At 52.0% G+C, this 111,329-nt stretch overlaps 4 protein-coding genes across 16 annotated transcripts in view; 1 reads left to right on the top strand and 3 right to left on the bottom strand.

Moving 5' to 3' along the window:
• Positions 1-2,090: 2,090 nt before the first annotated feature.
• PGAM5 (PGAM family member 5, mitochondrial serine/threonine protein phosphatase) lies at positions 2,091-9,151 on the top strand. Of its 3 annotated transcripts, none has more exons than XM_059894965.1 (6): positions 2,091-2,331; positions 4,733-4,911; positions 5,945-6,070; positions 6,137-6,225; positions 6,328-6,461; positions 6,856-8,245. In XM_059894965.1, the coding sequence occupies exons 1-6, from the start codon at positions 2,141-2,143 to the stop codon at positions 6,896-6,898; spliced, it is 762 nt and encodes a 253-aa protein (XP_059750948.1). In that variant the 5' UTR covers positions 2,091-2,140; the 3' UTR covers positions 6,899-8,245. The 3 variants fall into 3 exon arrangements, with proteins under 3 accessions (XP_059750948.1, XP_059750947.1, XP_059750946.1); XM_059894964.1 differs by lacking the exon at positions 6,856-8,245 and adding an exon at positions 8,252-9,151 and having other exon boundaries at positions 2,096-2,331; positions 6,331-6,461; XM_059894963.1 differs by lacking the exon at positions 6,856-8,245 and adding an exon at positions 8,252-9,151 and having other exon boundaries at positions 2,096-2,331.
• Positions 9,152-10,636: 1,485 nt separating this feature from the next.
• On the bottom strand, positions 10,637-35,268 carry ANKLE2 (ankyrin repeat and LEM domain containing 2). Its single transcript, XM_059894962.1, has 13 exons — positions 35,057-35,268; positions 27,672-28,142; positions 24,655-24,861; positions 23,406-23,599; positions 23,139-23,327; positions 20,576-20,698; positions 18,079-18,145; positions 16,691-16,863; positions 15,441-15,547; positions 14,401-14,591; positions 13,465-14,104; positions 12,793-12,924; positions 10,637-12,487 (listed from the first exon to the last, which is right to left on the bottom strand). The coding sequence occupies exons 1-13, from the start codon at positions 35,241-35,243 to the stop codon at positions 12,337-12,339; spliced, it is 2,832 nt and encodes a 943-aa protein (XP_059750945.1). The 5' UTR covers positions 35,244-35,268; the 3' UTR covers positions 10,637-12,336.
• A 7,484-nt stretch (positions 35,269-42,752) lies between these two features.
• Positions 42,753-88,070, bottom strand: GOLGA3 (golgin A3). 5 transcript variants are annotated; one of them, XR_009497205.1, is made up of 25 exons: positions 87,773-88,070; positions 81,589-81,901; positions 79,226-79,468; positions 76,897-77,009; positions 71,886-72,544; positions 71,071-71,182; positions 68,906-69,212; positions 66,480-66,682; positions 63,998-64,135; positions 62,214-62,375; positions 61,575-61,943; positions 60,712-60,789; positions 59,364-59,627; positions 58,212-58,306; positions 57,277-57,496; positions 54,718-54,861; positions 53,870-54,067; positions 52,903-53,019; positions 50,862-51,001; positions 50,146-50,278; positions 49,801-49,923; positions 48,515-48,679; positions 47,064-47,227; positions 44,703-46,553; positions 42,753-42,994 (listed from the first exon to the last, which is right to left on the bottom strand). XR_009497205.1 is itself a non-coding variant. In XM_059894021.1 (24 exons), exons 2-24 carry the CDS (start codon positions 81,719-81,721, stop codon positions 46,337-46,339), a joined length of 4,497 nt encoding a protein of 1,498 aa, XP_059750004.1. In that variant the 5' UTR covers positions 81,722-81,901; positions 87,773-88,070; the 3' UTR covers positions 43,123-46,336. The 5 variants fall into 5 exon arrangements, 4 of the variants coding, with proteins under 4 accessions (XP_059750004.1, XP_059750007.1, XP_059750006.1 ...); XM_059894021.1 differs by lacking the exon at positions 42,753-42,994 and having other exon boundaries at positions 43,123-46,553; XM_059894024.1 differs by lacking the exon at positions 42,753-42,994 and having other exon boundaries at positions 43,123-46,553; positions 79,346-79,468.
• An 8,568-nt stretch (positions 88,071-96,638) lies between these two features.
• CHFR (checkpoint with forkhead and ring finger domains) overlaps positions 96,639-111,329 on the bottom strand; it is a 22,226-nt gene continuing 7,535 nt past the window's right edge. The window contains exons 5-17 of one of the 7 annotated variants that reach the window (XM_059895532.1): positions 111,189-111,329; positions 110,628-110,795; positions 108,084-108,240; positions 107,030-107,347; positions 104,614-104,756; positions 103,457-103,573; positions 102,824-102,907; positions 102,310-102,380; positions 101,752-102,189; positions 101,254-101,341; positions 99,408-99,515; positions 98,905-98,957; positions 96,639-97,739 (exon numbers count right to left, since the gene is read on the bottom strand). The exon at positions 111,189-111,329 is cut by the window's right edge and continues 78 nt beyond it. In XM_059895532.1, coding sequence (XP_059751515.1) covers positions 97,719-97,739; positions 98,905-98,957; positions 99,408-99,515; positions 101,254-101,341; positions 101,752-102,189; positions 102,310-102,380; positions 102,824-102,907; positions 103,457-103,573; positions 104,614-104,756; positions 107,030-107,347; positions 108,084-108,240; positions 110,628-110,795; positions 111,189-111,329 — 1,907 coding nt within the window. In that variant the 3' untranslated portion in view covers positions 96,639-97,718. Of the gene's footprint in view, positions 97,740-98,884; positions 98,958-99,407; positions 99,516-101,253; positions 101,342-101,456; positions 102,381-102,823; positions 102,908-103,456; positions 103,574-104,613; positions 104,757-107,029; positions 107,348-108,083; positions 108,241-110,627; positions 110,796-111,188 lie in introns of those variants that run through there. The other 6 variants (XM_059895531.1, XM_059895534.1, XM_059895530.1 and 3 more) reach the window with 6 other exon arrangements.

Below are 111,329 nucleotides of genomic sequence, written 5' to 3'. Positions count from 1 at the left end.
AGGGAAGTCCATGTTGATCTTTTTTTTTCTTTTTAAAATTTATTTATTTATTTATTTATTTATTTATGGCTGCGTTGAGTCTTCGTTGCGGTACGTGGGCTTCTCATTGCAGTGGCTTCTCTTGTTGTGGAGCATGGGCTCTAGGCGCGCAGGCTTCAGTAGTTGTGGCTTGTGGGCTCTAGAGCACAGGCTCAGTGGTTGTGGCTCACGGGCCTAGTTGCTCCGCGCCATGTGGGATCTTCCTGGACCAGGGCTCGAACCTGTGTCCCCTGCATTGGCAGGCGGGTTCTTAACCATTGCGCCACCAGGGAAGCCCGGGACCCAGTTTTGTTGGGGATCACTCATTTTCAATAACTGAGGTATTTTCTCCTGGGCTGGTCAGTTTACCCAGAGAGGAATCTTTTCATTTCTTGCCCAGGGTTGGGGGGTGGGGCAGGGAGCGTGGTGGCTGTAGGGGAGCATGGTATAAGCACAGTGGCCAACATGCTCGTGGCTAACTGGAGAAAAGGGGTTCGAGTGCTACTATTAGTATGCGAACTTCGTATAATTTCATCTTTATTACTGCAGCCCAGTCTCAGCTGTCAGGTGTTCTCAAATCCAGAGCCCCTCTGGTTCAGAACTTCTGTAATGAAAGTTCTCTAGTCTTCTGCCATGTTGGAGGTGAGGCAGTCACCTGAATACACTGGGGATGGAGGGGATGAAGAGTGCAACCTCTCAGGTTTTCAATCAGTCCTGCTGTGTCCTCAGAGCTCAGAGGTGGGGCTAGTAACTGTAACTGGCCAGGCTCTGCCAGACTCACCGGAATAGATGAACTTGCTTCTTGGCTTCCCTCAGTGCAGGCAACAGATATTCCATCTCCTCAGATCAATAACAATCCGATTTCCAGCTTCCAAAATTTTGTCAGCTGATCTCTTGGCTTTGTTTCTTCTGTGAACTCAAGTATGTCCTTGTGGATTTGTCTTTCTAAATTTTTTTGCTATCATTTTAATAAGCGACCTCCTGGAAGAAGGAGACATAAGTATATGGGTTCAAGACACCATGCTTAAGCAGAGGTCTGGGTATTTCTGTGGAATACATTCATTCTTCAAAATCCAGAGTGACTTTTAAGAATGTAAATCAGATCGTATCACTTCCCCATTTAAAAGTCTGCCAAGATGATCCAGCAATTCCACTTCTGTGTATACACCCAAGAGAACAGAAAGCAGGGACTTGAAGAGGTATTTGCACACCCATGTTCACAGCAGCGTTATTCACAATAGCTAAAACTGGGAAACAACCCAAATGTCCATTGATGGATGAATGGATAAACAAAATGTCGTCCATCCATACAATGGAAATTCATCCTTAAAAAGGACATTCTGACACATGCTACGACTCAGATGAACCTTGAGGACATTGTGACATAATCCAGTCCGCAAAGGACAATACTGTCTGACTCTACTTCTTTGGGGTCCCTGGAGCAAATTCATAGAGACAGGAAGTAAGATGGTGGGTGCCAGGGGCTGAGGGAAGGGGAAGGGGAGTTAAGTGTTTAACGGGGACAGAATTTTAGTTTGGGAAGATGAGAAAGTTCTGGAGAGGGATGGTGGTGATACTTGCACAACAAAGAGAATGTGCTTAATGCCCCTGAGCTGTACACCTAAAAGACGGTTACGATGGTAAATTTTGCGTTATGTGTATTTTGCCACAGTAAAAACAAGGCAACCGGCAAACCCTGCGGGAGTTTCCCGGTTCACTTAAACCAGAACCCCAAGTCATCTGCGGGGCACGGGTTCCCCCTGGGCTCTTCCCGCAGATGACCTGGCCCAGCCGCCCGGCGCCGGCTTCGGTGCTCCCGTCGCGGCCCCGCCCAAGCGGCTCCCCGGGGCGCCGCGTGCTCGAAGGCAGGGACGACTCCCGCCCCGGGCCCCCCGCAGCGGGTCGAGGGAAGGGTCTCAGAACCACCGCCCACCACCGGGCTCCGCCTTCGTTCCCGGAAGTCGCCCGCGGCGGGCAGGGCCATCCCGGCGACTCCCGCGTCTCCCGCGCAGCCCGGCGGCCGGAAGCGCACGCCCGCGCGAAGCCTGTCCCTTGCGGCGCGCCGTCCGAGGCCGACAGCGCCTGCGCGGAGTCGACGCGCGCCCGCCTGGGACGGGCCGGCATGGCGTTCCGGCAGGCGCTGCAGCTGGCGGCCTGCGGCCTGGCCGGGGGCTCGGCCGCCGTGTTCTTCTCGGCGGTGGCAGTGGGGAAGCCCCGGGCGGGCGGGGACGCGGAGCTGCGCGTGGTCGAGCCGCCGGCGTGGGCGGGGGCCGCGCGCCCCGGGCCCGGCGTCTGGGACTCCAACTGGGACAGGTGCGGGGCTGGCGGCGGGAGCCTTCCTGGGCCCTGGCCGTCCCGGCCGGTCGGTGTGGTCGGTTCCGCGCAGGGGCGGGCGGGGCAGGCTTGCGTGCGGGTTTCTCTTTCGGTTCTGGCCGCAAGGGTGGCTGTGGACGTGGGGCGTCCTTCGACCCCTCTTCTGAGCGCCAGTTTCCTCGTCTGCACAGGGGGTCGTTTTGAGTAAGGAGCACCGTGATGCCAGGGACAGTGCCCGGCGCACAGGGAAGGCCGAAGTGGTCGTTTTCTGTCCTAGACGGAGGGCTTGGACCTTTGTAGGGCTCTTGTCCTTGTTTCCGTCTCCCAACTTCTGAATCCTCAGATTGGGTGACGGCACGTTGGTCCCATATTTGCGATACAGCTGAGACGGCGACGTGGAGATGGGCCCTGGCAGGGGCCTCCGCGGGGCGGTCTCGAGGGGACAGGACCAGCAGCCATCTTGAGTAGGAACATGAGGTCCAGGGGTCCCGGTCCCACCTGGCCGCGCGCTGTCAGTGTTCTTACTGCGCCCTTGGAGTGTGGCTCCTGTGATCAGGAAGCAATTTTTAGTCTTACTTAACGTTAATTAATTTAAATTTAAAAACCAGAGCAGTGCAGATCTTAAAATACTCTATTGAAACGATAGTATTTTTGGTATGCTGGAGTAAATAAAGTGAGTTACTGACATTTCACCTGTTTCTTCCTGCTTTGTAAATGTGGCCACTTGGAAATTTTAAATTACGTATGTTGCCGGTGTTGTGTTTCTATTGGACGCCCCTGCTCTGGGTTGTGGGATGGTTTACCCAGTCCCAGCTCTTTACTCCTTGACACTCTTGAGTGTGGGGCACAGATCCAATATTTATTGCTGGCCTAGTTGTATCGGGAACTTCATAGGTATTCTTTTTAACCTTTAATTTTTAAAAGGTAAACTTAGCTTAGAATCGTCTTGTATTTACAGAAAAATTGCAAAAGATGATAGAGTTCCTGTATACTCCACACCTAATTCCCTCTGTTGTTAACACCTCACACTAATATGGGACACTTGTCACAGTGAACCAGTATAGATACGATATTATTAACTGACGTCTGTACTTTATTGAGATTTCCTCAGTTTTTACATCTTGTGCATTGTGTCTTCCCGGATCCCACAGGACAGTCAGGCTTTGGCAGTTTCTCAGACTTGACTTGTTTTGATGACCTTGACAGTTCTGAGGAGGGCTGATCAGGGATTTTGTAGACTGTTCCTCAATTGGGATTTGTCTGTTTTTCTCATGATTAGACTGGGGTCATATTCTTTTTTTCAAACATCAGTACAATCTTGTGAATTTCTTGGGCCTTTTTAAGGAAACAGTCACTCTGAGGTTAAAGGACTGACTTGAGGTAGAGCCAGACTCCAGCCTTGTTTGAGGCCAACATGCTGTATTTGCTTGCCAAGTCTAGATTTATGGGGGGGGTGAGGGGGGTGGTGTCCATGCTAGAAAGTAACAGGGCCTCATCCAGTGAGATCTCCAGCCTCTTCCTGAGGAGCCAGGCTTCCTGCATCTGTGCCTGTAGGTTCCAGATGTCTTCTCTGGCTCAGTCCCAGCTCGCACGTGACTGCCAGTGTGGCATCTCGGCTTGGTCATGTTACAGGCACCCCAGGTTCGCACGGCCCAAGCAGAACCCATGAATTCACCATTATTCCCCTCAAAACTTATTCTTCCAGCACTGCCTCAGCTGAGTACATTCTTTTCCCAGCTCTGCCGGTCTCACAGGCATTTCATTTCTATTAACTTGAGGTCCACGAGCCACCAGAGTGCCTGTCTTCACCAGACTTGGTCGTTTCTCAGCATCTGTGCTGCTGCTACTCCCTCCCAACCCCCATCAGCTCCTTCCCAGCGTTCCAGCAGGGCCATCCAGGGGGTTTCCGTGGGAACGGGAACAGTTTCCTCTCTGTCCGATGTGATGCCCACTATCCCACGTGCTACTAAGCGTTGAAAATGTGTTTAGTGTGATTGGGGAAATGGAGTTTTAATTGTATTTAATTTTCATGATTTTGAATTTAAGTAGCCATGTGGTCAGTGGCTACTATTGGGCAGCACAGCGTCCCCGTCTGCGAGGCCACCCTGTGGGCATTTCCCACCTGCCGTTCCACAGACACTCCTTCCTCTTCTCTGCGTCCCTGGTCTCCTTGCTGTGACTGTCAGTCTCCTCACAAGGACGTGGGCGGCACAATAGCTTCGCTTGTCTGTTCTGTTCACATCCAGCCGCCCAGGGCGGGCCTGGCGCCAAGGGAAGGGGAGGCGCTGGCTCCTCCCCTGCGCCTCCCCAACCCGGGAAGCCTCTCTGTGAGAAAGACTGGGGGTGACTTGTGAGCAGGGGCACAAGGGCAGGGACACACCGTCTTGTATTTCTGCCTCAGGAGAGAACCGCTGTCCCTGGTCAACCTGCGGAAGAGGAACCTGGAGCCCGGAGAAGAAGAGCTGGCGTCCAGGCTGGACCACTACAAGGCCAAGGCCACACGGCACATCTTCCTCATTAGGCACTCCCAGTACCACGTGGACGCCTCCCTGGAGAAGGACCGCACGCTGACGCCCCTGGGTACGTGGCTGGGCCCGCCCGCAGAGGCCAGCCTCCTTGAAGGTGCCCTTGGGGCGCTGGGCCTCTCTGGACCTGTGTCAGGTGTTCTCGGCCCAGATGCGAGCCTTGTCATTATTAGTAATAATCAGCCAAATCTGACACAGGCTTTGAAAACGTCCTCAACTTTAACGATGTTAAGGTGGATCCTGCCTGCAGGCACGAGGCCCTCTGAGGTGGCGCCGCCCGGCGCCCCGTCCGGCTTGACTTGGTTGCTGGAGAGCCTTCCTCGGAGGCTGCCTCATGAACGGTGGCGGGTCTCAGCAGCCCCGCGCGGAGGGCGCCTGTGGCAGTTTCTCGCTGCTGTGAGTGGCACTGCCGGGCACTCGTCCCGCCTCGGTCTTTGTGCTCATGTGTCTGTAGGAGAAATTCCTAGCAAGGAAACGCAGGGAGGTTGGAGATAGAGTTTACATTTTAAAAAACCTCTCTGTTGAATGAGATAGCACCCATTTGTGTGAAGGGGCTTGCTGGCCTGTCCTCGGGCACGGGTGGAAGTAAAGCTGCATCTGTGGTATCGTGCATCCAGCTGAAACTGACTTTCCAAGGGCATTTCTACTGGATTCTAAGATACATTTGAGGAAAAGCATTTGTATTTGCACCCAGGCCACAGCAGTGCTAATCTGTCCGTCCTCAAGTGTTGACACCTGGTGGTGGTGATTGAGGTGGTCACTGGCGCACTGACACCCAATCTTTGGACAAAGTTGAGTAGGAATGGTGTGAGGGACCCAGAAATAGTAAACAGGACCCCACCCAAACTTCAGCCAGCCTCAACCATGGCCGTTGTCTTCAGTGTTTTTTCTGTATGGGGCTGAAGGTGGCTGGTTTGTCTCATTGATTTTACCTGTTGAAAGCCTGGCCCCTTCCTTAGGCCTGAGCCCTGGGAGGGGCTGCCCGTCTTGTCCCCCACACCTAACGGTGCTTGGTAAGGACTGAAGTATTTGTGAAGTAAACAGGGACTGCGGCGACGTGTAATTCTCCAGTGTATTCCACCTTCAAGGTCGTGAGCAGGCTGAACTAACCGGTCTCCGACTTGCAAGCTTGGGGTTGAAGTTTAACAAAATCGTCCATTCCTCCATGACCCGTGCAATAGAAACCACTGACATCATCAGCAAACACCTGCCAGGTGAGTGCCAGGCGGCCCCGGGGCGGCTGCTCGTGAAGGGGCGCTGAGTCCTGTGTTTCTCTGCAGGCGTCTGCAAGGTCAGCACAGACCTGCTGAGGGAAGGCGCCCCCATCGAGCCTGACCCCCCCGTGTCTCACTGGAAGCCGGAGGCTGTGGTAAAACCCCCCCCCCGGGCGGCCTCCACTCCACCCCTGGGCTCCTGGCGGCGGTGGCCCACGCACTGCCTCCATACGGACGATCCCTCCCTCTGCCCCCAGCAGTATTACGAGGACGGGGCGCGGATCGAGGCCGCCTTCCGGAACTACATCCACCGGGCGGACGCCAAGCAGCAGGAGGACAGCTACGAGATCTTCATCTGCCACGCCAACGTCATCCGCTATATCGTGTGCAGGTGAGGCCCCAATGGCGCCCGCGGCCCCGCCTCCGGCTTTGCCCCGCCCCCGAGAGGCCCCGCCTCCCCACCGCGGCCCCGCCTCCCGCCCCTCCCCCGCTGGCCTGTGCCCCCAGCACGGCCCCGCCTCCGCCCTCTTCCCGCCAGCCTGTGCCCCCAGCACGGCCCCGCCTGCCCCCCCACTTCCCGCCAGCCTGTGCCCCCAGCACGGCCCGGCCCCGCCTCCCCAGCGCGGCTCCCCCTCCTCCTGCCTGACGGTGCCCGCCAGGCCCAGCCGGTGATCTGGTAGAACGGCTTTCTCACGACTGCATGTTTTTGGGGGGAACAGACCAGACTGAGGTGCCCCCCGTGGGCGGCCTTTCCCGGGCGATGCTGACGTGGTTGCTTGGTTCAGGCGCTGTGCGCGGTCGTTCCCGCTGCGAAGTCACACTTTGTAGGAGGCAACGCGAACGCCCGTTTCCCTGACGTCCCCCGACTGGTTTCAGCACCTGTCGATGGCTCCTGCCCCCGTGGTTGCTCAGTGGTGTTTGCTTAATGGTTTCGTATGTCCCTTTATTAATTGGAATTTTTGCGACGATGGCCTCACGGATCTGTGAGCCCGTTAGTCACCTGGCTGCGCCGGCTGCTCCCGCAGGGGCTCCTGTGTCCGTGGGGCGACCACGTCCCTTCGTCCTGGCCCCAGGGGTCCAGGGCCCTCGCGGTGATGCCTGCGCTGAGCCACAGGCGGCGTCACGGAGGGCCCTGGGCCTGGGAAGGCCAGCCGGGTGCTCGTGGGTTTGACCACATCCCACTTAGTGCAAGTGAGAACCCAGCCTCCGCCGGGTCCATTGAAGGTGCTCAGCAGGTGCTTCAAGAGCTGAGGGGTCGGTCCCCTTCTCACGAGGGCCCGTTCGTTTGCCCTCAGGCGTCGCCCGCGTGGCCCGGGGCGAGCAGCCCTGCGCCAGGGGAGCAGGCGCGGCGCCAGGGTCCCGGCCAGGTTGAGCGCTGCCGGGAGGAGGGGCTGGGCTTCGGGGGCAGCCCGAGCCCGTGTGCCGCTCAGGGCGACTTCGGGACTGTGTGAACCCACGTCCTCCCATATCCCGGGACAGCACTGACCCAGTGTCACCGGGAGCGACCCCAGTGCTGAGGGCCGGCCGGAGACGTCGGGGCCGGGAGCGGCCTGTGCCCCCGGGACACGTGAGGGCGCTCTGCTCCCTAACTTAGGGCAGTTTTGAAAGCGGTGAGGGTGACGCTGAGCTTTGAAAAAGCAGCATGTAGGTAGTTAATTCTTCAAGTCGGCAAAACTCTCGACAGAGAGAGTGCCAGTTAATGGCAAGCCACAGGGATGCCACTTGTGCACCCCAGTGTCCTGGGGCATAAAGGGGTCCGGTGGCTCGGATGGAGGCCATAGTCGTACTGGGCTTCTCAGCAAATACTAACTGTGCCTAAGAAGCGTTAAGAGCATGGAAATGCTCCGGGGTTGTGAGTTGCCCCTGCCGCACCGTCTGGCTGCCCCCGTCCCCTTTTGGTGACACTGGAAGAACAAATTCAGTTGCATGCATTTGTTAACCAGTGTGTTTGTGACTCACATGCAAGCCTTGAGTTGGGTTGATCCCCCGTCCCAGAGGGGCTGGGCTGTCACCTCCCCCTTGTTTGATTGATGGGTTGGCATCCACCCGACAGCTCCTTCCTCTGTGAAACCCCTTTTGAAAATGGGAGGGACTTGCAGGTGTTGGCCCCAACCCCAGGGAAGGCCCCTGAGGCCTTGTCATCTGGGGTGGGCCCTTCCTAGCCTGTGCTCTCTCCTCCAGGGCGCTGCAGTTCCCTCCAGAAGGCTGGCTCCGCCTTTCCCTCAACAACGGCAGCATTACCCACCTGGTAGTCCGGCCAGATGGCCGAGTGGCTCTCAGGACCCTCGGGGACACGGGGTTCATGCCTCCTGACAAGATCTCCCGCTCCTGAGGGCCGCCTCGAGGCCCCGCTCTCCTTCTCAGCCCCCTGCCGGCCTGGTGTGGGTGCCACCGAGACCGCGGGCTCCTCCCCTGCCCCCCACCGGCCGCGCCACGGGGCCGGCGCTCCAGGGCTCCAGGGCTCCAGGGCTCCAGGGCTCCGGGGCGCGGCAGCCGGAGAGAAGGCGGCTCCACGTTGCGGCGCTGCAGCACTGAGCTTCTGGCCCAGGATGGAGAAGGGAAGCGCTCAGGTCAGATCAGCTTCGTCTCTCGCAGTGTCTCTGCCTCACTCTCGTCCACCAGGATGAGCCCGTGGGGTCTAAGCAGGCCTGTTTCAGGGACTGGACGAGGCCCGCAGATGCCGTCCCCGCAGGGGCCGCGGCAGACACCGCAGCGCGCCGTCCGTCAGCAGAGCCCGTCAGGCAGGAGGAGGAGGGCGCCCGTGCTTCTTCCATTCGTAACTTATTTCGCTGCTTACACTCTTTTTTCATTGCCTAGAACTCTTTGTCACTTAAGTTTTTATTAATTGAAGATTTTCCTCATCTGGTTCTTGCTTTGAAAACCCATTTCTCGCTCCCGAGTCACACAGCCCTGCCGCTGTTGGATCTGAACTCACGTGTGTTGCTAGGCCTTTCCGGACACAGAGGAGGGGCACCTTGGCAGGTGAGGGAGGTGACTCGACCTGCTGGTCTTGTGGGAGGGGCCGGGCAGTGATGGCCCAGGAGGGGCCCTGTTTCAATAAAGTGTCTGGCTGACAGTTCAGTCCTTGTTTGCCTGTGGCTATTAATCTTTTATGCTTGTGGATTAGAATATGTAGATACGATGTGTCCATCCCAAATCTCCATTTATTTAGGAGAAAGTACAATTTCTATGAAGTGGTTATGAATATTTTTTGCAATCAGTGCAACTAATTGTGATATTTGATCCATTTCTGTCAATTTTGGAAATAACTACAAAATGAAATTTTGTTTTTACTGGTTTTTCAAAGTACTAATTGTGAATGTTTTAAAGGAAACAGGAAGCCTGTGCAGCACGACCAACAGCAGCCCCACACTTGCTGAGATAGTTTCAGCAGAAAGCTCTCTTCCCCAGTCTTTTGTGCACCCTGCGCTGACAGTTTTGCAGGGTGTCTGCCCACCAGGGGCCTCAGTGAGAGGCCCTGACCCAGGACAGTGAGCTTGGTAAGTAAAAGCAGCAAGCACACACCATTCTGTCGAAATAGTTCCGACAAGTTAGCCAGGGGCTGTGCTAATGTCTGAGACCAGAAAAGCCAGAGGCGGCACCAGGTGTCTTGCCTCGTGCGCTGTGAGGCCACCCTGCTGTCCTGTCTGCAGACCTGGCTTTTCCATGGCGTGTCCCCCCTTTACACTTGACCTTTGAGAAGCAGGGCAGCATTTTAGAAACAGGAAAGGAGCCCAGGAGCGGGACAGTGGTGTTCGGATGGCGTCAGTTAGTTACAGGGGCCCAGGGATGTCACACTGGAAAGCGCCCCGAGGTAGGATAGATGACCGAGAACTTCTGAAACATCGGGAACGTCGTCCTAAGTTTGACCAAAATGGAAAACCACGCCAAGAGCCCGTGTAACAGGAGGGATCCTGAACTGACAACCGTAGGAACAGTAGTGGTTCCTACTGACTGTGTTGCTGTTTGTTTGTTCCAAAATATTTTCTTTCTTTTGAGACGGTTGAGGAAGGAGCCCGAGGGCACGTGTAAGCAGAGACCCCTCCCTGCGGGCCTCCACGCACGCGCAGGTCTGTGCGGTTCCAGCAGCCTGGGGGACAAACCCGGCCGGGGACGCCTGACGAGGCAGTCACCCCACAGGTGTTCCCTCTGAGCTGCGAATGCTTCTGGAAACATCCAAAAACTATCCCAGAGGATCCGTGTGGATCCAGGAGCGGGGAACCTTCTGGAGCTGCGTGCACTGCAGCCCCTGGCACCTCAGCCACCACCCGCTGCATCAGGGGGTTCCCGTCACCTCTTCCCAACTGAAGAAACTACACACTGATTGTCAGTGTCACAGAAAGGCTCCCCATTTCCCAGGGCAGTTATAAAATATCTGATAGTTTAACTGATGCCAAGATTTTTCACAACCGTGTTAGGAAAGAAAGGGCCCCAAACAGCAAATAAACCACTCTCAGATTAATGTTCTGTTTAACCAAAATAACTGCTTAAGATTTTGCTAAAAAGGACACTTTGCCTGGGCACAGGTGAGAGAGGTCTTTCTGAAAGCTCAGAATGATTACCAGGTGGTTTTAAAAATAATTTATTTCATTAAGTAGTTTTAAAAAGATAAAATCACCACAGGACACATGACAATGCATTCAGTGGAACCGGGGCCAACTTATACAAACAAATGGAGAAATAGTCAAAGAAGGCCTAAACGTCAGAAAACAGGAATAGCGGTCTGCAAAATAAGGGCAAATCACCACTTTAACTAACTTCCATCTGAATATTTACAAAAATATATAGGACGGCATGGTCAAATTTTAGAGAAAACATCATCACTATGACTACATCTGTGTTCTGATTTCTTTGAGAATAGAGATGTCTTTTTAAGATGCCATTTGGTTTTTAGAACAGAATGTATTTTTCTGTCTTATACTTAAGTCGTCTGCTACACAAGTGAAAACACCCTGTGTAACAACCTTTAGAATTTTAAAATCCAAATCTTGGTTCCAATATTCCTGACCTGTCTCTCGTTATCGTGTGAAAGAAATGTTTTGTTTTGTTTTTTTTTACATAAATTTAAATTCAGAATATTTACAAATAAAAAAATCTCACGTCTACTTTCTATCACTGTATATTCTCAAAAAGTAAGTTCGGGAGACCCAAAAGTGATTTACAAAAGGCACTGAGCTCAGCAGAAGCGTTAGAAGTTCTCACTTTGGATCACACACTGGCAGTGTCCCCAGAACACCGCTGTGAGCAGTCGTTGGTGACACCCAGAGAAAGAGCCCTCAGCTCGGCTGCAGTGTCCTGGCACAGAAAGCTGTGTGCGCACAGACCCTCCAGCAGGTACAGCCAAGGGGGAGGGAAGACAAACTGCACTAAAGGAATGGAGCTGGGATCAGATACGTCCTCCAAAGTAAACCTTTCTTTTCTGTACCAAAACGCAACGCTCTTTCATAAAGCAAATCCAACTGAAATGCGTTCTAAAGTATGGGGTACATTTCAAAACTAGGAAACGACTTTCAGGTTATTCTATTACCACTGCACTGACAGCTAAATAAGGTGCACTGTGAAAGGTCAAGTGCTGGTGAAAAAGAAAATACCTTCCAGTGACCGCTGGTTCGGGAGCTGTGTGTGACTCTGCATGACTCCCAACGGCTAGGATTTTTCCAAGAGAAAAGCTAGTTTCATCCTCTGGTCACTCATTCAAATGACTCAACTTGTAAGTGTCGCTGCAAGTCTCCGACACGTTGAAGGCTCGTTCACTCCTGGATGCCCACCTCGCCAGTGTCTAACCAGCGGGGCTGACCAGCAAAGCAGAGAGGCTTTTCTGTCACAAACCAGGAAGTCAAAGACCCTCCCCAGCAAAGGAAGAGGCACAAAATTCACCTGTGTTTTAGGAACAGAGCTGAAGTGAGCGCAGCTGCTGTGGGGGGATGGGGGCCCGCGGGGCACCCCGGCCTCTCTGGCGCCCTCCTGTGCACCTGGGGCAGCTAACGAGCCTGTCGCCACCACATGGACGGTTTCCAGAAAATCTGCGTCTGAGTTTGCTTTCACCCACTTCTCTCCAAATACCAGAAAGCTACATTTTATACAGGACATCTGCATTTTCTAAAATTCTTTTACCCTCTAAATGAGGATTGATAAATTAATCGGAATATATTCTTTTTTGGGTGAAACTTTAGCAATAAACACATTACCTGTCTTCTCCCTTTTTTTCTTTTTTTTTTTTAAAAACCCGAAGAACAAGCTGACAGCCCCAGCAGCGCGCACGGGCCCTACAAGGCGGCGAGCTGGGCCAGGCGCGCCGTCCGGTGGAGGTGGCCCCTGCGAGCGGGGCTGTAGCGCCCGGGGCTGCCGCCGCTAGGAGGGCCACCGATATCCAGCAGCTGAGACTTCACCTTCCCTTTCAGCGAGGGGCTGGGCCAGCTGAGGAAACCGAGAACGGGCGGTCAGCAGGGACGGCGGGACGGGGTGGGGAGAGCAGAGGCCACGGGCCGGAGCTGGGCCCCTGCCCCGGGGACCGCTGGGGCTCCGGGAAGAGGTGCCTCCCATGTGACCGCAAGCTCACACTACTGCGTCCCGCACGAGGGCCGTGGGACCGGAGCAGAGACCCGGCTGCCCCGCCCCGCCCCCCTCCGCTCTCAGCAGCACCCCTTCTGCTCTGCCACCCCCAGCCACAGGGCGGGGAGCTCCCCATGAACCCGGCGACACCGTCCGCCGGGCCGCGGTACCTCTGTCTGTCCGCGGGCGAGTAGCGCAGCACGGCACTCCGCCACCTGTGCAGGGCCGGGTACTGGTGAGGGTCCACGTGCGCACACTCCAGGGCCGCCAGAACATCGCGATCCAGTTTTGACGGCTCTTCTCTAGAAGGCGCGAGAAAGAAGCAGAACAGCCGTGACCACACACGCATCCGGCACCACCGCCCCCTTCAGAACCAGCAGAGCAACAGAGGCGTGTGTGAGGGCCCAGCACCGCCACCGCAGGCTCCGGCGGTCGGGCCGAGATCCAGGCAGCGGCGGGACGCCCTGCCCGCGGGGAGGAGACCCCGGCCCCGCTGGGAAGGTGCGCTCTGCGTGCCCCCCTCCAGGATGACGGAGCAGAAGGTGGGACGGGCCATCCGCTGGGCGACTGAGACCGACCCCAAGACGACCTTTCTTCCTAAAACAAACTAAACCCACAGGACAGCTCAGTGATTGTGGGAAGCACAGCGGCTGCAAGGACGAGTGAACACGGAGGCCGCTGTCTCCCACCGGCCTGGAGGACACCCGAGGAGCCACACTCACGAGGGAGACGGAACCACAAGCGCCCATCAGGCAGGCCAGGGTGGAGGGAACTGTCTGGGAATCACACAGTGGCGCCCGTGCCCACCGCCCCTCGACATGTGTGTGCTTCCCGACTCGTACCCAAAAAGGAAGAGGCTCTGGACGGGCTCCTTGGAGGCAGGGACCCCCGAGGGCTCAGAACCGCCACCGTGACGGGCCTCTTGCGTGGGACTGTCGGGGTCCAGGCACATGTCAGCCATTCCAGCTGACATTCCGTGCTCTGTCCTTCCCTGGTCGTTCCCAAGTTTGTCAGCAGCAAGAGGTCCTAACGTGTCACTTTCTGCTATGTTCACTCTTGATGTCAGGATCTTCTTATCTCTAGTTTTCACAGTTGGACTGGGTGTCTTAGAAAAGCTACTTTCTAGATTCTGCAAATTCAGTTTATCAAACTCCACAGTCAAGCCGGAGACAGGCGACAGGAAGGCCTCCTCCCTACTTGGGGCCTTTGGCCTCTTCCCACCCAGGGCCTTGCTGTCACTCGGGGGGCTGCAAAACCCATTTCTGCTGCTGCGGGGACTGCGCGGGGCTGAGGCTTCTATGAGGTCCGTCTGCTGCTCCAAGGGGAGGATGTCACACCCCGAGTCTCCAAAAGCAGCCGCCGTGGGTTGGGTGGTGTTCCGAGCCGTGTTTTGCCGGTTTTTGATCTCTTCCAAGCTCATGTCATCATCTTCATCTAGAAACGCCCTCACAGAGATGGAATTGCTGCACTTCCTGTGACAGCCTGTGAGGGAGAGACGGTATGGATGGGGGCTGCGGGGTGTCACCCCGCACAGCGCAAACCCTGTGACGAGTCACTCCCGCATTCCAAGCCTCCTCCTCAGATTCCACGACAGAAAACCACTTGCAACACGCCTTGGGAAAGACAAGCAGGAGCCCGTAGACAGAATTCCAGGCTCCAGGCCCAGCTGTTCCCCCTCACAGGCAGGAAAATGAGAAGGAAGCCGGCTGGTTGCCACGGATGTGGCCACAGGACGGGCTGCCAGCCCCGCCAGCCGCGGACGCACTGCGTGTTCTTACCGAGGGCTGAGGCGTCCTCCTGCAGACAGGCTGCATTTTCTCCCGTGTCTTGTTGGGGCTTTTTGCCCACTTCCTGCTGAGTGAGATATTCTTCTAGTTTTTGCAGGCCCGCCTGGGAAGACAGATCAACAAAACAGCCCAGAAAGTCCCAGTATTCGACCCAGGGATACCCCAGCTCATGAGCCAGCTCCCTGTAAGAATAAAGCAAATTAACCAGTTGTGAGACCAAAAGAAAAACTCATAGAACTGACTAAATAGAAAAGGGCCATTTGACACTGGAAGTGCCAAAACGGCACCTGCAACCTTGGCTACAATTCCATTTTATCCTAAATTGGGGGCTGAAGTACTATACACTCCACTTCCTGAAGCAGCGCTCCCTCACGGGGTAAGACCATGTTACAGGGCAAGCCAAGGTCACAGGGAGAAAGGAGACCCCAACAAAGTGTACCACTCACACCAACACTCACGAGAGATCAGAAAAAGGGCAAACTGTAAAACTCCACTAACAGAGGACATTTCGGTTCTCGTAAAACTGTACAAAGTCGGAGATGATTCTGGTTTGGGCCAGACGTGAACATTTAGAGGTCCTTTTCACTTTTAAGTTGTAAAGCTAAAGCTGGGCACATATTTTGAGAAAAAGTTCTAAAATGATTCAATTAAGCTTTATTTGCTTACACTGTAAATTAGCTTCTTAACTGTGGAAAAATCACTTTTCAGGGACTTCTTTCACTAGTAGTTTCTGGCCACGCCCCCCTCTTGTATTTGATTTTCTCCTTCGTTGTGTGGCACCTTCTCCCACACACTGTCATGCCCCTCGGCCACCTCACCCCCGGAAGGGACTGTTTTAACAGAGACTTTTGCTGCACAAACTGCAGTGGGCCCGTTTGCAAGGAATTAGACCTCAGTGAAAAGGCCTTAAAAATCTCCAGTCAATGCTTTCTGGGAACTACTGTTTTGAAAGCCCCAGTCAGCACACGAGGGCACAGCACACGAGGTGACACCAGCACTCCGCCCTCTGTCACTTCGTGCCCTTTAAGTACCTTCCCACTCTCTCGATGCCTCTTTCCGGATCAGACTTCCTGACGCTGTGGAAGAAGCCCGCTTTCTCTCGAGGCGGGGTTTTCCAGAGTCGGCGAAAATCTTCCGCCTAGAACAGAAGTGTGTTGGGCTGCCCAAGGCACCCACATCACCAGGCAGCCCTCCCCCACCAACCCAGCGCGGGCAACGTGCCCACCTGCCCTGGAGCTAAGGGGCCGTGGCTGCGTCCCGGCGAGGCCAGGAGGGACCCTGGCAAGGCCTGGGCTGGGCTGAGGGTCAGAGCTGCCCCAGGAGGCCCCGAGGGAGACACTGCAGAGCTGCCACCCCGAGGGCCTTGCGTCACCTTCCCATCACACGACAGGAAAATAAATATTTGTGCTTTCGGTATTTCATGCAGCTGAATCTAATCCTAACATTTTTACAGTTTTAGGGAACTAACTATTGATAGTTACAACTTTATTTTAAGAGGAAAGATTATATACAGGTCAGCGTATGAAGTACCTGACTTCTGGAAGTGAACACCGGAGTTGGCAAATGGAAGTTTCCTAGTGACAGTACAAATCCAAGGACCCTGGAATGGACAGCCTGGCCACCTGGGCAATATGGTGTGCAAAGGGCCATGGGCACTTGGGGGAGGGGAGTCAGGTGACGCTGGTGTGAGGAGCGTTAGCCCAGGTAAACCTCGCTTCTCAGAAGCACGGCTCAGCACACACCCGCCCTGGCTAATAAGAGCAGGGTCAGGCTTCCCTGGTGGCGCAGTGGTTAGGAATCCGCCTGCCAATGCAGGGGACACGGGTTCAGGCCCTGGTGCGGGAAGACCCCACATGCCACGGAGCAACTAAGCCCGTGCGCCACAACTACTGAGCCTGCGCTCTAGAGCCCACGAGACACAGCTGCTGAGCCTGCGTGCCGCAACTACTGAAGCCTGAGCGCCTAGAGCCCGTGCTCCGCAGCAAGAGAAGCCACCGCTACCCGCAACTAGAGAAAGCCCACGTGCAGCAACAAAGACCCAACGCAGCCAAAAGTAAAATAAAAATAATAAATTAAAAAATAAGTAAATAGACATTAAAAAAAAAAAAAAAAAAAAAGAACAGGGTCAAGACACTTGTTTCTCCAGGGAAGTTCTGAAGCCTCACTGACAACTCCCTGGGGTCCTGGTCTCAGGGACCAAGCACAAAGCAAAAGGCTGGAACAACCCAGCATTCTGGTGGGATGGCCAGGAGCTATTCCAGAAGCTTCCACAGACGCTCACCTTGGACGGACTCAGGGGCCCTGCAAAGGCTCGCAGGGTCAGAACAGGGTCTCTGGGGCCACCTCCACTGTGGCCGATGTGAGAGACCTCGCCCGTGTGGTCTGAAGACCACAGCTCCCCGATCACGGGAGAAGACGTGTCCTCTGCCCTCAGGAGGGGCACGTAGTAGTGACCTGAGAGGGGAAACACACCGGGGCTGGACCATTTGCGTGGACAGCCCCGCACCCAGTGGACGTCAGGCACCTGGGAACCAGCCTGAGAAACAGCGCAGTTGCTGCCCCACGGGCTCTGCACGCGAGTCAGCGATGCTAACGGTAAATAAAAAGGCCGCCACAGCTCCGGAGCCAAAGGACCCAGGCAAGAGGCCAGTCCACGCCGGACTCCTGCACGTAACAAGCCCCGCGTTCTTCCTCTGCGGGGAAGTAAAAAGAAGGAGAAGAGAAGAGGAGGGGGGGCGGCAAACACCTGCTCACCCCCAGGTTCTTACGAGGCAGGACCTGTGAACCAGAGCAGCGGAAGCCGAGCTGGAGAAACATTACAAAGAAGACACGTTTTACCCCCACCTCCCTCCCCAGCTCCCTCTTCTGTTTCATATGTTACAGTTTTGTATCACTGAACGCCCGTCTCCAAACAGACCTAGAATCACAACCTGGAAAGAAGAAAGGCAGGCAGGCCACAGGGACTGGGGGTGGCAGGAAAGGCCCAGAGACATCGGGTGAGCGAGAGTGGTGGCCGCCGGGCGCCACCGCAGGCCTGGCCGACCCGTGCACTAAACGGAGACCAAGGGGGGGAGTCGGGTAGGAATGGCAGCCGAGAGAGAAGTAAGGACGGGCAAACAGGAGGGCAAAGACCGTCAAGCATCCGTGGCAAGGCCATCCAGCGAGCAGGACCAACTCCTCAAACTGCCCGGAAACAAGGCAGAGGAAGAGCTGGCAAAGGCCTCCCGCCCCTGGCTACCTTCGCGCCCCTGCGGCCTGCGAGCCGGGAACTTGGGTCCAGAGGCGCGAGGCCCCGAAAGCCGAGTGGAAAGCGCTGCCCCGCAGGCCACGGTCTGAAGGGTCCTCGGCCTGGAGCGCGGCGATCCGGGGCAGCGAGGCCGCAGGGGCGGGGGACCGGCTGGCAGAGGGCCTCCAGGCAGGCCCCTCCCACCTCCTCGCCGCCCCGCAGGCTGTGCCCGAGGAAGAGGGCCGTGGAGGTTGAGGGGCAAGGCCGTGAGCAACAGCCAAATGACAGACAACTCGCTCTCCCAGAAACGGGAGGTGGCACACAGGGTAACTCGGAGGGTCCCAGCGGCCCACGCTTCACTCCTGCACGCGAGGCCCAGCCCAGGCGCCGCCCAGGACTTCCCCCACCGTGGGCCGCACCTCGGGCACCCACTCTCCACTTACCCTTTAAATAGTCTCTAATCCGCTCCTTCAGTTCCACAGATTTATTTTTGCTTCTTTCACAAATAACCTATTTTAAAAAAAAACAGAGTGCGTGAATGCTCTAAATCTGATTTATCACATCTTCTTATCATTAAAATGATTTCATAAAGGCAAGTTTTAAAGTCAACGAAACGAGGACAGTAGCCTAATGCTGAGTATTTCATAAAGGCCACAGTAAACAAGGACAGTATCCTAGTGCTGAGTATTTCATAAAGCCCACAGTAAACAAGGACAGTATCCTCGTGCTGAGTATTTCATAAAGCCCACAGTAAACGAGGACAGGGTCCTAGTGCTGAGTATTTCATAAAGCCCACAGTAAACGAGGACAGGATCCTCGTGCTGAGTATTTCATAAAGCCCACAGTAAACGAGGACAGGATCCTAGTGCTGAGTATTTCATAAAGCCCACAGCAAACGAGGACAGGGTCCTAGTGCTGAGTATTTCATAAAGCCCACGGTAAACGAGGACAGGGTCCTAGTGCTGAGTATTTCATAAAGCCCACAGTAAACGAGGACAGTGTCCTCGTGCTGAGTATTTCATAAAGCCCACAGTAAACGAGGACAGGGTCCTAGTGCTGAGTATTTCATAAAGCCCACAGTAAACGAGGACAGTGTCCTCGTGCTGAGTATTTCATAAAGCCCACAGTAAACGAGGACAGGGTCCTAGTGCTGAGTATTTCATAAAGCCCACAGTAAACGAGGACAGTATCCTCGTGCTGAGTATTTCATAAAGCCCACAGTAAACGAGGACAGTATCCTCGTGCTGAGTATTTCATAAAGCCCACAGTAAACGAGGACAGGGTCCTAGTGCTGAGCATTTCATAAAGCCCACAGTAAACGAGGACAGGGTCCTAGTGCTGAGCATTTCATAAAGCCCACAGTAAACGAGGACAGGGTCCTAGTGCTGAGTATTTCATAAAGCCCACAGTAAACGAGGACAGGATCCTAGTGCTGAGTATTTCATAAAGCCCACAGTAAAAAATGTGTGTTGAACAGTGTAATCCTCCTCCTCGTTCTGTAAAGGCTCCGAGGGGCCAGGACAAAGAACAAACTCTGAGATCACAGGTGAATTTTATCTTCTTTCTTCATGCTGCTCTACATTTCCTCATTTTCTGCAAGGAAAGGAAATCTTAAGGTGCACCATCAAGTCAGAGCAGAGGTGCAGACACGCCCGCACCTCCGGTGTGGGCACCTCACTGGCTAGGAGCCCGTCTGCTGTGGTTTGGCTGGGTTGACATACAACTCCCATCTAACACGAACACAAGTTTTATTCTTGCAACTATAGGAATCGATGTTCTCAGCCATTAGAGAACTATGAACATTTTAGCTACAAACAATAAAAAAAACCCCAAAAACCAATAACCTTAAAATAAGAAGGAAGGAACCAAAAAATTACCACCTCCTGCCAGCCTGTGACAGAAACAAACTACAACCGCACGGTGGACCCTTCAAGTAGTGCAAGTGTTTTCTTTTAAATTCTGTAACTGATTTTGAGAGATGTCCAGCGCTTTAAAAACATGTTACCAAATAGCACTTTATATTGAGAAAATATACATACACATGCACACAGAAAGTTGAGTCAGATTTATGCAAAATAATGGTAATTTCTGAGTTGCGGAATTGTCCAGTAAATTTTATCCTTTTTATGTGTATTCTAAACTTTCTACAGAAGTGGGCACGACTGACATAATCCTAGCAACTACAGAGGAAGTGTCACTGCCAGAATAGGACCTTACAGATTCTACTTCCAAAGGGCTGGCAGGTCCAGGCCAGCTAACGACTCCAAAGCCTGGGACAAATGAACCATCTTCCAGGTCTTTTCAGGCCCACTCTCCCCTCCACCTCACTGCACAGAGGCCCCTCTGCCCTCTCTACGGCACACCGTGCTCAACTGCTGACAGATCATGACAAGGCCTGTTTCCTAAGGCTCGTGGGGGCCAGGTGAGAATGCCGGGGAGGGGCTCAGGACAGCGCCTGGTGCACACTGAGCTCAACACACGTCAGCTACGTTCAGCAGCAGCGTCCTCACCAGCACATCGTCCCACCATCATCACCATCTCCACCATCCAGCAAGCAGTTACCGCCAGCCTCACCATCACCATCTTCATCACCACCACCAGCAGCATGAGTACCACCTCTGTTCTCTCTGACCCTGGTCAGCTGCAGTACTCACAGAGGGAACTTGACAAAAGACAGTGAGCTGCTGAGAACAACGTGACCACCAGCTTCAGGGAAATAAAATCAGCAAACTGAGGCAGTTCGCTCCCTCCTGGCTTTACAGAGGCATCTTCTTCACAGAGTACATCCTACTCAACAATTAGGGTTCTAAGATGTGCCACAAGGCAAACACATTCACACAGAGTTACCTGAGTCTTCACAATAGCTGTGATCGCAGACTGTAATTTTATGTATTTTCATTTCTAACACTATGTAGTAATAGCATTTTAATAGGTACTTACATCTTCAGGTGTTTTATCATATTTATTTCTTGGGTTTTTTACAATCAAAGGGTGTGAAGAGAGCACATTGACCACATCTGCATTTCCAAACTTACAAGCAAAATGCAATGGTGTGTCGTAGCCCTGAGAGAGATGAAAAGGAAGAACACTTACTTCTTACACACTTTTTTGTTTCATAAGGTTGCTTTAAGGTAAAAATAGGTATTTAGTAAAACAAACAAACAAAAACCCTCAGAAATAAAAGACTATAAAAAGACAGTTTCTATAAGTGACAAGTGACTGGCACGCGAGCACACACCCACTTTATGCCAGGGCGTGAGCCCAGCACAGTGCCCCGGTTCCTGCGTGTCTAGTGCCTGTGGGGAGCTTACAACAGAGCTAGGGTGTAACACCTGCTCAGCAAACGGCAGCTTTAACCACTCAGGGCCCTGTACAATGTCTTAAAATCAATGTTCAAAAAGCAAAATAAACAGATGAAAACAACATCCAGAATGAAGCAAAGACCACGATCTGGTCTGTACTCGGAACTTTCTCTAGTCGCTAGTATTGCAGCAAACGATGTGACTTCCCGAGGTTTCTCAGTGCTGGCCTGCCCCTGGCGGCATCCCTCCCCGGGCTCCCCGCAGACCAGCAGGGCCCCAAGCTGTGCAGCCACCCCCTCCGGCACCTGCACCCGGACAGCCTCAGGCTCAGAGGCAGCACATCCCAAACAGCCCGCTCAAGTCCACCTGCGGCCACCGCACGTTCCAGCCCGCAGGTCCCTCCTCCGGACGCCACGCTGCATCCCCAGAGCTTCTCCCCCAGCTCCCTGGAATCCCAAGGGCCCTGCTGCCCGTGCCCACACTCCCAGCTCCAGCACCCCCTCCACTAGGTGACCCCCGGCCGGCCTGCCACAGCTGCAGACGACACAGGAAGAACGAGCAGACCTATGCTCCAGTCAGGCGCTGCCTGGTCCACAGTCCACCTGAGTCGCCTCCAGCCCTGCGGCCCAGGCTCCGGCATCGGCGGAGCTCCCGGCCAGCCCCACGGGGCCGGGGCCGCTGCACATCGGGGCAGCCGTGTCCACTCGGCGCGCAGGGCATCAGACCGCAACATGCCCCCCGCACCCCTCTCCTTCTGGCCACCCCTCTCCCTCTGGCCACCCCTCTCCCTCACGCACGTAACGTCCTTCTCTAACCTGCTCCGAGCCCCGCCAACGTGACCCCGGCCTCTGCCCCATTCCCGTGTGGCCGGCGGGCTGTGGGCCCTCCCGCCACACCTGGTGACCCAGCCTTTCCTCCACACCACACCCTCTGGGGAGCCCCTGGGCTTGCTACATAGTCCACGCGCTTGAAGCGATTCCTGCTCTTAGCGCCTTATGGTCAGGGGATGTGACCTGTAACATCTAGTTTCAAGAATTTATTCAGTGGTCTTTGTGGATCCACAGATGCGTATTTTCAACGAGCACTGCACAGGCATTAAGAGAAGACTGTACTTCCCACCGGGCACATGTTCTGCATCACATGGAGGAGCTACGCTTCCCAACTGAACTGTCACATATCCTTATTTTGTTCACACTTAGTCTCATAGACTTTGGTTTTGTTCCTTCTGCCCTATTTCGCACTTAATATTGCTTTCATGTAACCACCGTTTCCTCTTTTATGCCATTCTTTAATTTTGCTAGCACGGCCAAGTTCATCTCCATTCCCCCTTTTCTTTCTTGTTAATTGAAAAGTTATTCTTGCTTGCAATTCTGCGGTTCAATGTATCATATTCAGTATGTTACGAAATAATCCAATAGGCTCATTTTATTCCCTCTCCTGCCCACCACGACTTCTCAAACCCTTAGGTTTCTCTCAGAAACAATCCTTGGTTCTCAGCCATCCCTGGGTTTTCCCTCATATAAATATGTAAAAACTCTTCTGTTTCAAGAATCCTTACTTAAGCCTTGTGCACCATCTCCCCACTGGGACTTCCCTGGTTGTCCAGGGGTAAAGAATTCGCCTTCCAATGCAGGGCATGCGGGTTCGATCCCTGGTCGGGGAGCTAAGATCCTACGTGCTGCGGGGCAACTAAGCCCGCGTGCTGCAGCTACTGAGCCCACGCGTCTTAACTAGAGAGAGAAAAACCCAATGCCACAACTAGAGAGAAGCTCGGGTGCCACAACGAAAGATCCCGCATGCCGCAACTAAGACCTGACGCGGCCAAAATAAATAAAGAAATAAATGAAATAAAAATTTAAAGAAAGACATATCTAGGACACTAGACTACAAGGCACCAAAACCTTTCTACGTCCTTCTCCCTTTAGCTTTGTGGCACTCGCCCACCCTCCTATCAGTTCGGGACTCTCTGAACAAAGGCCAGGAGGGACGTGTCCTGGGGGCGGCTCCACCCCAGCTGGGACCCAGGTGCGCCAGCCAGCGTGGTGCACTTCTCATGTGTGAGCGGGTCTGGGTCCAACCGTATCTTTCTAAGCTCTCTGACCTCAACGAACGCGCATCTCCTCTGAGCTGACGCAGTGCAGGGACGCGGTAAATAAACACCCAAACACTGTTTCCGCCCTGAGCCCGGCTACAAGGCGCACCACTCTGTCAGGTGTGTTGAGGTACAGGTCCACCACGTAGCAGATGCGCTTCTCCAGCATGTGCGGCTCGTCGTCCGGGTACATGAGCCGCATAAACTCGGCGTTCTCCAGCGTCGCCAGGGTCAGCTGGCACAGGGCAGCCTGGTTCTCTTTGGCAGCAACATGCATGACGTTGTACCGACATCCTTCCTGGAACAAAACCACAGATTTTGGGCTTCACTTTCGTCACCGCAGTCTTGACGCTAATGATGCTGGAAGCAGGCTTACCTGTACGATGGTCGGGTTGTCCCCCGAACCAATCAGATACCGGGGATTACTCCAGATAAGGTCGGAAAAGGTGTCTTCCTCTCCCTTCTCCACAGCTTTCCGAAGCTTGGCAGTGAGATCTTGCGTACGGGGACTTTTATAACTGTTCGCTCGCTCTTTGCTTGCTGCTTCTGAATCAGACAAGTACAGCCCGTCTGTTAAGAGACAGAATTTAAGAACATTTAAGTTCACATTTTCTCATCATCCACTATGCGCTTCACTGAGGGCAAGAAAAATCTTTCGCACAGAGGCTGACGATCTCCTTGTAGTGAAAAGTAAGAAACGAGATGACCCACAGCAGACGGACGTGTGTCCCGGCCCACGGCAGGGAGGGAAAGGCTCTGTGGGGAACGCGGGGGAGGAGCGGGAGGGCACGTGGCCAAGACGCCACCCACACTCGCCAGGGGCCTTCCAAGAGCCAGGAGCACCCCAGAAAGGCAGGGAGCCCAGAGGGACTTTTGCTGGCTGAACCACGACAGCTGCGGAGGTAGGAAGGCTAGCTTGAGGAACCTTCACCAAGTGTGAGGGGCCTCTAAGCGCCCCAAATCACTCTGGCCTCCGTGACGTGGCACACGGACTCTCGATCCAAGGCCAACTGTCTGCAAGGAGAGGCGCGTCCTCGGGAACCCCAGCCAGCCTGGGGAGCAGAGCAGCCGTGAGCCCACGGAGGGGAGGGGACCAGACGAGGCTGGGACGCCGGGGTTTTGTACGATGCTGACAACAAAGGCCCCTCACAAGACCCTGGTCCTGAGCTGGGAGTGGCGCTGGCCAGCTCTCTGGCTGGACGGTTCAGCTACCGCAGAATCGTCTGCAGCCAAGCAGGTGCCACAGTCCTACCTAGAAGGAGGTGTAGCTTCAGGGGGGCAAGTAGAAAGGTCTCAGCACCTAAAAAGGCCCTGAACCCAACAGGCCGCAGGGAGCAAGAGTGTGACAAAGGGGACAGAACAGAAGGCGACGGAGGCCCTTTCGCGGCTTCTCCCACGGTCCCCTCAGCAGCTGCCTGACCCACTTGGCCCCTGTCACCTCCACCCAGACCAGCCCACTGACCCACCCTCCTCCAGCTGCTCCATGGCCTGGGCCTCAGCTCTCTGTTCCCAGCAAACCGGGCTGCTCTCAAAGGTGGAGAGAACTAGTTACCAGGAAAGAGGGAACAAAATACCCAGGAGTAAATCTGACAGTAATGCCAGATGCGAACTGCTAGATAATTTACCTTTTAACCCACCACTGCTAAAGAGCGGCACTGTTTTCACAGGAGAAAGTGGTGAAGAGGTTTTGCTTGGAGAAGGGAAATAATCACAAGTTCCCCTAGCAAATTTCTCTGCATCCTCTCTGCTTGTAAAAGCCTTAAATCGGGATCCTTTGATCATTTTGACAGCTTGCAAGGCTTCCTTCTTGTCTTCATAAACGTGAATCCTTTCTGTGTGGGAAAAGCAGAGATGAGTAACTGCAGCCACCGTCACTTAATTCACACTTGAAGCCCTGGGTTTGGTAACTAACGACTGTTAGCCAGTGGTCTGGTTTTTCTCTTATTAATATTTCAGATTTTTAATCTTCAAGAAAAAAGGCTTTAGTTAGTGAAAAGAACACAATAAGTTTGATCATATGTATGTACATGGATATAAATGATACATATTTTGTACCTATATATGTAGTTTTTATATCCAAGGATAGTATTCCATACTAAAAAATAAAATTTATGGACCAACGATCTAAATAAAAATAATTTTAAAAATTAAGTAAAAAACTATGACTAGGGGCTTCCCTGGTGGTCCAGTGGTTAAGAATCTGCCTTCCAATGCAGGGGATGTGGGTTTGATCCCTGGTCGGGGAACTAAGATCCCACAGGCCGTGGGGCAACTAAGCCCGTGTGCCACAACTACTGAGCCTGTGCTCTAGAGCCCGCGAGCCACAACTACTGAGCCCGTGAGCCACAACTACTGAGCCCACGTGCCTAGAGCCCGTGCTCCGCAACAAGAGAAGCCACCACAATGAGAAGCCCGTGCACTGCAACAAAGAGTAGCCCCCGCTCGCCGCAACTAGAGAAAGCCCGCGCGCAGCAACGAAGACCCAATGCAGCCAAAAGTAAGTAAATAAATAAATAAATAAATAAATTTATGTATTTATTTTTAAAAAAAGGTCAATAGACATGACCAAGCAAATCATCAAATAAATACAAACAGACTACACCCATATAAATAAGGTAACTGACGACAAATAGCAAGTGTTGATGAGGGTGTGGAGAAAAGTGAACCCTCCTGCACTGCTGGTGGGAATGTAAACTGGTGCAGCGGCTGTGGAGAACACTACGGAGGGTCCTCAAAAAGTTAAAAATAGAACCACCATGTAATCCAGCAATTCCGCTTCTGGGTATTTATCTGAAGAAAACAAAAATGCTAATTCAAAAAGATACATGCACCCCAATGTTCACAGCAGCATTATCTACAACACAATAGCCAAGATTTGGAAGCAACCTAAGTGTCCATCGATGGATGAATGGATAAAGAAAATGTGGTATGTATATATATACACAGACACAGACACACAGACACACACACACACAAGAATGCTACTCAGCCTTAAAAAAGAATGAAATCTTGCCATTTGCGGCAATATGGATGGACAAGGAGGGTATTATGCTAAGTGAAATAAGTTAGACAGGGAAAGATAAATACCATATGATTTCACTTATGTGGAATCTAAGAAACAAAACAAAGGAACAAACAAAACAGAAACTGAGTAACATACAGAAAACAAACAAGTGGTTGCCAGAGATGGGTGGGTGGATTAACGGGAAAAGGTGAGGGAAATTAAGAGGCACAAACTTCCAGTTACAAAATAAATGAGTCACAGGAATGAAATACACAAGGGGAAAAAGAAAAAAAAAAAAAGGTAATAGACCTAAAACAAGATAGAAGTTTCCCTTATTTGAAAGACAAAAAGGGAAGTTTAATAACATGCAGTATGGTTGATGGAACAGAAACAAGACACCCGTTTTCTGTTTTTAGATAGATAAAAATGTACATTCCATATTGTACAGTAGAGAGACTAGAAAAGTTACTCTCTCATCCACAGCGAATGATAACACCTTTTGGAGGGCAGTAGCCCTCAAAGTTTTAAAAATGCATACCTTTTGACTGGACACTTATACTTACCAATTTTATAAAAATAAAAACAATGTACATACATACAGATATATTTTTTTCTTAAATTTAAATTAAAATATATTAAAAATAAAAATAAGGTAAATTTATATATACGAATAAAACATAGTAAGTAGGGTCAGGAATGATACACAAAAGTACTTACTAAGTGGTTACTTCTACAGAGTAAGATTCCGGTGGGGAGGAAGAAATTTCACTTTTTCTTTATAGACTATATATAAAATGTAAACATTATATATACTTTGTTTTACAAAAAGCAACTTCATTCTGATCAACATCAAGCTTTCATTACTTCTTTCCAATTCTATCTATTTTAGTCTTGTTTAAAATTACAATTCTTTAATGTTGAAAATTATTTATACCTTCATTGGCCATTTGCATTCATTAATATAAGAGGTGGTCAGGTTACAGTGAATTTAAAAAAAAAAAAAAAAGGAGAAAGGAGGAGAGGGACTTCCCTGGTGGCGCAGTGGTTAAGAATCCACCTGCCAATGCAGGGGACGTGGGTTTGAGCTCTGGTTCGGGAAGATCCCACGTGCCACGGAGCAACTAAGCCTGCGAGCCACAACTACAGAGCCCGCGTGCCACAACTACTGAAGCCCGTGCACCTAGAGCCCATGCTCCACAACAAGAGAAGCCACCGCACTGAGAAGCCCGCGCACTGCAATGAAGAGTAGCCCCCGCTCGCCGCAACTAGAGAAAGCCCGCGTGCAGCAACGAAGACCCAATGCAGCCAAAAATAAATAGATGAATGAATATATAAATTTATTTAAAAAAAAGGGAGGGAGATGATTAATCAAAAAATGGAACCAGCCCATAAATATCTGTACGTGAAGTATAGCTCCATAGGATCCAATTTTCTTAATTTCTAAAAATTTCTATATAGATTTACAAAAAATTCAGGAGCATTCTATATAAAAATGTTAACAATGGTTAATTTGGAGTGATCAGATTATGGTGATTAAAGTCTTCTTTCTTCTCCTCTGTAGTCTGTGATTTTCAAAACCCCTCTCCCCCTGCTGTCCACGCACCACCTGTGTAAGAACCACGGCGCTGGTCACGTTACCATTTCTCGCCGGGGCGTCCTCGTACGCTGGGCACACCCCGTAGTACAGAGGCGGCTCTGCAGAGGCCCGCAGCATGGCTCTGTGGCTGCCGACCCTGGCCGAGGCACTGAAAGGCACGGAGCGGGTCGCAGACGTCACGGCATCTTCCTCCGGAGGATTCAAGCCCACACTATAACCAAAATCTCTGTCTTCAGAAAAGCTGACCCGCTCAGCCGGGCTCCCTACCGCAGACTTCACAACCCTTTGTGTGTCCTGGTCCAGGGCTGGGGCACCTGCAGCGGCGTGGTCGGGAGGGTGGGAAGGCAGTGTACCGTGCTCTAATAAAGACTGAGCCAATTTTTTCTCAAAAATAAACCTTGTGGTTGATGTAATGGGTCCACATTTCAATCCAGCTTTGATAATTTCTTCTCTAAGGTCATCTGGCTTCAGGAGTTTCAATCGAGCCAAGATGGTATCCATTGTCATTTCACCTAGGCCCAAGACAACAAAAATCAATCTGATGGCTGTAAAGTACACCTTCTCTTAAACAAATTCAGCAAAGTTGCAGGATGCAAGATTAATGCACAGAAATCTGTTACTTTTTTATACACTAATAATGAACTACCAGAAAGAGAAAGTAAAAAATAAATCCCATTTAAAATCACATCAAAAAGAATAAAATGCCTAGGAATAAACTTAACCAAGGAGGTGAAGACCTGAATAGACATTTCTCCAAAGGAGACATACAGATGGCCAACAGGCACATGCAAAGGTGCTCAACATCACTAATTATTAGAGAAATTCAAGTCAAAACCACAATGAGATATCACCTCACACTGGTCAGAATGGCCATCATCAAAAAGCCTACAAATAATAAATGCTGGAGAGGGTGTGGAGAAAAGGGAACCCTCTTGCACTGTTGGTGGGAATGTAAATTGGTGCAGCCACTATGGAGGACACTATGGAGGTTCCTCAAAAAACTAAAAATAGGAACTTCCCTGGTGGTCCAGTGGTTAAGAAGCCGCCTTCCAATGCAGGGGATGTGGGTTCAATCCCTGGTCAGGGAACTAAGATCCCACATGCCGCCAGGCAACTAAGACCATGCACTCTAGAGCCCTCGTGCCACAACTAGAGAGAAGCCTATGCACCGCAACGAAAGATCCCACATGCTGCAACAAAGATCCTAAGTGCTGCAACTAAGACCGACGCAGCCAAATTAAATATATAAATAGATAGATAGATAGAACTACCATATGATCCAGCAATTCCACTCTTGGAAAGAAAACAAAAACATTAATTTGAAAAAATATGTGCACCCCAATGTTCATAGCAGCATTATTTACAATAGCCAAGATATGGAAGCAACCTAAGTGTCCATCAACAGATCAGTGGATAAAGATGTGGTATGTATACACAATGGACTACTACGAAGCTATAAAAAAGAATGAAATCTTGCCATCTGTGGCAATATGGATGGACAAGGAGGGTATTATGCTAAGTGAAATAAGTCAGAGAAGACAAATACTGTGTGTAATCACGTATGTGTGGAATCTAAAAAATAAAACTAGTGAATACAACAAAAAAGAAACAGACTCAGATTTAGGGACCTAGTGGTTACCAGTGGGGAGAGAAGAGAGGGGAGGGGCAAGATTGGGGTATGGGATTAAGAGATGTCTATGTATAAACTAGACAAGGAACAAGGATAGATTGTACAGCACAGGAAATTATAGCCATTATCTTGTAATAACTTTAACTTTTAATGGAGTACAATCTAAAAATACTGAATCACTATGCTGTAACCTGAACCTAATATGATATTGTAAATCAACTATACTTCAATTTTTAAAAAGTGGCAAAAACGCTGGCTTCAGGGAATTCCCTGGCGGTACAGTGGTTAGGACTCCGTGCTTCCATTGCAGGGGGTTCAATCCCTAGTCGTGGAACTAAGATCCTGCAAGCCTCATGGCACGGCCAAAAAAAAAAAAAGCTGGCTTCAAAGTTTCATTTCAATCCACTATTTCCCCATATTCTTTGGAGTCTACAAACTTTCTATGAGAATTTTCATTAGGTTTTTGTTTCCGAATTTATAACGATCTAAACAAGATTAAGATAGGCAGTGTCTGGTTCATTTGGATAAGAAACTTAGAGCCCAGTGCTGTGACATGATCTGATCACACCAACATTCTAGGGAGGTCAGCATGCTGGGGAAACAGGCACGCCCATTAGTTGTCACGTGCAGTGTGATTAGGAACAAATCCCCAGGAAAGCAACTGGATAATATGCATCAAAACTCCAACTGCAGAAAGTTATCCTACAGACACATTTGCACTTTATTTCATAAGTGATGAGAAATTATGCAAAGATTTAAACAGAAGAGCATACAGACAGCTCCACCGTCATTTTGCTAATACTGAAAACAAACAGCTAATGTTTAACGTTTGGGGGGTTTCCCACATGCCTGGTTCTGTCCTAAGCACCCTGCCTGCACTAAATTATTTAAAATTCACGGTAACTCCACATGGAGGTTTTTCACCATTGCTCACTCCTGCTTTACAGATGGAGATCCTAAATCAGAGAAGCTAAGTAACTTGTTCAAGTTATTCAGCCACCAAGCAAGTGGATGTGAACTGCAGCTGGAGCTTTAATCAATATATTTACAGAAAGAGCAGTTAAATCTATGGGGTACAGGTTTAAGCATGGTCAGCCAGAACTGGGGAGAAGGTAAGAAATGACGGGGTACAGGCCACTGCTGCAGTTAATGGGGCTGGAGATGAGCGCTCAGACTAGAGAAAAAGGATGTCTTGACCACAGATTAGATGCTGGGGTCAGAGGGGTGTCTCAGGGATTGCAGTCAGCCTACGATAATACCTAGATTTCCAGCCTAGACGCTTAGAAAGAGATTCTACCCAAGGCAGGGAATATGAAAAAACAAATGGGGATTTAGGCGTTGAGCATTAGAAACACCCACTGCACATCAAGTGGGCATTTTGATTTTCAAGTCTGAGATTCAGAAGATAAGAAGCTCAGAGTGAGAAAAACAGCTCTGGGAGTCATGAGCCCATAGGTGGTGGTTATAACGCAGGGATACAAGGAACACACAAAAGGCCAGTAAGCCGAGAATGGGATCTGAGTAACAACAAAGATTGAAACAGGTGAGAAAGAAGAGAAATTCGAAGAGGCGATCAAGAAAGAATTGGACATGTTAATACTGTGTATCAGTGAAGCTAGAGTAGAGGGTTTTAGGAGGTGTTTACAGATGAAATGATAGGGTATCCCAGGATTGGCTTTAAATTACTCCAGGAGAGCAAAACAGAGGGGGCAGTGACAGATAAAACAAGACTCACAAAATACTAATACCTAATACTTGCAGCTGGATGATGGAAATTTCTGCATATTTCTTTTTTAGTAACTTTTTATGATACCACCCTCCCCCCCCCAAGATTTCAAAAATGGCTATTACTTATTTTAAACAGTGAATGTATTGCACAGCCCCCTCTAGAGCTGCCAAAGAACATGAAGGGGGAGGCCAACTGCCCACAGGATTCCACTCAGGGAGCACCCCTAAGGGTAGTCTCTGAATATTGGGTATAAGGGCAACAGAAGTGATAAGGAACTGATATGAAAGGTACAGGACAGGCTGAAGCCACACGCAAGGCAAAGTCTGAGGGGTAGGGGCGACTGGGGCAGATGCTAGGAATTAACAGAGAGGAATCCACCCGATCCTGATAATATTCTCTTCTGCATACCATCTCTGTGTGTTTACTCAAAAGCTACCTTTTTTTCCTATTTATTTATTTTTGGCTGCGCTGGGTCTTCGTTGCTGCACGCGGGCTTTTCTCTAGTTGAGGCGAGCAGGGGCCAACTCTTCGTTGCGGTGCGCGGGCTTCTCATTGCGGTGGCTTCTCTTGTTGCAAAGCACGGGCTCTAGGCACACAGGCCTCAGTAGTTGTGGCATGCGAGCTTAGTTGCTCTGCGGCAACTGGGATCCTCCCAAACCAGGGCTTGAACCCGTGTCCCCTGCATTGGTAGGCGGATTCTTAACCACTGCGCCACCAGGGAAGTCCCGAAAGCTACCTTTTTAAGATAGGCTAGTCTGAGGGGGTTCTGTCCTTGTAACCAAGCAAGCCCTAAATGGAACAATTACATTACATTATATCACTAACTGGGTGAGCTTGGGCAAGTTATGTAACTCTAAGCCACAGTTTCCTCATCTATAAAATGGACATAACAGCTCTGCTTCTTAGCTTGTAATGAGAATTAGATAAAATAATGGATGTGTTTGACACTGACAAATTATCCATTAATGTCAGTTAGGGCTATGAAGTTATCGAGTAATACAGGCTTATCAGCCTTGGAGAATACACAGTATGCTAGAAAGTCAACTTGAATAAAGACAAACGTGGACACTCTGTTTCTAATTTTTTTTTTTTTTTTAAATTTTTGGCTGCATTGGGTCTTCGTTGCTGTGCGCGGGCTTTCTCTAATTGCGGCGAGCGGGGGCTGCTCTTCCTTGCGGTGCGTGGGCTCTCGGCACGCGGACTTCAGTAATTGTGGCACATGGGCTCAGTAGTTGTGGCTCGCGGGCTCTAGAGCGCAGGCTCAGTAGTTGTGGCACACGGGCTTAGTTGCTCCGCGGCATGTGGGATCTTCCCAGACCATGGCTCGAACCCGCATCCCCGGCATTGGCAGGCAGATTCTTAACCACTGCGCCACCAGGGAAGCCCTGTTACTAATATTCTTAACACAATATACAAGTATCTGCTCATGTGTGGAAAAGAAACAAAGGATAAAGCAGAAAATAATGAGACTTCTTAGCTTCAGGGGAGGGTGTGAACCAGACAGGAAGGACAGAGGGCAGGGGAGAGCAGCACTTCTGAATACGCCTTTGCATGTTCTGACTTTTAGAAGGATGTTTGATTCACATACACAAAAAATACGTAGATAAACAAACAGATAGGGGGAGACCCCCAAGTGGAATACAAACCAAAACAAATTCGCTCAAGGGTATTACAAGTTAGTATCATAATGAGTGGGGGAGAAGGAATGTACTGACTGAAAGATAACACATGACCACGTCCTCTAAGGGTAAAGACAGAGGAAGGACAGACAAACACTATACTCTAGTTGGCAGGTGGGTTTTCACAGTGGTAGAGGCGAGCAATTCTGAAGCTATCTTCTGTGTGCTCTAGGAACCAGCAAATAATTGTATATACTGTGGCTAATGAGAGCCAGGCTCCTCACTGAGAAGGGAGAAGCCCTCAGCAAACTTCTGTAAAGGGCTGGGGAGTAAATTTTGAGTCTTTGTGAGCCAAAGCCCCCGCAAACACTCAAAAAGAGCCACAAAAGGAAGAATATGGCTGTGTTCCAAAAACAGGTGCGGGCAGGATCTGGCCCGTGGGCGACAGTTTGCTGACCCTGGGCTGGAATTAGAAGTGTCTGCCAGACCTCCATCCATTGACTAATAGACAGACAGAGATGTAAAGGTACAGGTATAGGAAACTGAGGTAGGTCTGCAGACTGGATAGTACTTCCTGGCTTTCCTACTTGTAGTGATTATGTAAGATACTAATGTTGGGGAACCTAAGTGGATGTATACAGGATTTCTTTAACTCTTTATTTTGTAATAATAATAAACACAATAAGTTGAAAAACAGTACAGAGAGGTCCTGTGGACCCATCACGTGGCTTCCCTCAGTGGCACACCGTAAACACTGCAGTGCGTCACCCAAACCTGGCAGCTGACCCTGGCGCAGCACAGCGAACTAGACCGCGGCCTCACCGGTTCTGCGGTCACTCTCCTCTTGTGGGTCTTTGTATGTAATTCCATGATCGTTTATCACACGTATAGCTTCACACGGACATGATTAGTTCCTGAACTGTTCCATCACCACAAAGATCTCCCTCCTGCTGACCCTTTACTGGCACATCCAACCTCCGCCATGGTCCCCTACCCTCGGCAACCACTCATTTGTCCTCTGTCGTTACAATACTTTTGTTTCAAGAATGTTACATAAATGGAATTGTACACTACAGACTTTCTGAGACCGGCTTTTTTCATTCAGCGTAATGCCCTTGAGCTCCACGCAAGTTGCTGATGGATCAATAGTTCTGCCTCACTGCTGAGCGGCATTCCACAGCTCGAAGGTGCCGGTTTTACCATGCACCCCTCGAAACACATCTGGGCTGTTTCCAGTTTCTGGCAATTACAAATAAAGCTATAAACAATCGCATATGGGTTTTTGCGTGAAAATAAGTTTTCGTCCTTCTAGGATAATGCCCAGGAGTGCAGTACAGGTTCAACTATTTGAGAAACTGGCAGTCTGACCTCAGAATGGCTGCACCTTTAAAATTTATACCAGCAGTAAATGAGACCCAGTTTCTCAGCATTTCCACCAGCATTACGAAATGTCGTCGGTATTTTTTATCTTAGCCATTCTCATAGGTGTGTGGTGATATCTCATTATAACTTCGATTTGTATTTCACTACTGGATGGTGATGTCGAACATCTTTTCAACATGTGTTTACTTGCTCTGTACTAATGACTTAGAAATGAAAGCTAAAAATTAAAAAAGAATTTAATGAATAAGGCACCCCAAACTCTAATCTCTTAGCCCCAGACCCCATTGGCCTCACACGTCCTTTAGCTTTAGGGTCTGCAAGCCTTTCGACTCGGGCGTCCTGCGCTGGGTTCTCTCGCACAGTGTCGACAGTGTAACTGGACAAATGAGCATGCTGTTTCCTAAAAGTACCACCTGAAACTTTCTTAAGAGGATGAGAGAAGGTAGGACAATCAGCATCTCAACAGGTTGGAAGGCAAGCTGGACCTCGTGTCAACAGGCCTACGTCCCCACCTGGCTTCTGCCTCGGATCTGTGTCATCTCTGCCGAGCGAGACCTTCCCGGAGCCTGTTTCCTCAGCTGTAAAAACTAAGTCACCCATAAGGACGGCTTTCGCCCTGAGAGTTCAAGGTGGGGTCATCAATTATGCTTTCTGCTAATAAAATTTCGTCTTCTTATCAGGGTACTTGAGGAGCTCTTGCTTATCCTCCAAAAAGAAACCAGACTTGCGGGTAAGAGGGTGAATGAAAACTGAACGAAGGCGCGTTCCGGATGCGCGCAGGGCGCACACGGTCTTCTCAGTCAAATCAGGGGCTCAAACCAGCAAAACTGCGCACAGACGCGGCACCCGGGCTCCCACGCTCACCGCTCTCCCACCGTCTGTGCGCGGAGGACTCGTGACTTTTACTCCAGGTCTTTTCCCAGAACCCCCGACTCAGGCCGGGGACGGGAGCCCCGGGAGGCGGGAGGGGAAGGGTGCGGAAGCCCGGGGGGCCCGGGCCGGGGAAGAGGGGGCGAAGGATCCAGGCCGGGGAGGGGCGCGGGCCCACCGGCGGACCGGCCTTACCTGGATCAGGGACTGGGCCCGCGGCCTCGCAGGGCGGCGGGTCGGGGGGCCCGCTCCGGCCCAGGCCCCGCGGCCGCCTGTCCAGCCGCCGCACCAGCCACCGCACCGCGATCAGCAGCACCGAGGCGCCCAGCAGCTCCCAAGCCAGCGCCGCCCACTCGGCCGCCGCCAGCCGCGGCCACAGCATCGCCGCCGTTCGCCCTGTCGCCGCCGCCGCCGCCGCCCAGGTCCGCCCGCCCGAGGACCCCGCGTGCCGGGCTGCCTGCGCCACTGCCTGACGGCGCTGCGCCCGGGGGCGGCCGGCGAGGGGCCGGGTCTGCACGCGCGAGACAGGGCGCTCGCCTCCGCGCCCGGCGGCCCGACGGAGGAGCGCGGCCGCAGCCCCTGCAGGCGCGGGGCCGGTGAGGACGCTGTCAGGCAGTGGCGCGGGCAGCCGGCACGCGGGGGTCCTCGGGCGGGCGGACGGCCCCCCGGGGCGGGTCCAGCGGTCCCTGAGGCCCGGGGCGGGGTGTCCGGGGAAGGGGTCGTCCTGGGCGGGCTGGGGCCCGGCCGTGCGGTCCGCGAGGATGCCGCGCTGGGGCTTCAGCCCGCAGGCTGGCCGGGCCCGGGTTCCGGTCGCGGCGGGACCACAAATGAACCGCTCCGGTTTCCCTGGAAACGACCAGCTTTGTGTTGCGCTGGATGGAAACGCGGCTGCTTCGGCAGGTCAAAGCGACCAAGATCCTACAGGCGAACGTCGGGTATGTTACTCTCACGGACACACTTTCAAACAGCAGAGGTTCTGACAGCTTGGGATTCTAGAGAACGAGTTTCTCCGCCGAAGCAAGCCGACTTTCCAGCCGCAGCGTGACTCCTGTTAACTTTGCAGCAGGCTCGTCTCTGCGTCTGGCTTCTCGGGCTCGGATTACTCTCTTAGCCGGAGTAGGTTACTTTCTCACCACCCTAGCCCTGGGGGCTTCCCAGAAACGGATGCACAGCTGTACCTAAGGTGTCAGGCTCCACGCTGTGCGACCCCATTCACTGGACGTTCACGCAAAGGGACAGGCAGGGGAGTGGTCGCCGCGGGCGGGGGAAGGGCTGACTATAAAGTGGCTTAGGGAATTTTAAAGACTGCTGGAAGCTTTTGTCTTAATTGTGGTGGTGTCACACAACTACATATGCTTGTCAAAACTCTCAGGCATGTACAATAAAAAAGGTGAATTTTACTGTGTAATTTATACATTAACTTTTTAAATAGAAAAAAACCTAAAGAAATAAAACTGACATCCTTGGTTAAAAAAAGTTGGATGGTACTAACAGTCAATTGAGCACAACAGAAGAATCAGTGAATTTGAGGATGGGTGAAATGCAAATTAAACCCACAACGATACTACTTTACACCCACCAGAATGATTCAAATTAGAAGACTGACAGTTTCTAATTTTGGTGAGAATGTGGGGCAGTTTTATAATTCTCATACACTGCTGGTAGGAGTGTATAATGAGCCAACCACTTTGAAAACTGTGAGGCAGTTTCTTGTAAAGTTAAATGTAGGCCTCCCTACGGTTCAGCAGTGCAGCCCTAGGTGTGAAAAAGGAAGTTCACAGAATGTTCATAGCAGCTTTATTCATAATAGCCAAACGAGAAGCACCCAGGTGTTTGGATAAACCCCATAAGAATGGATAAACAAATTTGGAATCGTCATATGATAATCCTATGGAGGTTTATTATTAGCAACAAGGTGGCTGAATCTGAAAACCATGCTAAGCAAAAGAACTCCACACAAAAGTGGGAAGGCAAAGCTTATGGTGATAGAAATCAGAACAGGGGTTGCCTCTGAGTGGGGTGGTGAGCTGGGAGGGACATGAGGGGACTTTCACTGTGAAAGAGACGCTCTGCATCTTATTGCGTTGATAGTAATACAGGTACACATTGGTTGACATTTGTCAAAACTCACCAGAATATACACTTAAAATCGGTGCCTATTTTAGTGTAAATTTTGTCTACATTTAAAAAGGAAGAGGGGCTTCCCTGGTCGTCCAGTGGGTGGGACTCTGCGCTCCCAGTGCAGGGGGCCGGGGTTCGATCCCTGGTCAGGGAACTAGATCCCACATGCGTGCTGCAACTAAGAGCCCGCATGCAGCAACTAAAAAAAGATCCTGTGTGCCACAAGTAAGATCCAGCGCAACCTAAATAAATAAAGGAAGAGCAAGCACCATGTTAGAATGAAATCTTACCATTTGTTGTTTTTAATTTCTAAGTACCTGAGAACAGACCTCAGTCCCAGCAGCTCCCCAGTCTTGACCTTTCTATGCATCTGTGCCACTGTGCAGTGATGAGTGCCAGGCCCTGGGCAGACCGCCCCTGCCTGCTGGGTGACTGTAGGTGGGTTCTTTCATCTCCCTGTGCTTCAGTTTTCTCAGGGGTAACATGGGGGTAACTGCACCTGTCTCAGAGATGAGGATTAATATGTGCCAGGCTCTTGGTACAGAGCAAGGTGAGGACTTCATAAACGTTAGCTGTATTACCACTTCTTTCATACTTCAAAAAACATAAAAGTTGTATATATATACACCCCTTTCAAGGGTAGCAGGGTCAGCCCCCGTCATGAGGGATTTTGTTATAGTAACCATAAATCCCAGGAATGCAGAGCACGGGACTGATCTGAGAGACTGTGTATTGTGATAGAGGCTGCTGCCAGTAGCACCCGTCCTCTTGATAACAGAAACTCCCAGCTGGAGCTGGACACACTGCTACAAACACACATCCTGTGGCCTGGTGACTCAGTGGAGGCAACAGACGGTGTACACAGCTAGTGAGTGACACCCTTGAACGAGGGTATGCAATGTGCCTTCCCAGACAGTAATAAGTGGGACCTGGAGCAGCTGTCCTAGGCCACAGATGGGACTGGAGGTTAGAAGGCACTTGTGTCCTCGGCACCAGAAGCTGCCCTCATCAGTCCCGTTTTTCTGCTTGGGCTGTTACATGAAAGAGAAACTTCTCTCATTTAAGCCATTGAATTTCGGGGTCTCGTAGCAGCTTTACCAGCCTAACCAGTATCTTAACACCACGATTTTCTGTGGAATCCAGCTAACAATAGGTATCCTATTATGGCTGGATTCTCCTCACCACCATCTAATGCAGTCTGCACTCCATTAAACAAGACTGGGATAAAGGCGGGGTGGGGGGAAACACAATTCCACTATTAAGAAGCCAACCCTGGGCTTCCCTGGTGGCGCAGTGGTTAAGAATCCACCTGCCAATGCAGGAGACACGGGTTTGAGCCCTGGTCCGGGAAGATCCCACATGCCGCGGAGCAACTAAGCTCGTGCGCCACAACTACTGAGCCTGTGCTCTAGAGCCCGTGAGCCACAACTACTGAAGCCCTCATGTCTAGAGCCTGTGCTCCGTGCCGAGAAGCCACCGCAATGAGAAGCCTGAGCACTGCATCGAAGAGTAGCCCCTACTCCCCGCAACTAGAGAAAGCCCGCACACAGCAACAAAGACCCAACGTAGCCATAAATAAATTGATTAAAAAAAAAAAAAAAGCCAACCCTACAGATGGCCAACACACACATGAAAAGCTGCTCAACATCACTAATCATTAGAGAAATGCGATTCAAAACTACAATGAGGTATCACCTCACACTGGTCAGAATGGCCATCATAAAAAAATCTACAAACAACAAATGCTGGAGAGGGTGTGGAGAAGAGGGAACCCTCTTGCACTGCTGGTGGGAATGTAAATTGGTGCAGCCACTATGGAGAACAGTATGGCTGTTCCTTAAAAAAGTAAAAACAGAACTACCATATGACCCAGCAATCCCACTACTGGGCATATACCCAGAAAAACCCACAATTCAAAAAGACACATGCACCGCAATGTCCACTGCAGCACTAGTGACAATAGCCAGGTCACAGAAGCAACCTAAATGTCCATCAACAGAGAAATGCATAAAGAAGATATGGTACATATATGCAATGGAGTATTACTCAGCCATAAAAAAGAACGAAATTGGGTCATTTGCAGAGACGTGGATGGACCTAGAGACTGTCATACAAAGTAAGTCAGAAAGAGAAAAATATTGTATATTAAAGTATATATGTGGAATCTAGAAAAATGGTATAGATGTATTTGCAAAGCAGAAATAGAGACACAGACGTAGAGAACAAGGGGAAAGGAGAGGTAAGTGATGAATTGGGAGATTGGGATTGACACATATACACTATTGATACTATGTATAAAATAGATAACTAATGAGAACCTACTGTATAGCACAGGGAACGCTACTCACTGCTCTGTGGTGACCTAAATGGGAAGGAAATCCAAAGAAGAGGGGACATACGTGTACATATAGCTGATTCACTTTGCTGTACAGCAGAAACTAACACAAGATTGTAAAGCAACTCTACTCCAATAAAAATTAATTAAAAAAAAAAAAAGCAGCCAACTCTATACTGGCCACTACTCACCTGTGAGGTAGAAATGAGGGAATTTGAGATGTAAACCCCTGCAGGGAGAATTGGATTTCCACGAATGAAGAGGAATTAAGTTTAGGAGAACTGACGGTCTTTTGGGAAAGGAGCAAGTTTAATCTAATTCCTGATCGCAGTTTGTCTCTTAACTCCACTTCTGACCCCAGATCACGAGAGGGCCAGGGTCCGAGTCACCCCGGAGATTGAGTGGGGAGGTCTACTTTCACACGTATTGTGAATAGCCTTCAATGAGACGAGGAAAAGTGTGTACGCTGTCACACATGGTGGGGGTCTGGTCAGGAAAGCAGCCCATCCCAGGTGATTCAAGAGAGGAAGTGCAGCCCTGCGAGTGACAAGGGACGGCCACAGCAGGAAGCCACCGAGATCCTCGGCAGAAGGCAGGACGGAGCCCAGAGATGGCAAAGATGCAGCCACTGAGGAAGCTGCACTGGCAACCGAGCCTGGACATTTCATTTGCAGATTAGCAAAGGGGTTATTTTACACAAAGCTGTCGGGATCTTGCAGAATTTTAAGAGGTCTTGCAGGGCGTTTATTCCTAATTCATGAAAATGCTCTGTGAGCAGTGTTTTGTTGTGGTTGACTATATGCAACCACCATTTCTATAGCAAATTAGCACGGAAGGAAACCCAGTTGGTGTTCGCTTACATGTCTCTTTTCAGTTACCGAACTAGGCTAACTGAGGCTCACTGTCAATGAAATCCACCGGCCGAGTGTTCCCCCTGCCCCGATACCCTGTAATCTAGTAAGAGAAAACGGGACTCTCCAGAGGTAACACTGCTGAAAAGAAACATGATGTGAAATGGTATAAACTTAGTTCCATATCTGTAGTGCACACAGGTTCAAGGGTCATTTGGGGTTGGGATCAGGGAAGGTTTTACGAAGTTGACCCAGGTCTGTTTTCTGCTCACTTGTCGCATCCCTAGGGGACAGTCTGCTGGGCCAGAGTCTCCTACCTGCGACAGCCCACACCCTCCCCAGCTGCAATGACTGCACAGTGGGAGCGTCCCATGTGCCCCAGCGGGGTATTTACACCTAGGAACCACCAAACGCTGCGAATCAGGCTTCTTCCCCCTGCGGAGCTGCGCTGAGACAGCTCCGGGCACAGTGAGCGCCAGCCCCAGCCTCAGACACGTGCTCAGCGAGCAGAGACAAGGCACGGGCAGCTCAGGGCAAGCGAAGCGGGCAAGACGTCCGAGCAAGGCCAGGGCACTCCTGGCCCGTCGTGGGCACTCGGACTGGCCAGGAGAGGCCGAGTCACATGGCAGGAACAGGTCACCCTAGTCTCCAGAGGCTTGAGCGGACAGGTTCATCGCTTGCTCCCATCTGCCGGCCACCGTGGGTCAGCCGCTGGCACTGTCCCTCAGGTAGGTGCTCACGCTGACCAGAGCACCGGCCGAGGCCGAGGCTGTCGCCGTGCGGGCGGGCTTCGCGGCAGCCGGTCAATGCCGTGCACCGTCTCGCCGGCTCGCGGAGCTGTGCCTGCCGCCCCGCAGCGCGCGTCTGCGTCCCGGGCGAATGCTGGCGGGGCCTGCAGAGCCCAGCCAGTGCACGCGGACCAGCTAAGAAGAGAAGCCAGCGGGGCTGCTCCTGGCCAGACGGTGGCGGGCCGGGAGGCTGAGCCATGTGCGTGGCACTCGGCCCACCGGAAGGACCAGCAAACGCGTGCTCGGGCGGCAGCGGGAGGGCGACAAGCCCGAGAGCTCGACAGCGTGAAGGGGCCGCCTCCACGGCTGAGCCAGGCTCCGGCCGACGCAGAGAAAGGCGGGGCGCGGAACAGAGAGAGGGAAGGAGCCGTGGGCCGGGCTGGGCCAGCGAGAATGGTGCCGAGGGCGGGAAACCCTGAGGGTTAGAGACCAGGGGACTGTATCGCGATCAGAGTCAGTCAAAGGAAGGGACTCTCTTCTGGATGGAAATGAGGCATTCAGCTTTCAACACACCAAGGCTTAAGCACCGGGAAAATCGCTCCAAAGTGTCCACCAGGTCTTTAGAAATGCACACGGAAAGCTCACAGACAAAACAAAGGCCCTGAGACCCCAGGAGCCGAGAATTATCCCCGAGTGCAGCCTCCTCCAGCAAGTGCCAGACCAGGCGAAGCAGGGCCGAGTGTGCAAACCTCGAGGTGCTTCCAGCCCGACCCAGAAGCACGCTGTTCGGGAGGGGGGTGCCCACTCCGCCTGGGGACGGGCTGGGGTGTGAGAGGGGGCCTGGCGCAGGAGCGCCGCCCTCCGCACCCCACCAAACAGGCAGACAAAGGGGTCAGCAGCCCAACGTCACATCTCCTGCGTTTCCAGGAAAGAGGCATTGCCAAAGAAGGCTGCTTACGAGAACCCGCAACACTCTTCGTGACGTGAAAGCTGGCATGAAGGCAAGCAGAATTCCAATAAATGCCGCTTCTGGTGCGGGCAGTTACTGATTGCTAAGAATTCCTCATTTAGGGAAAGGCTCGGAGACTCTCCCAACAGCTATCACGCTTGTCTACCACACTGGACGTCGGCGGCATAAAGAATCCTACTTCTGTCCCCACCTAGTCGGCTGCAGGACGGATGAGACCGCGTGACCGGGAGGGCTGAGACCAAGTCCTTGGCCTCACACTCAGCGTGCATTTCTGCCCACACTCGCGCCCCCTCTGAGCCGGGGAGCAGCTGCCCGGGAGGCTGCACCCGGACCACTCCGGTACCACCCACCGCACGACCGTTAAGAGGGTGCAGCACAGGACATCTATCCGACGAAGGAGACACAACTTAAAAATAAACCCATCAACTCGTTAGTTCAGCGCCTGCAAACGTTTAGCAGCTTTACAGGAAAAGGAAAAAGCTCCGATACATATAATCACCCTCTGCATGATTACTGTAGGAAAGAAAATTTGCATCCTCAGTACTTCAGGAAGTTAAGGCCACAAGAGGAGGCGGTCAGAGCATCTTCATTTAGGTCTGGGTGGTACACGTAATACCTGACCCTTGGTTATAGAAGCTCACCAGGTGGAGACACAAGAAAACATGTGTCCAACCCACCACAAAATCGAATTCTGTGACCACTGGTTTACTGCTCCTTTTTCTGTACGTTTTTTACCACGCTGGTCAAATGATAACACTTAACTGAAGAATGTGCATCCGGTCTACTCTCGCTGACCAAAAATGAAGTACGGATGAAGAAGGCAGGTGAGCCTGGAGAGCCACAAGGCTGCGCCGCGGAGTCACGGCCCCACTGCTGCAGGCCAGGGACAGTCAGTGGAGGCCGGGGGCCGGACAACGCCGGAAGCACGCGTGCAGCGCGTCCGCAGCCTCGGGCGCGGGTTCCCTGTGAAGGAGCGTTACTCCTGTGAACGCTTCCCACCTCCGTACTTACCGGCGTGTGGTGACAAGTGAAGTGCGGGTGAAGAAGGAAGAAACATGGCGAGACGCTACACTCCTGCTGTGGCCAAAAGCAGCCACAAGAAGTTAGATTTCACAGCCATCTGAAACTCTGGCAGAACAATAAAATTCTCTTAAGTTATCTGAACAGAGCTGGTAACAACATGAGATAAAAGTTACTCCCAATTATGACAAAATATATATATGAAAATGAAGGCACCCCAAGGAAATATAAAAATCTTTAACAAAAAATAGTTTATTGCACAAAATTCAAGGAATCCCCAAGCACACTTAAATTTATAAAAAATCAACATGCTTTTTAAAGTTACAATTCATTGTGCATGGTGACACTTTTCCCCTGAATAGCCCCAACCTGAGGACTCCCTTTTAATGAGGAAATTTTTATTAAACATGAATAACTTAAAACCACCGAGTTTTCTAGATCCTCTGAAGCATTCCCGTCAAGGATCCTATTGTAACCTGAGACCACCATACACTGAGAGGCACCCTGCGGGGAGTGAGTGAACTTGAGTGAGGCCCCGAGACTCTCACAGGCCCCGCCCTGTGCACATCACAGCCCCTGGGGATGCTCCAGGACATTTCTCTTTCAGATCCGCTGGTCCCCTTCACTACTAGCAATCTTTACACACAACATTTAATTGTCGTTAAAAAAATACTCAGAGAAGTAGGAATATATGTCACGGTGCCCTTGCAGGCCCATGGCTTTTGCAGTGTCCCTATACCAAGAAAAGTCTTTAAACTGAGGAGGAGTTGAATGAGAATTTTCCTAACGCAGCATTCCACAGGCTGTCTTCCTCGAGGCCCACCCTGGCACCTGGACCCCAGGCCAGAGTGTGAGCCATTTTCACATCTCATCAAAGACACTGCCTGTTACACCTTACAAATAGTAGAACAAAGGCATGTAAATCTAAAAGATCCGTGGCATCTATCTGATGTGTACCGTGGAAAAATCAACAATAACCACTCGCAGTAAGTTATTTTTGGAACATAAGAAAATCAAGTCATAACACCATGAAGTGTCCAAGCTGACATGCTCTCCAGTGCGGACACGACATACAGGATGAACAACATACACAAATACAGCGCAACAGCAAATGTGTTTGTTTCTACACGTGCTCCAGAGTTGACTGCTGTTTTCCGTGAGGAAGTTCCTAATTCCCACTTCTGCCCACAGCGGAAGAATATTTCAAACGCTGTTCACTAAAGAATCAAGCTCTGGGAGACAGGAGCACCAGTAAAGCCGCTCAGAGTAAAAACCCGCAGCAAACCAAGAGCAGGCGATTCAGTCCAACCTCCCCCTTCAGGGTGATTTGTTAAGGAAGCCCGGACACAAGGGCCCCTGACTGGGAACTACAGGCCAGACGTGACAGCACGAGGGGCACACACAGGACATGGGGGGGGGGCAGCCAGAGCGCTCAGGCCAGAGGCAGGCCGGGCGCGCACAGAACTAGAGGATGAAGCTGGCACAGGATGACAGCAGGAGCCCAGACGAGGCGCTGCTGCTGGAGGCGCACGCACGCACACACGCACACACATGTACACGCGCGCACACGCACGCACACACACGGAGGGTGACTCGACAAAGGAAAAAGGGGCGGGGAACAGAGATTGGCTTTCTCTTGATGGATATACTCAGGATTCCTTTATCCTTTCCTAAGGAAGAAGATACACTGTGATTTTTCTGGAAGACCTCAGCAAGGAGAGAGAAAGCAGCTACAAAACGAGGCTAAGTGTGATTTCTTGGCTCTAAAATTAAAACAAAAGATATCGCAGCCAAAATAAATAAGAACATAAATTACCATTTTTCTTTTCCAATGGTACGAAAACAATTTTGTCGAAAACGATTTCCAACTTAAAATGAAGAGTAGAATAAAGTTTTCAAGTATAGTTTCCAAGATTAACCCTGTACAAATGATATACATATTTTAGAAGTTCCAATACTTGCTGGGGAATTTTTTTAAACACTAAACATCTTTGTGATTAATGCTACTTTAATCTTATCAATTAACCTTCTAACAGCATACTGTGAGAGAACACAAGCAGATTAAAAACACCACGCTGTTTTCTCCACAAGAGAGACCCAGGTGATGCGGTGACACGAGCGTGTCTGGCCTTATCAGTAACACCGCAGACTTCATCTTCAGACCAGCCGACCTGCACAGGGGGCCACACAGACCCGTTCTCTCTCTCTCTTCTCTAACTTGGAACAATAAACATTATTTTAGATCATCTTAGCAAACTAGGGGCAAGCTTACAAACCTCGAGTCTCACAGTCACTCTAGGCGGGACCTCACACACTTGGGGTGTCTGATTTCAAATAAACCTCAGGAGACCCTCTCATGCTGACCTGCCCCTTTCGCTGCTCTCCAGATGAGAGGGTCAAGGGCCTTCTCACCCTTCTGAAGGCTCTCACCACACAGAGGCCAGCCTATCTCTTGACGACCACACAGGCGCTGGTGGACACTGCCACACAAGGGCAAAGAAGTGTGAGGCCTGGGGAAGCCCTGCTCCCTGGTTTGCAGCCTGCGGGAGCCCTGGGCCTGCTCCTCCTCCTCGCTTCCCCTCCCCTCCTCTCTTGAGGCCTCTCCCCACGCCTCACACGTCAGGTCAGCATGTGCTGACCGTGGTGTCTATGTGGGCGTCCTGGGGGCCATCAGGCCTGCCCGGGGGTCGGCCACGGTGAGCGAGGCCATGCAGGGCCAGGGGTCAAACAGGTGGGCGTTGTGCACTCATGGCAAGGAAAGACCCTCAAAATAAAGTGAAACTAAAATAACAACTTCTGCCTAAGAATATTTGGCTTTAGAAGGTAAATAAAATAATTACATTTCTTAAAACATAATTTTCTGACATTCCTAAATCCTACAAGTACGTTACTTCCTAACTGCAGATTTTCAAAAGGCAATCAATAAAAAGACAATTCGGGTCATTCTTAAATAATATGAGCATATACTTTTTAAAGATTAGATTATGATTTCCGGTATTTATATACACGTTCTATGGAGAGATGGCTATTGAAAACAGAACAAAATAAAATAAAAACCAAAGGTGCAAACGAAGTCTCACTCCTGCAGGGAGGAAAGCTCTTTCTGAATCAGACAGGAAAGTGAGAAGCCGGACGCAGCCATGCAACGCCTCCGCCAGCGACCATCCGAGAGCAGCGTCTACGGTCAGGCCTAAGATACCTCCTTCTGCAAATAACCCTTCAGACACATTCAAAATGTCTCACTGAGACCTAAATTAGGTTTTTAAGATTTGGTCACTTTGTGGGAAAAGCTGGTTGTGACCTGCAAAAGACTATCATCAATTCTCGACTCTCGTTCTGTTATTCTACTCCTTGTAACGGCCTACGTAAAACTTAACTTTCATCTCTTAGAAAGACATAGAGCGCACAGTCAAATAAATAACACGGAGAAGAGAGCACTCCTGCGGGCAGCTACAAACACCCGGGGTGCGGATGCTCGGCGGGCACCACTCCGGAGCGCTCCCTCGCGGCCCTGCTCTGACCGCGCTGCTCCGCGTCTCCTCCGGGGTTGGCGCGATCGCCCGGGCGGGAGGGGCTGGCGGGGTCCCCCTGCGTCCACGAGGACAGCGACTCGTGCACAGTGACCGCGTGTGCCTCCATCTGGCGCTGCAGGCTGTCCATCTCCTGCCTGGGGAGACAGGGGAGGCGTGCGGTCAGATGAGAGCCGGGGGCGCTGTCCCCCCCAGGAGACAGCCGGCCACCTCGGACCCAGCCCTGACGGCAGGTCGCTCACGCACACCCTCGGGGGCCCATCGGGCCTCTCTCCTGGGACAGCACGAAAGGGACTCTGGGCATTTTCCTGTGCACCACACAGAGGCCGACACGCCGATCGGGGAGAACGTGGGAAAGACAGAGCCGAGGGTCTGTCCTGCAGGGCGTCCGCTCACAGGGCCAGAGCCACACCTGCCCTCGCCTCAGACACGGGCCTCCCACTGCCCGGCGCGCAGGGTCATTTAGCTCCGGACAGCTCCCACCTTGCAGATGGAGGGAGAGGCACGGGACCAACCCACCGCCAAGAAACACCACGGAGCCGCTCGCCTCTGCTGGACGTGCGGTGCTGGCAACAGGGAAGATTCTTCCAACTGAGACCTGCAACTTATTTGTAAACACTACGAGACAGAGCCCAGAGCAGTCATACTTGAGTTGCTGGAGGCAGCTGTTGAGGTTCTTGAGGGGCTCCTTGCTCACGGCAGGTGGGGGCCGCAGCAGCTCCTCCAAAAGCGAGGCCGGCACGGGGCAGTCAGGGATCTTCACCGGCGTCACGGGGCTGGAAGAGCTGGCTTCTCCCTTCGGCTCCTTTCTCTGTTTTTAAAAGCACACAGTTAGGGGCTTCCCCGGTGGCACAGTGGTTAAGAATCCGCCTGCCAATGCAGGGGACACGGGTTCGAGCCCTGGTCCGGGAAGACCCCACGTGCTGCGGAGCAACTAAGCCCGCGTGCCACAACTATTGAGCCTGCACTCTAGAGCCCACGAGCCACAACTACTGAAGCCCGTGTGCCACAACTACTGAAGCCCGCACACCTAGAGCCCGTGCTCCGCAACAAGAGGAGCTACCGCAATGAGAAGCCCGCGCACCGCAACGAAGAGTAGCCCCACCTCACCGGCAACTAGAGAAAGCCGACACGCAGCAACGAAGACCCAACGCAGCCAAAAATAAATTTTAAAAATTAAAAATGAATAAATTTATTTAAAAAAAAAAAGGCACACAGTTAGCTCTCCCACTCGGAGGCTGACGCCCCTGCCCCTTCCCCGAGGGTCCCCGCCGTCACACGTGGTCTTTGAGGCGCCTCCCCAGCTCCCCTCGGGCTTCTGGGGAAGCACCTCCCACTCATTCTAAATCGGCAGAGCTGGCAGCCACGGGGGTTCAAGAAATGTTGGCTGAATAGAAAACCTTCTTCCTAATGCATGAACCAAACACTACAGTCCTGGCTCCTCAGGAGGCCGGAGCTGCCGAGAGCCCCCTAAACGAGAGCTCATGGGGGGAGCTTTCCAGAGAGACCATGGCCTTGACTCTGAGTTTCCGTAAGAAATTAAGTCAATTTTCCAACTCATAAGACTCCCCTTCCTAGGACTTCAAACTTTTTCCACAGATAAGCAAACCGTGCTAAATAGTAAATAAACCTCTGAATCTGAGTGACTTCTTTGCACCTGAAAAATATTTACATAGACTGAGTAGAACAACAGATGGTGGGTAAACAGATAACCTGAACAGAGCTCATGACGGCTGCTTCGGGGTCCCCGGGCCCCTGCCTGTTCTGGCAGCTGTTGTGTCCCAGCTGGTCTCGCCTAGAGGCCCAGGGGCTCTTGTTAACACAAGCAAACCATGCCGTCATTTGCTTTATAAAGCACAGTACAATAAAATGGCATCTAAATTCATAGAAAGAGGCAAACATTCCGTTGGAAAGAGCTCTAAATTAAAAAGCTTTGGCCTGTGGTCCAAGGAGAGCAGCCCATCATCATCTACCTTCACACAAGCGTCACTCAGTGTTGGTTAATGTAACCCTGTGACTGGTGACTGACTGGAAAGCCTGCCAACCTCCCGCCAACGCATCTCCGGAGGCCCCGCCAACCGCCCGCTGGGCCCAGTACCGTCTTGGCTGCTCCCCGCCGCAGGTCCAGCTTGAGCTGCTGGTTTTGCTGGAGCAGCGTCTTCATGTTGCTCTTCAGTTCCGACACTTTAACTTGAAGCATGAATTTATCTTTCTGGGTCAGGGACAGATCTTCCCGTACCATCTCCAGCTCAGATTTAATATTCTAAAGAAAGTGAAGAAGTCACAGATTTTTAAAACTGAAAGGTCTTGGGCTTCCCTGGTGGCGCAGTGGTTAAGAATCCACCTGCCAATGCAGGGGACACGGGTTCGAGCCCTGGTCTGGGAGGATCCCACATGCCGCGGAGCAACTAAGCCCGTGCGCCACAACTACTGAGCCTGCGCTCTAGAGCCTGCGAGCCACAACTACTGAGCCCGCGAGTCTACAGTCCGTGTTCTGCAACGGGAGAGGCCACCACAGTGAGAAGCCTGCGCACCGCAATGAAGAGTAGCCCCACCTTGCCACAACTAGAGAAAGCCCGCGTGCAGCAACGAAGACCCAATGCAGCCAAATATAAATAAGTTAAATAAATAAATTTTTTTTAAAAGGTGGTAAATGTATAACCCACATAAGTTAAAAAAAAAAATCTGAAAGGTCTTAAACACACTGCACAAATCTTAGTTTGAACGTCACAATTCCAAGGGGCTGGAACTCCCAGCCTTCATGACTCGCTCCCTCCCCCCGCCACTCCTCTCCAAGGGTCTACACTGCGGAGGATCCGGTTACAGTCCTGTCCTCACTGTTCCCATCCACACTTCAGAGCCTCTGCCGAGGGGCCGCTAACATTCCCACGTCCACATCTGACAAGGAACCCAACCCTTGTTTAAACTCCAAGATCAGCTACTAGAATAAGCCTAACTGTCCCTACGACAGAACACAAGTCAGTTCTGGTTATCTCAAGCCGTCCACCTACAAGCAGGAATCCCAGCCTGAGTCACGTTCCCAACCCTTTCCTCGAGCAGTCAAGACTGTGCCGAGACTTCTTCGTAGAGAAGCTTTTCACAGATTGGCGAATGGAACCGTCTCATTTTTTGGACTTACTGAGATCCCGTTCCTGGGACACACTGCACAGCTCAGCCCAGGGTGGGGCCCTGGGGCCCTGCTCTCTGCTCAGCGTCCCTCAGCTGCCTGACCTGGGCTTCTCTCTGAAATGGGACAACGTCTGCAGAGCCGTCTCGTGGGCGCATTCGACCCACTGAGCACTCCTGCGGTGCACCTAGCACGCTGCCTGGCACGGCCCGGGGGGACTGGTGGAGTGCTGCCCGGGGCGCTCACACGACCCGCACCTGCGACGACTGCTGTACTCCATCCAACTGCTGTTTCCTCTGCCGCTCGGTCAAGTCCAGCTGCTGCTGCAAGGACTGGATTTCTCTCTCTTTCTGATCCACCTCCCATTTGAGATTTTCCATCTAGAGAAGGGAAAAAGTCACACGACCAAAAGAATTTTAAAATGGCTTTCATGCATTATAACATTGCTCTAACTATATCTCTCCATATCATTTAATATCATACTTAGAAAAAATAAATATCCCTTTCCAAGAAGGCAGGGAATGAAGTGAATGTGTCAACCAGCAGAGCCTAGCTCTGCAAGTCCTGTTAACTGGAGATGTACAGCCGCCCCGGCGGGTCACCTCTTGGTTTCCTGCGGGCTCTTTGCTCAGCTGCTCATCCAGCTGCTTCTGCAGGAGCTGGAGCTGGGTCCGGGCCTCTGCCAGCTCTGCCTGGAACTGTGCTATTTCCTGGGAATGTTTCCCCTCCTGAATCCTAGCATAAAAAACAAGGAAGAGTGAAATTACAGCCTTCTTCCAATTACCTTCCCACTCAAAAATGTTGTCCGTCGAACGTTACATGTCCTGGGTGACACGCATCATGACAGAAACTCCTGTACTGCTCACCCTGGGCAGGGACTGTACTAGGAGCTCTGCCATGCACTAGCTCAACTAATCCCCACAAGCCCCGGGGAGGGACGCTTCGTGAGCCCGGTTCACGGACTACGATGGGAGGGACCGATGCACGTGCAGTGCCCAGCACATGTGCCTACACTTGTGCGAGCCGAGGCCACCCCAAAGGGAGCCCACGGTGAGCAACGGTGCTGAGCACAGCCCCCCGGGCTCTCTGTTCTCGGAGAAGAACCAGCAGGGCACAGGGTGGGAGCACACAGCACCAGGGCCAAAGTTTCAGACGTAAGCTGCGGCATCCTGAGACAGCAATCGGATCTCTCTCTCCTTCTTAGACCTGCCTGCAGAGTACTCAGCGATTTGCTAGGACACAGGGGACCTGGTGCGTTGAAGGCACTAAGCGGAGATGGAGACGGTGCTGGCGCCCGGCCCCGCCCGCTCGCACTCACTGGAGCCCGTCTGCCTCCGCCTGCAGCCGCTGCACCTCCTGCTCCTTGGCCTGCAGCTCCTTCTTCACCTCGCTCAGCTCTAACGTGGCGGCCTTAAAATGGCGGCGGTTGTGCCCCGCTTCCGCCTGGGCGGCAGCAACCTGGGAAGAAGGACACGGCGTCATCGAGGACAGAGGCGCAGCCTCGCAGGACGTGCCCGGGTTCGTGGAGGCCGCCGCCCAACCCCTCGCATCCTAGCTGCTCTTGCAGGCCTTCCTTCCAAAGCCTTCCAAGGTCCCCATCAAGGATGCAAGTACTGAACACACGCTTGGTCTGCAAGCGTGCAACGTGGCAGCAGCACCTGCTGAGCGAACAAACATGTCCAACTTTCTTGGTCTGAGTAGTTGTTACAGTCTTCCTCAAGTGTATCTGCCTATTTCTTGTTACATGTATTCATCACTCGTGTATCTGGGAGGAATCTACCTTTCCATCGTACCATCTAACTGTAATAAAGCTACTGCTCATTATCCATTTAGGATGTAACTAGCTTTTTCATAGTTAACAACAGCTTATCTCAACGTTTCTGAGAAAACAAGCAAATTCTCAGAATATAACGAAATTTTCCATTTTCCTTTCCAATAGTTTAGTTTTCTTGTCTAATTGCACTAGCAAGCACTACATTTCAAAGAAGTTTAGTAAAAATATTTACAGTATATGACAGATGAATATAGAAAGAACTCATACATGAATGGAAAAAAAACTTCAATAGAAGATATTAGCCGTGGTTGTCACTAGGTAGAGATTGAAGATGATCTGTACTTTAATCTCCGTGCACACTAAAAATTTTTACTAGCATGTACTATTTTTACAATCAAGACAATCAGACCAAATGCACTTAGAGGAATAAATAAGCATCATTTACAATTACTGCCCTTAAAAAAAGAAATCAAAGTCAAATATACATTATCCCCCCAGCACTTTCAGTTAAAAATCTCCTAGTTACAACGTCTTTAAGGTGAGAATAAAACTATTAAGTGATACCTGAGTACAGAGCAAAAGATAGGAAGGTGGGGATAGAAAAGTAGGGAGTGTTGCTGACTCAGTTTGGAACCATTAGACGTGCAGCAGCTCCATGCACGGATAAAACATCAGCTGCAGGTGAGGCAAACGTGGGTCAAGAATAAGCCAATAATTGTTCATGTTCAAATATTCTTAACATATCTTAAAACTAGTTCTACTTTAAAAGAATGTCTTACTGTCTCACCCAGGAAATAAAGAGCTATTTCCTTCTATCTCTAGTGTACTTTCGTGGAGAAATTCTTAAAGAATGTGGCAAAGCCCAGGTCACATGCACCTACACACGCATGAATGCGCCAATGACAAACATGTTCTGGGCATCTGCTCTGTGCAGGCGCTGGGGACATGAGGGTAAACAAGCCGCAGACCTCATCCCAGGAAGCTGACAGTCTAATGAGGAAGGAGCTTTACAGAAACCACGGACGAGGCATCACGAGAGTAAAAATTTTAAAGTGCACGGCCTGAGGTCCACTCTAGCTCGCAGGGTGGCCAGGGCAGGCCCCTCTGCGGGATGAGCCACCTGATGCACTGGTGAACACCTGAGCATGGAAAGGAGCAGCCAGGAAGACTGCTCCAAATGCAGAACATGGCCATGGGTCTCCAGAACCACCTTTCTTGGTTGCATTTTTAACACAAATAAACGTATACTGTTCTGCAGTTTGCTTTTTAACTCCACACTACGTGCAGGGCATCTTTCCCCAGCAAAATATGTAGCTACGGAGCTCTGTGCACATATCTTAGAGCCACATGACGGCACACACTCTTCCACTGATGAGCACAGGGTGGGGGCTCTCTCCAGCCTCGCTGTCACCAACCCCACGATGACACCCCGTCCTTGGACACGTCAGCAAAGGTATTCACACGCTAAGTTCCTGGAAGGGAACTCATGTGTCAAGGGTACTAATTCTCAGTTTTCAGACATTTAAAAATTACATTCCAGAGGCTGTATGAGGTTGCAATCTGGAACCGGTTGGAAGACACACACCTGCTCCTCGAGGCTGTGCACCGTCACCTTTTCCTTCTGTAGCGCGGCCTGCAAGGCCTGGACAAGCTGCTTCATCTGGCGGTCCTCCTCCTCTTTGCGCTGCAAAACTGCCTGCACCTACAGCACATTCCAAGAGTGGTAAGGAAGTCAGGACGTCAAATTTCCAAAGCCTGAAGAGCCCTGGGAGCAAGCAGGGGCCGCTCTGATCAGTGCCACGCGGGGGAGTCGAGCGTCAAGGGGGCTCAAGACATCATGACATGTTGCCAACAAGGGTACAAGCCAGGAAAGGAGTGAGAATTCCATCTCTGGAGAACGCCGTTCGTTAGCAAAACCGAAATCTCAGATCACAGGAGTATCATCAATCATATGATCATATTCAAGCATCTCGTTAGAAACCCAAAAGATGCATATAAACCAAGGGTCATCAGCGCAATCGCCTCCGTGGCAAGGCCGCCCGGGGCAGGAGTGGTGGGAACTACGGAAGCGCTCTCAAACCTGGTGGACTCAAGGCATGGGCTGGGCTGGGCTGCTGAACGCCATTTGAAGACTTCCCTGAAACACCCAGTGGGGCTGCAGAGCTGAGGAGCTAACAACGGGGTCTGCAGGGAGAGCCCCGCTGGGGTTTGAACCCCAGTGCTGAATCACAGGAGGCCCTCGGGTCAGAGTCCCTTACGTGCAGCATGACTGCCTTGAGCTGGGAAAGGGTCCCCGCTACCCCCCGGGAGTCGCCCGCCCACAGGGAACCTCATGGGCTGAGCCTAGTCCCTCCACAGCTCAGCTGCGGGGAGACACAGGCGCCCCGGACCCACCCCCGCCTCAGGGCTGGCAGAGGGGCTGCGACTCCAGCAGATTCTCTGGCCTCTACCCTGCAGGTGGCTGTGGTGACCAAGTGCAGACCACACAGCCAAAGCCCTCGGAGGGCTGCCCGGCCTGCAGCAAGTCTCCTGCTGCAAAGGAGTGTCCATACCTGCAGGTTCAGCTGGACCAGGTCTGCTTCCCTCTTGGCTAAAGCTGTCTCTAAGATGCCGTTGTGTTCCCTCAGGGCCGCGCTGGACTGTCCGAGGCCCATAAGTTTCCCTCTCTCATGCTCTAAGTCCAGAGCCAACTTCTTATTCGACTCCTCAAGGCACTTTATCTTCCTCCTGAAGCCTCTGGACTCTTGCAGCTGAAACAAACCAAAGTCACCGTGACGTCAGGGAGTTGCCCATTCTGGCTCGTGGAGTGCTCGCACACCAGGAACTGAACAGCTACCGCCACCCACAAGAACGCACAGGCGAGCACTGCCCCGGACACGAGGGCCCTCGCCTCACAGCTGGGAAGGCTGCCGCGGCCACGCCCCTTCTCTCCCGGACCCACAGCCGACAGCCCAGCCCTCCCCCGGGCACCGTGGGCTTGTGGAGCAGCACACCCAGGGTCGGAGCCCAGGCGGGCCCGGACTGAGTGTGAGAGACAACTGTCAACTGTGCACGCAGCCCCGCGGCTCCCAACAGCCACCTTGGGACCCTGTGCAGAGCCCTAGGTGACACCACCACGCTGCTCGTGTGGCACCACCCGAAGCCACGACCGTCTGGGCCTGAGAGTTACGTGGAGTTCCTCTAAAGGGTCGAGCCCCTTTGAGCCGGGTGTCTCGTCTGCCATACCGGAGAGGCAGTGGGCACAGCGGGCCCTGCTGCAGCGCGTGCGTGCGGGTGTCCGGCGGGGCGGGCGCTCAGAGACCCGGGCAGGCGGCCGACGGCCCCGGAAACGCAGAGCGGAGGCCGAGCGCCCGGGCCAGCGGCAGCGCCCCGCACGCGGGGCTGCGCGGCGTCCGCCTACCTCGTCCTCCAGCTCCAGCACCCTCTCCCGCTGCTCCTCCAGTTGCTGGCCGGTCAGCGCGATGACCTCCTGGAGCTCTCTCTCCAGCATCCTCTTGCTGTGGCCCACAGCCTGCAGCTCCGCCTCCAGGGCCTGGACCCGCTCCTGAGGGCCGGGACGGAAGGTGGGTTTGGTCACGGGTCCCTCCATGTAGCCCGGCTCGGCCCTGACGGCGCGAGGCTGCGACCACATGCGACAGGTGATCGGCTCTGCAGCCTTCCCTCTCCCTTACAGGGCGCAATCAGCCACCAGATAGCCCCACACAGTAATGACTCACAAACTAACTTTTTCACTTAATGCTTTGAAAACACAGAAAGATAAGAGCTACCAATTACCATCTGTGGCAACTAAGCTGCACCAGGCACGATGTAACCAATGCCACACGCCTGTGCACGCACACGTGCTCACACACACACACACTCTTCCTGCTGCTGCTGTGGGGCAGGTGCTGATCTGAGCCCCTCACAGGTGTCTCTCCACAGAGCCGTCCTAATGAGGGAGGCTCTACCATTTACCTCATTTCGGTCTCATTTTTTTTTAATAAATTTATTTATTTTATTTATTTATTTTTGGCTGAGTTGGGTCTTCGTTGCTGCGTGCGGGCTTTCTCTAGTTGCGGCGAGCGGGGGCTACTCTTCGTTGCGGTGCGCGGGCTTCTCATTGTGGTGGCTTCTCTTGTTGTGGAGCACGGACTCTAGGCGCGCAGGCTTCAGTAGTTGTGGCTCACGGGCTCTAGAGCGCAAGCTCAGTAGTTGTGGCGCACGGGCTTAGTTGCTCTGCGGCACCTGGGATCCTCCCAGACCAGGGCTCGAACCCGTGTTCCCTGCATTGGCAGGCGGATTCTCAACCACTGCGCCACCAAGGAAGCACCATCGGCCTCATTTTTTTTTACTTTTTAGTTTATACTGGAGTAGAGTTGATCAACAATGTTGTCTTAGTTTCAGGTGTACGGCAAAGTGATTCAGTAACATATACATGTATCTATCCTTTTTCAAATTCTTTTTCCATTTAGGTTGTTAGAGAATATTGAGCAGAGTTCCCTGTGCTGCACAGTAGGTCCTCGTTGGTCATCCTCGGCCTCCGTTTTACTGAGGATCAGCAAGGTGAGTGAGCTGCCTGAGACCCCACCTCACCAGGGCCGAAGTACAGGCTGAAGCAGGATTTTGGCTCTCCGGCTGTGCAGCAAGGGGGTGACAGACTGCACGGCAGTGACAGCCACTGCTGGCACCACGCAAGCCAAAGAATTCAACAGAGAGAGGTTTTCAAGTAAAAAGGAAATTGCAATTGAGTAAGTTCTCCCCCTCCCAATGTAAAAAGTAAGCATGTGAGAGGGCATATTGAATTTATGTATTTTGACAAAAGAACACCACGCTATGCTACAGTGTCCTCCAACTTACGAATTCTTAAACTGAGAGGAGACAGAAACAAAGATGAGAAGAAAATATGATTACTAAGCATAAGGGAAGTGACTCAAATCGGTGGGTAATAAACAAAACGCAGAATTTTATACCCACTAACCAAAGTAAAAGGAGGTGGTCAGATCCAGACTGCAGGGATCTGGGGACCAGGACACTCGTGACTGACAGAGTGACAGTGTGACGCCCAAAGGAGACCTGAGAGCCTCCACCACATGCATACATCCCCTCCACACACACACACACACACACACACACACACACACACACACACACACACAAAGCGTGCCCGTCCCCCACCCTAAACAATAACCCAAAGCAAAAGGCTCTCCCTCGCCTCAGGACGCTGCGGGGGGAAGAGCAGTTCCAGCGGCTCTCAGCCCTCGCCGTGTGCAGGTCCCTCTTCCTCCTGGACCCGAGCGTTTCACAGGCACTTCCCTCCACTACGTCGCACATGCTGTCCATCTCAAGGGCCGTCTGTCGGCAGAGCCATCAGCAACCCGCCCTCCCCTTGACGCTGGCCTCCGAGACGCCTCCCGTCGGCTCCTGCACTGGGTTCCCATCACCTCAGCTACCGTCACAGCCTCTCCTGGCCTCGGGTCCTCCCGACAGGACAGTGGCCAGGTCTCAGCTCACTCTCTGTCACACGGAAGGTCCACTCCAAACTCCCCGACCCCGGCTCACAGCCCCTCCAGCCAGACCCCTACTTGGCCCGATGCCCCCCAGAGCCAGCGCACAGGAGCAGCGCTCTGCTGAGATGCCCGCCGTCACGCGAGACCAGTTCAGACGTCACCTGTCCAAAGGCCGTCCTGGACCCCTCGACCCTCACGCCGAGCCCTCGCACCCCACGCATGGCGCTCACAGAACCTCCTCCCCAGACACGAGGAGGGCTGGGGCCAGCACCCCGCACGCGTTCGCAGGGGTCAAATGCAGCGTCAGAGCCCCTGGTCACATTGCTACCGCGAGGAATTCTGAAAAAATGCTGCCCACACGCTGGCCCCACACCGCCTTTCTAGACCCTCCTAGGACGGTTTCGGAGGGGAGGTGCCTGTACATGTCATGCCCCCGCAGCCCCCTGCACCGGCCGAGTAGGCGGGTTACCCACGTGCAGGGTGTGGTCGCTGCCGCTGCCACCGGCCGCCCGGGCTCTCAGCTGGCTCAGCTCGGCCTCGGCCGCCTCCTTGGCCGCGAGGGCCTCCTGCAGGCGGCGGCTGAGGATGCCCACGGCGTTCTCGTAGGCCTTGTGCTTGGTCTTCACCTCCTTCTGTGCGCTGCTCAGGTCCGAGCCCAGCTGCTTCAGCTTCCGCTTCTGCTCGGTGACGGCCCTGGGGCGTGGCAGAGACAGCAGCGAGTCTCAGCTCACCTCAGACCCACGTGCCACACCCAGCAAAGGCCAAGTGCGTCTCCATCCAAGCTCCACCCTCCTCTGCCCCCAGCTCCACCCCCTCCAGCACTGCGCTGCCCAGAATCCAGCTCCCCAGGATGTGGTCGGTGGGCGTCCCCTACAGAGCCCAGCACCGTGCTTTCATCTGTCCTGCTCCCCTCTTGGAGGTGCTTAAACCACCTTGTGGAGACAGAGAAGAGTCCTCTCCTCCCAAACAGAAAGGCTTCCAGCGCTCTTCCTGATCAGCAGCAAGAAACGCAGCACTCAGGCTCGCAGTCAGCCAGCGGCTGACAGAGCAGGGCGGTGCGGGACATGCCGCGGGGGTGAAAGGCCTGGCGCGGCCGGGGGAGGACGAGCACAGGTGCCCACCCCGGGCAGGGCGCTAGGGGTGTGAAGGGCGCTGCAACAAGTGCTTGACACGAGAAGTCAAATGAAAACAAAAACAAACGGGGAGTGTTTGTGAAAGGATGTGTTAGCACATCCACGTGTAACCGTCAGATCACGACGGAATCACTTTTCCAGCCTTAAACTTGGACCCTGACTTCCTAGGCCAGCTGTTGTAGACCGGCGAGGGCTGGACAGACGGTGCTGGGGGGGCCCGCACGGCTCACACCCCCCGCCCGGCCTCCCGCCAGCACACGCCCCGTGCCGCGTACCGCGTGGCTTCTTGCTGCAGCTCTTCTATTTGTTTCTTGAGCACCTCGTTGGCCTCCGTGAGAGCAGCTACCTGCTCTTTATCGAACTGCAAAGACTTCAAATAAAGGGAGGAAAAGACAAAATGAGGAGTGCCAAGCCTTCCACCTGAAGCCCAAATGTCGGAGTGGCTTCCTCTCAGGGCCGCCTTGCAGGGCACGGGCTTTGAGGAAGACCCTGGCCGAGGACCCCGCGATAAATGGCCATTTCACAGAGGTCGAGGGTCCCGCACTGCCCATGTCAAGGCCGCTGGTGGGACAGACGGGAAGAGCTGCCAACGAGAAAGCCTCAGGCGACGGCTCCCACCCGGTCCCCTCCCTGGCTTCTCCCAGCACCTCGGGGTGGCCTCGCGCCCCCTCCTGGCCTTGCCCGCTGCCCCGTCTCCCCCTATGCAATGAGCATCGTCCCCCCAGGACCGGCTCGGCCCTCGCAGCCGCGAGCCCCGTATCCCGCAGCTGCGGGGGTCCCACCAGCCCCTGGCTCCCCACAGCCCCCGGGCCCTCTCGTCCCGCCTGCACCCTCATGGCTCTCAGCTGCGGCCTCCAGCCTACCTGTCTCCCTGGACCCTGCCCGGCCCTCCGTGGGACTTCTGACACGTCACGCGTAAGACGGAGCCCTCAGTCTGACACCCTGCCCACCGCTCTCCCCAAGTCTACCGCCTGCCTCAGAAACGCTCCTCAGCTGCAGGCATCTGGCCTGAGGTCTCCCTCTCCTCGGTCCCGTGCCAGACACCTTCAGCGGCACGGCCACCACTGTCTCTCACAGACTCCGCCAGCCACGGGGGCCCTGGTGCGTGCACAGCAAATCCGGCCCCACCGCCCTTAAAGCCCGGAGCCCAAAGCAGCTGCTGCAGGCGGCCCGGCCCACGTCCCCTGTGCGCCTGGTCAGCCCCACGGTACTCCGTGCCCCCTGCTGCCTCTCTCCAGCGCCCACTCAAACGCCGGCTCGGACTGTCTCAGTAGCCCCCTCACAGCTCTACTCCGCCTGGATCTGAGCTCCAGGAGGGCCTTATTCTAGCCTGTTTCTCCAGAACCTCTCCACGGACCCTGCCCTGCCCACCGTACAGCCCCAGGCCCGTTCGGCTGAACCTTCACAAGTCAAAGGCGTCCCCAGACCTGTAAGTGCGTCTCCATCTCGTCGCGCTCCCTCTGCGTGGCCTGCAGGTGCCCTTCGAGGTCCACCACCTGCTGACGGGCCTGGGACGCCTCCCTCTGCAGACGCAAGTGCTGCACCTCCGCGGCCCTCTTCTCCCCTTGCAGCCTGACGGCCTCCTGCCGCTGCCCCTTCACCTCCGAGTCCAGCCTCCTCTTGGTGGCCTTCAGCTCACCGATGAGCTGGTCTTTGGAGGTGGCGTCCCGGCGGTAGGCCTCCACCATCACCTGCCCAACAAGCCGGAAGCTGCAGCCCGCGGGGCGGGTCTTCCAAGGGGTCAAGCAGTTTAAACAAAAATGCTCACCACTTATCTATATATAACTTTCTGGGGCTAAAGATACCTATCTCACCAAGTCTGAGATACCACTCACTGAGACACAGATCTGAACAGGACTGGGTGATGGACAGCGGAGCCAGGCCAGCCGCTGGGGGCCCTGACTGCTTCACTTTCTCGGGGGAATGTGGCCACTCCTTCCCGCTCCGCTTGCCCTGCCTGGCTTCTGACAGGCACTCCCGCTCGCGTCTCAGTGATAAAACCCACCACCGCTTACAACGCCCTCGGTTGCCCTTCCTCAGACCCTTGGTGGTGCTCTGCACTCATTCCTCAGACAGCAGAACTGGCTTCACTAATGTGAAGTGCCCTATTTCAGTGCTGGATCGTGGTGTGATTTTTTTCAAAGCAACGTTAAGCAGGAGGCCCAGCCGCTGTGGAAGCAACACACACTCACTCTGATGTGCCAGCAGGGCACGATCCGCATGATACGGATGCCAACACCCCCCGAAAATGCACCTGACTTCAGAGGTATAAAAACGGGAGGGGTGGGCTTCCCTGGTGGCGCAGTGGTTGAGAATCTGCCTGCTAATGCAGGGGACACGGGTTCGAGCCCTGGTCTGGGAAGATCCCACATGCCGCGGAGCAACTAAGCCCGTGAGCCACAACTACTGAGCCTGCGCGTCTGGAGCCTGTGCTCCGCAACAAGAGAGGCCGCGATAGTGAGAGGCCCGCGCACCGCGATGAAGAGTGGCCCCCGCTTGCTGCAATTAGAGGAAGCCCTTGCACAGAAACGAAGACCCAATACAGCCTAAATAAATAAATAAACTTATAAAAAAAAAAAAAAAAAAAAAAAAAAAAAAAAAAAAAAAACGGGAGGGGTGAGGAGTGTACCTCAGAATCAGTGAAGTGCCTTAAAAAAGCTGGAGTCTAGTTGTTACCTTCCTCTCGAATGATTTCCTTCCAGTGAAGAGATTAAACGTACAGGATTTTCTTCATGTGCTTGTTTCACAGAAAGAAAACCAACCACGTGTTCTTACCTTCTGTTGAAGAAACTGCTCCTTTATCTTCTGCGCCTGCTTCTTCAAGGAGGCAGCTTCTTGCTGCAGGTGCTCCACCTACGAGGGACATGTGTGCAGACATCACACTGGTGGCCCTGGGCGGGCCCCATGCCTCAGGGGGACACGTGGGCACGGAGGCATCAGTGACCTGCCTCCGCGCCTCCTGTCCTAGAAGCTTACAGACGGGTCAGCACCTGCAGAGAAATCGCACCTACTTCCTGGAGGGAAAACATGCCGACTTCCTCTTGTCCTCGACGCTCATGGAGTGGGATTCGAAGACAAAACCATTCCCGACACTAACTCTACTTCCTCCACACCCTGCAGCTTTCTTGTTCCGTCTGTGTTTGCTTACTGTTCACCCACATCATAGCACGGCAGCTCCCGGGTGTGGCGTGCTAGGTCACGTGCGCACACACCCGGACCCTCGGCCGTCTCCCCACCCTCACCCACCGTCCTGCCGACACGTCCAGGGGGTTGCACTGTGGTCAGGCAGTCAGGAAGGAAAGAACCAAAGTTCCACGCTGCTTTTGCCAAGTCTGAGCTCCTCATCATAGGTGCACTGAAGCTGGTGTTTCTTGGCAGATGACTTTCAAAGCCCCAAACAACTCGGTTCCCAGTTCTCAGCCAGGTACCTGCACACCCAGCCACTAACCTAGGACCGGAAGTACCCCATCAGCTGCTGTGGGCCCCTTCCCCAGCTGAGCCCTGGGCCCTCCCCTGGAAGTGTTCTTCCATGTTTCAAAAAAAAGAACCAAACAAACAAAACAAAGGACCAAACAATCAGTGTTACTTCTTGTATATGTGATTTCCACTCGTAACAAAGTGACAGCAAACTGCATTACCTGGCTGGACTTGATGGCTAGTTCCTGTGTCAACTGCTCTAAAGTTTCTGACGTGTCCTGAGCACCCGCTTCCAGGCATTTTGCGTCTCTATCAAATTGCTCCCTGCCGCTCTGGGCTGCCTGCACAGCCACCTCCAAGACGATCTTCTCGTTCTGCAGGAAACGGATGGCATCGTCCCTGGCGGCGGCCTCCCCCTGCAGCTCATCCAGCCTGGCCTGCAGCTCGTCGCAGTGCAACTGCAGGTCCCCGAGGGCCTGCTCCCTGCTCTGCAATGTCTCCTGCGTCGAGGTGAACTGCTTCAACAGGTCCAGGTGCTCCTGCTGCAAAGCCTCAAGCTGCTGGTCTCGCTGATGCAAAGTCAGCTTCACCTAGGAAAAAAGGAACCATAGTCAATGCAACCGCGCTTGAACGAAAACACCGCGTGCTCCAAGAGTTTGTACTTTTTCCGTGCTTGGGTTTTAAACAGTGTGGACCGACGCTCTGGAGGCAGCCTTCTGCGTAAAGCTGCGGCACAGAAGACCACGAGCTGAAGCGAACCCCCGCTGGGTCTGACGACATGACGGACAGACCAGCACAAGCGAGCCCCGTGCGGCTGGCCGCGGCCCCAGGGCAGCGACACGAGCCCCCGAGGGGCTTGCCTGCTCCAGCTGCTGCTCCAGGGCCGCCGCTGAGGCCACCGTCTTCTGCAGCTGCTCCTTCTCGTCTTCAAACTCCTCCAGCCTCCTCTGCAGGTCCTCCTCCACCATCGTCTTCGCCTCTTGAATCTGCACAAAGGCAGCTTCCTGGTCCAACATGTCAGCCTGGGCCCAGAAGACAGAGCATTTTTTAAAAAGCAGGATAACCTGTAGCCACAGCCTCAGCGGGCAAATCCCCACCCCTGAGAGAAGCCATCTCCCCCGTCACCATCCTGTCCGTGACACACAGACAGGGGGCCCGAGGGCAGAAAGCTGGCGCCCTCCCACTGCCAAGACAGGCCACCGGCCGATTCCTCCACCCATGCTTCCCCTGCTGACCCTCGGGCCTGGCTGAAGAGAGAAGCAAGCAGACAACCCAGGTTTAAGAACGGGGAAACAGCGGCGAATGAAGCCGCCACCGCCGCCGCCGCCGCCTGCATGAAGACAGGCTGTTCGGGGTGTGACACACGGCACATTCTCTTTCACAAGATTACTTCTTCTTTTTTTTTTTTTTAAAGATTATTTATTTATTTTTGGCTGCATCGGGTCTTAGTCGTGGCACGCAGGATCTTCACTGAGGCACGCAGGATCTTTCGTTGTGGCGCGCGGGCTTCTCTCTAGTTGTGGCGTGCGGGTTTTCTCTCTCTAGTTGTGGTGCGCGGGTTCCAGAGTGCGTGGGCTCCGTAGTTTGTGGCACGCAGGCTCTCTAGTTGAGGCGTGCGAGCTCAGTTGCTGTGGTGCACAGGCTTAGTTGCCCCGCGGCATGTGGGATCTTAGTTCCCTCACCAGGGATAGAACCCATGTCCCCTGCACTGGAAGGCGGATTCTTTACCACTGGACCACAGGGAAGTCCCACAAGATTACTTCTGGATGCCACTTGGTAAGACTAGAGACCAGGGGCCGTGGGGCAAATATGGCATTCCTTGCGTCCTGACTACGTAGGTAAGACCCAACATCTAGGAGTTTTCTTAGGGAAAAAACATTAGCTTATAACTTAGAATCTTTTTAGTTCTTTGACCCTGAGCCCTTGAAGCATGTGTTTGACACAACACGACTGTCCTTCATCATCCACGTCATCCGTGAGGACAAAGGAGCACATGCAGAGAAGTGGGGAGATGGGAGACCACAGTCACAGAACACCGACCTTCCGTGTGACAGTGAGGTTCTCGGAGCACACTGCCAGGATGCCGTGTACCCCTTTTCTTCTTTACTTTTCCCAACAAGCCTATTAAGTAGGTATTATTATCCACATTTAATGAAAAGGGAACAAAGCCCAGAGAGCTAAGATATTAAGTCCAGGGTCTCACAGCTGACAAAGAACACAGGTGAAAGCCACTGCATCTCCCTACCCTGGGATAATCCAGAGGCGGCTGGACACGGTCCTAAGCAGTCCACGTGGCTGTTGGAGTGTGAAATGGTAACGCAGGCTGAGGCTGGAACTGGGCAGTGCAGAGGAAGGCCCCGGTTACCTCTGACAACGCAGAGACGAGGGAGGGAGGGGATGGGCGTACAGGGAACACGAGGAACAGAATCCCGAAACCTTAAATCGCTGCACATGGTTCAAGGGAGTATTTTAAAAGATACACATACGTACGCACGTATGTAGTACTAATGTTTACGTATAGGTGTATGTATTGGTATATTTTCCTAACCTTGATCAATGTCAAAAAAAAAAACAAAAAAAAACCACAAACCCCCAAACCCCAAGACAACACTGACACACCGCAGCCCCAGAAGCACGGCCCCACCTCGATGCCCTGGAGCTGGGCGGCGATGCGCTCCTTCTCCTTGATCGACCTCTGCTGGGTCTCCGTCAGCTGGTGGGACAGGGACACATTCTCAAGCTTCAGGTGCTCCAGGAGGCCGGCCTGGCTCATCTGTCCGATCTTCAAAGGAAAACACCACAAGTCAAAGGTTGCTAGATTCCAAGCACAAGCACAGCCCAGCCAGTCCCTGAGGCCACCAGGGTGAGGGTCTCTGTACAGCGCTGGCCCCCGGGAGGGCCGCTCCCCAGGACCACCGCCCCCGCAGGGCCTCCCTGCCCACCCTCCTGGCAGCCACCATGACACTCAGGCCACCTGGGTTCTGTGTACCTAAGAGGAGCCAGCCAGCAGCCCAGAAGTCAGCGCTCATCACCCCCACGACGGTGCGGTTTGTTGCAAGACCTACATGACAGTTCCCACTGAAGGGGCATCCCTGAGTCCGGAGGTGAGGGGCCTCATCTGGGCGGCAGGGACAGCCAGGAATCTGCCCATCAGATAAACTGACCCACGGGCAGACACACCTTTGGCCCTGCCCTCTCAGTCCCCGACTGTCCTGGTCACGCACCAGGTTGACCCTGGCCATTCCCAGGAAGTGGCACTGGCATCCGCCCCGGTCTGACCTAGGCCGTGCAGACCTGCGAGCACGTCCCTTCCAGAGCCGACGTGAACGCTCCTAGACTTACAGGAGCCCGATGCGACCAGAAGCTGTGAGCTTCAGGGTCTAAGACCGAAGCTGCCCAGAGCAAGGAAAGGCGTCATTCGCCGGGACTTCATCTCAAGGCAACAAAAGAATAAAGACTACCCTGCGTTCTTCTCCGACCTGAACGTTCCTGGGACACTTCTATGTTACCGGAAAAAGAGGGCGAAAGTGTATCACACACGGTAATTAAGGAATGCTGAACCTGGGTGTCAAAGGTATTTGAAAAAAGCAGTTATGATTCTCAAACTGCCATTCCCTTGGACTCTTTCTCCATTTCTGTCTTCCAAATGCCATTTCTGACTTAGCTCAGGACATAAATCTGGCTTCTTTAAATATTTTATGCCTCAAATAAATGCACGACAGCTTCAAAATTGCATTGACTTGCAATTTTTTCCAAGCACACGGTAAGCAGAACAAACGCTTATTTATACTAAGGACGTATTTAAGCCAGGTCCTCTAGCTTAAAAAATACACAACATAAGGACTTCCCTGGTGGCGCAGTGGTTAAGAATCTGCCTGCCAATGCAGGGGACATGGGTTTGAGTCCTGGTCCGGGAAGATCCCACACGCCGCAGGGCAACTAAGTCCGTGCGCCACAACTACTGAGCCTGCGCTCGGGAGCCCGCGAGCCACAACTACTGAAGCCTGTGGGCCTAGAGCTCATGCTCCGCAACAAGAGAAGCCACCGCAATGAGAAGCCCGCGCACCGCAACAAACAGCCCCAGCTCACCGCAACTAGAGAAAGCCCGCGTGCAGCAATGAAGACCCAACGCAGCCATAAATAAATAAATAAATAAATACATAAATAAATTTATTAAAAAAATATATACAACAAATTTTTTAAAATTCTATTTTGTATATTTGTAGACTTTAGATTTTTTTAAAAAAGAGCATTTGGTGGAGTTAGTACTTTACATCCTCTACTTGAGAAGTAAAGTTTCAGCATTTTGAATACTGTAACAAAAAAGGTACAATATTTTACCTGGATAAAAAAAAAAGTGGGGAGATAAAATAAAACCCACAGCAAAATTCAAAGAGAAGACAGGCTGACCAAGGCACCATCAGCACCCTCACAATCGGTCCAATTAGTGCAAACGCTGAGATTTGGAGCAAAGTGCATTTCAGCATCTTGCCTACTGCTCCCGAGAGCACGCCTCGGCCCCGGTCACCCTGCAGACCTGGCCTCACACCTGCTCCCACTCATGCAGAATCAGAGGCTGACACTCTGGTACCCTAACAACACGGGAAGAAAGCGAGGATATGGGAAACGAGTGTTCTCTGGGAGGATCTGGTGACCAGGCAGCTGGAGAGCTCTGCCAGGAGGTGGCATGTGCCACGCTCTGTGCACGTAAGAAACGCGCCACAGGAGGCGGTGACGGCACGGGAGAGCCGGGGAGCAAGAGACCCCCGCAGGCGTGGATTTGACAGCTGGGTTCCAACGACAAAAGGCAACCCCACAGAGGGGGCGGGATGTACGACTCAGAGCAAGGAACACAGGACGTCCCAGAGAGGGGGATTTTAGTATTTAAAATGCTCAAGCAGAAGCTGTGAAACTCCCTGTGTCAGAAGGTCACAGAAGGCGGTGACCCCTCCCCGCAGGGCCTCCCTGCCCATACGGTGGGGTGTGGGCTAGACGGGTGCTCAGCAGATTTTCAAAAAACGTATGGGTGAAATCTAAACTCAGAAAAGTCACTTCAGTTTAGGGAAAAAGCAAGTGTTCCACACCAGATGTGCAGCATGAGCCGCCGGCCACGGCAGGGGCTGTACCTGGATGTGGGCCATCTCGCCCTGCAGCCGGACCCGGGCCTCCTGGGCCAGGGCGAGCTGCTGCTGGTACCACTGCCGGACACTCTGCAGGGACGCAATCTCGGCCTGGGACGCCTTCAGCTTGCTGGTCAGCGTCGTGCGCTCCAGCTGCACCTGCTGCAGCTGGCTCTGCAAGGCTGTCATCTGCTGCCGCAGGTCATGCACTGAAACAAGCAAGCAGAGACGCTCAGGGGAGCCCGGCCGCGCCAAAGGTCCCGTCAAGCCGGCTCCGCAGACAGCGGCGCACGCTGGGTCCCCTCCTCCTCGGCACGACGCCTCATACGCAACTGCAAGCGCCGAGCCACAGCCCCCGGGCATCCCGGTTAGGGTCTGGTCACTGCTCTCAACTGATCAACACACAGCCTTGTTTTACGTGTGCTTCTGCTGAAAGACACCTTGCTTCACTTTCTGTTGATTCATTAACGCTGAATTGACAGTCGACAGCGCTGTACCTCGTGCCTGCGCGAAGCTTGTCTATCACCCGTGTTTTCTCCACAAAGCACACCACGGCCTTCCTGCACTTAGGAACACCACACAGTGTTTGGGGTTAATCGTAAAGAGCAAAACCACCCCAAAAAGCACAAAAATGCAAAAATCGTGGCACTAAATCAACCATTAAAGGACACTTGTGGTACAAGAGCTGAACCAAGAAGGCTGAGCCTTTTTGCACATCAGGTGACCCCAACGCTTCTCTGCTCTGCACCTATCTGCAAATGACCGGAAAGAGCTGTGAGTACTGATGGGGGTACAAATACATTTAGTGAGTCGGAGAATTCACAATTAGCAAATCTGCAAACAATGAGATCGACTGTGTGTCCACAACGAACGTTGCCATGGGAGCTTTCTGGCTCCAGACTTTGGCGTGATGACGTCTGTGAGTCATCAACAAGCTCAAGAATGGTATACACACTAAACCCCGATGGTCTGCTGATACAGTCAACACTGTTGAGGGCAGGGCGGAAAGAGGAGCAGACAGGAAATCATAGCAGAAACCCGAATCGTAGTACAAACAAAACCAATCCATTATTTTAAAAATAAATTACACCAAGTATTTAAGAAAACACTTATGATTCTAATGATAGTTTCCAAAAATTTAAAACAGAACAAAAAAACACAATAGGATCCATGACCCCTGATGTGAAGCCCTTGGGGACAGATGTGCCTCAGAGCTCAGAGCAGTGGGGCCTTCGGATGGCAACAGCAGCATCCCCCCCGCACCCCCAAGTCCCCCAGCCAGCAGACGCGCCGACAGCAAGGTGCGGGGAGGCCGGCACGGCGCTGGGCGCGGCCCAGTCTGCTGCCTGCCGCGCTCTGCTCAGGCCAGGCCTTGCAACCCAGAGCAATACAGAACTTCTTGGATTTTATAATTTTCTTAAGGGATGGGGTATCATAAAATGCTCAGAGACTAAAGTCAGTCGGCTGTTTTATTCCTCAGCTGGTGCTTTCCCCCCCCAGGATCCGGATAAAGTTGTTGCCACAGCGGTTTGTCACTTTTCCTTTATTTCATCAGATCTGAAACCTCGTCTCACAAGCCTTACGGCCAAGACTCCACGTCGGCAGACATGGTCCTTCACAGCAGCCCCGCTGCGCCCCGCTCGCGTCGCTCAGACACTCAGACCTCGGGGACGAGAACGCCATCTCTCCAGCCTGCACTGGAGGACCAGGGTCTGGGCTGACACGCCCTGGGCTCTGAGCGCCATCCTCCCACCCCCTCTCCCCCTCCTCCCGTCAGCCCAGTGAGATGTCGTGAGCCCACAGACCACACTTCTTGGCACCGGCCGGGTGTGGAGCGTGGGCTCTGGGAATGGAGTACGCGCCCCCAGGATGAGCAGAAAGCACGAGGGAAGGACACACAGGTCCGCCGTGCCTGGCCCACCAGCAAGGTTCCCTGACTCCGCTGTTCCATCTGTCTACCGTTCCAGAGGGGCTTCCCACAGGGATCCAGCTAGACCCAAAACCTGAACTTATGGAAGGGAGAATAAAGACCTACTACTCAACAGTCTAAGTGTTGCTTTTAAATATTTTAAATGGCACCTGCAATTCTGGAATAAGCAGGCAGATCTAGCCCCCAAACAACAATGGACTGAGAAGGCAGAAGAGTGGAAACGATTACTTCTGACAGTCAGGGGTCCAAAGTCCATTTCTAAGACCTAAGCCGCCCCCCTGATGTGCATGCAAAAACGTGCAGAACTCCTCAAGCTGAACCAAAAACAACACTACTTTAGGCAAGTGGACACTTCACGTATAAATCAGAAGGGAGGACAACCCCCAGCACGCTGAGGTGACAAAGGTCGGTCCTCAGAGCAGACGAGGCACCCCCACCAGGGGCACAGCCCCGGGGCGCCTGCATGCGACTGAGGGGCGGACACGCGGACGCGGGATCTCACCTGTGTTGTCCTTGCTGAGGATGCTCCTCTGCATGTCCTCCACTTTGGCCACGAGCCGCTGGTACTGCCCCTCTGCCAACCGCAGGTCGCTGTTGGAGGAGGCCAGGCTAGCATTCTTGGCTTCCAGCATGTTCTGCAGAGCGCCCATTGCCTGCTCGAGGTCCCAGCAAGACTGCTTTAAGGTGTCCACCTCCGAACTGAGCGAGTCCTGCCTCTGCTGGCTGCTGTGGCTGTGCTCCAGCTGTGCCCGCAGCCTCGTGTGCAGGGCGGCCAGCTGCGCTTGCAGCTCGGTCTTTTCTTTAAGTGCCTGGAAAGACCCACACAGAGGCACACTGACGTTCAGGAAAATAAGTCACTTCCACCCTGCGTATTAAGAAGGTTGCCAAAACACAGCCAATGACACAGAGAAAGGTGTCCAACAGGTGAACTTTACAGGAAAGCACCATGTTTTCCAAAACATTCAGTCACCTCTAGCATTACAGTTATCCAAAAAGAAGGGGTTTCTCCAAACCGGCGTAAGAGGTAGGAGGGGTGAATACAGAGTCTGCCTGTTTTCTGCACGGTGGCACCTGAGCAGGGCAGCACGTGGGAAAAGCTCTGCAAGCACCCACTCACCCACAAGGACGCTGGAAAACATATTTGTCCAAAAAACAAAAAAGCACACAAGCATGCACAAACACACAGTGTAAGAACACCCGGAGCGCTGAGGGGTCTCTAGAAGATGAAGAGTAGCCAGGTTCAGATTTGGGGAAAACAAAATCCACAGAACACGCCTGTGGGGAAAGGGTGCCATTACACAGGAGAGGCTTGGAGGGGCTGCAGCCAGGGCCGCCAGGCATGGAGCAGCCTGACGCACGGTCTGTGCCACGTGGCAGGGCCACAGGGACCACTGTCCGCGGGACCCAGCAGGGAGAGGAGAGGTGGGGCCTCGAGAAGCCCCAGGCCCCAGGGGCAGCTGAGAACAGACACTGAGCAAAGGGCACGACCCCTACCCACCCATCAGCATCTCCCACCCACCCCGAAGTCAGCCTATCAGGGTGTGTGTGTACAGCAACTTCAAAATGCAAAGAAGAGCAGACAGCTGCACGTCAACAAGCAATAGCAGAAGACCAATGTCGTGAAGACAAACAATAAATTCAACAAACGGAAGAACAAATACCCCAAAAAAATGAATTAACTGAGCAAACGCAATAAGATTTAGTAGTAAGTATAATCAGCATTTTCACAGAAATGCCAAAAAGTTTTGCACCCGTAACAATCCACAAAGATCTTGGCTGGGACACAACCGAAGAGCAAATCAAATCTCAGGAGGATAAGGAGGTAAAGTAAAAGCCAGCTAAGGTGCTTCGATTGTTCAGGGCGTCAAACTCAGGGGTGGTGGACACGCACTTGCTGAGGTCACGTTCTACAGGAGGACACAGTGAAAATCGTGTGCAACTAAAATTAGCCCTGACACCTCGGTAATCACCTCTTCAGTCTAGAGTTTCATGTACAGAGTCTGTGTCTCAGGACCGTGTGAACAAAAAAGTCATCAGACGTGAGAAGCACATGCAGCAGAGCAAGCACCCTCGTGTGCACGGCGCCCGCACCCGCACAGCGCGGGCTCCTGAGGGGAAGGCCCCCTGCCTCGACCTCACGCCCCCCAGGACCTTGTGCTCTCCCCCATCTCCGTGCCAAATGCAGAGGATCAAAGGCAGTTGAACTGAGTTACTCTAATTGTTGATCGGAAAGCTGAAAATTAAGGGATGGAAAATGATTCTTTAGGCATATGCTAACCAGACAAAGCAAAATTCATATCAGAAAAAGCAAAGAAGTACTAAAGGGGCAATTTCACCAGGCCAGAAAAAGGTGAAATCCACCCGAAAGATTTAACTGTCGTGGACTGTTAGGTCTCTGACAGCAGAGCTAGGAAGCCTCCCAGGCAGATCCTGACGGAGATACAGGGAGAAACCACACGGAGCGGGAAACCAGCACACCTCTTTCTGGGGCTGACAAATCAAGCAGACAAAAATGTACGGCTATAGAAGACGAGGCCGCTGTGCTGCTGCTGCTGCTGATAAAGCTTATTCCTAAAGACACATGTAAAGCTTTGTACGCACGAACAGGAACTGCACATTCTTCTCCAAGACATGGCACATCGATACATCCATCAAATCTCCATTTACCTGACTAGCCTCTAACGATAAAGCTTCCAGCTGTCCTTCGAGTCTCATTTTTTCTTTAAGAACCTGCAACATTTCATCATGAGTTTCAGCAACCGAGCTTTCCATGGACACGCTGGAGAATAAAGGCACAAAGGATCAGGCGGTGGGAAGACGACCGATCACTGTCTCTCCTCTACGCCATCCCTGCCTATCACTGTCTCTCCTCTACGCCATCCCTGCCGATCACTGTCTCTCCTCTACGCCATCCCTGCCGATCACTGTCTCTCCTCTACGCCATCCCTGCCGATCACTGTCTCTCCCCTACGCCATCCCTGCCGATCACTGTCTCTCCTCTACGCCATCCCTGCCGATCACTGTCTCTCCCCTACGCCATCCCTGCCGATCACTGTCTCTCCTCTACGCCATCCCTGCTGATCACTGTCTCTCCTTTACGCCATCCCTGTTCTCCTAATCCCACACCCCTCTGCTCCTCTCCCCCAGTTTTAAAAAAATAAGTAAAAAAGATTTAGGTAGCGAGCCAAAGCTCTTAGGACTGCTACCGATAAACACTCCCGCCCACGGCACGGCCTTTTCAGCCACCACCACATGGCCAGAACGTCCTCGTGGAGACGTGAGCCCCCGTCACATCTGTGCAGTTTCAGAGACAGGTCTACACAGATCTTGGAAGGCAGGCTATCTTAACACTGCAGGTGATTACTCATTCGACCCAATTCCACTTCTTACAAAGAGACAGAGTGCATATAAATGAAGCATTAAAGACCAATGGAGGGACTCTGAGAGGAAGGCAGCGCCTTGTGGGCCCCGGCGTCACCCACCTGCTGCAGATGCTGTCGGCCCGGCGCCGCGTCTCCCCGTTGACCTTCTGCCTCTGCTCTTGGCGCTCGGCGGCTGCGGCCTGGAGGACATCCGAGATGGAGGGGAGCTGGCCCAGGGCGCCGGCGGCGATCTCCTGGCTGCTGGCCCCATAGGGGGCCTGGCGCGCACCCCCCGTGTTCACCGGAAGGCCGGCCGTCCCTCGGGCGGAGACGCTGCTATAGCAGGAGCTGTCACTCTCGGTCCCGTCAGCCTCGGACACGTTGTCCCCCGTCAGGGACGCATCCTCCAGGCGGTCGTCGGCCTCGGGACACAGGCTGAGCTCAGACACCACTGACGTCCCGCTGCCTCGGTTCTGCTCCAGGGAGGCCCTGGCAGAGTCCGGAGCCGGAACGTTTCCACCAGAATTCCGAGCGTCTGAATCTTCAGTTCTGTAATCAGCCAGAGACCGAATTTTGCTTGATTTGAAACTTTTTTTCTCCTTAGGATGTGCCAGGAGCCCTAAGCTGCCCACCTTCGGCCCCCGAGGGACGCTGGTGCGCAGGAAGGAATATTCTTTGGTCATAGCCACGGCACTGGCCCTCGGTAAGGTTTCTGGGTTCAACATGAGTTCAGGATCAAGTGTGCTAAAAAGTCTCGTTTTAGTTACAGGTTGACTTGACTGAGAAGGAAAAGAAAGTACAAAAATTATGTTTAAAATTGACAAGCAGCATTCAGAAATTGCCATCCAGAAAGGCCGCGCCGATTACACAACAAGGGCTCCGGCCACGCGGCCGCGGCACAGGCCTCCCATGCTCTGTGACTCGCTGCCCCCTCGGGGCCCCGGGTGAGGGCCAAGCGCATGCCTGACTCTGACCCGACGGCGTTTCCAAACACCCACCAGAGCGAGTCCTTCCTCCGCACGCCTGCTTCACACAATTTTCCTGGCTATTCTCCCATGATAATTCTTTTTCATAAACCTTGAAATTTTTCTTCAAGTTAAGAAAAAAGTCCTGTTGAATTAGAACTACCTTAAATTTATAATTACTGAGGGGATAATGAGCCACTTCCCCCATTTATTCATATCTGTTTGCCTGACCCTCGACAGAGGAAGTTATGTAGTGTTTATCTAGAGTCTAAACCATTTTTGTTGTCATTTAAATTTAACACTTAGATATTTTATTATTTTGTTGATATTATAAATATTATCTTTTCCCACTAATTTCATAACTGGTCATACTAGAATAACTATTGATTTTTCATACTTGTATTTGAAACTGACAATTTCTAAACCCCAATTATTTTAATAATTTTATATTTTTATAAATTTATAATGATAGCAATTTTTCAGTTGATTCTCCAGCATTTTTCCAAGGTGTTACCAACACCTGTAAATAACAACATTTCTCCTATTTTTTCAATATTTATATCTCTTACTTCTTTTTCTCATATCATCATGTTAGCTAGAACTTCCCAAGTGGCCTTGAATGAGGCTGGAGATGAGGAAAGACACCATTCCTTGGCGCTGAATCAACATGACTTTCTCTTACAGATTAATACTCAGTTCTCTGTTATTCTACAAAGCTAGTGCAACCCCAAAGTGGCAAGGGACAAGGTGGGCGAGGAGCATCTCAAAATGATGCTGGGATACCAGAGGAAGGATAAATGAGCCAGAGCAGCAAGGAAGAGTTAGGGGCGTGGTGCGCTGGACATGCCGGGCCTCCCAGATGGTAACACACACTATAACGCTGCCATAATTAGATCCACTGAGAATGAGAAAAGCAGCAGGTGGGCTGACGACACAGAACACAGCCCAGGAACTGGTCCAAGCACAGGTGGGGTCTATAGATATTTAAGAAGCACCACAATAAGGCAGCATTCCAACCAGTAGGGAAAAGACAGACTATAAAATAAGCAATTTGAGATAACTGGCCAGCTGTCCACAAAGAGGCTCACTCCCACCTCTTGCCTCCATCCAAAACATTTCAAGTGGATTAGATTTACACAGAAAAAAACACAACTTTTAAATACTTTTTATACTATCTCTTACTTTTAGCATAAGAAGAAAACAGAAGTGAATTTACTTATATCCTTCAAACGGGGAGATCCTCTCACATATGACATGAACCCCAAAAGAAGTAACAGCAAAGACTGAAAGTTCTGACTGTAAACATTCAAATCTGATGTGCAGGGAATTCCCTGGCGGTCCAGTGGTTAAAACTGCGTTTCCGGGACTTCCCTGGGGGTCCAGTGGTTAAGACTCCGCGCTCCCAATGCAGGGGGCCCGGGTTCGATCCCTGGTCAGGGAACTAGGTCCTGCATGCTGAAACTCAGAGCCCACATGCCACAACTAAAGAGCCTGCGTTCGGCAACTAAAGATCCCGCATGCCACAACGAAGAGCCTGCACGCAGCAATGAAGACCCCATGTGCCGCAACTAAGACCTGGCACAGCCAAATAAAGAAACATTTTTTAAATTGAATTAAAAAAAAAGACTGTGCTTCCACTGCAGTGGGCACGGGTTCGATCCCTGGTCAGGGAACTAAGATCCTGCAAGCTGCGTGCCACAGCCAAAAACAAACAAACAAACAAACTGATGTGCAGCAAAAAGTATGCCAGAAAAGAAGTCACGGCAAACTAAGAAAAAATTATTTGCGAAAATACTAGAAGGGGATAACTTCCTCATATACAGTACCAACATAGCAAAAAGACAACCAACAGAAAAACGGACAAAGACTGACAAAGACACCCAAACAGCCAACACGCAAAGAGGCGCTTACTGTTAGGAAGTACTGGTTTTTTTACACCTATCAGAGAATAAAGATTCAATTTTCATTATTTCTAACGCTGCCAAGGATCTTACAGACTGCTACCCGGAATGTAAACCAGTCCATCCTATGTGGAGGGCAATACATATCAACTTACAAATACATAAAACCTTTTACTCAATAATATGACAGTTAAGGATTTACCCACAAAAGTATACCAAGACACAAAACGTTCCCTGCAGCACTGTTTGCAATTTCAAAAAATTAGAACCCACCTAAATGTCAATCACTATGGGTTGGTGAATGCAATGCTGGTACATACCCATGGTCACAAAGGACGAGGACGACCTCGACTGTGCTGCTGGAGAAGGAGCTGAGGACAGGGGAGTGAGAACGGTCGCGTGAGGGGCAGCGCACAGAGGGCGCTCCCCTGCATGACACTGACCGCCACCTCTGCGTGAAGGCACACGCGTGGAGATGCTCTCCAACAGGGGAGGACTTTCACTCCTCATCTCTACCATTTAAGTATGAGGTTCGAACTACATTCCTAAACAAGTATCTTTATACTCCTAGTTTAATTGTTTCTGCTTGCCTGTTTTGTATTTTTTGAATCGAGAATTCTGAGTTTTATCAAATACCTTTTCAGCACCTACTGAGATGGTCATAAGTCTTGCCACATGGAATGACCATTATGTTGAGTTCTATCAGCAGATTCTCCCACTTTGAACTAACCTGTACTCTTAAAGAAAACCTCACTCGGTTTATGCTACTCCATGAACCGACAGGCCATGCTGATGGGTCACAAGCACAGCAGCGGGGAGCACGGCTCTGCGCTCAGATAGGCAGGTTCAAATCCCAGCTCAGGCGGGGGCACTGGTGGTCACTTCAGCTCTGAGCTCCCCTGGGTCATGGGGAGGACCCACCCAGGTGCCGATCTGCATGAGGACGGCACCTGCCAGGCTGCACTCTCCTCGGCCGGCCCTGCCCCGAGGGTCTCCAGAGCAGGGGACAGGTGGGGGCCAAAGTAGCCGGCATCTTGCTGCCTGCCTTGCTTAGTGCGGCATGGGGCGGGGGACGGGGGGTGACCAAGCAAGCGGGCCTATCAGGTTGGTCAGACCAGTGTGTGATGAGTCCAGCAGCCGGACAGAAGTTATCTTACTGAGGCTAAGGTTTTATACACATATATGCATACATATAATTTGTAAAGATGGGAAATGATGTGAAACTTCACACTGAACTACTGACACATTAATTGCCTAACGTTGGATGACCCAGGCAGAGCTTGGACTTGCGGTGCAAACCCCTGGGAGGCAAGCTGTGGACAAGCTCGGCACACAGACACTGTCTGGTCTGTATCTTGGCTCTGCTACTTTACCGCAAGTTCCTTACCTGTCCGAGCCTCACTGTAACGTCCGTGGGGAATTTAACACAGTACCTAGCACGCATAATTACTACTGACTACTGACTATCCCTGTAACGTTTGCTGGCAGGCCGTCTGGAGGGATCCCGAGAAGCCCCTGCCCGGGTGGGAGCCTCTGTCAGTTCAGAGCCTGGTGCTGTCCCTTCCAGCTCGTTTACACTGGCTTCAGAGCCCTGACGCTCCAAAAGCCAAGGTTCTCTCTTGGGAACACAAATGGCCAACCTTGATGAGGACCTGTCACTACTAAATCAATCCCCAAAAGCGTTTTTTAAAAGTTTGTTTAGTTTTAAATTCCTTTAATTTGAAATTTTTCAAGTCCACAGAAAACTTGGACGAAGAGTGAAATGAACCTTCATACCCCCCTTTCTTAGAGTCACTCGATGTGATTAAAAAGACTGCTTTCACTGGCATCCTAACGAGAGTTTCATACCTGAACAAAACTGATTTTAGCAAAGCATATGGACATACTTATCATATGTGTGGGACGTGGCACATATTCTAACACTGTACAGCAAAGTTCAGTAGAAACTGTGCCACTTATGCAGTAAACAAGCCAAACCCAGGACTGGCCACTCAAGCACAGACAGCAGTTCTGCCCAAGTATTTGTTGCCCCTGCTTTTCTAAAGGCAGCTTTAGGGGGAAGAAGGACCAGACGGGGTGGGAACCGGAGCCTGCGCAATCTCCCAAAGGGTGGGAACTACATGACAAAAATGATCTTTGCAGAGAAGCACAGAAGCCCACCCCCCCAGAGAGGAATAAACAGCAGATCCTAGAATTATGTCTGACGAATTGCTGTTTTTCACACGTGACGCTTTCCACTAGCTTGTTCAAGAGAGGGAGACTCACTCTTTCCTGCTGGCGCTTCACCCTGTACTGCTGGAGCTGCTCTTCCAGCCGTTTCCGAGCCTGAAGCCGGACCTGCTCCTCCTTCTCCAGGGGCAGTGAAGCCTCTGTTGAGCCTGAGGTGGGGAAATGGCCATTTAGAAACTCACAACGCACCAGGGCACAGAGGACCAAGCAGAACAGCAGCTTGGCTGTTTTGCGTTTTATTACCGATACGATTTAGCTCTGAACGACACACGGCTGTCTAGTTTGAAAGGAGTGTTTGCAGATGGAGAGAAAACTGCGAGCCTCGGACACTGACCACAGAGAGGACCCACCTGGTGGCAGACACACTGGCCAAGCACAGGGGCCGTGCTCATGCCACGAGTGCATCGCCCCCTATGGGCACCCGGCTGGTAAAACAGGACACGGGCAACCTGTGCCTTTTAGTAACAAAAGAACTGAACTTGAAGCTGATGCCAGTGTGAGTGTTCTGAGGTTCTCACCAAGCTCTAAGTCCGCTCCCTGACGTTACAGAGGAACGTGAGAAGCAATCCTGACGGGACGACAGCCGCTCAACTCGCCTTCTCCACGCAGTTATGTCTGGGCCGCTCACCTCAGTTTCCTGCCTGAGGCGGCTCCAGTCCAGGGTCTCTGCTCAAGGACAGGAGGGGAACTATTCTGACAACTTTCTGGCTAATAACAAAATTTTAAATATCTAAAATCCAAACCTTTCACTTTGGGTAAGAAAAGGGCTGAACAGCGAGTGAAAGGGAGGAGAGCCCCAGGTCTCCCCAGGGGGGTCAGACAGCAGGCTGACGGGAGCAGAGAAATGCCGCAACTGAGTCCCTTCACGGGCGGCAGCATCTTCGAATGTGGATCCCAGGAGGTGAGTAGCTGCTGCTGAATTGCACTAGGAATTCAGCAGTGTTGTCACTAACTGTGCACTCGTCACTCAAGAGGCCTCTCATACTTCTCACAACGCTGAGGGGTCCAGACAGCAGAGACCTAGGAGCTGTGGCCTCAGGCAGGGAACCCAAATCAGCAAGCGCAGCACCAGAGACATGGCCTTGGGGCTGGGCTGGGGGCAGGCGAGCCGGGTGGGTACCTTGGGCCAGAGCTAACATACCCCTCAGGTCAGGACCCAGGATTTCACACGACATCTTGGCTGACGTACTAACAGTTAGTTTACAGAGATGTTTAAAGTACGCTGTGGCCCTAACAAAACAATGCCTGTGAAGAACCCTCTAGTAACCAGGGAAGTGGGAGCTGCAAATGCAAGTATCAAGGCAACATCACAGCACACCCATCAGACTGGTAAAGACTCAGAGGAAACAGCCCCTGTGTCCTCTCACAGGGCGTCAGCGCCCTGGCAATGTGACCACACATGATGGAGATAAACACAGCTGTTGCTTCTGACCAAGAATTCTGCTTCTAGGGTGGAGCCCACAGAAACGAAAGCACCAAGGCTGCAAACACGCATGGGGAGATGCTCACTGCAGTACTGGTCACGTGGCTCTTACCGGCCACACGCGGGGCTCCCACCAGCCTTAAGAGAATGGATATGGAGTTGCATCAGCGGATCAGCTGATGTGGGGCAATCTCCATGTGATAAAGCTAGGTGAGGAAAGCACACAGTCATGTGAGGGACATAACCCCATTTTAAAAAACAATGACCCCCAAACCTGGCGGTTTTCAGAGGCCTATAAAGGACTATGTGAGAATGTGGCTGACCTGGAGGGGAGGGGAGGGGAGGGAGGGGAGGGGGAGGGGAGGGGAGGGGAGGGGAGGGGAGGGGGGGGAGGGGAGGGGGAGGGGAGGGGAGGGGAGAGGAAGGGAGGAGGTATTGAAAGGAAGACAAGGCTTAAAAACAGCACGTGTGAAGTGATCCCATTAAGTAAAATCACACAAGTCTGTGTATGAAAACCTACATGTTAGAAAAAGGCCTGGAGGTTTCTAGGGCTCAGAGGCTGCCAGTTTGCAACTTGTTCACCCCTGAATCCCCAGGGATTGCACAAGATAAACACTGATTAAAGTAACTCATAAAAGAAAGCCTTCAAAGTGTAACTGTCAAGATCAAAACCCCACTGGCTGCTTGCTCACCATCCAGGGTGACAAAAGACACGCACGCACAGGCCCTTTAAACTTGGGCCTCAAGTCCAAGTCACCATCAAGCCATAATGAAGTGTATCTTCTCTCTGAAATGGAGCTAATTGTTAAATGTATTACCCACCACAGTGATAAAACAGCAAATGGCACGGGGGTGCAGGGCCTGTGCCTCTGCAGGATGGTGGGTGACAAGGGCCCCGGGGTGGGGGGAGAGGGGGGAAGAGCCCAGCGGGCAGATGCTTACACAGTTGCGTTTCTTGCATAGGAAGACTGAGTCTGAGGGACTGCAAAGCTTCTTTTCTAACACTGCCCTCAGCACTAGTCCCCTGAGACTTCCTTAGGTTGTCATGGAAATCAGCCACACCTGGAGAGGCTTCAGGACCCACTGACAGCGGAGGGTCTGGGAACTGTGGCGCCGGCCCATTCGGACAGGTGGCCCCTTGGCTTCCTCCTTCATCTGAAGCTCTGTTTACCTCGACACCGGCACCTGGAAAAGAGGGTGTGCTGGGCCATCACGGTTTTAACAACTCAAGCAGGACAAGAGGGGATCTAGATACGTGAGCAATCTCCACATGCCATGGATCTGTTCACTCTGAGAGGACAGCAGGATCGTCCCCTCCTGTGGGCGGTGAGGTGGGACCAGTCACTCGACCTCGCAGAGCCTGACACACTCACTGCAGGACGCCCTCCTCACCCTCCGCGCTACGGCTGTGGAATTTAAGGAGTAATGTTTCCTTTTCATTTAAACAAGACCAATGAGAAATCTTACGAAAGTCTGTTTTTTAAAATATAGCAAAAAAACCCTACACATGCTTAAAACATAGCTGACGATGTTTCTTAACAGGCGTTGTTACCAGCAGTGCTAACCCGTGTCACAGCCTCACGTTTTCAACGGGCTGATTCCAAACGAGAAATCAAAGGCAGAGTCAGAATAGCTGCTGAGGACGATTATGGCACAGCTGAGCACAGAACCCAAGGGTCTGTGCTTATGGCTGACAAACACCTGACGGATACAAAGCCAAGTTGACCAGTGGTGACTACACACGGCCACCAAGCTCACTCTCCTCCACTAACACTGTTACGAGTAGACTTGTTTATGCTCTAACTGAAACCTATTTCTGTGCCAAAAGGAAACTAGAAAGAAAGCACTCTCCCCCTGAAAGACCAGCCAGTTGGCAGCCAAAGAGCCAGGGAGCCGTGTGGAGGGGCTTCCAGGCAGGTGCCAGGGCCCCAGCACTGCAATGCCCCGGCCTCGCACAGGGTCAGCATCACTTGGCTCTCATGACGTACCCAGTATGCAGCCAGGAAGTTCCCTCTGTGCCCAGGCAAATTTAAAATGGGTTTCTGTCACTTGAAACGTGACTCCCAACTAATATAGCTACTTACTGTCAGGCCTCTCTGAAAGGAAAACCAGAATACAAACGGGGCGCCCCAGACACAAAGCAGAGCGGGGAGACCCCACCACCAACCTGCACAACCATCTGTTGTTCTACACAAACAGCCCTTCAGCCTCCTGCTGGGGTCGGGGGAGGAATCCTGCATCTCAGATCCACGTTAATCGGGTCAGTTCTGCTTTCTGACAGGCTTACTTACGGATCTAGGAGAGTCTCTAAACCTTGCTGTTTACATAACAAAGTCATTTTGTGAGCATCATATTACACTTTAAAAAAAAACCTAAAAGTAAGAAGGCCCAATAAATAATAAGACTTGATTGTTTCCAAACACAAGCCTAATTATGGATAAACAAATAACGATGACGACACACACACGGCCGGCACCACTTCCCGGGCGCTTCCCAAGTGCCTTCATTTCACATGGGCCCTCACGACCACCCCGAGATGCAGGTACCATTCATCTTTCCGTTTTCTCAAGAGGAGAGTGAGACTGAGATAAATCAAGGATCTTGCTTGAGGGCTCCTTGCTGTTAGTGGCAGACCTAGGAGCCGTCCCACTGTAGAGCTCTTGGTCTTGGGCCGAGCCGCACTGGCCTCACCTGGCGTTGAAGGAGCAGTAACCAGCAAAGCCATTTTAGGTGCTTGAGCACTGTTTTACAAGAACAGGAATGCAGTTTCGGCTAGTAAGTCAGTACATACACATGTTAATGATTTTCAAGCACACACTGACCAGGAAGGGGCATGGAATGGAGTGGGTAATTCACCCTGTACTTCCAATGCACAAATAACCCATTAGCTAACATGCAAATGTGACCCAATCATCCTCAGATCACTAGTGGACCATTTCTGGATCCCAGTTAGTAAAATTCTGGCAACCAACCGAAAAGGTAGCATGTTAGGCAGGGCACAATGATGTGTCAGTGAAGACCTACAGAGCCTTCACGGTAACCATGCTGCTCTGTCCTGCTGGAGCAGAAAGCGCCACAAAGTTCCCGTTCTATTTAACATGCGTGGTGCTTGAATCAAAGTTGGCATCAACTAAAAAGCAAAACCAAACCAAACCCTCATCTGATTACTAAAAACACACTCTGAATGAATTAAAAAGTTCATTACGGTCTTAGACACCACAGGCTTCCTCCAAAATGCAAGCTGACCCACGTTCTCCTGTTTGAAGGCAGAAAGTCAGCAGCACACAGAGTAACTGGTGACTTACACTGGGCTTCATCCCACTGGTCCAGTGACGTCAGGGAGCCAGTGGGCTTTGGGGGGGTCTCGGGGCGAGCCGAGATCCCACTGCCAGGTCTGTCCTCCAACAGGCCTTCCTGTACGGCCACTGCACCGTCCATGGCTACGGCGACACGGGCTGGGCTGACACTCGGGGGCTGCAAGTGAACCGCGAGTGAGTTTGGTTTCTGCCATCAGCAACGGCCAAGAGCTCCCGGGAGGGACCGCACTGGGTTTGCCATTTTCGGAAGATCTAAAGTCTCACAAATGGCCTGAAATCAAACCAAGTAATATCATGATACCTGACAAGAGAAAAAAGAGAAAAAAGGTATTATGAAACTTCATTTGTCAGACTTGAAGTGACAATTCCAAGACTAACATTTGGTTCCCAATTTGCATCTGTATAACAAATATAGATTTATTCATTCAACAAATAATCCTTGAGCACCTACAACATCCTAGATTTTGAGGATAAAATGATGAACCAGCCCCACCTGGGCCCATCCCCGCAGGGCGCCTGCACTGGTGCCGGCTAAAGACCGTCCCGCCAGGGTGAGAAGCTCCACAATCGGCGCTAGAATCGGCAGAGGTGGCCACGGAGCTGGGGGTGGACCTTGGGTGACTGAGGAGCTGAGTCTGTATTTATTTAAATTTAACTAATTTGTGTGTAAATAGCCACATGTGGCCAGTGGCTTCTGTACTGGACACACAGGCCCAAGAGCTCACAGGGCTCAAAGGACAAGCTCCTGCCCCAGGAGACCTGGCATGTCAGCGCCCAAGCCACAGCTCAGATCCAGAGGGCAACGTGGAAGACGTGATGGCGTGGGACATGGTAAACCGGACACTGTTGGAGGAAAGCACAGGGGGCGAGGACACAGGGAAGTAGCCGTCCCGGGATGGGGGCAGAGACAGCATGTCACAGCAGGTAACCAATGCATCCTTCATTTCTCGCAGGATCTGTTATCTTTCAGCCCATCCTGCCAGGCTGAGTTTAAGGTAGCAAAACTTTGCCCGAAGTCTGGCAACTGGTTATCACTTTTGAAGTGTAATGAGGATACTATCGCGGGTTTCAGGACAAAAATTTACATGACTTTCCTCCCCAGCTTACAAACCCCACATAGACGTTTCTGAAGAGCCTACGCAGGAGCTGCCTCTCACTGGACAGGCACGTGCACCTGCTTCTCCACGGTCCTCTGTCACCCTGTCACCCACGAACACACACCCTGTGGCTGGCACAACCTGGCCTACCCCGTGGTGAGGCCCAGCGACGGGAACCCGGTGGTGTTTGGCCCGCAGCTCCAATCATCCACACGTTCCCCTCTGCAACCTGGCGCCCGACAGGCCAGCGATACCATGGATCAATAACAGTGCTGTTACGAATACAAAGAGGCTATGTCTACTTTTTTTTTGTGGCCACGCCTCTCGGCTTGCAGGATCTTAGTTCCTAGGTCCTCGGCAGTGAAGGTGCAGAGTCCTAACCGCTGGACCAGCAGGGGATTCCCTATGTCTACTATTAAGCGTAGAGCTAGTACTAAGGGTTTGTACTTGAAAGGACCACGGATAGAAATGTGTGAAAACATGGGTAACTGTTGCCAATGCCCTTCTCTCCTTGACCCCAGGCAAATCCCCATGGACCCTTCCATGTCTACCATCAGGCACTGCTCTCAAGTCCCTCCTGGGCCTCAGGGAAAGCACATGGCCCACTCGCTTCTGCCATCATGATACCCCCTGCAAGCATATCACACCGCGGTGTGTGTGCGCCTATCTCTTCCATCACGCTGTAAGATCCTGGATGCAGAAATCACCACTCCAAGTCTGCCCCTACCCCCTGGCACATCCCCTACACAGAGCAGTGCTCAGCGCAGGCTACCGACTTAAATCTCTGCCTCACCAAGTTCCACCCCTTAACAACCAAGCTAGTGGTTCCAAAACAAAACGATAGCAGTATTTGCATCCTTGGGCATCCACAACGCCTTGTCAAATACAGAATAAGTCTGTTTCTACTAAACGCAGTTGGGAGCCGCAGTTCTAGTGAGGGCAAAGAACATCCGGGGAGGTATAAACTGGGAGAGCTGCATGTAAATGGCCACAGGCCAGGTAAGCAGTGTCAGTGAGCCGGAAGAGCGGGCCAGCCAGCGGGACGGGACTTACCTACAAAAGACAGAACATGGGCTTCCCTGGTGGCGCAGTGGTTGAGAATCTGCCTGCTAATGCAGGGGACACAGGTTCGAGCCCTGGTCTGGGAAGATCCCACATGCCGCGGGGCAACTGGGCCCGTGAGCCACAACTACTGAGCCTGCGCGTCTGGAGCCTGTGCCCCACAACGGGAGGGGCCGCGATAGTGAAAGGCCCGCGCACCGCGATGAAGAGTGGCCCCCACTTGCCGCAACTAGAGAAAGCCCTCGCACGAAACGAAGACCCAACACGGCCAAAAATAAACAAATAAATTAAATAAATAAAAGTAGCTATTAATAAAAAAAAAAATTAAAAAAAAAAAAAAAAAAAAGACAGAACATGCCAACCAAAAAAGGGAGGGCAGAGGGGCAGCCAAGGAGCCACAGAGAATGCGCCACCGAGGCAAGCAGTGACGACACCTGACCCTGACACCGTGCAGGAAAGAGGAACACGGCCGAGATGCTCACGTCCACTGCGGAAGGCACGCCGAAGACAAATGCATCGGGCCGTCTGAGCCCAGTGCCGACGCACACTCCACTCACTGGCTTCCCTTTATTTGGATTTCTTACTAAACAAGAAGCCTTCTGATTCCCAAGGAGCCCTAGCCCCTCCAGAGATGGATGGTGCAGCCCCCGAGAGTTCGAGACCCTGTGACTGTGACTTGTTCTGGTAACTTAGGAAGGTGGCTCCTGTTCACACGCAGCTCTTCCTGAAGCCAAACAAGAGACGAATTCACAGACCACCAGCAACAGCCTCTGGTGAAGGGACACTTCTCTCTGTCCATAATACCCTGGCATTCTCCGTGTATCCTCAGCCTCCTGCGAATTTTACTTAGCATGATTCAGTTGTCCAGGGCCTCATTATCTCAGACTGCTGACAAAAGCAGGGCAAGGAGGGTCAGACAGCTGGGAGCACATCACAAGGAAGCTGTTCTTAGTAACATGCACTCCATTCTGTGATTAAAAAGCAGAGATCAGCCTAATCACAGTACTGTTTTTGACCACGTGCATTCTGCTGTTTCCCGGAGGGAAGAGATGAGGCAAACTGTCACTTAGAACTTCGCAAAGTGCGTGTAACTCTAGGTCCACCACTGTCTGACATCAAGAGACTTCAGATCGAGAAACTACCATCTCAGGCACCTATGTGACTTCCAGCTTCCCCCAGACAGCAGATTACATGGATTTGGTATATGCACATTAACAGCTCCATCTACCCCATCTTCTTTAAGATGTTCCTATCGGCAATTAGAAACTACAGCGCATGGGAATTCCCTGGTGGTCCAGTGGTTAGGACTCTGGACCACCAGCACATGCACTGCCGATGGCGTGGCTTCGATCCCTGGTCGGGGAACTAAGATCCTGCAAGCCACCTGGGGCAGCCAAAAAGAAAAGAAAAGAAAAGAAAAGAAAAACAACAGAGCATGGCCAAAGTGAAAACCCGGAAAGCCTAATGTCACCATATAGCAGTGTAATGTAAAGGACAGACTCAGGTATCAGACATCTTGGCTGCAGGTCCTGACTCCCCGACCCTCACCTGTGAGATCAAGGGCAGATTTCTTAACCACTCTTAGCTGACGATCTCATCAGTAAGATGATGAGAAAAAGAATAAAAAACCTGTGCCAGGATTAACTGCACACATCCCATGAGCTCAATAAATAGCAGCTATTATTATTAGTGTTATTTTCCCTTCAACTGCTGCTTGTCAAAATCAATAGGTAAAAGCCAACTGAAGATATTCTCATTCAAGAAAGTATACAAGGTATGGTACACACACACACACACACACACACACACGCCAGAATATTACTCAGCCATAAAAACAGAACAAAATTTTGCCACTTGTGACAACATGGATAGACCTGGAAGGCATTATGCTTAGTGAAATAAATCAGACAGAGAAAGATAAATACTGTTATGTTATCACTATGGAATCTAAAAAGAAAGCAAATGAACAAATATAACAAAACAGAAACAGACTCACAGATAGAGAGAACAAACTAGTGGTTACCAGAGAGGCGAAGGGAAGGGGGAGGGGCAAAGTAGGTGAAGGGGATTAAGAGGTACAAACTACAAGGTATAAAATAAATAAGTTACAAGGATGCAATGAACAGCACAAAGAATATAGCCAATATTTTATAATAACTTTGTATGGAGTCTAATTTATAAAAACATCAGGGACTTCCCTGGCAGTCCAGTAATTAAGACTCTGTGCTCCCACTGCAGGGGGCATGGGTTCGATCCCTGGTTGGGGAATTAGGATCCCGCATGCTGCACGGCATGGCCAAAAAAAACACACAAAAAAACCCCATCTGGGCTTCCCTGGTGGCGCAGTGGTTGAGACTCTGCCTGCCGATGCAGGGGACACGGGTTCGAGCCCTGGTCTGGGAGGATCCCACATGCCGCGGAGCAGCTAGGCCCGTGAGCCACAATTGCTGAGCCTGCGCGTCTGGAGCCTGTGCTCCGCAACAAGAGAGGCCGCGATGGCGAGAGGCCCACGCACCGCGATGAAGAGTGGCCCCCGCTTGCCGCAGCTGGAGAAGGCCCTCACACAGAAACGGAGACCCAACACAGCCATAAAAATAAATAAAAAATAAATAAATTTAAAAAAAAAGAATTGTCATGACTGAATGTTTGTATCCCCCAAATTTATATGTTAAAAAAAAAACAAAACCCCATCAAATTACTATGTTATACTCCTGAAACTAACATAATATTGTAAGTTTAGTTAAATTAAAAAATTATACTGCTGCTTAAGGCAACTGGCTAAAAAAAAAAAAAGTTACTTTTGAATCTGAGTCATGTCAGATGATTTTTATTTCCTTTTCTTGCCATTCAAGGTCCACTGGAACTGAAGGCTATAACTCCAATAAAAAGTTATATTTGCAATATTTAAGGGACAATTTAAAATGTAAAAAAAAGAAAAATCCACGAGTCACCTGTAAATGGCTTACAACGCCCCAGGTTTTCAATCACACTGACAATCAAATCTAAGCCTCTCACCACGAACTAGGAAGCTGCATAGCATCTGACCCCTCCCGACACTGCATCCTTGTTCCCTATCATTTTCTTCCTTTTTCATTACATACGTGCCATACTTCTCTGCCTCAAAACACCAAACCTCCTCCTCCCTCAGGGTCACCACACTTGCTGTTCATTCTGCCCGAAACACTCTTATCCCACAGTTTTGCATGGCTAGTTTCTTGTCACAGAGGCCTTGGCTCAAAAGTCACCTCCGCCGACGGGCGCTCCTACAGACCCACCCTAAGCAACGCCCAATACTCTCTCAGCAATGACCTCACTTTATCCTCCGCATCCCTCCACGACGGCGTGAGCTCAGTGAAGGCAGGGACCCTGACACGACTTCGGTTCTGGATCCCAGCACCTACAATGAACAGTGCCGCTCACACGACCGACACTCAACAAACAGTTGCTGAATGAAGGCCGAGCTGTTCACCTGCACCCCCTGCAGGCTAGTGACTACGCCTGACCCCACTGCCTCTGGAAGGTATCACTGCACCAGTGAAACGCCTCTAAGCACCCCAGAATCGAGATGGAATCGAGGTGGACTGAGAGGCTGAGAGCACACGGGCTCTTTAAACCAGGCTTCACACTAACCACCCGACACCATGTCACGCATGTCATCTTGACAGAAGTTCTGCAAAAGAACAAGACCAACGGCAGTTGTGGGCACCTCTGAACAGATCACTCCCCGGCACGGGTAGACAGCGCTCCGGAAGGGCTCGAATGTATGTATATTTATGAAGCCAGTTCCCTAACAGCTGCACAGGCCGGCTTCCAGGCCCGGAGGCTACCAACGGTGAGGAGCCGGACTAGCGCGGGGCGTTGTCGCTCTAGGCGGAGCCGCGGCCGGCCCTCCGCGTCCGCCCCGGCCCCGCCGCCCTTCGCCCGGCCCCCACCCCGACCGCGCCGCGGTTCCCTAGCTCCCCGCGCCCTCCCCGGCCGGAGCCCCTGCTCAGGCGCCACCCCGCGACCCTCACCCCGGCGCTGAGGAAGCCGCGGCGAACGCCCCGCCCTGCCGCTCAGGCGGAGACGTGGCCCCGCGCGGGGCGGAGCTCGGCGAGGCGACGGAGTCCGGCCCCCTGGAAACAGCCAGTGCGCGCAGTCTCCGTTCCGGAAGAGAGAAGGTCCTCTTCTGCTAGCCAGCAGCCGCCCTCGGGCCGGGACTGCCCCAGCTGCAGTGTCGAGATCGAGCCCACTCACAACTGGCCCGAGGCGGATTTGAAAAAGTGAGTTTGGGGCTCTTCCCCTTGTCAGAAACGCAGCTCCCGGACTTACCGGACCACTCTAACAGGAAGCCGGGCAATTGAGCTTCCGGCGGAAGTGGCGTGCCTAAGCTCCGGTCCCCGCCCCCGCCCCCGCCCCGCCCCAGCTGTCAGTGTATGGGCGTCCTGGCCCCGCCCCTACCGTGTTGGGGGCGTGGCTAGTAAGCTCCTGGGAGCCGGGGCTGGGTCCGTGTGGCTCGGAGGTGGTGGCGCTGGACGCTGGCCTTGGCCCCTGAGCACCTAACCTTCTACCGCGCTAGTCCTTACTTGTCTTTCAGGTACAAATGCAAAAGTGACTCCTGCCTTGGAGCCGTAGCAATGTTTATTTATATATGTGTGTGTATATATGTATTTTTTTTTTCAATCTTTAGAAAGAAAGTTGTTGGCATAGGGCATGAGGTTTAGGTGAAGGTATTTTTCTTTCTTTTTTGTCTACTGGTATCAAATTGTTCCAGCACTGTTTATTGAAAAGTCTATTCTTCCTCCATTAACTTGCTTTTGTACATTTGTCAAGTCAGTTGGCTGCTTGTTGGCTGTTTCTGGGTTCTCTGCACCGTTCCGTTGAGCACCATGCCTATCCCTCTGCCAACAGCAGTCTTCACCGCGGTAGCTTTACAGCAAGCCATAAACCGGGTTAGATGATTCCTCCCACTTTACTCTTTTTCATGACTGTTCTAACTATTCTGGGGTCCATGTCCTTCCAGATAAATTTTAGAATAAACTTATCTGTGTCCACAAATATCCGTTGTGGGATTTTGATAGGAATTGCATTAAAACTATAAATCAATTTGGGGAAAATTGGCATCTTTACTATGTTGAGTCTTTCAATCCGTGAACATGATATGTCTCTCCATTTATTTAGATCTTTGATTTCTTTCATCAGCATTTTGTAATTTTCAGCTTACAGATTCTGTACATGTTCTGTTAAAGTTTATACCTAAGTATTTCATTTTCTTTGGAGTGACTGTAAATGATATTGTGTTTTAAATTTTGGTTTCCACATGTTCATTGTCAGTATATGGAAATGTGATCGAATTCTGTGTGTTGATCTTGTATCCTGAGACCTTGCTGAACTCATTTATTAGTTCTAGGAGATTTTTGGTTGTAAATTCCTTGGAATTTTCTGCATAGCTTATCATGTCATCTGCAAATGCAAAATTTAACTCAAAATGATCATGGACTTAAGTGTAAAAATGTGTGAAACTATAAAACTTTTACAAAAAAAAATAGGAGAAAATTTTCAGGACTGAGGGCTTGGTGAAGAGTTCTTAGACATGACATCAAAAGCACAATCCACAAAAGAAAGAGATCAATAAATTGGCCTTAATCAAAGTTAAACATTTTCATTTTGAGAAAGACTCTATTAAGAGGATGAAAAGACAAGCCACAGACTGCAAGAAAATATTTACAAACTACATGAAGGACTGGTACCTTAAATATTTTAAGAACTCTCAAAACGTAAAATTAAAAAAAATACGGTTAGAATATAAGCAAATATATGAAGAGATGTTTCACCAAAAAGGATATATGGATGGCAAATAAGCTTGCTTGTGAAAGATGTTCAACATCACTAGCTGTTACAGAAATGCAAATTAAGATCACCTTGATATATTACTTCACACCTATCAGAGCAGCCAAAATAAAATAGCAGCAATACCAAATGCTGGCAATGATTTGGAGAAACTAGATCTCTTATCTATGTTGCTGATGGGAATGTACAGTGGTACAGCCACTCTGGAATATAGCTTGGCAATTTCTCTAAAAATTAAACATATACTTAATTATATGACCCAGCAACTGCACTCTTGGGTATTTATCTCAGAGAAATGAAACTTAGGTCCACACAAAAGCCTGTACACTATTGTTCGTAGTAGCTTTATTTACAATAGCTCGAAACTGCAAACAACCAATGTTCAACCAATCCTACAATGGATAAATGGTTAAACAAACCATGGTACATCCACACCATGAGTTCTACTCAGCATTAAAAAGGAACTAGTGATACTTGCAACAACTTGGATGAATCTCATCAGCATTATGCTGAGGGAGGAAACCAACCTCCAAAGGACTATACTGTATGATAGGATTTCACATATATAACATTCACAAAATAACAAAGTCATAGAGATGGAAAACAGATTAGTGGTTGCCAAGGAATAGTGTGGGTGAGTGGGACTAAAACGGGCAGGACGAAGGAGGTCCTTGTGGTGATGAAGCAGTTCTGCACCTTAATTGCAGTGGTGGATCCATGAATCTGCACATGGGATAAAATGACAGAGAGCTGAGCACATGCTCTGGACCAGTGTCAGTTTCCTGGTTTTGATGTTGTACCACAGCCGTATGGGATGCAACCAGTGGGGCACACTGAGGAAATAATTAAATTAGCAAGTGAAGTGTGACAAACACTAAATTTAAATACAAACAGAAACAAAGGAGCCTAATTATATATTAAATTGATGGCATATCCATGCAGAAAAAAAACTAATCTCAGTAAATTTTTAAAGTTTTATTAAGTTATTATTTACATACAATATAATTAACTCATTTTATGTGTACTATTCAATGATTTTTAAAGTAAATTCAGTTACACTTACTAAATTTTAGTAAATAAAACTGGATTCACTACATTTAGTAAGTAAAACTGGATTTAGTACAGAGTGTTTCAGGACATTCTGATAAGCCCTGAAGGATCCTTCTTGCCCATGTACATGCAGTCACTGCCCATTACCCTTCTCCCAGCCCCTGACAACCACTAATCTACTTTCTGTTTCTATGGATTGGCCTATCCTGGACATACCATATAAAAAGAATCACACACTATGCAGCCTTTTGTGACTGCCTTCTCTTTTAATTAGCATGTTTTGAGATTCATCCATATTTTATCATGTATCAGAACTTTGTTCCTTTGAGGGCTGTGTAATATTCCACTGTCTGGATATACCCCATTTTATGATCCATTAATCTGTGGATGGACACATTCCAGTGCCTCAAATGTGCTGCTCAGTGTTCTTGGTGGGGGTGTTAGATGAGGGACACAGGAGACACAAGATCCCTGCTCCGGTCCAGCTTCCTTTTTGCGGGGAAGACCAGACCTTCAGAGTGATAACTCACAAAGCTGGCAGGGTGTTAGGGTGGGAGGGACTGCCATTTACATTGGGTCATTCTTTTTTTTTTTTTTTTTTTTAATAAACTTATTTATTTATTATTTATTTTTGGCTGTGTTGGGTCTTCATTGCTGCACACGGGCTTTCTCTAGTTGCGGCGAGCGGGGCCTACTCTTCATTGCGGTGTGCTGGCTTCTCATTGCGGTGGCTTCTCTTGTTGCAGAGCACGGGCTCTAGGCGCGTGGGCTTCAGTAGTTGTGGCATGCAGGCTCAGTAGTTGTGGCTCGTGGGCTCTAGAGCGCAGGCTTAGTAGTTGTGGCGCACGGGCTTAGTTGCTCCGCGGCGTGTGGGATCTTCCCAGACCAGGGCTCGAACCTGTGTCCCCTGCATTGGCAGGCAGATTTTTAACCACTGTGCCACCAGGGAAGCCCCTACATTGGGTTATTCTTCATTCATTAAGTATTCATTGTGGTCTACTGTATGCCACATACCATTCTAGACACCGTACACAATCCCTGCTGTCAAGGAGCTTACATTTTACCCCAGAGCCAAGCAACAAGCACAGAAATACAAGACAGGAAGTTTAGAGAGGACCCCTCAGCTGAGTTGCTCAAAACACATGAAGAAAGTAAGAAAAGGCGTCATGCAGGTAATTGTGGGACAGCAAGGAGAGCCACGGGTTTGGGTTTTTTTGTTTTTTAACTTTATTTTTAATTTTTAAAAAATTGAAGTGTAGTTAATTTGCAATGTTGTGTTAGTTGCTGGTGTACTGCAAAGTGATTCAGTTATACATACATATATATATATATATGTGTATATATATATATATATATCTACTCTTTTTCAGATTCTTTTCCCTTATAGGTTATTACAAGATGCTGAATACAGTTCCCTGTGCTGTACAGTAGGTCCTTGTTGTTTACCTATTTTATATATACTGGTGTGTATATGTTAATCCCAAACTTCAATGTTTTCTTTGAGGAAGTCATATTCGAGCTGACTTTGTGTGACGAGGAGGCCGGCGCGTGCAGGTCGGGAGGAGCTTTACAAGGGAAGGAATCGCACATCCAGAGCAGGAGGGGTCTGAGATGAGGCGGGATGGAAGCAAGCCGCACAGGGTCCGTCAGAGTGGTGGGAAGCCACTGGCGCGTTTCAAGCAGGGGTGACGTCATCTGCGTGGTGTGTGAAGAGGTGGCTCAGGTGCCGTGTGGACATGGGTTGCGGGCACCTTGAGACTGCGGCCCTGCTGGCCGGGGCAGAGGCTCAGCCCCGTCCCGCGACGGATCGACTAGCTGAGGCGTCCCTGGGGGCTCAGGTGAGAAAGAATTCTCCACCCACTCCTGCAAAGCCTCAGAAAACACTGGACCCTTCCTAAAGACTGAAAACCAAAGGAGAAGACGGCACGGGTGTGTCTTAGCTTCCTGTGGCCACTATAACAAGCCACACCAAACCACACGGATTCACCCTCTCGTGCTGCTGGAGGTCAGACGTCCATGGTGTTCCTCCTTCTCCCCGCTCTGGGAGGAGCAGTTTCCTTGGCCTCTTCCAGCTCCCATGGCCTGTCTTGGCTTGCGGCTCTCCCTCTGCCTTCAAACCGTCACTCCAGCCTCTGGTTCTGTCACATCTTTTTCCACCTGCCCTTCCTGCCTCCCTTGCAATTGCACTGAGCGCCCACAGAACAATCCAGAGTTGTCTCACCTTAAGGTCCTTAACCTGCAAAGTCCCTTCTGCTAGATAAGGTGACATTCACAGGTTCCGGGGTCAGGACATTGACGTCTTTGGAGACAGGGGCAGAGGGCATTATTCAGCCTGCCACGGGGTGTTAATAGTATATAGGGTGTGGGGTTTGCCTAAAGGAAACCCACCTGATTTTATAAAACCCTGTGGTGTTTCATGTCTGATGACAAAGTGTTATGGGCTGAACTGTGTCTGCCTCTGCCACCCTAAATTCACGTATTGAAGCCCTAACCCTCAGGACCTCAGAATGTGACTGTGTGCAGAAATAGGGCCTCTAAATGGGTGACTGAGGTAAAATGAGGCCATGTGCGTGGGCCCCAACCTAATGTGACTGGTGTCCTTATAAGAGGAGGAGATCAGGGCACACACACACAGGGACGACCACGTGGGGACACGGGGAGAAGATGGCCGTCTACACACCCAGGAGAGAGGCCTCAGGGGGAACCAGCCCTGCGACATCTATCTCCAGAACTGTGAGACCGGAAATGTCTGCTGTTTAGGCCTCCCCATCTGTGGTGCGTGTTATTCAGGCCCCGGGGACCAGCACACAGAGCTGCTACTGAGAGCAGCGCCACTCACAGCAGCACGGACGGTTGGGTCAGCACTCAACACGGCTTCCCACACTCGTCCTGCCAGGCTGCTCCGTGTGGGCGGGGGAGAACCAGAGATGAGGATACAGGTCAGGCTCACCGTCTCCAGAAGGAAACACACAGAAAACAAAATGAGAGAACACACTAGGCTCAACAGAGAGGAGGGGAAGAGCCCCAGGAGAGGGGTGCAAAGCAGGGTCTGTGCGAGCACCCGACTGCCAGCGGTCAGCAGACGCTTCAGCCAAGTTTACACCAGCGAGCAAGCCGGGAAGCGTCCTGCTCTGAATTGTGAAGGGGAGATAAACAGTAAGGAAACGTTTCCTTTCCAACGGTCGGCACCAGGAAGAAAGCCAGACAGGCTGATGCGAGAACGGCTGGTTGGGAGGCCCCTCCAGGGAGCGGGCCTGGGCCAAGCCCTGAGTGGGGAGGAGACATCGCCAGGCAGCCCGGGCGAGGGCCCAGGTTTGGGTCTCGCTGCAGAAGGCCCTGGGGAGGTTTGCTGAGGGAGGGGCGGGGGCCACCCAGTGCTGGGCCTTTGTGGGCCGTGGTAGCACCATTCATTCCTAACAAGCCAACCCAAACCGCAGTGGCTTCAAGCAACTATTTATTATTTCTCGCGATTATACTGGTTGGGGGCAGTGGCGTGCTGGTGTTTAACAACCTTCTCTCCAGAAAAAAACAACAAAATGACCCTGATTTGCAGCATTTACCCATCTCCATGGTGTAAATACTCCTAGTGGGGCCAGTTTCAAGCTACCAACAGTGAGGTCCACAGACCGGATCAAAGACAGCACCGCAGAGAACCTACAGGTACAGTTGTAGACGCCCTCGGGAGCAGAGGCAACGGCCAGATGCACACGTTTATCAAGAAGGGCTGAGTCCTGGGTGCTTATTACCTTTGTTTAATCATGACTTGAGAATTCCCAGTTTACACAATTTTCTGAAGGGCTGTTTCAGTTACCGGCAGGAGTCATTCCTGAGATGGTGACAGTTGTCCCCTGGGAGCTGGCCACGAGGTCCTTCTGCAGGTCAGGACTTTCAGCTGGCAGATCCGCAGGGCTGGGCCTCCCTCCAGCTTCCCAGCTCCACTGGGGCCCAGGGCGGAGGCTGAGAGTGGGAAGGAACGCGCAGAGCTCATCTCTGCTGCATTTGCTTTGCCAGCGTCCCGAGGGACAGGATGGAAAGGACGTCCACTCACAACAGAGAAATGAACCGGCACGTGGCACGCCCAAGGGAGTGCTGGATGGCTCGACTGGGGGGTCCTCAACACCCCTCACGGTGCGTACTTCGTGGCTTCCATCTCAGAGGGGCCGGAAAGGGGTGGGAATGAGGAGACAGAGCCACGGAGGCCAGATTGGGTGGCAGCCCTGTGGGCTGAGGGCCTCGGACTTAATTCTGCAGGGAGCTACGAAATGCCACTGCAGGCCGGCACTTCCAGGGGGAGTAACCGAGACCCAGCAGCACGGTTCCCGTCAGCGTCAGGCCTGGGATGGGCTGAGCTCTGGCGGGCTGCCTGGCCCAGCAGCCAGTCTGCTTTTTTGGTGGTGACACTGGAGCCTGCCTTCCCCCAGCCCCACCTGCTTACGGGGTGCTGGCGGCCAGAAGGTGGTGAGAGGCTTGGGTCTGGCTGCTCATCAGCTTTGGGGTCAGGGACAGGCTTCTGTTTGAACTGGTGGGGAGGCCACCAGTTCACCTGTGTCAGCTTGGAGGAAAGCTGAGGTCTGGGAAGCGGCCACCACACACAGGAAGAGAAGGGTCCTGCATCCAGCCGCGCTGGAAGTCAGGCTCGCTCTGGACTTTCAAACCCAATCCATCCCCCATTTTCTCTTCCTTCCTCCAGAGCACAGGTCAGCTGCCTGGTGCTGGGCTGCTGGTGCCCTCTGCAGCAGCAATCCTGATTCAGAACCTGAGCTTTCCTGGGCGTCTTCTCTGCCGGCTGCATCTGGTCTGAAGACTGGTCTGGCTGCAGGGCCCCCACTGATAGAGGGCTGGCTCAGAATCCACTCTCTCTGGGCACTTCCCTGGGGCAAGATCCACCGATGTCATGCTGGGGCTCTCAGATCTGGGCCTGTGCTTCCAATCCTGTTAGCTATGAGGTATTTAAGATGACCTGCTGGGTCCTTGGTCACACCAGGAGCGCTGACAGAGGCTGGCCCGAAGAGGACTGCGGGCGGTTGCCTGGGAGCTTGAACCCACAGGCCAGGAGGGGCAAGTGTGCAGCCCCTGGAGGGTGCCCAGCAGAGGGGAAGCGTGGGCAGGGCCAGCCCCTCTGACGGGGCACCAGGAGCCCAAGAGGGACACGGGTCTGGGGATGGGCTGAGCAAGGCTGTGTGAGGACACGGGCGGGGCCCAAGGAGCCGGCCACAAGCACACGGGAGTCGTCCGGCACACGCTGAGCCACCAGGACACGAGCACACAGCAGGCTCCAACCCACTGTGGGCTGGATGCAGCGGGGGGCGGGGGGGGTGTCACGGAACAGGAAGTAGAGAAAAGTCGCAGAAACACCGCACGGTGCGCCCTGTAAACCAGCTTGTCAGCAAGCCTGGAGAACCACCACCCCGGCCCGGGCTCCTGCCTCAGGTTAGAGCTGAGAAGCTCTGTTCTGACCCCGGTGTGCTTGTCAGAAGTGGGGAATCCAAGTTCCACTGCAGTCGGCCGGCACCGTGGACCAGCAGTCTGACACGGCGCATGCCCTGCCCGTCGCTGACGGATCCGGCGTAGCCCAAGGAAGGCTGCATGTTTAAGCCTTGGCCACAAAAGCTGCTGCATCTGCTACGGGGCCTGCGTCTCTGTTCTTAGTTTGAGGGAGGGGTCAGGGTCAGAAGTGAAGTGGGGGGGGATGAGTCAAGGTCCTAAGCATGGAGGCCAGCCTCGTGCCTGCACGAGCCAGGCCGGGGCTTAGACACAAAGCCGTGCCTTCAACCTGGGACCAAGTCGGGGTTGGCGGATTCAAGGGAACCCGTGCCTTTTCCCAAATGCTCAGACCCGGGCCCTGACCCCAGGTCACACACGCCTGCAGGGCCTGCGAGGCTAATCCAAGGGGCGCGCCCGGGTGGACTCTTTGTCAGTCAGCAGGTGACAAGCGACGCCTGCGGCCGGTCACACCGTAACAGGAAGGGGCACATCACAACCAAGACACGAGCGAACATGCCGGGGAGAGAAACAGACACGGCTTGTTTATTAGAACGCAGGAAGGAGGCCTTCTTCCACGGAGCGCTGCTTCTCAGAGTCTGTATCAAGAGCAACACAAAGTTGAAAATCGTATTCCTGAGAAGAAGCAAAAAAGGTACAATTTTGCAAACAAACGTAACGGGTGATTTCAACAAACGATAAAAAACTTTTTTTTTTAAACAATAAAATTTCAAGTATTATTCCAGATGACACGGCAAACCCATAGCAGGCGGAAAGGGCAAGGACTTGCGGAAGCTCTCGGTGGGAAGAAGCTGCTACAGGCGGGCCGGGGCGCCACCAGGGACCACCTGAACCCCAGGTCCCTGGGCCACCCCGGCCCCGGCCACAGGGGAGGAGTGAAGAAGGCCAGACAGGTTGGCGGGGCTGCAGTTGTGCTGAGGAGCCCGGAGTGGCAGTGACCCAAGCACGCCCTCGGCGCCGGGGTCCCTGGACGTCTGATGATTTTTCTTTTATAAACAGAAACGTATGCTTATTCTTTCAAATATCATACTATCTCCCATTTTAGTCAACTTGTAAATTATAAGTTATATCATTTGTGCTACAGTTTGCGATATTTAAGTCTTATTAGGAGATGAGCACCAAACCTATGAAAGTGCACAGGTCAGCCGCTGTGCGTGCCCCGGCTGGAAACTTTGTTCCCTTCCCTCAAACAGCACAGCGTTTCTGACAAACTCCCCTTCTCCCAGGGCACTTTTCTTGAAGAGAAATGTCTGCTTTGACCGTGGCTGTGGGAAAGGTACAGAGAGCAAACCTCGTGGTCATCTTCAACAGGAGGGGACGGCTGACGGCTCTTGCTCTGGCCCAGGGCTCTGGGCGCCACTGGTAGGGGTTCTCGCCGAGAGGGTCTCGCTCCACAAGAGAAAGGTCACACCAGAGTGCCCGACGCAGAGACCCCCGGCGTCCCCTGAGGGGGACTGTGAAATGCCCTTAAAGCGTCTGTATTCAGTATTTTCTGAGACACATGTCATTGACCGGCAGTACTCCCAAGCCATTGTGCTGCCTGCCTCCCTGGCTGCTTAGTTCTTGAACCTCGTCTGTTCACAGATGTGATTGAATTTCCTGCAGGGAGACAACGGTGAAATGCACAAGAGGGCATCAGAGACACATTCAACAAAGGAAGTCTGAACTGTGCCTGGGGCAGCTACAGGAGAAGCAACCCTGTGCTTGGGGGTTTGCAAGGGCTTGTGTCTCATACCATCAAAGAAACTAGCCCCAAACGCAGCCTCTTTTCTCCTTTTTAAATTTTAAAATGTAAGTGGAACATTTAGGTAATTCCCAGAGACTCAAAGCATCCCCAAGGCACTGCGGGGGACCTGGCGGGGCTGAGGCCACCTCCTCTCCAAGAAGACGACTGTGTCTTTGCTGCCCTGACCAAGTGTTTACTGAGAAACGTTAGCCCGTTACTACTGAAATCTCTTTTCTTAGAATAAAATGGTCTCTTCCACACAGTTAATGCTCGCATACAAAGCAAGCTTTTTATTCCACCCCTCAGAGGCAGCCGCCTTTCCCGGAGCCCTCACGATGACTCCTGAGCCAGGGGCGCTCTCTCAGGTACTTCCACTTGAGCCTCAAATGGCTGTTTGGGGTTACAGTGGCCCCACACAGCACCCATCCACGGGACTCATTTATGTGATCGCTTCCCTTATGGTTTGAAAGCGTAGGCGAGCCTGCTCCCACGGGCCACCGCGCGTGGCAGCGTGCATGTCAACGTGAACAGCCTCTAAAGACCCCATGGGAGACTCCCAGCAAGAGCCTGCGAGCCATCACGGCACCAAAGGTAGACCCAGGTGCACGGCGGCGTGGCTCGGGATGGGAGTTCTCAGTGACCTCAGCCACGGATTCGGAAAGTGCTAAACCTTGAACGTGCGGGCTGGGGATGGCCGCCTGTGCCCTGGATACACGGAGGTGGAGCAGGAGGTGAACGTTTGTGTGCCAACGTTTCATGAAATGAGATAACAGAAAAGCAGAGTGTCCAAGTGATGATCTTTTCTTGATATATACTATGTGACTTTATAAAAGCATGACAACTAAATTAGTTTATAAGTAGAGAGCTGACTAGTTCCCTCACATCCCTAAAAGCTGCAATATCAACTTGGCCAAAACACTTAAAGAAGAGCACCTTCCTGTAGGGAAAGCGTGGGTTTGCCTCTCTGCAGGGGACTCCTTCAGCCCCGGCCCGGCCCCCGCCCCCCTGCCGCACTCACATTGCGTGGTGGGCCTTCACCTGAGTGCGGCAGTTGCGGCCCCAGTAGCAATCAGGACGGGACGTTACGGCCACTAGGGAGAGAAAAAAGTGAATACGTGTGACACACATACCACACTCACAGACTCAGCCTAGTGAATTTAAGCCAAGGCCAAAGAGACACTGCAGCTCAAACGCACAGCGCTTCGTCACACTTCACAGCTTGTTTCCTTGCACTGTTCTCCAGGAAAGGAAAAAAAGGTTCAACTGAAAACCCAGGTTAGAAATGGGATGACTCCGGTTGCCCACAGGACGTTTTTGGGCATCTTGTCTTAGCAGCCTGCTTCAGAGACCCAGAGCCTGAGCAGGCACCAGGCAGGGACGGCCCTGAGACCCGCCCGTGTCCCTGGCCGACGCAGACGTCCGCTAAGAACACAGAGCAAAGGCCCACGCAGGCTACCTAGCTATTGCAAAGGAGAGTAGGAGCCAATGCAAAGAGAACTGAGCTGCGGGCCAGGTGCGGGTAGGGGAAGGGGTCTCCTTACCCGGCAGCTCAGAAGCAGGGATGTTCTGCCGATACTGGTAGGTCAGCTCGCGGAAGCTCCGCAGGCCACAGCAGTAGCACAGCACGGTGTTCCCGGTGATTCTGTAATCTAGAAGGAACACAGCCTCTTACAGGCACGGCAGCAGAATAGACATGGTCTTGCAAACTGCTGGGGGACGAGTGCACTGATCCACAGACAGGCCAGAGACAAAGGGCTGGACATTGGGAACACGAGAACAAAACCAACCTAGATTCCAACTTACTTCCTTACGGCAAAATAATTCCATCTGGATTAAAAATTCAAATATTCAAAAAGATCTCGAAAAGTACTAAGAGGAATGAATGTTCTTCTCTTGAGCTATTTCCAACTATGACATGAAAACCGAACGGCACAGAGGAAAGGATTTGTAAACGTGACTGCCTACAGTTTAAACATCACAATGGAAACACGTACAACAAAAATGAAATACTAATGAAGTAGCAGAGAACGTATTTTCAGCACAAATGACAATGTGTTGTGCCCTTAATTAACAAAGATATCACACAAATCCATAGCTCCCAAGTCCAAATAGCCTAACATAAATATGGACCAAGGGCACAGACAAGCAAATGGCCCGTAAAACAAAAAGATCTTCAATTTCATGAATAATCAAATATGGCAGATAAAACAATGATACCTCACCGTCTGCCTCTTTCATATTTACAAGGCCTAGAAGGCAAACACGCAGCTGACGGGCTCAGGGGATGCTGGCCCTCAGGCCGCAGGCACACCTCAACCTTGCATGCCGTCTCCAGCAGCCCTGCTTACTCTCCTAAGGGGACAATCGTTAAACCTACAGAACTGCATGCTTGACAGCTTCAGTGTTGTTTCAAATAGTGAAAAGCTGGAAACAACTTAAATATCCTTTGCTAACGAATTGGCTAAATGAACGATGGTATCAGAATGCTAACTAAAAATTATGGTATAGATCTTTATTGACATAGGAAGGGTCCAAGATATATTGGTGAGTGAATAGCTTATTAAAAGCATATCCGATAGGATTTCATTTATACAAATTACACACACACATGGGTACGTATATTTAGAAGGGTGGTCGTGAAAGTATTATCATTGGGTATATTTTTAGGTGGTGGGATTTCTAATGATTTTCACTTTATCCTTCAGACTTCCTTGTACCACTTACATTTTCTTTGTGAACCACGTCATTCTTATAAAAATAGCTATTAAAAAGCAAAAGGACTTAAGACCCAACCACACAGAGCCGTCGCAGCAGAGAAAACCCAAGACATTCACTAGAACGTGTCCAAAAATAGCTTAGAAGCGTTCCCAGCAAACCTCTCAAGTCTTTCATAATAATTCATGTCTTAGGAAAAAAAAAAAATCACTTGCTGATTTTTCTGCACCCTCCCTTAGTGACAAAAATTCACACTTCACAACGCACTGGGTGTCCCTGGGAGAGGGGGCGAGCCTTCACTGAGTCACCCACGCACTGAGGGACAGGCACCAAGGACCGCGAGGGTTTGGGAACAACCAGCCCCAGGATGTCAGCGCTGACAAGCGGTAGGGCCAACACCTATCCAGCTGTGCCCCTTCCCTCCCCTGTGCGAGAAAAGATTCTAGAATATGTCACGTCGACTCAAACCCAACATAAAAAAAGAAACCCAAGAGTAGTAGGACCTTTGTGTGTGTCTGCCAGGATGGGGGGAGGTCGCAGGTGTGAGCGTGGGAAAGCCGACAAGCAGTACTGCCAGCGTGCAGCCTGGCGGGTGTGGCTGGTTTACCAGAGGCAGCGCTGCCCTGGAAAGCACCACCGTCGGTGCGGTAGAGCAGGCACAATGAGGCTTACCAGACAGCAGGAACGCTCCCCTCTGTAGAGCCCCAAGGCTCTCAGTCAACATGTTTTTCCACGTCAAACCCCTGGTGGCCAGATAATTCTGTAACAGGGAAACGGGCAAGAGAAGAAACACAAGCTTGGAGGAAGAAACACTAAAATGGCAAAGAGGGCTGACAGTTCATACAAGGCCCTGGAAGGTGGGTAAAGCCAAGCACCTGAACATGGTGGGCACTTGCAGGGGGCGAGCACTTGCAGGGGGCGAGCACTGCATGCAGTTAGGGGGCCTGCTCCCAGGACCACAGCCTGGACGGCCCAGATAGCCTCGCGGACCAGGAGGCCTGGGACAGACACGGTATCACATCCACACACTATTGCGCAAGATTTTTGTCCAAGGTGCTTCTTCTGAGTCTCAAAAGGCAGGCTAGTTTTACAACCTCGCGCGTAAGAGTTACCACACCCTCTCTGAAATTCTGCAGACATTCCTAGCACAGGAGCAGCGAGACACCTAACCTTGGCCGGAGTGGCCACAGTGCAGAAACGGGCCCATGACCACGTGACAAGGAAGCCAGGGGTCTGGATCTGTGCTCTGCCCTCGAGACACGTGGAGCTGCTTGGCTCCTTCTGTGCAAACCTACAAGAAAGTGCCCCATGGACATCTAGCCTGAGTACCGCGATGCTGAGGAGGTGCCTGCCATTCACCCTGGCGGCCGACGCCGCGCACGATCCAGGTGAAGGCAAGACTCCCGGCAAGAGACTGACGTGCCCGTTAAGCACTGAAGTTCTAAAAGCCGGCTGCCCCCTGAAACGCGGGAAGAGAGCGAGAGGGCAGTCCTGGTTCCACCCGAGGGCCGGCCGCGCCCCCTGCGCCACTGTGCGCAGGCCGAGCAGGAGCTGGAACTGTGGGACACAATTCCTGTGGCTTCTTGTGTGACGGGTATGAAGGAATACCTATTTGGGGGGAATATAGGGATAAGCAGATACACAGTGGCAGCACTAGTCAGAAGTGCAGAGTCATGAGGTCACTGGCGGGTCCTGGAAGGCCTCCCGCTGGCCTCGCCGGGCCTGTACCTTCAGGACGTCCGACTCGTAGTTGTTGTTGCTCAGCACCCCGTCCAGACACCGGTCGCCCAGGTTGAGTTCTGCCAGGACGGAGGGAAGCAGTGTTATCCGTTTCATACACACTTTACGAAAGCACCGTTCACCCGACAGTTAAGATAACCAAATTGCCTTCATTATGGAGTCTACAAAGAATAAAAAGTTCCATGACAAAATACAACTTCAAACAGAGAAAAAGTAAAAGGACTTCCATTCCTCTCCCCCCAGAAATGGCCAGTCTGCGCAGCCCCTGGTCTGGGGTCGTGAAGTCCGGACACGATTTTTTAGTGGGGGTGGTCCTCGCGCATGACTCAGTGTCCCCCTCACTGACGCTCGCAAACCTATGCAGACCGCCAGGAAAAGGGGCTAACTCGTGGCGACCAACGTGGCCTCTCCCTCCTCTGGCACACGGCCAGCCCAGCACTGGCCTCAAGTGCACGAGAGAACACGGGAAGGTGGCGGTGATCGATGGCAGGGCCGGCATTACCGCAGAACGGGGCCAGACAGCCGAGGCAGCCGGTCCGGGCGCAGCCCCAGTACAGGTGGCAGAAGGGCTGCAGGCAGATGGCACCTGCGGACACAGAGCACAAGCACCAGTCAGCCACCCGGCGAGGAGAAGGTTCAAGGAACTGGTAAATAAATGACCAGCTCGATTTTCATAGTGATCCGAAGACTGTAAATTAAAGCGCCATATAGTTCATCCGTTAGACTTTAAAGGGACACCTTGGACCCGGGTTCAATCCCTAGTCGGGGACCTGAGGTCCAGAAAGCCACACAGTGAACAGAATAGAATGGAATAGAATAGAATAAAATGACACATTGGAGAACTACTGTGGGGACACACGTCAGACACAAGATCCAGAAAGAGAGCCCCCGTGTGTGGAAACTTAGTGTGTGACGGGGGCGGGGTTATCAACCGGTGGGAAAAGATACATTATTCAACGTGGTCCCACAGAGACACCTGACGACGCAGGTGGAAACAGAGCTGCGCCCTTACTTCACACCACACAGAGAAGTCCACGACACTCTTCTTGAAACCTGAGCTGGAAGGACACACAGGAGCGGCTCCGAGGTGGGGAGGGGCCCCGGGGAGACGGCGCACACCCACACCCTCACTCACACTGCTGGGGGGCGATGCGGGGGTCCCGCTCGCGCTCCGCCCTCCGGTCGGGCATGGGCTGGAAGCAGCAGGTGCATATGGCGTGGCTTCCTTGCAGGGCGCACACGTAGTCCTGGGCTGTGGAACAGATAGGACGCTCAGGCTGGTGCCGCCAGCACACGGGCAGCAAGAGCGGCTCAGACCACACCTAGAGGGGCAGCTATAAGGTATGCACGAGGACACAGACCTACAGGAAAACCCGGACAGAACTCGGGCCTATTGTCCTACAGCCAAGTGACGGTCTACAGCTCAAACTAAGAAGTTTAAATAGATTGAAAAATGACCGAAGTTATCTCCTGGTTCAGTAGTTGTAGCAAGATTTCAAAGATCACATGAAGGTTTCCTACCGTTTCCTATAAAGGAAGGGCAGGCCAGAAAACAGTAAAGCGATTTCTCTAGTCCCTGCTGGCTGACCCTGAACCAGGAGCTGTGTCCACGTGGCCCGGCCCCCGGTCACTCACGCACCGCATGAGGCTCTGCCTGTGCACGCTCTCTACGGTCCCAGTGGGGCCTTCCACGCGCTGCCCCAGCCATCCCCACCCGAGGGGCCTACAAGGAAGCCCCCAAGAGCCATGGCACAGCATCGTGGCAGAGGTTAAGAACGTGGCTCTGGGTCGCAATCCTTAGGTCAGTGGCCTCTTGACAGGCTCAGGCTGACGGTCGCAGAGAGGCCAGGCCCTACAACGCGGGGCCACAAACCAAGTCCACGTGTCCACCTTCCCTTTCTTGATGGCACCTGGGGACCTGCCCACTGAAACGGGCATCGAACAGATAGCTCAGGGCGGCTCTGGTAACATCATGTCCTGTTGCTGGGAAGAGGCCAGTCCCTCACTGGCGGGGCCTGTGTGTGATGGTCCTTTTGGCTTTGGTGAGCGCCACGGGGGATGCCGACTGCCCTGCGGCAGTGGGCTGGGTGGGGTGGGGGGTAAGTGTTAGAATCAGGACTGAATCCTCGGGTGTGTCCAGGAGCCGAGGCCCATAAATGAAGTTAATTATCTGGTCTCTTAGCTCCAAACAGGTTATGAGAAGCAACGAGCTATTCGAGCAGAGAGGAGCCAGCAGAAGTGCCACCCGCTTCCCGAATGGTCGGGACAGCACGGAAGGCGTGGCCGTCTCACCTGTCGTGATGCTGACGGACGTCGATGGTGCATCCCCAGGGGCCTGCGGTGCCCCTGGCTCACTGCCGGGCCCTGGGCAGGGAAGGGGCCGCCCCGCCTGCCTGCGGTACTCGGGGCATTGTCTGCACACGATGTACGGCTGGCTGCAAGGGAAGAAAACCCGGAGCTCGGAGGAATGAGGAGACACCTGCTCTGGCCGTGGGTAAGGGTGGTGGCAACGACGGCCCAGACCTGGTGACAGGACAAGACCCAGATCCCCGCTCACGGGCCTTGTCCTGCCTGTATGCCTCAGCTCTGCACTAGGTGCTGCACCCGGTGTGTGCAAAAGGGAAGGACGGCTCGGCGCCCATCCTGCACAGCAGCCGTCGGCAGGCTCTCCTCCCCGCCACCTCCCAGCCCCCCTTTCCCGCACGTTCCCAGAGCCCTCGGCCACTCCTGGGGTTCTGAGATGTCTCCTCCCTGCCCCTCGCCCCCCTGAGCCATCCCTGGGGGCAAAGCCACCCTGTTGCCACACTGGGCAGGACGCGCTCTCACAGGTTTGAGGCCCGCCCAGTGCACACCCTTCCCTTCGTTAAAATCTGAGCAGAACACGCCAGGGCTGGATGCCGCTGTCATCAGGGGCTTTCACCCAGCTGTATGCACTTCAGCTGAGCTTTCAAATCTGCAGATGGTAAAACAGAATCTGCAGGAAAGGCACGCACGGACTCTCCCCTCATCTCAGTCAGAGGACGCCTGCCCGAGCCTGCCACCAACGGGAAGGACAGGCGAGACATGACTAGAAAATGCGGAAACACTGAAGACATTCAGCCTCATATGTAAGAAAAACATATAAATGGGAATAAGATACCTGTCTGTCCCATTACTCCGCGTGTCGCAGGGATCACTGCTGTCCCTCCGCATACCCTGTGGGGCACCAACACCAGGACTCTCTGACGGGCATTTCATGACAGATGCCAGAAGTCCAGCAAGGCGTCCCCTCAGTGAGACTCCAGACCTGAGCATCCTACTTCCTGTACTTATCTCCAAGAAATGACTGGACACGTGCACTGAACTGTAAAGGCAGGCCATGCACTGCAGCTTTGTTCCGGAGTTCAAAATATTACAAAGAAATGTTTCAAATGGTAAAAAAATAAGTACGTATGAATACACATATGTATGGCCAGATGAATACGTAATAAAATGTTCACACTAAAGTGATTTTTGGTTTTCTTTTTGCTTGACCATTATGTGCTAAATTTTGGGGAAAGAAACAAAGATAATAAACTGAGGAGGGGGGGAGCGGTTTTGTCTTTTTAAATATTATGGCCTCAACACAAAAATTCATACCCTGGACTTCCAAGTCAGGAAACATCAACATTCTACAGCAGAGGGCTTCCCTGGTGGCACAGTGGTTAAGAATCCACCTGCCAATGCAGGGGACACGGGTTCGAGCCCTGGTCTGGGAAGATCCCACATGCCGCGGAGCAACTAATCCCGTGTGCCACAACTACTGAGCCTGCGCTCTAGAGCCCGCAAGCCACAACTACGGAGCCTGCGTGCCACAACTACTGAAGCCTGCGCTCTAGAGCCTATGAGCCACAACTACTGAGGCCGTGTGCCACAACTACTAAGCCTGCGCTCTAGAGCCCGCAAGCCACAACTACTGAGCCCGTGCACCACAACTACTAAGCCTGCGCTCTAGAGCCTGCGAGCCACAACTACTGAGCCCGTGGGCCTAGAGCCCGTGCTCCGCAACAAGAGAAGCCACCGCAATGAGACGCCTGCACACCGCAACAAAGAGTAGCCCCAGCTCGCCACAACTAGAGAATGCCTGCATGCAGCAACGAAGACCCAATGCAGCCAAAAAATAAATAAATAAAATAAATAAATTTATGAAAAAAAAACACAACATTCTACAGCAGATAAAATAAGGTCTCCTAGGATTGCACCCTCTGCCAGGTGACTGTGGCTTTTCTACAATAACATCCTGACAGATGGTAAGTACTGCAGCTTACGGTGCAGGACGTATGGTCACTAGACAAGCTACAGAGAGTAAGTGTGCTTCCGCGGAGTTTGTCTCAGCCTGTGAATCAAGGCACTTGATGACGACTCAGCAAACAAAAGGGTGTCACTTACTGTGGCGATCCTCTCACAATAATTAAGCCAAAGCATTATGCTGTCCACCCTGAACTTACATAGTGCGGTATGTCAGTTGTATCGTAATAAACTAGAAAAAATATACAGATAAGCAACAAAATAATAGAATAAATATTTCACGTATACAAAAAAAAAAAGAGGCTGTCACAGGAGGCAGGGCAGTGAGCAAGCCTCATCACAGGCACCTGGGCCACAGGGTCGCACCTCGGCAGCGGCCCAGACCAGCAGGTCCTGGGGGCAGTCAGACCCGCGCCGCCCGCCCCGCGCCCACGCGGCTCACCTGACGTCCGAGGACTCGCTGTCCACATCCGACAGCTCCAGCAGGTCCTCGGAGCTCCCCTCCTCGTCGGAGAAGGCCCTCCTGACCTTGGGCTGCAGCATGTCCTGCGTGATCCTGTTCCTGGCGGCCATGCTGCGCAGGTCCTCCTCGCTGCGCCTCTTGTCCGGGTGCTGCAGCAGATACGCCTCCACCAGGTTGTTGAGGATGTGGTTTTTACAGATCCGCTCCACGGGACAGCGGCAGGTGGGGCACAGGGCAGAGCGCTCCATCCAGCCCGAGTAGCAGGCGGCGCAGAAGGTGTGCATACAGGGCTGCAGGCTGAGGGCACAGGACGGGCACTGGGTGTGAGAAGCAGGGACCCAGGGCCATGCTGCCTCTTTCCCTGAAGGAGGACGTGGCCCTGTTCAGACTGAGGTTCGGGTACAAAGCAGAAGAATGGGCCAACTGCCCCCCGCCCCACGCTCTTTCGACTCCTTAGGGCCTCAGGCCTGTGCTCTGGGGCGCTCCACCCACGCCGTGGTGGGGCCCGCGGCTGGCAGGGCTGCAACTCGGCTCACGCAGCGGCACGCCGCCTGCCTTCCACAACCCGCCTGAGAAGCAGTCCCCGCGCAAAAACACAGCGTTCGACTGCAACTGCTCCAGCTGTGCGCTTGTCAGCTACAAGAGACGGGGGCCACGTGGCAATCTGTGCTCCCGGAGGGCCAGGGACCACTGGTGGCCAGGGCCACCAGGAACGGGAAGAGCGGAGACACTGGGTGTGGGTGGCAAAGACTCGCATTTAAGCCGAACTGCGGACAGACTAAGTTCCCACAGAGAAGCAAGGAGAGATCTTCGTTCTGGCACTTTTGCTCCAGGTTAACTACCGTGTTCCCTTAACCACGAGATGCTGGTCACTCGGTACAGCTCCCCTGCTCTAGCTGAGGTGGACCTGGCCACTGAGGTCAGAGCCACTGCACGCGTCTCGCGGGCTCTCGCGCAGCCTCAGTCACCGGGCCCGGCTTTCAGCTCATCGGCCACACAAGGAGAATGGCTATGGTCACCTCAGCGGGCGTACCTCACACAGTCGTGCAGCAGGTCCTGGCAGATGATGCACGTGAGCGTCTCCTCCATCTTGTCTGGCTTCACGGTCGCGGCTCTGACGTCAAGGGCACTCTGGGGGTCTCCGCCCGGGTCTGCGACCAGCATGGGCAGGTTCAGGGTGGGCTCCCCGTCTGCAAGGGAAAGGGACATGTTCTCAATGTCATGACCATGGAGGAAGTGTGCTCCGTCTCTTGGTTTTACAGACGTCTTAACCTGTGGACAGGAGACCCAGTCCTCCCTGTATTTTTTTTTTAATTTAAAATTTTTACTTATTTATTTACTGGCCACACTGTGGGGCATGCGAGATCTTAGTTCCCTGACCAGGGATCGAACCCGCGCCCCCTGCAATGGAAGCTCAGGGTTGTAACCACTGGACCACCAGGGAAGTCCCATCACTGTATTTTTTTTTTTTTAACATGTCTAATGGAGTATAATTGCTTTACAATGGTGTGTTAGTTTCTGCTTTATAACAAAGTGAATCAGCTACACGTATACATATGTCCCTGTATCCCCTCCCTCTTGCATCTCCCTCTCACCCTCCCTATCCCACCCCCCCATCCCACCCCTCTAGGTGGTCACAAAGCACCAAGCTGATCTCCCTGTGCTATGCGGCTGCTTCCCACTAGCTAGCTATTTTACATTTGGTAGTGTATATATGTCCATGCCATTCTCTCACTTCGTCCCAGCTTACCCTTCCCCCTCCCCATGTCCTCAAGTCCATTCTCTACATCTGCATCTTTATTCCTGTCCTGCCCCTAGGTTCTTCAGAACTTTTTTTTTTCTTTTAGATTCCATACATATGTGTTAGCATACAGTATTTGTTTTTCCCTTTCTGACTTACTTCACTCTGTATAACAGACTCTAGGTCCATCCACCTCACTACAAATAACTCAATTTCGTTCTTTTTATGGCTGAGTAATATTCCATTGTATATATGTGCCACATCTTCTTTATCCATTCATCTGTCAATGGACACTTAGGTTTGATTCCATGTCCTGACTATTGTAAATAGAGCTGCAGTGAACATTGTGTACATGACTCTTTTTGAATTATGGTTTTCTCAGGGTATATGCCCAGTAGTGGGATTGCTGGGTCGTATGGTAGTTCTATTTTTAGTTTTTTAAGGAACCTCCATACTGTTCTCCATAGTGGTTGTATCAATTTACATTCCCACCAACAATGCAAGAGGGTTCCCTTTTCTCCACACCCTCTCCAGCATTTATTGTTTGTAGATTTTTTGATGACGGCCATTCCCTCACTGTATTTTAAAGGGCATTTTTACAAAGGTTCAAAGTAAGTCTCATAATCCAGTACGTTTAAGTTTTGTTTTATAATAGTTAACAGCATAAAAAAGACACTCAGGATACACGGGTGAGAGATAAAGGCCAGGTGTCAAATAGCATTTGTGTGTAAAGTCATTTTTGTTTAAACAAACAAAAAATGTGACCCATATGCACACAGGAAAGTGCTGGAAAATACAGATCCTCAAATGTTACCAGGAGCTTAAACTTTTTTTTTTCTGCCAGTGTGTTTTACTTTTTTTATAATCATAGATTAAATTTTTTAATTAAAAAAATACTTACAATTTAAAAAGTCAAACAATTTAGAAGAAAACCAAAGCAGCAGCCCTCTGCCCCAGCCTGTCCTCAGCGTCACCCTCCCTCCTCTGGGGAAGCAACTTTCGTGTCTTCTGTTTCTCCTGGTCCGGACCTCTGTGTTTCTGAACTGTCATGCTACGTTTAGGCTGATGGATTTTAGACATCATCTTCTGACATCCATTACAGCAGAGAAGGACTCTGCCCCTCTGGGTCTCCTTCCCAATATTATTCTAACACAATTATTGGTTCAGTATATTGTATTTATATCATTATGCTTAAATATTCACTGCTCACACAGTATAATTTTCTTCCTTATACAACTTTTCATTTCTGATGGAGTTAAAAGTGGCTCCATTTTCATACTTATTTTTATGTACCTGTTGCTGACTCATCCCACACCTCCCCAGGCCAATCAACTCAATTTTCCGCTCAGTGCATCAGATGATGCAGTTTCTTTCCGAGGCCCTCCCTCCTGTCACACTGCCCCAGTCCAGGGGCAGCTCTCAGGCCTGCCTCACAGCTACTGTCCTCCCAACAACATTCCCAAAAGTTTTTTACAAACTTTTTAACTTTGACTTTTAGAGTATAGATTTTTCTCAAAATCATCTTTAACGTGAAGGTTCAAACTATCACTTAAAGATAATATACTCTTAAAAACTGGCTGTTGTATCAGGACAGAACTGTAACTCCAGAATGTGGTTTCCAGACCAATAGCATATCCTGACAGTAAACACCGTTCAATCCCGATGGTACAAACAGGAGAGAAAAGGCCCAGACTGCCATCTGGAAGATGCTGAGGTACCACAGGTGTCAGCTGAAGACAGGGTCCTCCGGCTTCTGCAGATGGTGGGGCCCCAACAGGCTCAGAGGGGATGGTGCTGCCGGCGCCCCAAGGCTACACGCAACCACCAGACTCTGACCTGCTTTTACTCTCTTCTTAACGGGCTCCAACTCCTCCTGATCCTGGGGTTCCGACGGAGAAAAGGATGCCCCCTCTCTTTCAGAGAGAGCCAAAGGGAAGCTGGCGATTTCCTCACTTGCCACAGATGGACCACACCCTTTTGGGGAGACGTCTGCACCTCTCGAGCCTGTAAGAGGGACAAACAAGAGACATTCTGATTCACCTGCCTCAGAAGAAGAGACAGCAGTTCAAAGCGTCACTGATTCAAACCAGGCGCAGGTAATCCAAGATGTCGTTAAAAAAAAACCCAAACAAACGGAAGGGTTCACTTTGTGTGATTTTTACAGTATATGAATTATAACCTGTAAAGAGTACCACAGTATTGTAGTCCCTGCCCTTCAGCCTGTCTCTTGGGGAAGGAACAAGACAACATTTACTACTACAGAAATCTTACTACTGACAGCCTGATGCCTGACACCACCTCTGAACTCCTCAGCGGCTTGTCTGTCTCCGTAACAGTGCAGGGCAGGATTAGTGAACAAAGAGCAATGCAGCTACCACCCTGAGATCCCCATCTCACCGGAGCTGGAGGCAGGCCCTGGCCCTGCAGAGGTGCGCTCCATGGAAGAGGTAGAGGCCGTGGGGAAGAGGTCCGACGTGGACGTCGATGGCTGCGGTTCCTCAAAGCACACCTGAGTGGCGGGTGGCGACGGCAGGACCT

Source organism: Balaenoptera ricei, chromosome 14 (genome assembly GCF_028023285.1).
Source record: "Balaenoptera ricei isolate mBalRic1 chromosome 14, mBalRic1.hap2, whole genome shotgun sequence".
NCBI classification, from domain to species: Eukaryota; Metazoa; Chordata; class Mammalia; order Artiodactyla; family Balaenopteridae; genus Balaenoptera; species Balaenoptera ricei.
The sequence above is the reverse complement of the archived record's forward strand: the minus strand, read 5'-3'. Positions and strand labels throughout refer to the sequence as shown.

What these genes read in the sequence shown, in the direction of transcription:
- PGAM5 (XM_059894963.1), top strand. Translation starts at nt 2,141, where the DNA reads ATGGCGTTCCGGCAGGCGCTGCAGCTGGCGGCCTGCGGCCTGGCCGGG. An exon ending in CCGCACGCTGACGCCCCTGG is followed by an intron (nt 4,912 to 5,944) that starts GTACGTGGCTGG and finishes TCCACCTTCAAG; the next exon opens with GTCGTGAGCAGGCTGAACTA. An exon ending in CATCAGCAAACACCTGCCAG is followed by an intron (nt 6,071 to 6,136) that starts GTGAGTGCCAGG and finishes GTTTCTCTGCAG; the next exon opens with GCGTCTGCAAGGTCAGCACA.
- ANKLE2 (XM_059894962.1), bottom strand. Translation starts at nt 35,243, where the DNA reads ATGCTGTGGCCGCGGCTGGCGGCGGCCGAGTGGGCGGCGCTGGCTTGG. An exon ending in GGCATCGAGAGAGTGGGAAG is followed by an intron (nt 14,592 to 15,440) that starts GTACTTAAAGGG and finishes TTATTCTTACAG; the next exon opens with GGAGCTGGCTCATGAGCTGG. An exon ending in GGAGGACGCCTCAGCCCTCG is followed by an intron (nt 14,105 to 14,400) that starts GTAAGAACACGC and finishes TCTCCCTCACAG; the next exon opens with GCTGTCACAGGAAGTGCAGC.
- GOLGA3 (XM_059894021.1), bottom strand. Translation starts at nt 81,721, where the DNA reads ATGGACGGTGCAGTGGCCGTACAGGAAGGCCTGTTGGAGGACAGACCT. An exon ending in TGAAGCGCCAGCAGGAAAGA is followed by an intron (nt 72,545 to 76,896) that starts GTGAGTCTCCCT and finishes TTTCCTTCTCAG; the next exon opens with TCAAGTCAACCTGTAACTAA. An exon ending in TAGCCATCAAGTCCAGCCAG is followed by an intron (nt 60,790 to 61,574) that starts GTAATGCAGTTT and finishes TGTCCCTCGTAG; the next exon opens with GTGGAGCACCTGCAGCAAGA.